The sequence below is a fragment of the Anoplopoma fimbria genome, chromosome 7, assembly GCF_027596085.1.
Source record: "Anoplopoma fimbria isolate UVic2021 breed Golden Eagle Sablefish chromosome 7, Afim_UVic_2022, whole genome shotgun sequence".
NCBI classification, from domain to species: domain Eukaryota; kingdom Metazoa; phylum Chordata; class Actinopteri; order Perciformes; family Anoplopomatidae; genus Anoplopoma; species Anoplopoma fimbria.
The window spans coordinates 2,042,528-2,155,349 of record NC_072455.1 but is presented as its reverse complement, the minus strand read 5'-3'; the positions used below and the strand labels follow the sequence as shown (position 1 = coordinate 2,155,349).

At 38.0% G+C, this 112,822-nt stretch overlaps 9 protein-coding genes across 13 annotated transcripts in view; 5 read left to right on the top strand and 4 right to left on the bottom strand.

The window, feature by feature from the left end:
- zgc:77880 (zf-DHHC domain-containing protein) overlaps positions 1-9,186 on the top strand; it is a 9,265-nt gene extending 79 nt beyond the window's left edge. Inside the window, exons 1-9 of the mRNA XM_054601726.1 lie at positions 1-52; positions 2,605-2,693; positions 3,046-3,119; positions 4,513-4,625; positions 4,705-4,766; positions 5,833-5,953; positions 6,053-6,125; positions 6,699-6,870; positions 7,713-9,186. The exon at positions 1-52 is cut by the window's left edge and continues 79 nt beyond it. Coding sequence (XP_054457701.1) covers positions 1-52; positions 2,605-2,693; positions 3,046-3,119; positions 4,513-4,625; positions 4,705-4,766; positions 5,833-5,953; positions 6,053-6,125; positions 6,699-6,870; positions 7,713-7,804 — 848 coding nt within the window. The 3' untranslated portion in view covers positions 7,805-9,186. The remainder of the gene's footprint in view (positions 53-2,604; positions 2,694-3,045; positions 3,120-4,512; positions 4,626-4,704; positions 4,767-5,832; positions 5,954-6,052; positions 6,126-6,698; positions 6,871-7,712) is intronic.
- Positions 9,187-17,285: 8,099 nt separating this feature from the next.
- LOC129093649 (butyrophilin subfamily 3 member A2-like) lies at positions 17,286-26,139 on the top strand. 2 transcript variants are annotated; one of them, XM_054601729.1, is made up of 6 exons: positions 17,286-17,455; positions 20,046-20,396; positions 22,266-22,479; positions 22,939-23,003; positions 23,980-24,090; positions 25,044-26,139. In XM_054601729.1, exons 1-6 carry the CDS (start codon positions 17,407-17,409, stop codon positions 25,613-25,615), a joined length of 1,362 nt encoding a protein of 453 aa, XP_054457704.1. In that variant the 5' UTR covers positions 17,286-17,406; the 3' UTR covers positions 25,616-26,139. The 2 variants fall into 2 exon arrangements, with proteins under 2 accessions (XP_054457704.1, XP_054457703.1); XM_054601728.1 differs by having other exon boundaries at positions 23,977-24,090.
- A 708-nt stretch (positions 26,140-26,847) lies between these two features.
- On the top strand, positions 26,848-31,167 carry LOC129093699 (V-set and immunoglobulin domain-containing protein 2-like). The gene is made up of 5 exons (XM_054601790.1): positions 26,848-26,878; positions 27,454-27,720; positions 27,875-28,120; positions 29,274-29,417; positions 30,119-31,167. The coding sequence occupies exons 1-5, from the start codon at positions 26,848-26,850 to the stop codon at positions 30,175-30,177; spliced, it is 747 nt and encodes a 248-aa protein (XP_054457765.1). The 3' UTR covers positions 30,178-31,167.
- A 12,748-nt stretch (positions 31,168-43,915) lies between these two features.
- LOC129093653 (low affinity immunoglobulin gamma Fc region receptor II-like) lies at positions 43,916-50,169 on the bottom strand. Of its 2 annotated transcripts, none has more exons than XM_054601736.1 (6): positions 49,816-50,169; positions 48,798-49,061; positions 47,986-48,228; positions 47,112-47,234; positions 45,549-45,611; positions 43,916-44,343 (listed from the first exon to the last, which is right to left on the bottom strand). In XM_054601736.1, the coding sequence occupies exons 1-6, from the start codon at positions 49,844-49,846 to the stop codon at positions 44,288-44,290; spliced, it is 780 nt and encodes a 259-aa protein (XP_054457711.1). In that variant the 5' UTR covers positions 49,847-50,169; the 3' UTR covers positions 43,916-44,287. The 2 variants fall into 2 exon arrangements, with proteins under 2 accessions (XP_054457711.1, XP_054457712.1); XM_054601737.1 differs by having other exon boundaries at positions 43,922-44,343; positions 47,112-47,231.
- A 1,155-nt stretch (positions 50,170-51,324) lies between these two features.
- On the top strand, positions 51,325-56,066 carry LOC129093631 (butyrophilin-like protein 2). The gene is made up of 5 exons (XM_054601704.1): positions 51,325-51,454; positions 53,226-53,603; positions 53,795-53,890; positions 54,413-54,522; positions 54,635-56,066. Exons 1-5 carry the CDS (start codon positions 51,364-51,366, stop codon positions 54,647-54,649), a joined length of 690 nt encoding a protein of 229 aa, XP_054457679.1. The 5' UTR covers positions 51,325-51,363; the 3' UTR covers positions 54,650-56,066.
- Positions 56,067-58,242: 2,176 nt separating this feature from the next.
- Positions 58,243-65,109, bottom strand: LOC129093856 (guanine nucleotide-binding protein G(q) subunit alpha-like). The gene is made up of 7 exons (XM_054601978.1): positions 64,974-65,109; positions 62,643-62,827; positions 61,649-61,803; positions 61,248-61,376; positions 60,432-60,561; positions 59,588-59,741; positions 58,243-58,766 (listed from the first exon to the last, which is right to left on the bottom strand). The coding sequence occupies exons 1-7, from the start codon at positions 65,107-65,109 to the stop codon at positions 58,576-58,578; spliced, it is 1,080 nt and encodes a 359-aa protein (XP_054457953.1). The 3' UTR covers positions 58,243-58,575.
- A 13,263-nt stretch (positions 65,110-78,372) lies between these two features.
- LOC129093716 (coxsackievirus and adenovirus receptor homolog) lies at positions 78,373-81,421 on the top strand. The gene is made up of 4 exons (XM_054601810.1): positions 78,373-78,507; positions 80,262-80,317; positions 80,505-80,864; positions 81,013-81,421. The coding sequence occupies exons 1-4, from the start codon at positions 78,497-78,499 to the stop codon at positions 81,219-81,221; spliced, it is 636 nt and encodes a 211-aa protein (XP_054457785.1). The 5' UTR covers positions 78,373-78,496; the 3' UTR covers positions 81,222-81,421.
- Positions 81,422-82,456: 1,035 nt separating this feature from the next.
- On the bottom strand, positions 82,457-89,219 carry LOC129093437 (uncharacterized). The gene is made up of 7 exons (XM_054601455.1): positions 89,090-89,219; positions 86,917-87,294; positions 86,629-86,724; positions 84,890-85,267; positions 84,603-84,698; positions 83,808-83,917; positions 82,457-83,680 (listed from the first exon to the last, which is right to left on the bottom strand). The coding sequence occupies exons 1-7, from the start codon at positions 89,178-89,180 to the stop codon at positions 83,666-83,668; spliced, it is 1,164 nt and encodes a 387-aa protein (XP_054457430.1). The 5' UTR covers positions 89,181-89,219; the 3' UTR covers positions 82,457-83,665.
- An 11,622-nt stretch (positions 89,220-100,841) lies between these two features.
- LOC129093438 (uncharacterized) lies at positions 100,842-111,699 on the bottom strand. Of its 3 annotated transcripts, none has more exons than XM_054601457.1 (7): positions 111,583-111,699; positions 109,008-109,063; positions 107,287-107,383; positions 105,325-105,380; positions 104,712-105,071; positions 104,487-104,563; positions 100,842-102,024 (listed from the first exon to the last, which is right to left on the bottom strand). In XM_054601457.1, the coding sequence occupies exons 3-7, from the start codon at positions 107,295-107,297 to the stop codon at positions 101,998-102,000; spliced, it is 531 nt and encodes a 176-aa protein (XP_054457432.1). In that variant the 5' UTR covers positions 107,298-107,383; positions 109,008-109,063; positions 111,583-111,699; the 3' UTR covers positions 100,842-101,997. The 3 variants fall into 3 exon arrangements, with proteins under 3 accessions (XP_054457432.1, XP_054457433.1, XP_054457431.1); XM_054601458.1 differs by having other exon boundaries at positions 104,496-104,563; XM_054601456.1 differs by lacking the exon at positions 100,842-102,024 and having other exon boundaries at positions 103,892-104,563.
- Between the last annotated feature and the right edge of the window lie 1,123 nt (positions 111,700-112,822).

Sequence of the window (112,822 nt, the reverse complement as noted above, 5' to 3'; positions counted from 1 at the left end):
ACGCGGACTACGTGGTGCTGAGGCACGTGCTGCTGCCCGCCTTCACGGACAGGTGCGTGTCCGCGCGCTGCTCACCTGCGTCACGGAGCCGCGCGCTGCGTCACGCAGGTGAGCAGACAGGTGGGAGAGAGAGAGAGAGAGATACTACTAATACTAATAATAGATACTAATAAGAGAGAGAGAGAGAGAGAGAGAGAGAGATAATAATAATAGAGAGAGACAGGTGGAGAGAGAGAGAGAGAGAGAGAGACATAGAGAGAGAGAGAGACAGAGAGACAGAGAGAGAGAGAGAGACAGAGAGAGAGATACATAGAGAGAGAGACATAGAGAGAGAGATAGAGAGAGAGAGAGAGACATAGAGAGAGACATAGAGAGAGAGAGAGACATAGAGAGAGAGAGAGAGACATAGAGAGAGAGAGACAGAGAGAGAGAGACATAGAGAGACAGAGAGAGAGACATAGAGAGAGAGAGAGAGAGAGAGAGAGAGACATAGATACTACTAATATAATAATAATAATAATAATAGATAAGACAGGTACATGAGAGATCTACTACTATCTACCTGTGATGAGTGGATACTAATAATAATAATAATAATAATAATAATATCCATATAGAGAATTAATGGAGACAGGTGGAGAGAGAGAGACACGAGAGATCTACCTGGGATGAAGAGGATACTGATAATAATAATAATAATAATAATAATATATATACATTATTATTATTACTGAGAGAGATTACTAATAATAATGAACCACCATTACTACTACTATCTACCTGGGATAATAAGATATACTAATAATAATAATAATATATATATATATATATATATTATAATATCCAATATAATAATAATAATATAATATTATTATTATGCAATAATAAATACTATAATATAATAATATATATATATATAATAATAATAATAATATAATAATACTAATAATACTACTATAATAATATAATAATATATAAATAATATATATACTACTAATAATAATAATATATAATATTATTATATATATAATAATAATAATAATATATATATAATATATATATATAATAATAATAAATAATAATAATAATATAATAATATAATACTAATATATATATAATAATATACTAATAATACTAATAAATAATAATAATAATACTAATAATAATAATAAATAATAATGATAATAATAATAATGATAATAATACTACTACTAATAATAATACTAATACTACTACTATAATAATACTACTAATAATAATAATAATAATATACTACTAATAATATAATAATACTAATAATAATATAATGATAATAATAATACTACTAATAATAATGATAATAATACTACTACTAATAATAATAATAATAATTTTAGGTATTTTTACTTTACCTGAGTATTTCCAATTAATTCTACTTTATTTTTCTCCTTTCTAGTAACTAGTAACTTAAGTTAAGTAAGAAAATATAATATAGAATTGTATATTTCCCCACTGTGGGACTAATATAGTATTTATTTATTATTATTATTATTTATTATTAATATTATTATATGTAGTGGAGTAAAAAAGTACAATATTTACCATCTGAGATGTAATAAAGTAGAATTAATTGGAAATACTCAAATATGTACTTTAGCTTTACAGTACATGTGTGGATGTACCTGGTTACACACAACCACTAATAAATAGTATAAATAAATACAATAAAATATAAATGACATATAAAATGAGTTTAGCTGAAAAAAAACCCACGTGTAATCTGGTGTGACGTCATTAAAACCAAAAAAAAAGCAAGTTTAGTATCCAATTAAATAACATTATTATTATTATTATTATTATTATTATTATTATTATTATTATTATTATTATATGTAGTGGAGTAAAAAGTATAATATTTACCATCTGAGATGTAGAAAGGAGAAAAATAAAGTAGAATGAATTGGAAATACTCAGGTAAAGTAAAAAATACCTAAAAATTATTATTATTATTATTATCATTATTAGTATTATTATCATTATTAGTATTATTATTATTATTATTATTAGTATTATTGTATTATTATTATTATTATTATTATTATTATTCAACTACTTCTGAGCAACAAAACAAAGAAATCAGATGAATAACAACAAAAAGAAAAGAAAGAAAAAAGCAAGAACATGTCAGAAAAATAAAACATTTAAAAGATAGAAATTAAACAAAAGAATAAACACTGTTAAAAGAAAATAAACAGTTTGTGTTTCTTGTTGGTTTTCTTTACCGTTTATTGCAACATAAAGCACATAACTCGAGCTGAAACAATTTGTGACTTAATTGATAAGTTGTTGGACAGAAAAAATAACTATTATGATTACTTATTAATCATTTTTATCCCTTTTAAAGCAAGACATTTTTCTCCAACTTGATTATTTGCTTTTTTTCTGCTAAAAAACGTAGTTTTTGGACAAAACAACGTATTTGCTGTTTTTTTCTGGCTTTTTATAGATCGAACAACTAGTTGCAGCCCTGCGCTTAACTGAAGGATCAATAAAACAGCAAACAATCCTTTTCTTTGGTACTAAACAAGCTGATTTGTGCATTAACTCTCCTCTTTCTGCGTATAGCCTGTGGTGTACTCTACACGCATCAGTGTTCAACCTCATTCTGCTGCTGCTGCTGGCCTGCCACGCCAAAGCCGTCTTCTCAGACCCCGGTCAGTACCTGTGTGTGTGTGTGTGTGTGTGTGTGTGTGTGTGTGTGTGTGTGTGTGTGTGTGTGTGTGTGTGTGTGTGTGTGTGTGTGTGTGTGTGTGTGTGTGTGTGTGTGTGTGTGTGTGTGTGTGTGTGTGTGTGTGTGTGTTTTTTCTCTATTTGCAGCATTTGTGTGTCAAATTCATTAAGATGTATTTGTAATTTATTTTGTTTATTTGTGTTATCTGTCAAGTTGTAGTGCGTTCAGGTCTCAGGGCCAATGTAGGAAATGGGAAATGCACCCAAAAATTGCCGTTTTACATTACCTTTTAGTATTTAATGTGTGTATGTGTGTGTGTTGTTGTTGTCGTCCAGGTATGGTTCCTCTTCCTGAGACAGCCATGGACTTCTCAGACCTTCGCTCTCAGTCGTCTCGAATGAATGAGCGGGTGAGTCGCAAAATGTTAAAGTTTTTCTAATACTACAAAGAAGGTTTTTATTTAAATAAATGCTTTAGTCACTATCTATTTCCAAATCAGCAAAAATAGTAAAGTGCTAAAACAGGAACTTAGCATCACCTGTTCCCTTGACAACAAGCCAAAGGGGATTTATTTAATCTCTGCTAAATATGCACCTGTAGTTACCGCTTACCGCCACAGGTGTCGCCAAAGAGACCAAAAACGGAGATCTCTGAGATAGTAACTTAAATTTCTCCTAAATAAAAAGTTTTAAAAACAGAACTCCACACAAACAGAGTTTACTATTAAGAATTAAAGCAGACTTTTCCACCTTTGACGTGTTTCTTGTCATGAATTCAACATCTAAAGGTTGATAACAGAGAGAGCTTCTGTCAGATTATAGGTATGTTATTACCAACTCTGTATTTATCTCACTGTGTCTCTGTGTTTACATCAAAGCAGCTGTACTTATGTCTGCTGTTGGGTTTGTCATTATGTACTTATGATGTCGGTAAAGTGACGTATGAGCTCGACTACAAACAGGAAACTGTGTTTTTGGGGACTGGCTGCACTGAAAAAAAACAGTTTAAATCTTCTCTTTAACTTCTGTGGGTTCAAACAAGACGATCGTTAAAACTGGAACCAAAGAACTTGTTGTTGTTGTTTTTGTTTGATAATGTTGATAAGACAGGTTATATATTTTTTTATAATTATAGATATATAATAAAATGAAAGTTATATTAATTATATAAAATAATTAAAAAAAGGAAAAAAAGAAAAGATTTACAATTACAGAGAATGCTTAATAAAATAAAATAAAAAAATAAAATAAGACATATAGGGGAGAAGTTTACAATTACAGAGAATGCCTAATAAAATAAGTTATATTAATAATTAAATAAATACAATTTAATGAAATTAAATTACAAAAAAAAAATTACAAAAAAAAAAAAAAAATTTTTTTTTATAAAACTAAATAAAACAAAAAGAAACAAAATAGGGGAGAAATTTACAATTACAGAGAATGCTTTCTGAGCAAATCAAGCACAATCTACTCCGATGCAGGTAATTGCTGACCATTCATAACCAAAATATGTTCTAAGGAGGAACCACACTTTAAACTCATCTAAGGTTCCTTGCAAAACATTGGCTGACCTTTTCATAGGGAAGAATTGATAATTATTTATCGTACCACATTGACAACGTAGAACATATAACCAAACATGTAAATAGCATAATTGACTTTTGACCATATAAGGAGCTAAAACAAAGAATACACAGATTTGTGTCTTCTCATTGTGCCTTTATTTAAAGGTGCAGTTGCAGCTGTTATTGTTCTTTATGTTGGATATCCATCGACACGTCCTGTTGTTGTTGTTTTCAGGGCTGTGAAGGCTGGACGGTCTGCAGCCGCTGTGAAACCTACCGACCTCCCAGAGCGCATCACTGCCGCGTCTGTCAGAGGTGTATACGACGCATGGACCACCACTGTCCCTGGTGAGAGACAACACAGGTTTACTCCTCCTCTCCTCCTCCATCTTCTTCTCATCCATCTCTTAATCATTTTGTGTTTTAGGATCAACAACTGTGTCGGAGAACTCAACCAGAAGTATTTCATCCAGTTTCTCTTCTACACCGGTGAGAACGCTGATTATAGCTTTATTAGACTGATTGGGAACATTTCAACACTGCTATGTATTTCATATATATATAGAGAGAGAGAGGAGGATAAAAGAGGGGAGGAGGAGGGAGAGAGAGAGGGAAGAAGGAGGACGAGGAGTAGAAGAGGATAGAGGAGCTCCGGAGGGGGAGGGGAGAAGACTAGAGGAGGGAGTAGGTGAGAGAATGGGAGAGGAGTGGAGAAGAGAGAGGGAAGGAGGAGGAGAGAGGGGAGGAGAAAGAGATGAGAGTATGAGATGAGAGGAGAGAGATAAGGGAAGAGGAAGGGAGGAGAGAGAAGCTCTGGGGGGAGGACAGAGGAAAGGAGAGGGATGAGGCGAGAGAAGGGGAGAGCAGTTGAGAAGAGAGAGGGAGGAAGGAGAGGAAGAGAGAGAAGAGAGGAAGGTATGAATGCAGAGGAGAGAGAGAGAGAGAGAGAAGAGAGGAGGGGGGAAGAAAGAGGAGAGTATGAATGGGGAGGAGAGGAGATAGAAGGAAAGAAGAGAGGGTAGAGTAGAGGAGGGAAGAAGACAGAGGACAGGAGAGAGGGAGGAGGCGATAGAAGGAGAGGAGGAGGCGGAGGTGGAGGGAGGATGAGAGGAGGAGAAAGGAGAGCTTAGCTCCCGGCAGCAGCATCGTCTCCTCCTCCTCCTCCTCCTCCTCCTCCTCCTCCTCCTCCTCCTCCTCCTCCTCCAGGAGCAGAGCTTCTCCTCTCTGGGAGTCAACACCGACACAACAATGCTGGAGACCCAGACCGTAATACTGGACCCGCTGGAGGTGAAGGGAGGCAACCAGAGAACCAGAACCAGAACCAGGACTGAGAGGAGCAGACTGTCAGACCCTGCTGCAGTAAAATGAGAGGTTTTCTAAAGGGACTCTGGCGCTCAGAAACACTACCACGTTTGTCCACAGGGGGCGCCAAAAACAACACAACATGAAAGTTCCTCGTTGTAGCTTTAAGTTAAAGATCTGGATCCTCCTCCACCTCCACACCCGGAGGTGATGCTACTGATGTTGTGATTGTGCTGTCCGTCTCTGTGTGCAGGCGTGGCCAGTCTGTACTCCATGGTGTTGGTTGTGTCGGCCTGGGTGTGGAGGATAAGGAGCGAGAGGGAAGGAGACGCAGAGAAGGAGGCGGAGGAGTCGCCCAGCAAGCACCTGATAGTGTGAGTTTGAGTTTTGGTGTTTAGGGGTATTTATTGAAGTGTTTAACCAGATGCTCAGCCCGTCAGTGATTCTGATTGGTCGGCTCGTTGTTCCTGCAGCGCTCACTACATCATCCTCCTGGTGGAGTCGGTGTTGTTCGGCGTGTTCGTCATGGTCATTTTCTACGATCAGGTACGCTCCTTCTGTTACCTTTCATAATAAAAGCCCTAGACATATAATAACCACAGGGGAGTATTTAGCATTTTCTTGTTGTTTATTCTTGTTTATTCTAGTTTTATCTTCTGTGATTCACTTCCAGATTTTTTTTTAGCATATGTGGTGAACTTTGAAGTAAAGCTTAGTTTGACTTTGATTAAAAATACCAACAAACATCACGTTTAAAGAGCCGCCATCTTTAATTAAGACTCAATAATTGCACAAATAAGCACATAAATCAGAGCATTCAAATATATAAGTTCAGTATCAAGTCGACATTATTGCACACGGATCGAATGCAAGTTGCTGCAAGTTTACTGAGGTTTGGAAATGTAGGAACTCAAATGGAGGGAGAAGTAGACGAGGAAGGTTGAGGAAAAGCAAGTGATCAATGAAAGTAAATAACACTTAATAAATAAAGAACTGCTGGAATAATCAACATTTATGTCTTAATATATACAGAATGTGTGTGTGTGTGTATATATATATATATATATATGTATATATGTATATTATATTGTTTTATTCTATATACTTTTTCCCCTCCAGTTGGTCTCCATAATCACAGACGAGACTCCCATAGAGCAGAGGAAGAACAGACTGATGATCAAGGACAGAGGCTCTTCATCTTCATCCTCCTCCTCCTCCACTCAGCTGCCTCACCACCCCCCACACACCCGCAAGCCTAAGCTCGCTCTGCTGCGGGAGGTTTTTGGAAGAGGTGGGTTTGTTTTTATCACCTACAATTTTACTGCTTTCACCAGAACATTTATGGCGTCCACTCAATTTATTTGTAAGAAGTGCAGCATTGCAATGGCATTGAATTTTACTCAATAAGGTGCTTGCTAGTTAGCTAGCTAGCTTGCTAATTCCACCATGATTTCATGCTACAAATAAACTGCTGGGTTTGGTCTATGTTACTTAACTATCTAGCTAGACTTTACTTTCTTTAACTTACAGTTCATGAAGGATGTTACCTTTTTTTACTTGCAATAAACAGATAAAGAAAAAGCCGAAATAACAACATAAAGATGCCAATTTGTAAAAAGTCTGAATTCATGTTTTGTTAGTTTCCTTGGCAATGCGACAAACAAACAAGTTTTAAAATGCTTGTTTTTTCAATGGAGCTCGGATTGACTGATGCTACGCTTTGCTTACATTGTAGCTGCTCCATCAACACTCACAATAACGTCATATAGATGTAAATCATTATTGTTTCTACTATATTATTTATACACAAAGATGTATCAGGTCACGCAAATTTGTAGTCCAAGTTCAAAAATCTTTGGATTTACTTTGTATGTAATCTTGTCGCACTATAAATTTGTGTCACATTTGTCTACAGAATCGGGATGAATTGTTTTTTATATACGAAGGGACGGTGGGCAGTTGGTGGCTAAAGCTGCCTCCATTTACATCACCTGCCTTTAGATCAACTAGTCGCAAAATAGCCAGAATTCAACCAGTAGAGGACAGTCACTATTTATGTTTATAACACAATATGTAGAATTCAAATATTTGCATTAAAATAGTGAACTGTTTTATCTGTTTTAATCCCTCCAGGTTCGGTCTTTTGCTGGCTTCTTCCTCTCCACTCCAGCCCTCCGTCGGTTGGCGGCATCACCTACTCCGCCCTGCCCGACTATGACGTCTGACCTCTGACCTCTGAGGGCGACGGAGGGCGAGGAAAGGTTTTTATCTGTGTGTGTGAAAGAAAGAGGGAATTTTCTGCCTCGCTTCGATGTCTTATATTTGGGAGTGAGTGCGTGTGTGTTGGACAAATGAATGAATGAGTTTATGAATGTATGAAATGTGCGACTTATGAAAGGGTTATGAAAGACCTAAAAGGGTTCGGCCTCAGACCCCAGACTCTTGAATTTCTTTCCTGTCAGGATGGAGGAGCTCCGACGGTCTAGATCTGTAGTTTAACTACCAGCCTTCTTTGATTATTCTGTGTAAAGGTCAGCTTCTTCTGAACACTGGGGTTCGACTGATGTGGGTTTAACAAGGCTGATTTTACCCCAAAGCAAGAAAACGGGTCAGGAGGGATTTTAAAACGTAGTGATCCTCCAAAGTAGCTACATTTCAAGTCCACCAAAAAACTTTAATTAAATGACAAATACTCCAATAATGGAGTCTAATACACATGATGCAATATATCCGTATATTTAAAAGGGGGATTTCTAAGTCAGTAAGACTTTGAACAGAGTTGACCCACATATCAGTCCGACCCCGGTGTTTTAACGTTGGCGTGTTTGAAGGAGCTGACTTCTGGTCAGTATTTGGCTTTAGCCTCTTGAACAAAAACGTTAGACAAAGGAGGTCAACTTCCTGTTTTATCAAAGCGTTATTACAACCCCTGAATGAAAACAGATCAAAAATGACCTTTTGGTTAGGGAGCTTAGAAATATAACTTTTGGGTAAAACTAGTTTCTGTTGACACTAAATTGGAGGCTTAATAAAATATCACTGTATCCTCCATGTATTGCAACTATAAGGCCTAAATAACTGAGCCGTTGACCAAAAGTCCACATACTTTGGGCAACATATTTAATCGATGCATCTCTAATGGGTTCTTTTTAGTTACTGAGTTTAGTTAAAGTCCAACACTTTAATACAAACTCTAAAACACACTGTAGGTCACTGTATTTTGTATTTATTTATTTATTGTATTCTCAAATCAAACAGTTGAGTTCAAGATATCCAAAATAAGTGTTGTTCCTGAAGGGCGGAGGTTCTACCCAGAACCATTCGCTGCTGAAGAACACTTTTCTGTTGTAAGGGTTTTTTTAAGGATTCTTTTGAAGCCTAAGGGATCCATTAAGAACCATTTGCATCCAAAGAACCGTTTAATGGCAGTAAGAGAACTAAGATTTTGAGTTTTCGCTTCATCCAAATCAGCCCGGCCCTTTAGGAGCCTCATGAGGAACCCTGGGTGGGTTCCAGATGAAATCCTTGGAATATGAAATGCTTCTCGGTAGAACCCCCTTGGTGGGTTCTAGATGAAACCATTTGAATACAAAAGGGCTTTGGTAGAACCCCCTCGGTGGGTTTCAGATGACCCCCTTTGAATATAAAAGGGGTCTCAGTAGAACCCCTGTGTGGCTTCCAGATGAAACCCTTGGAATATAAAAGGGTTCTCGGTCCAACCTCATTGGTGGGTTCTAGATGAAACTCTTGCAATATCTAAGGATTCTCTATAGAACCCCCTAGGTGAGTTCCATGTGAAACCATTGGAATGTAAAAGTGTTCTTGGTAGATTCCTCTGTGTGGGTCCTAGATGAAACCCTTGGAATATAACAAGGTTCTCTGTAGAACCCCCTAGGTGTGTTCCAGATGACACCCTTGGAATATAAAAGGGTTCTCGGTCCAACCTCAGTGGTGGGTTCTAGATGAAACTCTTGGAATATAAAATGGTTCTCTGTAGAACCTCATGGGTGGGTTCTAGATGAAACCCTTGCAATAGCTAAGGATTCTCTATAGAATCCCCTGGTTGGGTTCTTGTAAGCACCCTTAGAAGGCTAATAGTTTCTGGTTAGAATTTCCAGAGAGGGATCTGGGTGGAACAGTTACACACTAGAAGGTTTCCCTGTAGAACCTTTCATGACGGGTTCTGAGTGGAACCTTTCACAGATGTTCGGTTCTAAGTAGAAAACTCTGAAAGCTTTCCCTATAAACCTTTTATAAAAGGTTCTCCTATTGGGATAAGCCACAGAAACCTTTAACGTTTTACGATATGGAAAACCAAACTAGCTTCCTGTCCTCCATCACATCCTGAGAACTGATGACATCAAACTGGTACAATAATAGAAATAATAGAAGCAAATAAAATGTTGTCATGTGATTCCTTGGGTTCGTGAGCAAACAGGAAATGGAGAATGTCCACAAAGAGATTCATTGTTTTGTGTTTTTGTTCAGTTTTATTTCCTCATTCCTGTGTTTATTTTGTGTGTTAACTTACTAAACTGTGTTACGCTACAATGAATACACACACACACACACACACATATATATACACACACACACACACTCAGAGTACACTTCTCAGTATTCTGCTAAATCTCAGTGAAGGGACGATTTTTAACTTATTTATTGTTTCTAACTATTCCGTGGAGATCTCTCTACCGATAACTGTGTTGTTGTTTTTTTATGTGACGGTTGAAGTGGTCTTTGCTGCTGTTAAAGGAGAAATAATGAAGTGTGTAGTGGTGAAACAAAACAGTTTAAGGGGGATTTATATTTGCTGTAATTAAATGTTAAAATGCTAGTTGGTGGTTGGGTGTCTATGCCACTGTGTGGAGTTCCTTCGGGTACGTAAAACAATGGCGACTTAAACTGATCGGATCACATTGGAAAATCTCTTTCCACGAATTTGCGGCCATCTTGCAGTCTTATAAGAGTCGTAAAACTGTACATATTTACAGACTTTCTCAGTTAAGCTCTCTTCTAATTGGTCCATGTAGAAGATGGAGCAGTCAGAAACACGTAGACTTCACGGTTTGTTGCAGCGTTAGTTTCAAGTGTACACCGTTATTTTGAAATGGAAAACCAAAAATGTCTTCTTTAGCACAAAAAGAAGTTGCAAAGATGGCACATACAAACTTTATAAAAGGAACAGATGCAACTAGAGAATATCAATCTGTTGATTTCAATAAACCGAATTTATTGAATGTCAACAGACACAACAGCTGGTTTTTGCAAGTATTTTTATTGTTACGCCTTCACGTCAGAAACACTGAGGAGGTTTTCCATGGCTGACGTCTCACTATCAATTTAAAAGTGGTGGAAAAACCTGCAGATGCAAAGACAACTTCACCCCTCTGTGTGTTTTTATGTGTATATAAAGTTTTCTGTGTTTAACCTGGGCTTAATATTATGACTTCAGTGGATTTAAATGAACTCTTCATTTTTAACAAAGTATTCACAAATGTTCCTCAGATGCTACAAAACCAGTATAACTGCCAGTTGGGAAATGTTTATTTTCTTGAAGTGATCTGCCTTTTTTTTCTACTTTCACATCTCAAGAAAAATCCAGTTACTGATATTTACTGATAATGACTCTTAACCAAACTCTATTTTCAAACATGTCTTTTAACAAAGGAAGTGAAACCCTTGGATAGATGTTAGCAGTGGTCATGAGAGGTGTTTAGTGTCGTTAAAGGGTTTTGTAATGCTGCATTCACACTATGAGCAACTTGTATTGTATTACAGTAAAGAGCAACACATTTATCCACAAGTTTTACATCTTTGGTGTCAAATCCAAAATATTTAAAAATGTTTGCGACAAAGTTTAGTAGACAAAGTTACCTGTATGTTGCATTTGTGTTCATGAACATAAACTTATAGCTTGTTTGGTAAAACTGTCTTCAAAATATTTTCAAAAACCCCCCAAATGGGGACAAAAGCAGCCCACATTTTTATCAACCAATCCAACTCCATTTTCCCCAAACAACTTAATCAAAAGTAGTCTAATTTGGCGGAAACGAGATGACAAATTATTCATTAAACAAAGAGAAAAACAATTGAAGCAATAGATTAGACTAACAGTGAATATACATTAAATATATATAAAGAGAGAGATTAAGAATATTGTGTAACTTTAATATTAATTAGAAGCTAGCTATACTGGTGATAATCAGTCGTGACAAAATGACAAAAGATTAGAAACCTAAAATATTCAAAGTTTACCATCAGACCAACCAATGGGTGCCACCATTCTTCCAACTTCCTGTTATCTTTCTGGAGAACTTGGAAGCTTTGATTGGCTGGAATTTGCCCCCATCCTTATCATCCACCAGCACTTTTAAGGCAACCACGTTGTCACACCAGGAAGCGCACGTACCTTATTTTCATACTTTGTTTAGTCAAGGTTGAAGCGACATGGTTTATTGTCTTAATAATTCAGCTCATGGTGTGAATGCATGTTTTCAAACCCTGTGGTGGCGACCAAGCAGCCCTCCTCCGAACTAAAACTTGCCTTATTTCTGTTGGTTTTTAAAGTGTTTGAGTGAAGCAGATGTGACGACTTTCCCTGAATGTTTCTCAAAACCACTGGCAAACAATCTCCAAACACCTCCCGACAGGCAGGTATCACTTAAAGTACATACTCGCCCTGGTTTGGTTTAGCTGTACATATGAAGGGTCATATTTTATATCGATGATGTGCAATTTTCATGAAGGGGAAAGTTACTGCATTTTCTTTTTTGTGTGTGTGTTTTTTTTATTGCCATCTGGGTAAAACAAAACAATGGTTTGAAATGTTTTTGTATAAGTAGCGCGATGGATTTGTCTTTTGAATTTAACATTTGTGGTCAAAATGAAACAGAAAGATCTCCGTCACTCTTAAATCAAGCGCACCTCACCTTTGTCAAATACCTTAAAACATTTCAGACTGTAAATGTTTCGTGTCCAGGTGGGAGGTAACGTTCAGGGTACTTGCTTGCTTGTTTGACATGTAAAAAAAAGAAATGCAGTTGATCTGGGTTTTTTTGGGGGTTTTTTCTATAAACCTCGCTAAACAGGTTACGCTTGTTTCGGTTCATCCACACTGGTGTCTCCATCCCCACTGGTTCCATCATTTAAAAAACATTCACCAGCTGTTGTTGAAACAAAACAAGCGCACCCCATTTTGCTGTTTTCCTTGACAGCGGGAAGGAATGTCTGTACAAACAAAGAGGGCCTGAAATCAACACTTTGCCAACAGCCAAATATTTAACATTCAGTTCTGCTCGCTTGTTTGGCAATTCAATAATCTCCAACTTTATTGACTTCAATGGGGGAACAAAATAAAGTGCTTTACTGCCCCCACCTCGAGCTACAGTGGCTTGTAATTGTCCCAAAGATGTTTTTATCATAATTTAAAAAAATAGTTAGCTAATCCCACAAAAATGTCAACCAAAGAATACACAGATATTTTAAATACTGTTTTAAATATTAAACCAATAAAACTTAAATAAAGTTTGATATCTCAAGTGTGGCTGTGGTTGAAGTATCTTTAACCATCGATATTAATAAAGAGTAATTCAGACCCCAGTTAGTTTCCTATTTGTTTGGCTGGTTGGACCCAAAAAGTTAGTTTCACGCCCTTCAAACAAAACCAACAAAGAGTTTAACATCATGTGGCTTCATGATGAACAAGTTTACAACCGACTGATGTTTTATTTATTGTAACCATCTTGAAACCGTGACCTGTGTATTATTCCTAATGACATGCTGCTCTGGCTCTTTCAACTGGAAGTAAAACGGATGTCTTTTCAACTTCACTGGCTCCTTTTTGTCTTTTTTCAAGGATTTGTTTTGTTCTAATTAATTCTTAATTGTGAAGATTCATTATCTGGGAGTTGGTTAATAGACAAACAACAATACCAACAAGTTCACAGCGGCAGGTAAGCAGTTTAAAACCAATTACATTTTCCATCCTTTAGCAGGAACCTGTTTGTACATTTATACAACTCTAGATAAATCTTTCCTTATGGCAGCTGTCAACACAATTATTTTACATTTCTAGTCTTTGAATGCTGGTGAATCAGGACCAGAATTAAAGACTGATTTTCTTAAAACAAACATAAATCACTTTTTTTTGCCACACAAGATGATTTCTGAAACGTTAAGAATTCACTCCAGTTTTATATTTTAGATACGTAAATCATTTGATCTTCTGCATATTCAGGGTGTAAACAAAAGCAAGCTGCTCCCTGAGGTAATTTGAGTTTTAGATGTCTAAGATCATAAAGTTAGATAACAACAAATACATAAATGTGTCTCACATGATGATAAAGCATCCTTATTATCATTTTATACACCAACAATAGTGACACTAGGTTTACACATGGTTGAAAAATGGAAACACCATAAAATCGTGATATATTCAAAAAGTTCCTCTACATTTTGTTTGGACTTTGCAGCTTAATATCTAAAATAGAAAACGTTATCAACAGATAAATGATGACGTGATATTGTAGATAGTTGGGGGTAGTGGGGTAGTTGTTGAGTGGGCTATGGTTGTAGTTTGTGTGTAGTTGTTGTAGTTATTTGTGTAGTTGTTGCTGGGTTGGTCTTTGTAGTGCTGGTGGTAGTTACAAGGGTAGTTGTTAAGGGAGTTGTGCTTTGTGTAGTGGTGGTTGTTAACAGTGGGATAGTTGTTTGGGGAAGCTTGGTTGTAGTCAGTGGTGTAGTGATGGTTGGTGTAGTTATTGGGGATTGTGTAGTAGGTGGAGCCGTTGTGTTTTTTGTAGTGCTGGTGGTAGTTACAAGGGTAGTTGTTAAGGTAGTTGTAGTTTTTATGGTTGTTGTTAGGGGAAGGTTGGTTGTAGTCTCTGGTTGGTTGGTTGTAACCCACCGACACAAACTCAATTAAACCAACACCAATTTGTTTCATATTTCCTTGAGTGCACAATGTTGGTGGGCATCACCAACACTGTGCAGCACTAAGTCACAGTAAGTACAATACTATCAGCAAAGCATTATTGAACTAAAACCCAAGAAACTCGGTCATTAAAGCGCTGGTGTTCCCACAGCTCCTCCTCCATTTCCAGGAGGCACAGGTGATAAAAAAACACACATAAATCTATCCTTGTCATCTCTTGTATGTTCTGATAAAGTTCTGGTGAAGACTAACACGCTTTCACATTTCTGATGATTCCAGGACCGCTGCCACTGCTTGGATAGTGAACTGGTGTCAATACACAATGAGGAAGAGATGCATCAAGTGATGTGTACGAGCTTGTATTCATGCATTGGGTATAATCCGGTACGTTTTTGGATTGGAGCCAAAAGATCAGGGGTAAGCAGTGAATGTCTCATTGTGATTCAGCGACTCAACCTGATGGAGAGGAGAATGTGTCACATGTCATCACTGATCCTCACCTTTGTTCTCCTTAGGATGGGTTCATATACACTAGATGTCTTCCTAATCAACCAGACAATTACCGTGGACGAGAGGGCTGCGTCGAGTCAAATGTGAACGGTAAGGAAGAGTAGATTATATAAAAGTGCCTTTTGAATATGAAAATAAGTCTGTTAAACTGAATAATTCAAAACGGGCCTCATTAAGAACCATTCACACTAAACAGATTAGTTCTTAAACAGCACATAAGAGAGATTTAAGAGAAATTGTCACAGTCGGTTATATGCAGAATCACAAGATTAAAACACTTGTCTGATTTAATAATTACGATGAGATACTGTGAATAAATTTGGAGGTTTAAGCTGGTAGGATCAATGTTTTTATATGAATAAGGATCACATGACTACCTGTCTATGAAAGAGGTTGCTCATAGTGATTACCTAACTCTGCAGCTCCACTGAGCATGTATCCACCACTCTACTGCTTAGTCACAGAACTGCAATTATGTCAACCTGACAGTAATATTCAAATCAGGTAAATGTTCAGGACCCCTAACACTACTGTGTTTCTGCTGATTTCCAAGATGTGAAATTCTTCTTTTTACTATTGGGTGACATTTTCTTGAATGCAAGTTTCCCAAAAACAGAATGGAATCTTATTATAATAATACGTGTATTAAGTATGGCAAGAAAAATCATGAATGAAATACTAAAACTATAACAAATTGGGGCCTTCTATGGTAATTCAGGGGTGTTGATGACACTAATGATCACTTATCATGATCGTCCACTTACTCCTAAACAGGTGACCTTCAACACTTTAAGACTAAAATGTGAATATAATCTACCTTTTCTTTTTTTTTCCAGACTGGGGATGGTGGAACGATAAACTTTGCACAGCGAAGAGGCACTTTATGTGCACATATTTAGTCAGTGACAATGACAGCTGATCAGCTGTGCTGCAGGAAGATAAGAACTTATCATCACTGCTGATGTTCAGCCTTCACATTGCATTGTTTTATTTGTTCACGTAAATCGTGTTCACGTTCCTCCACATGCATTTCTTTTGAATAGAATTACGTGACATCAACCGTCCCCCAACACATTTCGTGATGACAGCGTTCTGTGTGCACTATCCTCTATAAAGAATACATGGAATCATTTTCTATATGTCTATTCCAATCAATAATCCAAAATCCAACAATGAATTGATTCTAATTAATATTAATTTAACAAAAGTTTCTGATTTTGTCAATAGTGGCCTCTAATCTACCAGAATGTGGAAAAGTTCAAATAAAAACACTAATAATAATAATATAGAATATGATTATCCTTTAACGGGGTGAGTGAACACTTTGCAGGACAGTTTTTACAAAAACATGTTTACAAGAAAAACATTTGGGAGTTAAAGTTGATGGATTGGGATTAACAGTAAACAGTGTTGGTGTTTAGTTGAATGTCTGAAAGCCTGCTCTGCCCTCTTGTGGTTGAAATGAGTGGAGCAATTTTTTTATTAGAAGAAGAATAGTTAATCACAAATGTATAAAAAAAACACATTGCATGTTTATTTATTTATTAGGAATAAAATACTGGGCCCAAGGTGTGAAATATGCGTTTGAGAAAGGTTTATAAAATAAATATGACCTTAATGATGATTGACATGTTTTATATTTCAGAAGTGGCATAAAGTGATTCATTATATGATATATAAATAAATAGATAGATGACTCAATGTGCTGTGTGTAGCTGCTGTTTTCAGTTGTTTGGGTTAGTAGTCACATGACTTCCTTTCTACAACAGCAGAGGAAAAGTTCATGAATTGAGATTGCAACATCTTTCTAGAACTGCCTTTATGTGACGTTCAATGCGTTTCTAAAAGTTTGGAAACTACAACTCCAAATCAATTCCACACCAAAAAAAAAAACAAGTTTGAAGAGACTTTGATTCACTTTTCCTGACATGAAGTTAGAAATGAGTTATTAAGAAACTATTGCTTGTTTTTGGCCCTTATTGCAATTTTATTACATTTCTTACCATCTAACCCACAAATGTATTTAAAATGACAATATTTCTTGTCATTTTAAATACATTTTTAAATACAATTTGTGTTTCATCTTTGTAATATAACATGTTTAAATTTAGCACCAGTTCTCAAATTTCCACAACATTATGCTGGTGCACTAAGGTGGTAAACCATGAAACAGTTGATTTGTCCCAGTGATCCTGAACGTGGCACAAGTATCTGATATCGAGCTCATATGTGAAGGACTCACTTCCTCTCTGCTATGCTGCTGTGCTCGGGTCTGAGCAGCTGACCCAGCTGGACTGATCTTTCAGAAGCTTTTAAATATTATAAATTATAAATAAACATTTTTTTCCTGTGAGATTAAAATAACCTGTCTGTGCTGTGGGGATGTATCATCTCCTCCTCCTGCTCGCTCCTCTGCTGTCTCACTGCTCAGGTATGAGAGCTCTTCATCGTTTGTTTGTCTTCAACATGCTGGAGATAAATGCTTATTAATAATAAGAGGGGAATAAATCAGCATGCATTTATTAAACAAACATCTTTTGTTTATACCTTTTTGCTCATTTATCACTGTTTTCACAAACCAAAGAGTGAATCCATTAATAGAATATATCTGATCATTAGTTAATAGTTTAACAACATTTGTGCATGCGTTTTATTATTATTATTATTATTAAAATATGATATTAGTCACAGTCACAGTTTGAATAGTTTCACTTAATTTGACTGATTATACTGACACACTTTTACTGATGGATCATTTTATACTACAGTGTTGCATTAGTACTTTAACTGGAGTAAAGTATCTAAATATTCTTCCAGAGAGGCTGAATATTGAGCCCTATAGGCCCCAGCATGTCAGCTGACTGCGTTATTGCAAAATATCAAAGTATTTGAAAACATTCCCTCAAAGCACTTCCTTTATTCCCAGGGGAAAGTGGGGCTGAAGGTCAGAGTTGAACTCAGTAAACTGGGTTTGTGTCACACTTTGATTTTAAATATGCAGTGTTGGAATGTAGCTTTCACATTTACATTTACTCAGTACTGTACTTCAGTACAATGTTGAAGTACTTGTACTAAACTTGATCATTTCCATCTCATGCTATACTTTATACTTCTGCTCCACCCACTGACGGTGTATTAGGGCCATTATAGGTAAAGAAAGAAATTATCATTTTAATAATAATAATCATAATAATATTCATAATAATAATAATAATAATTATGGAGCCGCAGGAAGGGGTAATATTTTGTGAAAAAAAAAAATTCATTTATTTAAGATAAAAAATAAAAATAAATCAGAAATATGGCAGATTAGTAGATCATAAATTTATAAGGAAAAATACTGGGGTGAAAAACTGTAGTCAAGCCAGTCACCATATGCATTTCTTTGCTATTTTCTTTCTTGTAAAATTCTGACTTTAATCAGAGTTAATCAGCTCCAAAATTATAATTTTTCCAGCTTCAATTGCAGCAACACGTCACCGTACCGCTACGTTCATCTGACAGCTGCAGAGACGTTCCAGAGTAGTATTTTAATAAACAGTTATAAGTAAACTAAATGTGATTTAAAGATGAAACCAGTAGTTCCTAACCTCTGAAAAAGAAAGAAGAGTTTAGTTGGAGAGTGTCTGATGTTTCAGTTTCCATTTAAACTGTTAAAGACTCAAGAAGGTCAAATCATCCAACATTTAACCAAAAGATGAGAACGTTTGTGTATCGTAACTTTGTTTCTTCCTCTTTTGTTTCCCTCCAATCAGCTCGAGACCCTTCGTATTTATGACCCCTAGGTTAGGAACCACTGCACTAAAATACCTGAATGTAAAGTACTTAAAAATAGCTCCACCTCTAGGAGCTACAACATTAACTCTCTATTGATGCATCTGAATGCAACAATCGAGTATTTTTACTTCTGATACATTAAGTATATTTGGCTACTAATACTTTTCCAGGACTTTTACTTGTTAAGTAGTATTCTTGGCACTGTTGCATTGGTACTTTTAAGTATCTGAATACTTCTTCCATGACTGTACATTTGTATTCACTGACATTCTAGGTTTAATCAGGTGAACATGGGACTATTTATACTATTTAACTGTTTTTTTTTGTTTCCAGTTGGTTGAGATTCTTCTCTTAATTCCCAACCAACTGCCTTCATGGAAAAATACCTGCATTATATTTCAGGAGTCTGAATGCCATTAAGTGGCCCCTCCCATTTATGATCAAAGATTTGTCTGAGTCACTGCTGAGGTCCCTGTTTACACTTTCACCTCATTCAGAGAGCTGCTGACTTGTTCACACACAATGGGAGAGTCATTCAAGGCGTTCTAACACTCCTGCCGGCCCGGTTCAGAGCGGGGAAAGTGCTCGGTTGCCGACTACATTCACAAGTACAATAACAACAGCAATAGGTTACAACCCAAAGCTTTAACGCTCCCAGGAGGCCACTCAGTGTCTCACTCGCCGCCCAAAATGTTTAACTAGCAATTACTTATTTCCTTATTTCTAATCGTGGTGTGCAGCATGTAATTAAAGCATGACGCAAGTAACATTTCAGGTATGTGTGTGTGTGCTTAAAGTGACAGTGAGGGACTTTTATCTGGTTCTGAACCAGTCTCAGTTTAGTCCTGATCCTCTATAGACCTCCATCAGTGAACAGACCATCAGAGAGAAGATCGTCTGTTTCAATAAAGTTATTCTTAAAGCTCGTCATCGGAGCCACCGGGTCGGATTCTGGTGAAACCAGATGAAATCATGCAGGTTCACCAGAAACTCCCTCAGACCAGACTCCAGCAGAGACCAGTCCACCGTGGACATACCGCATTCAAATAAGAGGTTTTCTAAAGGGACACTACCACTTTAATCCACAGGGACCGCCAAAACCAACACGAAATGAAAGTTCCTCGCAGTAGCTTTAAATGAGCCATTTTGTCTTTCTAGCGCAGCATTTCAGAGAATTTAAAAACCTTTGATAATAACATGACCAATGTGTAAAGTCTGACTTATTATGATTCATGTTTTCGTAGGAGACTCCTTGGTGCATGGTCCTCCAGAGACGGTCCTGGCGATTGCAGGCGGCGTTGTCATTCTGCCCTGCAGCTTCAACATCACGCCCAGCGGGGACTTTCCGACAGTCGAGTGGTCCAAGGAAGGCCTGGAGCCCAACATGGTTTTCTTGTACCGCGATGGCTGCGAGGTCCCTGAGATGAAGGACCAGGCCTTCTGGTACAGGACCAGCCTCATCTCCAAGGAACTGCAGAACGGAAACATCTCGCTAAGGATCTCTAACGTGCAGCTGACTGATGCTGGAAAGTACCAGTGCATGACGCTGTGGAGCAAAGCCCCCAGGGAGATCACAACGGTGGAGCTCTCTGTGGGTACGTCCAGTCAGTTATTTATGTGCAGTAACGGTTTCGTCTCCTAAAACCTCCATGTTCCTGTCATGGAGGACGGTCCACCTAAGATAGCTGCACCAGGCCTGAAAGTTTGGTCTTAGCCCAATCCTGAAGATTCATTCAAGTCTGAGCCTTTGATTTAGAGAAACCTCCAGTTCCTAAAAGTGAAGCCAAAGCTTCATGTCTTAAAGCTGCATTCTCTCTCCTGTCCATCAGGGGGCGACTCCTCTGGTTGTATAGAAGTCTATGAGAAAATGACTCTACTTCTCTCTTGATTTATTCCCTCAGTAAACATTGTAAACATGAGTTTATGGTCTCAATCTCTAGTTTCAAGTCTTCTTCAATACAGCATGATGTTCATTTAGTAAATGATGCTCCATTTAGAGTCAAACAGACCATAAAGCAGGGGATGCTTTAGGGCGGGGCTACACACTGATTGACAGGTCTCTACCAGAAACCTATACGGCGTCTCTACGTCACTCCTCCTCAGTGCAAATATGATCACTTCCTGTTAATTTGTTGCAAAAAAAACCAAGATGGTGACGGCCAAATTGCTGAACTGGAGACTTCAAAACGGCCGTCCACAAACCAATACGTCCACTTCTTATATACAGACTTTGTACGGTAAAGCATGTGAGGACAGACAACAAGGTGCATTCAAGTGTACCTCGTAAACTCTGAGAAACTCAAGCCGTTGTTGTAACGTACCGGCCTGCCAACTAGCAGATCTTCTTTTAATTGTTAAACATTTTGTTACCAAATGGTGAAATAATTAATTGTCAGTGGGCGAAAATTCTTGATTGACACTTCAGAACCCCTGAAAGCCCTAATAGCAAAATTGCAGGTGACTAAAATATTAAGGCGATTATTTGTCACAAAGGAATTGACCCCCTCTGCGTCTGTCCTCGTCTTTGATACCAGGACGGCAACTACAAGAAGCCGAGACGATGTGTGTGCAAACTGTGTGCAGCTTATTTGCCTTGGCTTGCCTCCAAGAAATCTTGTATTATACTCATTTACAGGTCTGTGTAGGACTTCTTATTACGTAATCTCTGTTGAGCCACTGGTTATTACATATTAAATATGTAATTTAAATGTCACCATATGGCCTTAGATTGGCACATTCCTGTAACATCTCTAGCTTGATACCATTTAGCCTCTTTTTTAATAATAATTAGAGAAAGTAGATGTAGGTTTTTATGAAACGAGACTCCACGGTCTGAACATTTGGATAAATTGAGTCGAATCCTGACCTAAAATATCCAAAGTCAAAGGATTTGGAGGATTGTGACACTATCTATGAGCTGAATGTGAAGATGTCCCCTTGTGCTCTGATGTGATGTGACATTTAACAGATTAAACAATCATTGAGTTCATTCAAATGAAACGTTTATAATCAAAATAACAGTTCGTTGCAGATCTGTATTACACTTGTTCATAAATCGTGTTTACACAGGGCTTGTTTCTTAAGTAAAAGAATATGATTATACAATTACACATTACTTATGTGCCGATTATAGTTATTATCTATTTTTAGATTTGATTAAATGGAAAAGCCCTCCGTACTGTGTGAATAAAAATCATATTGATCTGAGGAGTTTCTGAAGCTAACAATACATTCAAGAGTTTCACCCAAAGCACTCTGTTTAAACAAAGACAATAAAATTCAGGCGTGGTGTGGTAAGTAAATACCTGCCTGTTTCCAACCACCTGACATGAGTCATGAAGTCCTGCATTCACACTTTAATCTTCCGGTGGTTGAAATGATCGGCTTTAATTATCGTACTCCTATCTCATAAACGTTTGATGGAACATTCAAAGGTCACACACTGAGTACGTTTTTTTTTATAGGTGCCGTTTCTGAGCCAAAACTCTCCGTCACCTCAGAGGAGGGTGGAGGCATGACGCTCCAGTGTGACGCCGTGGGCTGGCTGCCGGAGCCTCGGATCTACTTTCTGGACGAGCAGGGAAACAACATCAGTGCCGAAGAAGCAAAAAGAGATCAAGACACCCGCGGATGTTACTCTGTGAGGCGAAGAGTGACTCTCCGGGACGTCACCAAAAGGTTCAACTGTCATGTTCTATCAATGAAGTGGTTGTTATTTTATAGAGCAGAGCCAAAATGATAAAAGAGATGTATCCACACATTAAGATCAATGCACGGTGCACTTTATGTGAAATCAAAGCAAGAGCATTAAGGACTCATCTGGAAGGGGAGGTGAAGAAAATAAACTATCACATTCCAATCTGTCACATTCCACACCTGTGCACACCCTGGTTGTATAAGCTCCACTTCCTGGAGAGTAAGAACTGTGAGGCCTTCAAATGAAAGCTGCTCTTGCACAACACTTTACTTCACTTCGTCTTTAATTCCTCTTGTATAGTTTCTCTTATTGTTAATTATTTATTTAGGCTTATTCCTGTCCTCGTGCTGCATATGAATGTGGGACTGAATGTGGGTCAATTCATTCTGATCTTATCTTATAACAGTTCTGATTTATAAACTGATGTGTTTTCATCACAGGGTCATCTGCAGAGTTCACCAGCCGGAGATCAACCAGACCAGGGAGGCGGAGTTTGTCCGGCAAGGTGACGCTCTCTGAACAATCACCAACACTACACCGATTATCACATCCCGAAGCTGTTAAAAACGCTCATGATTGTCAGATCTTCCTCCTTCCGACGGTCCTTGAACACATCATGTGCAACTACGTGACCAGCAAAACCAAGCTTAAAATTGTGATATTTCATCATTGGCTGTGGGACTGTCCGGTCACCTTTGGCAACAACGTTGGTGCGTCCCCTGCGTGTTTCGTCTTTCCTATCAAAAACATCTACTCATTAAAATCTCACCCAGATTAAACCTTTTGCTTTAACTAGATTCTGTAAAAAACATTAAATTCTGAGCTCCTCAGCAAAACTATGAAGCCATGACTGATTCATCTGAGACCAACAGTCACGTGACAACAATTCAGTGAAACCTTGACTGAACTTCAGGCTGCTGAACACAGAGCAGAGAGGAGAGGAGAGGCTGGAAGTAGAGGTTGTAAAAATGTGAATAGTTTAATATATATATATATATATTTATATACAGTACCAGTCAAAAGTTTGGACACACCTTCTCATTCAACTACTTTGAAGAATGTAAAATATAAAACATATTCTGGTTTGTTGAGCATTTGTTTGTTTACCACATAATTCCATATGTGTTCCTTCATAGTTTGGATGTCTTCAATATTAATCTACAATGTAAGAAAAGATAAAATAAAAATAAAGAAAAACCATTGAATGAGAAGGTGTGTCCAAACCTTTGACTGGTACTGTATATATATATATGCTATATATATATATATATATATATATATATATATATATATATATATATATATATATATAGCATGTTGAGCCTTGATTATTTTCCCAACATTGGTAACACTTGTAGGCACTTGGAGAAATGTTGGATGAATAAAATAAATTATCAATGAAATTCAGCTTGCATGTTTTCCTTTTTTGTGATTTATGGCATTGTAACTGTGTCTCAAAATGTTTCTTTTCATTTCAGAAGTTGGAAGTTGTTACTGCGTTCTAACGGCCATCATCGCTGTTGGGACTGTTTTACTTCTACTAGCTGTATGTGGATTAGCTGTCTTTTTGTGGAAGAAGTGTCAAAAATCTGGTAAGTCACTAAAACTAAGACAAAACTGTATTTGGCAACTTAAGAAAAAAAAACTGCTCACCATGCCTGTTTTTCATGTACTCCATTTCTTTCCATAACATGTCTTCTTTCAGACTAGTGGAAAGAAAACATCCAAAATACACATTTAGATGTTTTATTTTACTACTTTGTCTATTTGCGTCAGTAGATTTCTCCTAAATTCACCAAAAGTTAACATTAGATAATGCCTCATTTGCATATTCAAACTTAAAATTTCAGAAAACTTGTAATGCATAAAAAATCTTCTTAGTGTAAGTAATCATCTGGTGAAGTTTCATAATGATATGTTTTAGTTTTTTTTTTTTACCATATTCACCTGTAGTATCTTCAAAATGTATGTCATTTTACAAAACATATCTTTAAAGGTCGTTTTCTCTAAATGAGTTTTTTCTCAGACTCTGATCCAGATTCATTCCTCTCTATATTCTGCAATTTTTCACAGAGGGGTTTGTTCAGATATCATTCATAGCCTGATTTAAACAACATCTTAGTACTAAAACATGGAGAAAATATATATTTTTAATGGTTGTTGACACTATTTTCTGATTTATGGAGTGATACAATTGATTTGTGTTGTTGTCGTATTCCAAGATCTCAAGTAACTTAACAATAAAAGATTAATGGATATCATGTTAACATATATTGAGATATCGTACACACATTGTCCAAATTGATAATAACAAGCACATACTAACTTCAATTTCTCAGAAAATCTGACTTGATGAGGATTCTGCTTATGGGCATACCCAACCAAACTGATTACTCTATATATATGTGTGTTTTTGTCTTATAGACTATGAAAACATGCTATATTGTGATATATATCGTTATCGTGATATAAGAAGACATATATCGTGATAGAAGATTTCGGCCATATTGTCAAGACCCACTAACGGTGCATTTCTTTCACACAGCTGGGGAACCAAATTCGCCATCATCGCCGTCAAATCAAAGTCCAACCTCTGAAATTGAGTCGCTTCTGCCCGATGCAAAGGCTGAAAACACGAGAAACGCCACCATTGAGAAGCTCACAAAGGAGGTGGCTGACCTCAAGTCACAGCTTCGTGAGAAAGACGATACCATCCGCCAGCTACGGAACGACAATGAAGCCCAGCTGACTGCTGTTGTTTGCCAGAATGACCAGCCAGTGTTTCTCCAAACTCCTGCAGCCACACCCAACAGCAGCCCTCCAACATCTGCCAACTTCCCCCAGAACAGGAGGCCAAAGCCGGGCTTCTTCCGACAGATCAGTCACCCGGCACCCGTCAACCCCATCACCAAAGCCTATCGTAGACACAGCAGCCCGGGTCGTTTTCACTTAGCATCATCGCCCGGTTCCTTTTCAACCATCGGCCGTTCCGTGAGTGACCCTCGCGATTGGCCTGAATCGATCTCCAAGCTTCAGCATCGACATTCCTCAGCGTTTCCATCATCAACAAAGTCTAATAGTCGCTTCCCACTCCTGACAGATGTGACAGAAGAATAAGAGATCTTAATCGCACAACATTTTTAACGTTAGGAATAAAACCAAAATTGGGTGTCCTATTTTACATTCATACGCTGACGGAAGGGGCTACCATGCTAGGTGCTACCGGCCAATCAAGACTCTACCGGCCAATCAAGACTCTACCGGCCAATCAAGACTCTACCGGCCAATCAAGACTATCGCATTCACCACTTTTAAAACAGACTGACAAAAAGTACTTTGTCAGATTTGTAGCTCGCATGCAGTTTGTTTTTAACCCAAACCGCAATCTTTTCCTAAAACTTACAAATTAGTAGGAAAAACAAAAGCAAGAAAAATAACAAAATATCTTTACACAAGATATCTTTTGAACGGTTGGATCAGGGTGCGATTGCTTTCAGTATTGATCCACATTTTTATTTATTTCTCATTGTTTCACCAGCGGTAGAGCTCACTTCTTGTACATTTCTTAAGCTAAAGCACATAATCTACTTTTTTTATTTTTATGTATTTTTTATGTATATATGAGTTTTTAAATGTATGTATAGAATATTTAAATAAATATCTAATTTGAATTTGTGTTTGTTTGGGAAATCTGTCATTATGAAATGACCTCTCTTATGAAATAAATTACTTATTTGTTTCATTTCAGTAACAAGTTGATTTAATACAAAACCGTCCTAGACTAATCCCTGGTGAATGAATTATACATTTATTTATGCTTTCATTTTATTTAATCTAGCAGTCCTGCAGTCAGCTTTGCAAACATTTGATTAGGTCAAATTAATTCTAAAATATGTTGTTTTCTTGATGAAAGAATGACATTACAATCGGTCAGATTGGAGATTTATCTGGTCGTCTTTGCTTCAGTGTTGGTTTGATTTTCATTCTCCAGGAAAAGTGGCAAAAATGTGGACACAATGGAAGAAATTCACACTTATAGTCAACTTGCAACTCCGTAGTTTTTATTATTATATTTGTATTATCTATCGAAATAAATGGTATGTATGCAAGTTTTGTGTTTACAGCAACCAAATCCATGAATGCAGGTTCTAAGTTAAGTCAATTCTTTAATTTGACTGCTTAAATTCAAGGTTGTTTTTTGTGCAACTTGGAGGTAAAGAATAGTTTAAGGTGTTGCACACAAGCAGCTACTTTGACGCCTAACGGAGAGTCAGAGTAGTTGAGGGTTGAGTTTTCTGACAGAGGAAGTGCTGCAATCTTTTTTTTCCGTCACTCTGCGGTGAGGCAGGATGCAGTTAACACCTTTCTGCTTGATGATGTGTGAGTACAAACTCTTTTCTTTTCACTGTGTAGAATATAATCTCTTTTATCAAGTCTGCTGACTATTTGAATTTAAACAATCCCTGATTTCATTTGTGTATTTTCTCGTATCGTTATCTCAATCTCTCTTTTGCTGCCTACCTCTTTTTCATCTCTCTAACCTTTTTATTTTTCGTCCTGCTGTTGTTCTTACATTTCTTTTCCATTTTTATTCCTTTTTTGCGTTTTGGATTATTGTTTTCAAACTTTTTTCTCCTTGTATACTTGTCGTACTTGCATCATTTTTCACACTTTTCCACCACTCTCGTCACACTTTTGTTTCTTGTTGCGCTCTCTCTCTACTTCCTCCTGTCTTCGCTTTTTGTTGACCTTTCATCTTTTTTTTTTTTACTTCCTGATTTTCATATGAATTGGGGTCTTTTGTCATTTCTTTCTGTCCTTTTCTTTTATGAATTTGTTTCTCATTCGCTTTTTTTTCTAATTCTAACCCTCACTCCCCCATTCCGCTCTTTCTCTCTTCCTATTCCTTCTCACTCTCTTCCTTCTTTCCTCCCTTCCTCTCCTCCCCTCCTCAGCCTGTATTCAGGTCGTCCCTGACAGGTCTCAGTTCTTCAAGTACAACACCATCTCTCTGAGCTGCAAGGACCATTTGAACTCCACCGGCCTGAAGGTGAAGAGGAAGACGTCGGATGGCGGCGTCAGAGTCTGCGGCTCCGGCTGGGGCACCAGCTCCTCAGGCTCCACCTGCATCTTACAAAACACTTACCCGTCCGACACTGGGTTGTACTGGTGTGAGTCTGGAGACGGGATCAGGAGCAACAGGATCAACATCACCATCATCGGTACCGCTCTGGAAACAAGTGATGCTGTTTCATGTTCAACTGTATTTCATTTATCAAAATTTCATCTCTGAGTTGTTTTTGAACCACAAAGTAAAGTTTGGGTGATATCAGAAATGGAAATAAAGACTTTAAAATGAGTTTTCTTTTCCCAAAGACAGCACTGTTCTCCTGTTGAGTCCGGCCCTCCCGGTGTCGGAGGGAGCTGCTGTGACTCTGCGATGTCAAGCCGAGATGAGATCCCCAAACCACACGTTTAATTTCCTTAAAGACAACCGCCTCATCAGCAGCAGCGCCACAGGAGAGATGACCATTCAGAGAGCCTCCAAATCTGATGAAGGACTCTACATTTGCATCATCCCTGGATTTGGAAAGTCATACAGCAGCTGGCTGAATGTTGAAGGTGAGATAAACGGTCTACAGTTGCTATTTGACGGAGAAGAAGTCTGTTAAAAGCCAGTTTGTGAAATAGTCATTAGATGCAACCTATTGGTTTTGTGTAAAGGGACACGAATAGTCTGTGTCGCTTAGCATGAAAATAAAGCCAATGGAAAGTCAACTGGGAGCAAATTTAATGAATCCACGTGACTAAGCAACAGTCAGAGCAAGTGACGTACTTTATAATATCCAAAAAGACCACTATGGTGGGCGGAAGGGGAGGTGGATGAGTCCAACAGAAAAGACTTTCAACCAGAAGACCGTCCTAAACCTAACTAAGTAGTAGTAGTCGTTTTTTAACATAATGGCAACATTAAAAGGCCAGATACCTGCGTTTGTTTACAACCACTTTTTAAAGAACAACTTGAAATACTCCACTGGGAGGTGAAAACCTACGAGGACCCTAGAGTCCCGGTTACTGGCACAAACACACAGATGGCTAACATAAACTATAGGCCGACTTAACACGTGAAGATTATAAATGATCAGTGTTATTTTCACTGGCTCTCAGAGTTTCAGCAGCTGTTAATTAGTGGTTGGCTTTTCTAAAATAACTGACGACTGTAATTTTAGACTGTATGGATCAGTAGTAGAGGTATATGTTTGTAGCAGGTGGTTACATGACACATATTGCATTTTTAAGGGTGCAAGAATTGAGATTGGGGGCATTTTGATAGCTTCTCAGCGCAACAAAGCAAAGAGAGGCTCTGATGTCTACCTACACAGAGGGAGTGTGACCTTATTCTCTGCTCAGGCCATATGAGCAGAGAATTAATGAGGATTAATTTACATAGCAACTACTTTGCTATGTAAATTAATCCTCAGAATTTTGTATATTGCTCCTGTGATCATGTGGGCACCTTCTGTGTTAAGATACAACGCTAAAGTGTCTCCCCAAGTGGCAAAATAAGACAAATAGGGATGAGATCACATTAGCTAGATACATAGTTTTCACATTAAGACATCAATGAGGCAAAGTCATAATTGAAAGAAAACATTTCGATATCAATGACTTTAATTATGAATGAGGAAAACACTGAGTTTCTTTTACTTATTGGTTCAGTTTTTCTTCACATTGTCTTTGATCACAGTGGGTAAGAGTTATTTTATCTCCACAGGTTCTCCTCCACCTTCATCTTCAGCTCCACCCACAGCTTCCTGTTCATTCTCTGTCTCCAGACTGATGTGTCACCTGTTGGTGGGAGCCCCTTACCTGCTGTCCACCATCCTACTGGGACTCATATACAGAGACAGGAACAGAGGTAAGCACCCTCCAGCATGTGTCCAAGGGAACGGATTAAATCATGCTATAGCCACAAAACAGTGTCGGTAGGTAGCTATGCTATCAGTTAGCTTGCTTGGTTCCTGAAAACATTTTACGGTTGTTTACTACAAAATCTCTCTAGATTTCAGAGTAAAATTTTGCAAAAACTTTGATTTAAAACTCAAAACTCATGAGAAACAATCAGCTGAAGACACTCCAGTGTCATCTGCATAACGTATCATTTCAGAGCCAGAATTTTCTGTCTGCTGCATTTCTTTGGCCGTATACTCTGGCCCGAATAAATATGGCTGAATACCAGAGCCAGACAAAACTCCTCCATAACATCCACTGCACTCGTATTTTTGGATGCCATTCTCGCTGTTAGAAATCAATGCAGTTTGCAAGACAAGTGAAGCGAGCAACAAAGTCCTTTTTCTGCGACCCCTGGCTACCCAGAGAAATCCAAGCTAAAATAATCAGTACTTTTTTGCAATCTCAACAGATTTTTGGGCAGTTTTCTGGGTCAATATATATATATGCTATATATATATATATAGCACGCACTAAGGTATTTATTGCTTCTATGGACTAGATTTACTGTCAACACTGTCTTGACATCAGGTGAATTTTCCCTTTAATCTGAGTAAAAAACCTTCTGTTTATTTTCACACAAACTCAATCTTTTTCTGTTCACAACAGCTCGGACGGTGGCAGAGAGAAGAGGAAGCAACGATGTCATCATGGAAATAGATGTATAGAACTACAAACAGGTAAAAATGGAAAATAAATTCAGCATTTTTTGGGAGCTGGCACCACTTGATGTCCTAGAGATCCATTTTTACCACCAGCAGTTTTATTATCTGACTATAAATGATATTTGATGTGTTTGTTATGTTTCAAATTCAAGAGTTCTTCAAAGCTGAAGACATCCACCTTACTTTATCTGAACCTCTGACCTTATTTTGACTAAAGTGTTGCTGATAAAGAAAGTAAAGCATGCCCTTGTTGCACTTATCATCTTGTTTAGATGAAAATGTAAATAGATAGACAATAAATACATTTTTTCACTGCTAAGGCTACAAATAACAAAATTCTTGTTTAAAATGCTGCTGCCTGTGAAAAGGAAGTGGAGGTTGTTTGTGGTTTACATTATGCAAACATAATGAGGTGTCAAGTCTTCAGTCCAGCCGTCAATTGTTTGTTTGGAATCTTTCCATTTGACATTTCATATCCATCCAGAATTTACTCAAAACTTGACTCAAAATTGAGTAAATGACACAAATAACTTAAATCTTAAATAGCCTTTTAGTGTTTTATTCTTTTCTTTCATTAGCTGTAATATAAAATGTTACTTTGAATGACAAACAGGAAAAGCTCAGACATCTTAGCACTTAATGTCAGTGGTTTTCCTGTGTAGGTCAGTTGTGGTGAGATAATTCATATTGAAACCAGGTCAGTGTTATTTCTGAGAAGTGGAAACATTGTGCCTCTTTAAAACCCACGCACACGACATGTGTAATGAAAAGATTAAAACTGACAATGTTGTAAAATGATTTTAAATGATTTTTTTTTTTTTTTAGTGTAAGTGCACTAGGAACATATAAACAATGTTTTGGCACTTTTAGATTAATGAATGTTTTTCAAAGAGAGAATGGAAACTTGTGGTTTGGTTGTTGAGTGAAGTTACTCTCTGTTGTGTTCTGTGGCTAAATCTCACAATAAATCTGTCTTTTAAGTTAAATTAAATTTGAACAGAGCATTTTCATAAGCATATACCAGGGTGAAGTGTCTTATTTTGCAAATGACTGAGACCTTGTCTTGTCTGTGTACACACATACAGGTCTTATAATTAATTAAGGGAGGAAACATTGAATTCTTTTAAAAATCAGGTATATGTTCAAGCATATTAACAGTAACAACTATTGTTTAAGCATCAAGAGCACGTTAAAGTTTTAAAATAAAGTTGGAACAAATAAAAAATGAGTACAGTACAATTATATTAATATTATATGAATATATTGCATTATGATTTAGTGCTTGTCAGAACTGATGTTACAAAGAGCTAGACAGGATGGTAACACACACACACACACACACACACACACACACACACACACACACACACACACACACACACACACACACACACACACACACGCACACACACACACACAAAGACAAAGACAACAGAGGATGCATAGACTAACAGTAGGGAGATTATTTTATTAGACAGGTCCTGAGATACCAACTCTACCCCTGAGAAGGTTGGTATGGCATTAATCAAAATCCACACAAATATAAAAATAAAAAAAACAATGAATCACATTCAAACATTTCAGCAGCCAAAATGCCTTTTTTAGATCACATTGTTGGAATCATTATCATATTTATTTCATCAGACAGAAACAGTCCAAAACCCTACATTTCCAGTAAATAACAACAGAGAAAAGCAGTAAATCCTCACATTTTAGAAGCTGGTAGCAGATAATGTTTGACTTCTTTTATTTGTAGGCATGTTTTTTTTTTTTTAAAAAGGGCTCATATCTCTTCATGATGCCACATTTTGTTAGCTGTGACCTTTTTGACTCTTGGACAACCAAATGTAGATAAAAACATTTAGGTCCTCATGAAAGGAAAAGGAGGCCAGAGACACAAACGTTCACATTCAAAGTGTGAAAGAAGACGAGAGAAAGCAGGAAGCTGTGGCCTTTATGACTTCAGGTGTGATAGAATGCATCCAGTCAGCCAGTCAGTCAGTCAGTCAGTCAGTCAGTCAGTCAGTCAGTCAGTCAGTCAGTCAGTCAGTCAGTCAGTCAGCCAGTCAGTCAGTCAGCCAGTCAGTCAGTCAGTATGGCGATAACAACACTGTGCGCCGCTGTTGGTGAGTACTGAACGTGTGTTTTTAACTATTTGCTCTCTGATTTAGATGTAAAAAGTTGACCCTGTTTCTGTTTCTGCATTAAAAAAACTAATCTGTTTATAACCGTATTTAAATATTTCTACACTTGCCAAATATGATCTTTCGCATCTCAAGGAACTAAAAACTAAATAATGACTGAGACCAGAAATGCACACTGTGTGCACACATATAGGTCATATAATATATTAAGGGAGGAAACATTGAATTATATTAAATGTGTTCATAAAAAAATCAGGTATATGTTCAAGCATATTAACAGTAACAACTATTGTTTAAGCATCAAGAGCACGTTAAAGTTTTAAAGTAAAGTTGGAACAAATAAAAAATGAGTACAGTACAATTATATTAATATTATATGAATATATTGCATTATGATTTAGTGCTTGTCAGAACTGATGTTACAAAGAGCTAGACAGGATGGTAACACACACACACACACACACACACACACACACACACACACACACACACACACAACACACACACACACACACACAAAAAGTGCCTTTTTTAGATCACATTGTTGGAAATTCTGGAGGAAAAGTTTGCACTACAATTACTTCATGGAAAACATGGCCGCCAGCAAAAATGTAAGATTGGAAAACAATGATATTCATCATGTTTGACATTTTGACACTGGAACATTGTTAAAAACAAATAATTTAACAGTGCAATTTGTAATCTTCTGGCTGTAGTTTTATTCCAGGAAGTAGAGCTGCACTTAAGGTTCATAGTGCGTTTTGACATTTTGTTTATTGGATGGCAGGAACGAGAATACGACTCTTATTTTTCCTTTTGTTCAACCTGCCACCAGGTGACTGCTTCACAGTGTGCCTCTATTATTATTAACACTTAATAATTGCTAACAGTCAGCCACAGGAAGTAACAAATTCAAATCGTGGAATTTGGTTCGTAACTGTTTAAAAGTATTTATTTGTAAAAATCTGTTCTAACGGGCTGTAAAGTGGTCAATATGGCCGTTGGTGTTTGGGTATTTTTTAAGATACGCCGCCCAAAACGAGAAAAAAAACTGTCATTTTAGCGTTGCTGCCACTTTGGATGTTATCCAATAAACAATTTATCAACAAAAGTACACAGATTGTACAGTACAGTTGAATAACATAAACTATAAGCCCTCGTCACACGTAAAGATGATAAAATAGTAGTGTGGTTTTTTTTTTGCTCTCAGTTTGGTTGAATTTTAAACTTTCTTGTTTGTTTGTTTTTTTAGAACTGAGGAATTTAAAATATAGGAGTGTGATGTGTGACTTACAAATCCTTCATATCCATATCAATCCAGACCGTCCATATTTTTTCAGAAATATGGAAAGGTAGACAGCAATCTAGCTGTAACCAGTACTGTCACGACCATCGAGACAGTACAATACGTAGCCACAGCATTCTGAAAGAATAGAGGAAAAATGTAAAAAATAATACAGTTTTTCACTGTGGAATAAGATAATTCATCCATCAATTTTTTGCACCCGCTTCTCCTGCTCAAGCTCAATGCAAATTTAGACATATTGTGAATATTCTCCTAATATATCAGAATAATCAGCTCGTAAGAAATCCACTAAACCAGCCTGAAAATACTGAACCAACCTTCTAAATTGTTCATTTTGGTTGTAAAGTGTTTCGCAGTTACAAAAAGACAATAAAGAAATAATCTGGATGAATACACAAACCTGTCCTCAACACAACTTTGCCATATCATCCCATTTAAAGTTGACATGGTGAACTTGTTAGCACACAGGATCTTATTTAAAGGTTAGGTTTGACCATGTGTGTGTTATGTGTCCTTTAGCTTGTATTTATGATATTTATATCACCGCATGTCTATAACCTTAATACTTTACTACTGAACACCTCAATATCTGCAGGTATATCCTAAAGTTACAGAGATATAATGTTGTGATTGCTGCAGTCCAAAAAAAAAAGACTTCAATTTGATATTACAGTGCTACAAATTAGGTAAACCAGCAGAATATTATTTAAAGGGTACATGGGACAAATACAGTGTGGGAATAAAAATGTATGTAGGTCTTAGTTTTCTGGCATTTCTGTGTTTTAACTTACAGATCCGGCCCGCTTTGCAGAATCGTCCGAGAAATTATCTGAAAAAAAAATACCATTTTTACTCCAAGCTTTTAGTTTTCATTTTGACAAGGACTTGATGTACTCTGTGTTTTTCTTTAACCGGACCTCTGTTCTCCTGAAAAATACGACCGCATAGGTTGTTTGCACTGCAGGTAATTATATTTCCGTTCACTTAGGAGTCCAACTCTAGTGGTAATTATGACTGGAGCAAACCAGGAAGTCAGGTGACGTAGTTTAAAAAAACTGTTTGAATAGCAAAAAGTCCATATATGTTGTGAGGACAGGCTGGCAGGGACTTTCACCCAGGAGACCTCTGTTAGTGTCCCGTGTCAAACCAAAAGTCAACTTTGAGTTAGTTCAAGTTGTACATCCGTTATGTCTCGTGAGCACTTTGTGTCATCACGTCAGTTTAAGTCAGTTTGTCACTTCCATATGTGTCTTACGTAGTTATTCTGGGCCCAACCACAAAGTTTGTCCTTCACCTAAATCACTTAGTTTTTGTCTTAGGTTTTTTGTTTCGGAGGCGGTGTTTCAAAAAAACATAAGTGGAACAAACAACCTATGTGGCCATATGGATTTGAGGACATGTATCAATGTTTATATGGGTTAACATTTGCCTGTGCAATCAAGGGTAAAAAACACACTTTTAACTGACTCAAATGATTGTTTGCATATTACAGTCAATAGTTATAATCATTTCATTCTTGTTTATGGTATTTTTGTTTCAGCACTTTGTACCAATGATTCGAAACGTGCTGTGATTTTCGATGTCAGCTAATTACTGTTATGTTCATTTTCAGCATTGGGTTTTTTAATTTATGTGTTTGTGTTTGTAATTTACAGTTTGCCTATTACTACAATTTTTATCTACTTAAATGTTATAATGTTATAAAAATGTGAGTTACAGTTAATGTCGAGTATTGTTGAGCAGGAGTCTTCATTTTCTTTCCCAACATAGCAGCTGTATTCTCCAGCATCTGTTATGCTGACTGGTGAGAGTTTCACTGCAAGATTCCCTTTGGTAGGATTCCATTTGGTGTCTTTAGATGCTCTGCCTTTGAATTGTGTTGCCTGATCAACATCAGAAACACCTCTGCTTTTGTAAACCAGGACAATGCTGCCGTTGAATTTCCATACAACACTTTTGTCCGTCACATCACGTTGATCCTCAAATTGACAGTCCAAAGTTACGTCGCTGCCAACTTTTGCAATAACTCTTTTTGGGCAATTTGGCACATCTTCATTTGCTGTGACAGGACACAAGAAAAAGCCTTTACCTGGTGATATATAACTCAAAAGGGGTCAAAACATATATCATGAAGTGGAGAAAGATTCCTCTATTTATCATAGGATGATTTTTTTGGTTTGTTCAGAACTGTTTTCTTTCCTTTTTCCATTTAGTGGGACGAGCTATAAATAGAACACCTGCTCATTGGTTAACAAGTGTTGGAAATTATTTTCCTATTTTCACTTGGAAAGGATTATAAGCAAAATTCGCTATATTTGGAGTCTTGACCAACCACAGAGACAAACAAAATGACCACAAAGGGACTTTAAAAGTTTACAAAGAGACACAAAAAGACCACAAAGAGACACAAAACAGCGACTAAAAAAGGGGCTGCAAAACAAATTTCTACTAAGAGACAAAGAAAGAATACAAAGAGACAAAAAGACCACAAAGAGACACAAAACGACTAATAAAAAAGGGGCCGCAACCCCCGAGTGAAACAAAATTTCTACTAAGAGACAAAGAAAGAATACAAAGAGACACAAATTGACCACAAAGAGGCAAAAACACGACTACAAAAAGACACAAAACAGCTAGTAAAAAGAAAAAGAGATATAAAATGACTAAAACGACCCACAAAAAGAGACACAAAAGAACTATAAAAAGTGGCTACAACCACAGAGAAAAACAAAATGACCACAACGAGACAAAACACGACCACAAAGACACACAAACTGTCTCTTTGATTGTCTCATAATTGTCTCATAATCTGGTGGATACTCAATATTGGTATTTATATTATATTAAATTGTATTTGATCTTATATATATATATATATTCCATTTTATACCCACATTTAACAATTTGTAACTATAGAATATGACAAAAACATTGTTGAACTTGAAGACTTTTAACATCTGACTCTTTTAAAGATTCAGCAGTGCCGTGTAGGAATGACAGGAGGAGTTACATTCATAAACATTATGAGGGAAAGCACTTGTTTCACTTACAATGCTTCTCTCTTAGCTCTGGCCCTGTGGGGGAAAAAGACAAAAACAGGACATGAAACCAAAAGTCAACTTTGAGTTAGTTCAAGTTGTTCATCCGTTATGTCTCGTGAGCATTTTGTGTCATCACGTCAGTTTAAGTCAGTTTGTCACTTCCATATGTGTCTTACGTAGTTATTCTGGGCCCAACCACAAAGTTTGTCCTTCACCTAAATCACTTAGTTTTTGTCTTAGGTTTTTTGTTTCGGAGGCGGTGTTTCAAAAAAACATAAGTGGAACAAACAACCTATGTGGCCATATGGATTTGAGGACATGTATCAATGTTTATATGGGTTAACATTTGCCTGTGCAATCAAGGGTAAAAAACACACTTTTAACTGACTCAAATGATTGTTTGCATATTACAGTCAATAGTTATAATCATTTCATTCTTGTTTATGGTATTTTTGTTTCAGCACTTTGTACCAATGATTCGAAACGTGCTGTGATTTTCGATGTCAGCTAATTACTGTTATGTTCATTTTCAGCATTGGGTTTTTTAATTTATGTGTTTGTGTTTGTAATTTACAGTTTGCCTATTACTACAATTTTTATCTACTTAAATGTTATAATGTTATAAAAATGTGAGTTACCCGGGATAATGTCGAGTATTGTTGAGCAGGAGTTTTCTTTTTTTTTCCAACATAGCAGTTGTATTCTCCAGCATCGTTTATGCTGACTGATGAGAGTTTCACTGCAAGATTCCCTTTGGTAGGATTCCATTTGGTGTCTTCAGATGCTCTGCCTCTGAATTGTGTTGCCTGATCATCAGCAGAAACATATCTGCTTCTGTAAACCAGGACAATGCCGCCGTTGAATTTCCATGCAACAGTTTTGAACGTCAAATCACGTTGATCCTCAAGTTGACAGTCCAAAGTTACGTCGCTGCCAACTTTTGCAATAACTCTTTTTGGGCAATTTGGCACATCTTCATTTGCTGTGACAGGACACAAGAAAAAGCCTTTACCTGGTGATATATAACTCAAAAGGGGTCAAAACATATATCATGAAGTGGAGAAAGATTCCTCTATTTATCATAGGATGATTTTTTTGGTTTGTTCAGAACTGTTTTCTTTCCTTTTTCCATTTAGTGGGACGAGCTATAAATAGAACACCTGCTCATTGGTTAACAAGTGTTGGAAATTATTTTCCTATTTTCACTTGGAAAGGATTATAAGCAAAATTGGAAATTAGTCTTGACCAACCACAGAGACAAACAAAATGACCACAAAGGGACTTTAAAAGTTTACAAAGAGACACAAAAAGACCAAACGGGACTTGCGACTAAAAAAGGGGCTGCAAAACAAATTTCTACTAAGAGACAAAGAAAGAATACAAAGAGACAAAAAGACCACAAAGAGACACAAACGACTAATAAAAAAGGGGCCGCAACCCCGAGTGAAACAAAATTTCTACTAAGAGACAAAGAAAGAATACAAAGAGACACAAATTGACCACAAAGAGGCAAAAACACGACTACAAAAAGACACAAAACAGCTAGTAAAAAGAAAAAGAGATATAAAATGACTAAAACGACCCACAAAAAGAGACACAAAAGAACTATAAAAAGTGGCTACAACCACAGAGAAAAACAAAATGAACAACGGGACAAAACACGACCACAAAGACACACAAACTGTCTCTTTGATTGTCTCATAATTGTCTCATAATCTGGTGGATACTCAATATTGGTATTTATATTATATTAAATTGTATTTGATCTTATATATATATATATATATTCCATTTTATACCCACATTTAACAATTTGTAACTATAGAATATGACAAAAACATTGTTGAACTTGAAGACTTTTAACATCTGACTCTTTTAAAGATGCAGCAGTGCCGTGTAGGAATGACAGGAGGAGTTACATTCATAAACATTATGAGGGAAAGCACTTCACTTACAGCGCTTCTCTCTTAGCTCTGGCCCTGTGGGGGAAAAAGACAAAAACAGGACATGGAACAATCATGACGATAGCTTTTTCACTTCCTATTAGGAGAATATCGTGGTGCTTCATTTGAGCAATCCCAAGAATTTGAGATTAGCAATGTAGACAAAGAGAAGGAAGTAAAAGAGAATACCAATAGACTACACCTCAGTTTTATTTGGACTGTAACCTTAATAATAAATAATAATTAAAAATATAAATGTGTAGGCTATCACTATAACATGGATATCATTTAAATGACATGGAGTGACTGAGAGTCGATGATGTCGGCCATTTTGAGTCTTAAAGTGATGCCATTTTAAATCAAACATATATTAAAATCTTAAGAATGAAACTTAAATCTGAGACAAAGCAAAGTAGGACATTGCTTCAGATAAATATTATTATCTCTTCAGCTGCTAGATGCTCGACAGTAGTGATATAAAATATAACATAATACACTGATCCCTTTAATCATGTTTCCTGATTACTTTATGATCAATAATGTATTTGTATATTTACCACAAACTGTCTCATCAACTTTGTTATCAACTCCTCTCTTCTCTCATTCTGGTGGATGGACAATCCAAACCCAATAGCAGTGATTAGTGATAAATCAACAGGAAAAACAAAAACAATCATTAACTATAAAAATGAAAAATAGGAAGTTTGATAAGTGAGAGTTTGTGCTCCTGATGGCACCAAACCCCAACCAAGAAACATGATGGTGATCAATAAGAACATGAATCCTGTGATGGTACATTCTGAATTATGATAGAATTAAAATGAGTAATTATCTACCTGAGGCGTGTTTGATGAGAAGAATGAAAAGAAAGAATCCGATCAGTCCAATAAATCCAGTTTTGAACTTCATCGCTGCATCGACGGGTCACAGTCAAAAAGGATGAACAGAAAAAGTGAAATATCTGTAGAAAATATAATATATATCTAGAGAAAGTGCGATTTGTTTTGTTCCTGCGCAGTTAAAGACACATTCACTTTCGTTCTTAACAGCCTCTCACACCTGAGGAATGTGAGGCTGTCTGGACAAATGGAACAATTGAAATGGAAATACAAAGAAAAGCTCAAAACTTTAAAGCCACAAGTCTCAATTCTGGTTTACTCAACTGCCAAAAAGCAAAAAGATATATTCTGTCTTTACAAAGCTGAACAGTCAGTCAGTCAGTCAGTGTAATGTTAATCTGGACTCTTTCACTTCCTTGTAAAACAGGACCGTCTGTGAAGAGGGGGAAGTGTTTAATGTGTTCTATGTTTTTATTGTGTAGCTTTTTATGATGATTTTAATGTTTGTAAAGTGTCTTTGAGATCCTTAAACAGCGCTCTATAAATAAAATATTATTATTATTATTATTATTATTATTATTATTATTATTATTATTATTATTATTATTGTTGTTGTTGTTGTTGTTATTATTATTATTATTATTAGTTGTAGTATTATTATTATTATTATTATTATTATTATTATTATTATTATTATTATTATTATTATTATTATTATTATTATTATTATTATTATTATTATTATTATTATTATTATTATTATTATTATTACTATTATTATTATTATTATTATTATTGTTGTTATTATTACTAGTATTATTATTATTATTATTATTATTACTAGTATTATTATTATTATTATTATTATTATTATTATTATTATTATTATTATTATTATTATTATTATTGTTATTATTACTATTATTATTACTATTATTATTATTATTATTTTTAGTATTATTATTATTGTTGTTATTATTACTAGTATTATTACTATTATTATTATTACTAGTATTATTACTATTATTATTATTACCATTATTATTATTATTACTATTATTATTGTTATTGATTCATTCAGTTAATCACTATGTTTTTTACACAAACAAGGAATCTGGCTCAGCGTGCAGTAAATAACAAACAGTGCAATAATAAAGACATATTTCAAAAATAGAAATGTCAATAAACTATGGTAAAAAGTAAACAAATAAGAGTATTATTAAGAGTATTTACTGTACCTTAGTAAAGTAAATCCACAGGGAGAGAACAGGAGTGTGATCGGAATGTATTCTGATCCTTTACTGCAGTAAAAAGTACTAATACCACACTGTGAAAATACTCCACTGACAGGGAAAGTCCTGCATTCAAAACTTACTGAAGTAAAAAAACCAAATGTATCGGCTGAATGTACTGAAAGTACTTAAAGTAAAGCTATCGATTGATCAGTTCACTGCTCACATCGATGTGTTGACTCTCAGTCAGTTCAGCCAAATGTCAGGAAGTAATGATACCACAGAGAATATGAATGAGATTTTTAAACACACTTGCAAAGGGAAGGATGTAATCTAATACCTGAACACTAGATGTCATTAAATCCCACACAAGTAAAAGTACTTACACCACACTGTGAAAATACTCCACTAGAAGTAAAAGTCATGCATTCAAGACTTTTTACTTTAGGAAAATACTTTTCAAAGTATCAAATGAAAAGTTATCTTTAAAATCCATGAACAGTCGGAGATGGGAATGATGTTTTCAGCGTCAGCTCTGTGAACAGCTTCTTCAGTCTCGTCTAAAGAGTCATAATCAACATGTTTACTTCCAAAACATGTTGTACGTTTTTAATCGTACGCTTAATGAACATAGTAAAACATAAAAAGACACTTCTGCACTTTTATGCACTTGATGCTGAAGCTGTGAAGTCGCTGTGAAAGCTCACATTCCTTTAACTTTGGTTACACCTGAACGCATCATTTGCTTTTATGTGGAGTTCACTCAACTTCTCCAACCAGATATTTATTTATTTATTTATTTATTTATTTATTTATTTATTTATTTATTTATTTTTATTTATTTATTTATTTATTTATTAAGATTTTTTTTTATTATATATTTTTTTATTTGCACGACATGCTGTTGCAGCCCATTTGCAACACTAGGAAAACTGATTGCTGCAGCATGTACATGCAAAGAGACCAAACGAACTACAAAGAGATACAATAGGACTACAAAGAGACATATTTATTTCATCATTATTATTTATTTTTTTTTTTTTTAAATTTTTAAATTTTTAAATTTTTAAATTTGTATATTTTTCTTTTATTTTCTTTCTTTCTTTTTTTCTTTTATTTTTTTATTTGTTAGTTAATTTCTATCTTATGGATCTTTTTTACCGTGTTAAATATTGTACTATGTTTCGTGGTTTGGGCCTCATTGTTGAGCTCTCTGTTGTTTTATTGTCTCACTTTTCTCTGCTTTGTCTGTCAAAGCACTTTTTAAACTCTTTTTTTAAAGAAAGAAGTCGATGAAGCGTAAGTGCTGTCTCACTAGGTGTGTAAACAGAACAAAGGGACTCTCTGGGTGACGTAGAGTGAAGGAATCAGGAAGTACCTGTTTTATTGTTCACATAAATACTTTGTGTTGCTAAAAACATTCATGATGTCAGGTTAAATATTTTCCCACACGCATCAATGATTAATAATTGAAAGGCAGAAACTCAGACGGATTTCTGTGGTAATTTAAAGCTGCACCTTTAAAAATGTTTATTTAAACAACATAAACAAATGACAACATGACATATATCCGCTAGGGTTAGGGTTAATATCCATTCATATTTCTGCTGCATTAATGTCAATGTTGCATGTTTTTAATTGGTTTAATCTACATCAATGCATCATATTCTATAAGACCATCATATGTATCTTTTGTCACTGCATTAAAAACAAAGTGAGAACAGTATCTCTAAAAAAGAAAAAATCCTTTATGAGCATTCGATCCTTTATTGATGAGATGTAATAGCAAGGATTGTTCAGCAGGTGTCCCCACTTTGACTGTTTTTAAATGCTTTAAATCAGTTGTGATTCATGGATCTGAACTTTGTAGAACTCAAACATGTTGTTGCTTCATTCTGATGTTTATGAGAGAACTGGGAATATATTACACCCTTCTTATGTGGGTCTGAAAGGATAAAGCTGTAACATTACCTTCTCTTCAGTTTGTTTAATATTTCTAATAAGACTTATGTTATAGGTTCTAAAAGTATTTGGTCATAAAACAAAAGTATTGGACGAAATGTAATTCTGACCTGATGACAAGAGGATCATTTAAATGATCACAATTCATCCAGACATATTTAATCAGAACTAAACATTTCACAACAGATGTCGAGACATTCAGGTTAAAAAAACAAAAATGACAACTCATTTTTAAGGAGGTATAAAAACATTAGTTATAACTGACTTACAAAGGAGAGAGCTGGTTTTATAATGAGTTATTTTTTCTGGTGGTGATGACAGTCACAAGATATAGGTTCTTCCCCAAGGGTTTATTTTCTGTTCACAGTATCATCTCACATGAAACCAGATGAGTGGATGAGCCGGAGCTTCTAGCAAAATTTTCAGGGATTTTTGTTTTAGGGACATAAGAGCTCCTTTGTGATGTTTGAAGAGCTCATTTCTTTTAAATCACTTCGTAAAACCCATTTTTACAGACAGGATTTTAAGTGATGTCATCGCTTTTAATGCTTGATTTTATTATTGGTTTTACTAAATTATTTTATTTATTTTTTTATTTATTTTATTTATTTTATTTATTTTATTTATTTTATTTTATTTTATTTATTTTATTTATTTTATTTATTTTATTTATTTTATTTATTTTATTATTTTATTTATTTTTTGTTCATTTCTATCTTATCGATCTGTTTTACCGTGTTAAATATTGTACTATTTTTGTGGGTTTGGGCCTCATTGTTGAGCTCTCTGTTGTTTTATTGCCTCACTTTCTCTGCTTTGTCTGGCAAAGCACTTTTTAAACTCTTTTTTTTAAAGCTGCTGTATAAATAAAGCTATTATTATATTATTATAATAATTTAAAAGTTAGAAATCGAATGTTTGAAAGTGTTGATTTGGTGTTTGGGAGGTCACGTCTGAGTTTAACTCTGTATCTAATCTTATTTAAACAGCTGTTAAATAATTATATTTAATCATGCAGCAGGTTTTAAATAGTAGTTTAAATATAGTCAATGAAACGTGCTGACTCAGGTGTGTTTTCAGTGTGTGAATAGAAGACAGGAATCCCTGTGTGACGTAGAGGAAAGCGATGAGGAAGTAGCTGTTTTATTGCTCACATAAATACAATAAAATACAAAAATAGGACTCAAGGACATTTATGATGTCAGGTTAAATATTTCCACACACGCATTAATGATTAATAATTGAAAGACAGAAACTCAGACTGATATCTTGTGGTGATTTAAAGCTGCACCTTTAACAATGTTTATTTAAACAACATGAACAAATGATGACGATTACATATTCAGACGACACAGAATGAACAGATTTTCTTATTTAAGCAAAGTTTGGTGCTAAAAACACAGTTTCTGGTTTCATAGGATTTGTTTCAGATTAGTTTCAGGACTTTTAGTGGGGAGAAACTGCTGACACGTCATATTCAGAGATGAAACTGGGAGTTCAGCATGTTTCTATTCGACCAATCAGACTTTATTCCTTTGTTGACGCTTTGAAAAATCAACTTTAATCCACTCAGTTTCTGATAAGGTCTCCTGTTTAATCCATTAATTAATAAAACAGATTTCCACACCAGTGCTGTTGTTTTCCTGTCAGGTGTTTCCAGGTTTGACAGTTGAATAGAAGGTTGCAGTGATTACGGACACATCTGTGGAGGAAGAACATGGATCAGGTGGACAGAATAATAGAAACAGTACGTCAGTGGCCTTTTTAAAGCATGAATGTTACATTATTGCTAAAAGGAAACAAAGAACAAAGCAGGTTTTTTCCCTTATAGCTGTGATAGTTTGCTTTTAAAGAGGAAAATAACAGATGTTTCCACTACTTTGATGCTTTAAATGCTAATAAAACCAAATATGTGCATTAAAACTATGATTATCTGTCCTCTCTTTGATTATGAAATGTAGGATTAAATATCAGAGGAGGCAAATCTTACCTTTGAATTAAATGTAGTAACACAAAGGACAAAATACTTCAGTAAAAGTACAATTATAGAAGGTAAAAGTATTTATTATGCCAAATCTGTTTGTTGTTTTGGGCTGAAGTGGAACTAATTTGATTACTTTATCATTTTTAACAAGTAAAACCAGTTACAAAGACGTTGATATATTTCTTTAATCTATTAGGTGTTAAACACAGGACATAAACGTAAATAATAAAGTTTATTGTGTCAATGCTCTGAAGAACTAACAATAAGAGAAGCTGCATGAGACCAAAAGAGATGCAAAGACTACAATAAGACACATAATGACTACAAAGAGATGCAAATGGAGTGTAGTAGAAGTATAAAGTAGCAGGAAATGGACATTTAAGACTATTCTATAAGAAACAATAAAATAGAGCAAAGTATATAGAGTTAGAACTAAAGGAAGAAACAAAAACAAAGGACTTAAACATATAATAAATATAATGTCAAATATCAATTGATGTGAATAAATGAATGCAGTGAAAAGCAGTTGGAGAATGTCAGCTGTTCTTATGTTTTGTTTTCATAATAGTTATTCTTCTGTGTGTTTCCATGCATGTGATCTTGTTATATATATATATATATCCATGTCGTCACAGAAACTCGGTCAATCTAATAATAGTCAGTGAGGGAGTTTCTGAAATGAAACAAACTGTTTTGTTTACAATGTAACCAAGGGGAAGGCTTCTTGTGGACCAATAGGAGGGTAGAACACTGTGAGGGGGCGGGACTTCCGTTTACAGGCAGACTTCAACAAACACAGGAACCAGAGAGGCTTCACAGAGTCACACTGTTTAAGGATGGAAGCTCTGAAGTCTGGTAGTGTAAAGTATTATAATATTCAAGGTTTTATAATGAATTATTAATTCATGTGAGTGTTTGTTTACCTGTGATCCTGTTTGGCTCCTGTGTGATGATCACATCTGTGTAAGACACATCACGCTCTTTACCTGCAGAGAAACATTTTTATTATTTGTTGTAAATAAAAGATATGAAAATAAAACAGGGACTATAAATCACAAACATTGAAATAGTGGAAATATGTCTCTGATTTCAGTATATTTGTGTCAATCATCTATGTAACGGCATGATGATATTTTACATTTTGTCCTTTTTTTCTTTATGAAAACTCGTTACAATATTGCCTGAATATTAAAATATATATTAGAAAAACTTTTGTTAATTTGTTTTTTGCATTCAGGAAGTTCAAACAAAACTAACTTCACATACAGATGTTCTTTAACAAAAATAAATCACATTTCTGAAGAGCTTCTCATTCACATAGTAAGATGTGTGTCTGTACCTTAAAATATCTTAAAATATTAATCATGTTTTTGTTTTGAAATAAAGCTCCTAAAACTCTATTTTACTTTAGCTTCTTGTACGTTCAGATGTCTGAGAGCCACTGGGTTAGGGAAAGAAAAATACTGTATTGTATGTTGGCTACTCGTTGCATTATTTTAAACTAAAAGTGCAGTTTAAAGTTTAGAAACCAACTCACAAACTATTTACTCCAAAGGCTGCTGACGGATCACATCGTCCTCCTAGTTTACATCTGGTGGGCTGAGGTCACGAGAACAGTTTGACCCTCAGTTCTCACAGATTTCCATAATAATATTCATTTTTAGCAATTTTAAAGGCTGCGTAATTCACTTTCACAAAATGCAAAATCTTACCAAGTATATTTGTTTAATTATAAGTCAATAATTAAGACACGGTCACCTAACAAGTAGCAATTCAGTGAGACAGTTGTTTTAAGACAATGCGTCTTTAAAAAATATAACTTCATTAGCATTAAAGACTCATTATAACACAACTCTTACTAAAGGTGAAATGCAGCTCAACATGAGTTTCCCAGCTAATGTCAAAATCTATTTTTAAATTAAAAATGTCTTGATATTACATTCTATTCCAAGACATCTTAAAAAGAGATATATATATATTTTTTTTTTTACTCATTACAATCCAAAACACCTTGTGTTTATGTTTTTTCCAGAGTGGCTTCAAAAACTCCACGAAATCTGAACAAAACTTAACAATCAAACCAGCTAGACGAACATTATTCCTCTGACTGAAACAATATACAATAATATATAACATGTAGCTGCTCTTTTCAAATAAAAATAAGACCTCAAAGTAAACTTGTTTTAGCTTCAACAACTGTGTTTACATGGACAGGAATAAGTTTCTCGTTTATGTGTAAAACACCTTGTCTCCTTTTCAGAAACCAGAAGAATCCTACTAATGCAAAAGCTGAAAATGCTAGTTGGAGTTTGAAACCCCTCACTGCTTCTCTTGGCCTTCTTCAGCAGAAAGAATCCCCTGAGATAGAAATCAGGTAAAAGCTCGAGTCAAGACTTTCATCATGCAACCTGCTCTGCAGAAACATCGCTGTAACAGCAGGATGTGAGGCGTTAAGTGCTTTTTTATTGACATAAAAACACGCTGACCTTTGTGGCTCCTCCAGAGGCAGAGCAGCATCAGAGAGACCAGCAAGACCAGCGAGAGGCAGAAGCCCACCACAGGAAGTAGAAGGCGTGTGATGGGGGAGTCTGGTAGATCAAGACGCCCTGCTTTAGAAACACAAACACCACAGGTTGGCCTGGATGCAAACAAACTGCTGCTGTTTGTGCTGAACTGGCCCTGGATAAATCTCAGAGCACACAGAGATGAACACCAATGTTTATACTGAATGTCTGTTTGTTGGTCAGACAGAAAAACAAAGATGTTTTTTTATTCCTTCAAAGTACAAAATGCTTTTATAATGATGGAACCAAATGCAGTAACCAATATCAGAATGCAGAGAAATACAAACAAACACCAGCATTTTAAAAACGACATTATTTAATGTTGTGTTCATGTAGAAGTTGTGTTCGTGGTCCTTAAAGGGACAGTACACCCCAAAAATCAACATATTCTTCTTCTTAACTTCAGTGCTATTTATCAGACTGGAATGTTTTGGTGTGAGTCACAGAGTCCGTCATTTCCTCCAATAATATGAAAAAAATAATAATTAAATTTAAATATAAATTTGAAAGAACAGCTATTTCATGTGGGAACTATTTTCTCTCTACAGAACTTCACCCTGCAGAAGGAAGCGTGTGTCTTCTCATGGGCACCCAGAGTGGTAAACATTAAAGGCGTCCTCCTTGGCTAGCGGTGCTAAGCTAGCTAGCAGTATCAAGTATCAAGTTTTTTTGGAGATATCTCTACGGCCGATATCTCACACCCAAAAAAATCTAGATTGTTGAATCACACTACAAGTACGGGAAGAATATGTGTTCTTGATTTTGTGGTGAACCGTCCCTTTAAGGCTGTTCTCACCTCTGACAGTCAGCCGGCTCTCTGGAGATCTTCCACCTCCAGAGACGTCACACCTGTAGAGTCCTTCATCAGACTGAGAGACACTGAGGACGGTGATGTTTCCTGTCCAGCTGCTCTCGATGAGGAGGCCATCTTTATAGAAATCAGCTGTGAGGTTGGAGGAGGACGTGGTTATGCAGCTGAGAGTCACATCGTCTCCCTCCATCACGGGGAGGGCGGGACTCTCCAGGATCACAGATCCACCTGAGTGAGAAGACCAGAAGATAGTTCAGTCTAACATATAACAACTGTATAGTCCGACCCACGTGTTGTCTCTTCTTGACCTTTTCAGACTTTTTACATCCTCCAAGCAGCTCGGAGGTTGAAATGGAAGTCTCTTCTGTAAACACAGGGCTTTGACTCTTCAGACTGTTGCTCATTTCCCGTGTGAACCAAGTGTGTTTGTTGTCTAAACTAAGCACACCCTGCTTTATGGTCTGTTTGACTCTAAATGGAGCATCATTTACTAAATGAACATCATGCTGTATTGAAGAAGACTTGAAACTAGAGATTGAGACCATAAACTCATGTTTACAATGTTTACTGAGGGAATAAATCAAGAGAGAAGTAGAGTCATTTTCTCATAGACTTCTATACAACCAGATGGACAGTAGAGAGAATGCAGCTTGAAGATACTTCAGCATTGGCTTCACTTATCAGACCAAGAAGTTGTCGCCTTGTTTTGGAATTAGCATGTTGGAAACTGGGAGGTGAATGGAGGTGAATTTGTTTATCTAAAGAACTGCGTTTCTTTTTTTTTTTTTAAAACCCACTGATCACAAAGATGTCGACGGCGTCGCTGCACTGTCCTGCTGCAGACTCACACCAGTACGTCCCAGTGTCTAGTGGGTAAAGGTCTCCGATGAAGCAGTGGGATTCATTCATTCTCTCTGTGGAGGTTGAACACTCTTGGTTGATGCTCGTGGATGTGTTCTTCTTCACTCTCCAGTCAGCAGAGGTTTCCTGCTGCCCACAGCTCAGAGAGACAGACTCGTACTGGAAGAACTGGGATTTATCTGGGACGACTCTCAGAGCGGCTGCAAGAAACAGATTGGTATCTTAGAACCACCTCAGCAGAAACCTAGCAAGCACTCAGCAGCTTATCTCGTGCTTCGTTGTTTCACTACGGATGTTATTTTGAACAAATGCTGAGGTTTCTCTGCAGACGTCACTGTGAACATGGTAATAAACGGACTGGGTCAATGGCTAGTTATTCCTTTAAATAACAAAATACACAGAATACAGAATACTGCAGATGATGCAATCAAAGCTTCATATGTCACCCACAATCAAACACGTGAAACTAGCTGCTCACAGCATGAAACCACAAACATTTTAAAGATGAAGCTGCATCTCATCTCTGCAGAGAGATCTATGTCTGGAGGTGGAGGGAAATATATATATTTTGTGAGTTGTTGTTGTCTTTATTTTGCAGGTTGTTCTCTAATTAATTTGTGTACCCAACATAAAATAAATTATTTAGTATTTTGTTTTTACGAGCTAAAAAAAGAGATGCAAACGGTTAATATGATATTAAGATAAGAAAAGATCGATTTATCCTGAGGGAGAGTGCAAATATAAAAATATCAATGAACAGAAAACATTCATAGTAATTGCTTGAGTTATGTAAGATCATATTTGGTGATAACTAGTTTATAATTTGGCAAGTAAAGAAATATGTAAATACGGTTATAAACAGATTAGTTTTTTTACTGCAGAAACAGAAACAAGGTCAACTTTTTACATCTAAATCAGAGAGCAAATAGTTACAAACACACGTTCAGTACTCACCAACGACGGCGCACAGTGTTGTTATCGCCATACTGACTGACTGACTGACTGACTGACTGACTGGCTGACTGACTGGCTGATTCTATGCATTCTATCACACCTGAAGTCATAAAGGCCACAGCTTCCTGCTTTCTCTCGTCTTCTTTCACACTTTGAATGTGAACGTTTGTGTCTCTGGCCTCCTTTTCCTTTCATGAGGACCTAAATGTTTTTATCTACATTTGGTTGTCCAAGAGTCAAAAAGGTCACAGCTAACAAAATGTGGCATCATGAAGAGATATGAGCCCCTTAAAAAAACAAAACCATGCCTACAAATAAAAGAAGTCAAACATTATCTGCTACCAGCTTCTAAAATGTGAGGATTTGCTGCTTTTTCTCTGTTGTTATTTACTGGAAATTTGGGTTTTGGACTGTTTCTGTCTGATAAAATAAATATTGAAAAATGATTTCCCTTTGTGGTCTACAGTCTGTAGCACCAGTGTTTCACATTCAGTTCTATCTTCACGATAATGTATTTGTAGGGACTTTTTTTGTTGCAGTAAGTCTGAAGCTTTTATCAGGTTAAGGGGTTTCACTTTAGATACATAAAAAATTACCTTTTATTCCCTGTTTTTAGGTTTTTACAAATCTTGCAGTCACAAAATAGAAGCTGAGTCATAACAACTGTGTCTTATTGTGATCATGTGACAAACTGGTGGAGAGACATGAGGAAAAACAGCTGAAGGCTAAAGTAGTTGCATTTTTTTAAAATTATTTTTAATTTTGGTTTCTAGGTATAATTAATGAAGGATTCTATTTTAATTAATTTTATTTATTTATTTGTAATTAATTTGGTTGTTTTCTCTCAGTTAACAATAAAAAACATATAATAATTCAAATGTGGCAGTATGTAAAAGAAAATATGACAGAAAAGCTGTAAAAAGAAAGCATTATGTAAACCGAAAATAAGAGTCTATATAGAAGTTTTAATAACAGCAAGGAGGACAAATACCCATTCATGTATAATCTATAACATGACATCATCAATATGTTTTTCATTTGCACTGTTTGTCTACAATTCACTCTTGACATGGACATTTTATGTTGTCATGTTTAATAAATATATTCATATATACTCACATTTGTCCACCTGCTTCTATTTACATAACACTGATTATTGTTAACCTCTCTCAGTCACATGTTAATTAATCACGAGATAAATTGGCTCATCATGACTCATTGCTTTTTTTTGGGCTGTAAGTCAATTAAAAATACTGAAGATTCATGTTTAAAAAAAAAAAAATTGCTGTATCACTCTGAACACTCAGAACATATACAGAATATAACACGAGTCTGAAAGTTCTAGATTAATCTAATTTAATCTTTTGTTGCCATTTCGTTGCCTTGCTGTAACAATAAAGTAAAGGGTGAAACCATGACTCATTTCCATTACGCACAGTGCGTCATTCCGTCACCACGTCAGATATAAAGACGCTCTATCTAACATGATTCATTCAGACACTCAGATCACTCCGGACGCAGGTTTGGGTCTCTCTACCGGCTGTGTTCATGGTCCACCTCGGGGGTTTGGTGCTCTTCACATGTTCTCTGTGGACGTTTATTGTTCCCTTAAATGTGGCTGTGGGGACGGAGGTTAGAGGTAAGCTGGTTTCTCTCTACGGCAGTTTTCAGTGTGAATATACAGGTTATGTGAATGAGAATAACTCGTTATGATCTGCACGGATTCTCTGTAAAAGTCATACACTAAATAATAGTACTTTTATACGTGTTTTCATCTGTTTGTGAGCCTTTGAGTGAAGTTAAACCGAAACTAGCCGTTAACTTAAAACTACTATGAATAGGATTGTCTTTATACAGTACCAGGCAATAGTCTGGACACACCTTCTCATTCATTTGAAGAATGTAAAATATAAAACATATTCTGCTTTGTTGAGCATTTGTTTGTTTACCACATAATTCCATATGTGTTCCTTCATAGTTTGGATGTCTTCAATATTAATCTACAATGTAGAAAAAAATAAAGAAAGAAATAAAGAAAAACCATTGAATGAGAAGGTGTGTCCAAACTTTTGACTGGTACTGTATATGTTTTATTATTTAAATTGAAAGAACAGCATGAAGCATGTTATGGGAGACAAACTGTTTGTTTTCTCTAATAATTTAGCTTCAGTTATATTTGCCATATTATTCTGATATATCTGAATTTGCTGTTTTAATACTTTTACATTTGTAGTTGCTTAAATTACTGAAATGTTTCATCAACGCTTCACTGATTCAGTGGTGAATCAGAGGAAATCAGCCCATTTTCTTTGCATGAGGGGAAGTTTGCTCAGACATGCCAGACTAGTTATATGTTTCATCAGTTCAGTTATGTGTTGAAATACAGCCTTTCATGGTGAGAGCTTGGTAATCGGCCATTTCAAATTCTTTGGAAACCATCCAAACCTCATGAGCAGGAAGCTTATCAGTTGTCAGGAAGTATAAAGCTCTTATTGCTCCACAACCAACTGCCATTCCAGTGGGAGATTCACATCCTTAAAGGGACCAACTGAATAACCAGCTGCTCACTCATCCCTGTCTGAAACCGTGGTAACATCCACACCATAAGAACACTAATTTGGGCGCAAAGAAAGTCAGACGGCGGCTATTTTAACTCACAGCTGCTTTTAAAACATGAATGTCTCTCTCTAGAGACGGTGTTAAGCCAATGCTGCATGTCTTAAAGCTGCATTCTCTCTCCTGTCCATCAGGGGGCGACTCCTCTGGTTGTATAGAAGTCTATGAGAAAATGACTCTACTTCTCTCTTGATTTATTCCCTCAGTAAACATTGTAAACATGAGTTTATGGTCTCAATCTCTAGTTTCAAGTCTTCTTCAATACAGCATGATGTTCATTTAGTAAATGATGCTCCATTTAGAGTCAAACAGACCATAAAGCAGGGGATGCTTTAGGGCGGGGCTACACAGTGTTTGACAGGTCGACACCAGAGACGTATACGGCGTCTCTATGTCACTCCTCCATATTCCAAATATGGTCACTTCTGTTCATTTGCTGCAAAAAAAATGGTGACAATCTCTAATTTTAATCAGAAACATAGAGCTCAAACAGACAGAAAATAATCTGAACTATATGATTTAAGCAGAAATGCCAAACATGACCTGGTTCAAATTCTCTTTGACTTATGTCATGATAATCTGAATATCTTTTGGTTTTGGACTGCTTGTCGTTGACAATAAGCTACTTAAAGACTCAACCTTGATGGAAGCCTTGATGGAAATAGCTGTTAGTTTGCAGCCTCTCCAAGATTCAAGCTTCCTTTTTAGCACTGCTAAAGTAAGACATGAGTGTTCCTCCATATGAGTGTACTTCCTTTTCAGAAAGTTTGAATTTGTCCCTCCTTGTTTTCCAGATAGACCTCAGGTGATTGGTTCAAGTCAGCCAATCATGGCTGTTCTGGGCGAGGACGTCATCCTGCCGTGCCACCTGGAGCCTAAATTCAACGTGGAGGGTTTTACGGTGGAGTGGTCGAATCCCGACCTCAAGCCCGACCCCGCCGATCAGCTGAGCCGGGTCGAGTACGTCCACCTTTACAGGGACCGGCGTGAAGTCCCGGACATGAAGATCCGGTCGTACGTCATGAGGACGGCGCTGTTCACTGACGACCTGAAAGACGGGAACATTTCACTCAAGATCTTGAACGTGACGCTCTCAGACCAAGGAAGATACAGATGTTTCATCCCAAAGTTAAAGAGCCAAGTGAAGGAGTCAATCGTTCAGCTTGTTGTTGGTGAGTTGGGTTGTTTCTAAGGCGTGGCTGTGGACTCTTGTTTAATCTATTGTTTGTCTACACAGAGAAGAGACTCTTTGTATGCTTTTGCTGCCCTAAGCTCAAAATGAACATCTTCAAAACTTGAATTATTGTTTTATCAACAGTTTTTGCCTCCTCTAATTGTCACTTTTAATGTTGTCTTTTTTCAGCACCACGCTCTGATGAAACCTCTACGACAGAGACGCAGCTGGATCCAAGAAATCTCCCAAATCCAGATGATCCAGATGATGAGACGGATGTTGAAGGTGAGAAAACGGTCTTTGATGAGGAGAGAATGAAGAATTTTCAGCATGATTAGTGTCTTTATGGTACCCAACCTATGGGTTTTGGAAATGAAAGCAATTCCGAAGTGTCTTAAACCTGCATTCTCTCTAGTGTCCATCTGGTTGTATAGAAGTCTATGAGAAAATGACTCTACTTCTCTCTTGATATATTCCCTCAGTAAACATTGTAAACATGAGTTTATGGTCTCAATCTCTAGTTTCAAGTCTTCTTCAATACAGCATGATGTTCATTTAGTAAATGATGCTCCATTTAGAGTCAAACAGACCATAAAGCAGGGGATGCTTTAGGGCGGGGCTCCTAGGTCTCTTCCGTTCTCTGGTTGTAGAAAACAAGATGGCGAGGGCCAAACTGTGGAACTCAAGGCTTCAAAGCGTGAATTACCATCTAGACCGAACCAGCTATTAGTGCATTTGATAGGACTCTGATTGGTGCTTCTATATTTGTCACCCACTAACCAGCCATCTGCTTTTCTTTTACTTCAGTTGGTCGACACCATGTCAGCGTTCTGATACCGATGTCCGTCTGCGTCTTACTGATCCTGGCTGCTGGAGTCGGTGCATTGTTACATAAACAGAATCATCAAAAACTAAATGTAAGAAACAAAACGCTTTGTTGCTACTTGTTGGGTAAATCCTGACAAACTCAAGTTTCTATTGTTGTTATTATTATTATTATTAATCATCTTTTGTTATCTGACCCCACAGCATCAAGAGGTATGACTTAGCTCCAACCGAACCACTTCAAGTCTAGACGCTTTGCTCAAAGGCACGTTGTTGGTCCCCAACTGGACCGACTGGGATCTGCATGAATGAGGTCTTCATGATTGGATCCAGATCGCCGTCGGACAGAATGTAGGTCTGATCTCCAGATGAGCCTGTAACGACGCTGCTGACTCTATGACTTTGTATCACACGCTGGAGGATTCTGCTCTTCATGTTTTGGGGGGAAAAAAGGCTAATTTGAAAAGCGACACCTGCTGGATGATTATTTGCTGCACACGTTTGATTGGGACTCAAAAGAAGTCCAGCCTGGAGAAGAAACTGTACGACACTCGATCAACATCAGGAACGCTTTTCATCTACATGAGACATTTTCACGAGGAAGAAGCCAAACTTTATGGAAGCATTACTTATTTTTTATCTCCGTAGTTTTATGGCTCCATAGTCAAAAAGAAGACGACTGTTTTTGTTTTGCAAACTTCTCTTCCTCTTAAAAACATGCTGCATGCTTTAATTATTATTAATTATTTACACGCACTAACCAGCCAGGTGTAACATTATCTTCATAATAACTGATCTGTTAACAGAGGTGATATTCACCTGGTTGATGGCTATAACATTGAACTGAATGAGTAATAACGTCAGCTCAGCATAATAAGATGTCATCTTTTATACTGTATTATTACTACTGACTTTGAAACAGTGGTTGATTTCTCCATGTATGCAGACATAAATAAGAATAATGCCTACAGCAACTTTTTATATACATTAAAAAATTTTTTAAACTGCAATTTCTGGCAGCTGATTTATACGTTTACTTTGCTAACTGAGACATTTTACACGGTGTTAACTGATTCAATAGATCACTGAACAGCTGCTGCAGCCCAGTTTAGCTGCTGCACAGGATGAAGAACCATATTGAGCTATGTTTTTTTTAGTGTTCATGTTATTTAAAGGCCCAACATTCCAAACATGTAAGGGAGAGGATTGATTTCCCGACCTGTCCAGACGGGTTATAGTGTTATAAAGGTGATATTCTGTAGATTATCTATGTTAACATGAGTGATTTGAGGTCACTTCCTGTTTTTGTTTTATGTTTCACAGTGATGACTGATACTGAACCAACGATGATTAGGTGTGACTGGATGTGAAAGTTATTTATAATGTAGAATTCAAACGGCAGTTTTGGTTTTTTGACTGTGCCTTTGAGCAGGTTATCTTTTGCTGCACTACACTATTAATGTATTTATTTAAGCAATGAATAAAAAATCTCAAACAGAGGGATTTAACGGAGGAATGTTTTGTGTTTGATGGATGCTCTGATGTAGAAAAAGTATCCTCGAGGTATTTAGAATGTTTGCACTGACTCAAATGTTACAACAATGTTAACTACAGTGGTAGCACAAATAAAACCACATTTACAAACATCTACTGTGTCTTCATTTCTATGTAGCTGCTGTCTCTTTGCATGGAGGTGGAGCTCAACGTCAACCCAAACTGCTCCTGTCTCTCAGACCTTGAGAAGATTCCTCGAGTCACGTTAGCAATATCAAAGATAAAATCCTGCTTCAATGTCCTCTTACCAAAGGATTATAAAATGGTTTATATAACACCTTATATATCCCTCTTCTTTTTAAACTAATGTTTTTCTTTATTATCTCAGCCAATAAGCGTCTGTCTGTCTGTCTGTCTGTCTGTCTGTCTGTCTGTCTGTCTGTCTACGGCAAATCTTGCATTCTACTGGACCAATCGTCTAAATATGTTCTGTGCTCATTATGACCGTATGCTGAGTCTTCCTGCTTTGCCTAGGTTTGCAAAAATATAGATGAATGTATCTGATTTCTTTGTTGTGTATGTCCTCGGTTTCCATTTTGGGGTTCGGATATTTCTTTTATTTTCTTTCTTTCCATCGGGATTACGCTCATGTTTAAATCACACCAAACCTTTTGGAAGAAATGCTTTTTATTCAATAACAGATAAAAATACAAATCAGAATCCTTAAAAAAACAAATGCCTCTAACGAAACCGACACCATGACACACGTTATTCAGTCCATCTCAGCTGGGAACGGAGAAGAAATGTCTAGCTGAGTCCTTCTGGAGTAATGTCATGGAAATAAGAGTGCATTTGTTGTGTGAGACGTGCAAACGAAAAACCCGTGGTCTAGACGGGGGCTTAGCCAGTAACGGGTTGTATTCCACTATTCAAACATTACAGCAGTGGTCATTGCACACACACTTGGTTTCGTTGTGCATTATGGTCACTTTATACAAAGCAGTCCTTTGAGTATCGTGGATGGATTGCTAAATGATACAAGTGGGTGCAGGCCCATGGAGAGAGAGAGAACCACCACAAAGAGAAGCAAAATGAAAGCATTAAAATCAGGCTGTAATTATTCCTAAGAAGAAGAAAAGGGTTGTGAAGACAATAGTGTCGTTGATACGCTGTCAATAGCTTTTTATTAATGCATTTCATACCCTTGATTAGCATCATTTTACACAACAGTTTAGCCTTTCAACACTGACCTGGATGCGTACCATTAATGTATCATGTGTTATTTACAAATAAGAGGGCGAATACTAAAGCCAGTTTTAAGCAAAAGAAAACCACTCCAATCAAATAGTCCCTGAACTGATGAACACATGATTCTAGAGCTTTGATAAGATAAAGACTTGTGTGTGCTAAATTAACCAACACATGACGAGCCTTTGAAATGGTCACAGTTCGGTTTTGTTAAGCCATCAAAACCTCTATATTAGGTTTAGGCATAAAGACTTCTCGGTTAGGCACAAACACAACTTGGCACCCCCATGTCGGGGTTCAGACATAAACAACATGGTTTGGTGTAAATGTTAATCCTGAAAGTTATTTAAAGTGGGTATGTCATGCAGTAAAGTTTTAAGGTGGGAGTGAAATGCGGTAAAGTGGGCATGCCGTGAAGTAGAGTGGGGTCGGTTGCCGTGAAGTAGAGTGGGGTCAGTTGCCGTGAAGTAGAGTGGGGTCGTTTGCCGTGTAGTAGTAGAGCGGGGTGGGGCTGCCGACTAGTAAAGCGGGGTCGTTTGCCATGTAGTAGTAGAGTGGGGCTGGTTGCCGTGAAGTAGAGTGGGGTGGGGCTGCCGACTAGTAGAGCGGGGTGGGGTTGCCGACTAGTACAGCGGGGTGGGGCTGCCGACTAGTAGAGCGGGGTGGGGCTGCCGACTAGTAGAGCGGGGTCGGCTGCTGGCTAGTAGAGTGGGGCCGGTTGCCGTGAAGTAGAGTGGGGTGGGGCTGCCGACTAGTAGAGCGGGGTGGGGCTGCCGACTAGTAGAGTGGGGTCGTTAGAGCGGAAGTGTAGTAGTAGAGCGGGATGGGGCTGCCGACTAGTAGAGCGGGGTGGGGTGCCGACTCGTAGAGCGGGGTGGGGCTGCCGACTAGTAGAGTGGGGTGGGGCTGCCGACTCGTAGAGCGGGGTGGGGCTGCTGACTAGTAGAGTGGGGTGGGGCGGGATGGGGCTGACTAGTAGAGCGGGGGGTGGGTTTGCCGACTAGTAGAGCGGGGTGGGGCTGCTGACTAGTAGAGTGGGGTGGGGCTGCTGACTAGTAGAGTGGGGTGGGTTTGCCGACTCGTAGAGCGGGGTGGGTTTGCCGACTAGTAGAGTGGGGTCGGTTGCCGTGTAATCTGCCAGACCTACATAAGACCCTTATCGGCGGAGCGACACACTTTATGGCCCCTCTGACGTGTGCTGTCACCATAACTACTTCTAACAGTAGCCGTTTTCTTTGGTACCGGTCAAATGACCACGGCAATCAGCCCATTGTCCATTCTAGTCCTAATCCAACTCTGTGAACTCTTCACCACTTTATTCATCAGGACTCTTCATTACAGCTCGAGGCTTCCATCTTCCATCCTGTTCAACGTCGAAGAATTTCATCAACATCGCTAACTTTTCAAACAAATCTGTAGTCACTCAGGGTTTTATACAAGATGTCGTCCTTCACCGCTCTGAAGACGAATCGGATGTTGTTTGTGTCCATGGCACAGGTGAAGTGGGAGTAGATGATCTTTTTCTCGTTCATATTGAGACTGATGAACATATTTAAGATGAATTCTCGTGCTGCTTTGACGTCCCTCTGAGGACCTGATGGAAAGAGACGAAGGGCAGGAAACGTCACATCAAAGACACCGCAGTACCTCCAGTAGTCACATAAGAGCTCAAGAATATAACATTTAAGTGACACTGTCTGATTTCCTCTTTCAAAAGTCACATAAACCTCCAAACTTTTCTTCAAAAGCAAAAAACACACACTTGGTAAATTCAATACATGCTGCAACATCTGTACTTAATGTATCTGACCACTAGCTTGTGACGGCTAATGTAAGCTAACTTTATATATTTCTCCACAACAGACGTTACTGAGTCCGCTCAGATTCATAATTGTCCAAATGAGGGGAAATAAAATGGGACCAAATGCATAAAACAACAAATTTGTTTCAGGGTGTTAAATTCTTGGTTTATTTTTTTGATTAAAAAAAATAAATAATATATGTATTTATATATTTATTATTTCATCTGTGATATTCAAAAACACTGTTAGAGCAGCACAAGTAGAAAAGGGTTTTGCAGTTTGCTCCACCTTTTTTTCTATCGTTGCTCGGCAACCACCAAATGAGTGGAAATGTACCACAAACCACAAACTGTATAATAGTTAATAGTACAGTTTGAGTTAATGATAACTACGTAACTGAATTCATTCCTGAATTAAACCAGGGTGTTTCATCGCTGATATATTCAACTTTTCTTCTTCTTTTAAAAATAATACGTAGTGTCACTTTCAAGACACAGCAATTCTAAATGAACCAACAACAGATAGACATTCTTAATTAAGATACTATAATGTTGTATTCAAAACAGAAATACCAGCATGCTCAGCTGCATTTTTGCCAACTGTTTCTTCTTACCATCGTATTCGGGGAAGTAGTCGACCAAATGAGAGTGCAGGATTTTCTCCTCCAGTAAGTCCATCTTGTTGAGGAACAACATGACTGAGGTCAGGTGGAACCACTCAGAGGTTATGATCGTCTGGAACAAAGCCAGGCTTTCCTCCATGCGGTTCTTTGAGGAACACATGACACAAAGCATGAGCAGAAATATTGAATCAGACACAGCAGAACCTCAGCAGTGATTGTCTGTGTGAGCTGATTCAGTTTGGCTGAAACCTCATCTAGAGCAGTGGTTCTCAACCTTTTTTCAGTGATGTACCCCCTGTGAAATACTTTTTCAGCCAAGTACCCCCTAACCAGCGCAAAGCATTTTTGGTTGAAAAAGAAATGGAATACACAGCGCTGTGCCATCAGTGTCTGATTTATTAAACTGTCAACACTGAAGATTGCATTGTGGCATTGAATTCAGTTCATGAACTTACACTTATATTTTATTGAATATTTATTAAATAACTATTTTGAAAGGATTTTTGAATGGATGCTAATTTTAAATATATTCTTTAAAAATCTCAAGTACCCCCTGGATGCCTTCACGTACCCCCATTTGAGAACCACTGATCTAGAGAACAAGCCTCTGAGTGGTTCACTTTGTTGCCTAAAGAGCTCCCCCTGCTGGTCAACTTTGCACACTGCTTCAAAGGTTGAGGTTTATTATTGTGTCCAGAAAGAGAGAGAGAAACCAGAGAGTGCTCCACTCTGCATATATCTAGGTCATCATCTCCTCCTAACAGTTTTGGCCTGATATGAATCTTGTCACTTATAGATAGAGATCAGCTTTTACTTTATTTAGTCATCATCTCACCTCTTTGACGGACTCAACGAGGACCTGATCGTACTCGCTGATCGCCACCAGGAACATGATAGAAGTGACTGCCTCGAAACAGTGAATCCACTTTCTCCTTTCTGAACGCTGGCCGCCCACATCCACCATCCTACAGCCACAGAATCCAATAAATCATCATAGTACCACTTTAAAAATGTAATTATTCATATTCAGGACTGGACTGTGTTGATTAATTGGATTATTGAATATGATGAGAGTAGAAGTGATGACTGTACGAGCATCCCACATATTTACAATAACCAAAAATTCTGAATTATATCTAGTCTCATATCACAATATCATTAAATTGACTTATTAACAAGACAGCTTTTCGCTAGCTGGCTCGCTCGCTTGCTAATTCCACCATACTTTCATGCTTCACTGGTTATAGAAAATGGGCTAGTTGTCACTTATCTGGTGATGGCAATGTGCATTCATACGCTGTGATAATAACTGTTGAACGGTATTACTAATTCTCTTATTTTGATTATTCTTAATGGTCTCTGTTTTTAATTTAACTTCAATATTTTAGCATCCATTTCCTTTTTCTTGTCTTATTTTCTTGTCTATATGTTATTTTATTTTTTTAAGCTACATCTCTTGTGTGAAAAGTACTCTATAAATAGTTTCTTCTTCTTCTTCTTCTTCTTCTTCTTCTTCTTCTTCTTATTATTATTATTATTATTATTATTATTATTATTATTATTATTATTATATGTGTGGGTGAAGCATTAAGTTGTTAAATTTACTCATTTAGCGGCTTGTCAAAACATAACAATGACCTTAAACACTGACCTGAACCCCACGTTCTCCAGGTTAAAGGGGTACTCTAAAATACCCGTTGTGGGCAACCTGACCCTCAGGACGTCCTGCTCGGTTGGCAGATAAGAAGTATCAGAAATTCGGTGAATGTCATTCAGAAAGCTGTTGACACACGAGGACAACCCAGAGTTAAGAACATGAAAACCAGTTCGAGTGATAAGGACAGAGGAGACATTCATTGTTAAATATCGTTTGTTTTTTTAAAAACCACTTAACTATAAGTGAGAATTTAAATGGTGCGTCTTTGCGCTAACGCCTTTTGTCAATAACCTTAAAAGGAATCACTTTGAGCCTTCTGAGTGCATTAAACGGACAACAAGCAGATGAAACAGAAGAACATATCTGAGGAGTTACTAGCTTCTGTTTACACTCACTATTTAGCTGAGTCAGCCAGATGGTATTTCCTCTTGAGAGTGTAACATTCCTGGATCCCCGGGTCACTCCACAGGCTCTGGATGGCCTCAACGTGAGGGTTTGTTAATGTTGTCACCCTCACCACGTCTACGCCGCGGACAATACTGGCGTTTGCCTGAACAAGAGGAGGACGAACTGAAATTAGTGACCTTCAGAAACAGATATACAGAAGGATTTATGATGTCATGGTTGTAGTCTTTTGTTATTGTATTTGTATCAGTTCGCTGCACTTATTGTATTCGTATTCGTTTACTGCACTTATCCTATTCGTAGTAGTTTGTAGCACTTATTATATTCGTATTAGTCTGTTGCAATTATTGTTTTCGTAGTAATTTGCCTCTGCACTATACTTTTGCTCTGGTTTATGCTTTAAGATGCTTGTTTAAGAAAGGAGATGCACTTATGACTTCTGGTGACTAGTAGTTCTCTTGAATACCTATGTTGAATACACTTCCTGTAAGTCGCTTTGGATAAAAGCGTCTGCTAAATGACTGTAATGTAATGTAATGTAATGCAAAGCTAGTTAATGCTGCCAAAAAGTTCAAGACGTCCACATAACACCCCTCCTCCTGTTGTTGTCACATGACACAGGAAGTGGACTCTTCTTATCCTTACCTGGAACTTTAACTCATGTTCCACGTTTGTGTGTAAACCAGCTAATCTGTCAGACTCCTGACCTCCCTTCCTCTTTTGTCTCTTGCTTGTAACTGACTCAGGAGTACCAGTCTTTACATTCCTTCAGTCTAACATCATGTGTACATTCCAAAAGTCCACGTTCTCCATAAACAGACAAAACTCTCTGGCAGCGGGCAAAAAGTAAACACCGCTACAAATTACCAGAAGTCCTTCACCCTTAGAACACTCAGCAGACTCTGTCAGTTTGGTGGACGGCAAACCATGTGTGTGTGGTCAAACCTCCAGTGTGTGTGAAGCAGCAAAGGAAGCCTGGTCTACCTTGTTGCGTTCATACTTGTAGGGGATCCGTAACGCGTCCATGGCCTGGATCATGGCCTGCATGGCCGTGAAGATGTTCTGGTAGATCAGCCGGGTGAAGCCTCTCCTCTCGTCGTCGGAGTATCCACGGCCATGAATGATCCTCATCTGCTTGATGAAAGTGCTCTTCCCACTTTCACCAGTTCCTAGCCACCAACAGATGTAAACATTACTGCTCACGCACATATCAATGTCCCATTAAAAGACCAAAACCAAACATGCATCTTTTTCGTCTGGAGCTTCTTTCACACATATCTTTTGGTAATTTACTTTCAGTATTCTCAAATGCACTCAGTTCAGAAACATTTACATCTTTGCGTCTTTTTCACACGCGCCAAGGACAGATCTGCAGACGGTGTTATTGCAACACTTCTATCTGGAACCCATCGGCTATCAGTCTGAACAGCAACGAGCTGTATTGTTTCACAAATCACCAGTTTACAAGCTAATTTAAACTGATAAAAAGCTAAACAATCCTCAGATGATAGCCGATGGGTTCCCGGACTGCACAAAAACATAACTGCTAGAGATCAGCATCTTCTTTGTGGCACGGCTGTAGAGAAATGTGATGCATCATGCTGAGGCAATACTTCTTCTTGGATTTGTTGACCAGAGGAAAAATGCTTGTGAAATACTTTCACCTTTCACCCTTATGCAATCTTGCACTAACTGTACGTTTATAATCATAGTCTGGGTTTCATCTCATCCTCGGGCACGGTCGGTCTTATGTTTATATCCTGAGTCAAGTTTTACAAGCAGTATTTTGTCATTTTAACAGTGTTTGACAGTAAGAGGCTGAACTAGAAGAAGTCCCTGAACCTGAACCTGAACCTGAACCAGCTGAATATATTTAAGGAGCTAGAAGCTGCAAAACGGGAAACAGAGTTAAAGATTTAAATAACAGAGGAATCGTTTTGCTTTATTTTGGGGGTAGACCTGCCGTGTGATGTATCTTATAAACATTAAAGATGTGAGGGGAAGATCTCTACTTGACTAAAGTTCTGTGAGTGAGACAGCTGTTGCCAGACAATGATTCAATATAAACATGAACAGTGTCTGGAAACTGTCTATGGAGAAAGATCACATCTTTTGAGAGTCAAAGAGAATACGTTTTAAAATATGGAACATTTACTTCTTGTTGTTTTTAGTTGTGGGGGCGGGGGTTGTAGTAATTTCGTGCCGCTTTGTTTGTTTCTCCCCTCAATGAAAGACTAGTAGCATTACCAGAGTATGAAAATACTAATTTACAAGTAAAATCTCTGGATTCAAAATCCAACTTAAGGAAAAGTAAAGTATTTGCAGCACAAATTTACTTAGAGCATGGGCGGCTGTGGCGTAGTGGAGAGCAAGGTAGTTCTCCAATCAGAGGGTCGGTGGTTCGATACCCGGCTTCAGCAGTCGATGTGTCCTTGGGCAAGACACTTAACCCCAAGTTGCTCCTGAAGGCTTGCCATCGGTGTGGACTGGATGATGAATGTTAGTTAGAGTCTGATGGTGGCACCTTGATGGTAGCCTGTCATCAGTGTGTGAATGGGTGAATGATATGTAATATACTACTGACTACATACTGGATAAAAGCCTCTGCTAAATGACTGTAATGTAATGTAAGCATCAAAAGTACAAGTTATGCAGAATTCAGTTCTATTAATCATATACACAGTATATCATTTGAACATTAATTTTGAATTAATGTGTTAGCAGCATTTTGATGTTATCAAGGTGGAGGTACTCTAAACTCTAACAATTCTATATACTGTTGAACGGTATTACTAATTCTCTTATTTTGATTATTCTTAATGGTCTCTGTTTTTAATTTAACTTCAATATTTTAGCATCCATTTCCTGTTTCTTGTCTTATTTTCTTGTCTATATGTTATTTTATTTTTTAAGCTACATCTCGTGTGAAAAATAGTTTATTCTTCTTCTTCTTATTATTATTATTATTATTATTATTATTATTATTATTATTATTATTATTATTATTATTATTATTATTATTATTATTATCTAACTGCTTTAGTTCCTACTTTATGGACTAGGATTTTGACATACAAAACAATCATGCTCTTTTTATAAATGAATGATAGATAGATGAATAGATTTAAACATGCAACAGTATATGAAATATTTAAAATGAGCCATTCTCGACCAGCAACAATATCATGTAAATGCTTAAAAAAAATAATCTCAGTATAAAATATGTAGTAATGTGATGATGGAGTTTGTCAATAAGTACATTTCTTTGCTAATACTATACTTTAAACATTTTGAATGCACATTTCTATCCCTCACCGAGCAGAAGCAGCTTGTATTCCCATCTGGACTCCCTCTCCTCGCGGCGGAGCTGCCTCTCAATCTCATCGTTGATCCGGCGAGCCTCTTTGGCCTCTTGGCTGAGACAGCAAGTCCAAACGGAGCTCCGAGACATTACTCCTCTGCTGCGAAGAGGAAATTTAGTTTATGCTGCAACTTCAGAAGTCGTTCTCCAGGAGGAAAGAAAAAGGAAGCTCTCGTGCTCTGAGTCCAGATGTTTGTCTGGTCCTCTTTCCTGGGTGGACCATGTGACAGAGGGATGTGCTCTGATGGGAAATAGTGTCGCTATATGCCCCCCCCTCCACTTAGTACATGTAAAATCCTCCTTTAATACCCTTCAACCAAAGCATTCGTTCTAAAATAGCAGATATAGCAGTGTTTAAGTGACTGTGAGGAACATTAAACTGGTTCTGAATCAGTCTCAGTTTAGTCCTGATCCTCTATAAGACCCACATCAGTAAACGAGACCATCAGAGAGAAGATTGTCTGTTTCTATAAAGTTATTCTTAAAGCTGATTAAGATGATGGGCCAAACAAACACTGATCTTTAGGCGTTGATAATGATGTCATTTGCGTACTTCAGTGACGCCCAAATGACCATGTTTTCCTACAATGATCTATGAAGAGTTGTTGCCGAAACATAAAGTATTTCACGATCTCTCCTGAACTAAGTAGCAGTTCTGTTGACTAAACCTAATCTAGTTGTGTACATGCTTTTGTAGGAAAACTTTTGTAAGTTATCATACCATCCGTCGTTCTACGATACCTTGCAAAAAATACTGTTTTTGTAATTTAAAACTTTAAATAAACTTAAACATCTTTGATCAAAAATCTGCTGGTGACATGGATGAAGTACAATCAAGAGTTCTTTTGAATGTCTACGATTATTTCCACGACATATCGAGCATTGGTGCCGAGTTTAAGGGTGCAGAGTTTGGCCTCTGAGGTTCATGATCAGCCTCAACATCACTCCAGCTTCTTATGAGTTCATGTTCTTTGTATGGACCACTAAAAGGAAGACGACCTGAAGAACAAGTGGATAAACTTCATTTCTTTAATGCATTTTACCGAGGACAACTTTCAAAACTAGACAGAGTTCAGGAGAATTATGACTGTTCAGGATCACAACCTCAAAGTAGGATTTATTATTTGTGGATGTGTAATGTTTAACACAACCAAGGGAGCTAACGTTACGAGCCGGAGTTCATGTGCGGAGCTATACGTTGCACACGTTGCTCAGCTGTTAGCATGGGCTAAGTTGTTAGCTAACGTTATTGTGTTCTAATGGCTTTGCTAATCAGCTTTAGCCCCACTGTGACCTAACACTGTGGAGAATATGACAATTGGATATTTGAATGTTAAATATTTGTGTAAACACAACCCAGCAAAAGATGGTTTATTAATTAAGTTTATTAATTATAACAAACATAATACGATGAACATAACTGTGGATTACCTTGATTGAAAATTGTGACATTTAGAACCAACACCAACACCTGTTTTCATATCACAAAGGTAAAGACCCGAGTCATCAGTCCTGAGTCTGGACATGTGGAGTCTGAGTCGTCCTTCTCTGAGGACGTCTTTGTCAAACTGGACTCGTCCTGAAAACCGTTCATCCTGAGACTCTGGAACCTCGACACCTTGATGAAGATGAAACAGGACGAAGGGTCTGAGATCAGTTAACATCTCACAGAGGATAAAAGGGAGTTGGTGGAACCGTCTGTTCTGGGTGAGAACGTCCATTCCAGTGTGATGTCGTGGTTCTCCTCTGCCTGATAGGATCTCTGTCTCACATTCACTACAAATGATCCTGTTGAGGAGACAGAGAGGGAAAGTGAGGAGCAGACAAACTGACAACGTCACCATGAGAGCCTTTAAACTCCACCTGTAGATGTTTACTGATCCTGAGCTTTAGAGACACAAAGGTATGAAAGAGGAGCATGATGTAACAATAACTCCAGTGTTTGTTCCCTGACATTTTAAAGTGGAGGTCATGAAGTGTGTCAGTGAGGCTGAAGGTGTGTTTAGTGTGTGTGGATCACAAAGTGAAGCTGTGAACTAACCAGAGACACAGGAGGTCAGTGTGATGAGCAGCAGGATGCTGCAGATCATCTTCTCCCTGAGAGAGGAGACAGAGGAGAAGAGTCATCAATCAGCTGACTCACCAAAAATATATTTCTGTCGAAGCAATTCTTTAGAAAAATACTCTTATATATTTCAGAAGCTCCCGGTGTTGTCACAGTTCTCCCCATACTCCCCTGTCATCCTGCCTCACACTCCCTGCTCATCAGCTCAACCACACTCACCTGCCCACACAGCTGCATCTGCTCTGTAATCAACTCACTCTGTATTAAAGCTCCTGTCTCACACACACACACACACACACTCACTGCCAGGTTGTTCTCTGCACTATGCCAGACGCTCCAGCACCCTCGGACTGATCCCATTACCGACCTCGCCTGCCCCGGTAAACGCCTCAGCCTTCTGTCCCTGGCGTCTGCCTGCCTGCCTGCCTGCCTGTCTGTCTGCCTGCCTGTTCCTGTGGCTGCTGGGTGTTTTCCCGGCTGGAGTTCTCTATGTGAGTCAGCCCTGTTTCCTTCTGTTTGTTCAATCCTGAATTAAAGCTCATACCAACTAGTCCTCGTGTCTGACACACTGTACACTTGTGACAGGTACTCCCTTTGAGCTTTGATCCAGTAAATAGTAATCAGCCTTTCCAGCTCTAGTTCAACACAGGTGTGACTTAATAGAGACATGTTCATTTTCTAATAGAATACACTTTTCAAGCCACAGTTACCAGGGAAAATATGTATACTATTATTATTATAGCTCTGAGATCAGTGAATGGTTTTGTTAAAACATTGACTGTAATCCTGTATTTAAGATTTATAGAGAAGCCTGTATGTGATCACCTGGAGAAGTCTTTATTGCTCCAGGTTTACATCCTTCCATCAGGGAATGTCAACCTCAAAATATCAACGAAATCAACCCGTCTCATCAGATATTATAAGTTAGGATTTGAGTGTGAGGTGAAGTTGACCCATATCAACAAATAAGCAAATTGCAAGTCTCTTCTTCCAAAGAATCGAGTAAGTGGTCGTCATCAGATTTAGAATTAAAACTATAAATATTGACAACAATGAAATTATATTATTAACCTTAATAATCAAACTGACATCGTGAACATGAATGTCACAGTGGGAATATATATAATATTTTTTTTTTTTTAAAAAGAGACTCCTGCAGAATGGTCTGCTCCATGAGACAGAATGGTCTGCTCCATGAGACAGAATGGTCTGCTCCATGAGACAGAATGGTCTGCTCCATGAGACAGAATGGTCTGCTCCATGAGACAGAATGGTCTGCTCCATGAGACAGAATGGTTTGCTCCAGTGTGATTTCCAAAGGACTAAATAAAAACCAAACAAAAGATGCTTCCATCATGTTTGTTTCTTTAAAGGCTGCTGGTGCGTTTCTCCAGGAGGACGCGGCTCCTCACAAACGACCCAGATGCTGAGAACATATTAAACATGAACATTAATAACGTTACGAAATGCGGGGCCGCAGGTTCGAGTCCTTTTGTAAGGAATTAAAGAATGTAAAGTAGAGAAGATGGAGCCTAACTGTGATTCATCATTAGAACACTGAGTCTGCAGAGATCAATAATTCACTGTATCAATACTTCCAGATAGAACATCTATAAAACTTTCCGGTCTGGAGAAAGATGAACCTCCTGTTGTCCCTATGGACTGTAATCGGGACTGTCGGTGTCTGATGCTGCTGTCGACACCACCCGTCACGTGTGCGTGCGTCTGACGTGTACCCATCGTGCGTCATCAGACAGCTGATGTGTGTATTTATTATTTATCTTTTACTTACTGATTTACTCTTCTTTTAGGAGATGAGAGGTCGTTCTCAAATAATCAATTTTATGTTTTTATTTTATTGTAATTCTTTTGTAAAAACAGCCACAATAACAAAGTTCAAATTAAAAAGTTGATGAATAAACTAGATGTGTAATATCATGCTCAGATTTCATGTGTTTTTATGCTCCATCTTTAATCCTTAACGTTTCTCAGACATGTAATTATAATACTTGATACCTTCTGCTGCAGGAGGAGAGGTCTCATCATGTTGTTCCTCTTGAAAGTGAAAGTAAAGTTGAAGCAGCATCAGGTTGTAGTTTTTGGTAAAACCAGCATTTTACTGCTGTTATGAAACAATCATCAGTTCTCTTCCAAACTTAAAGCGTTAACAGTAATGTTCCATTTCACAACAACATGACTGGTGATAGAGATGAATTATTAAAGAGCTTCCTCTCTGGTAGTTCAGATCAAATCAACTCTCATAGTCACACATGAACACAGTGACGTTAAGAGTTTGTTATATTTAATATAGAACCATAGTTTACCCTCACTGTGTCTGATCCTGTCTGTTACAGCTGTTATTCACCGTCTTTCATTGATTGTCTTTGTTATTCTAATTCACTGTGTGCAAAATAATAATATGCTGATCTTTCATTATTTTCACACAGTCATAATGTTTATTGCACTTTGTTTTTATTCATTAATTTTGAACAATGCAATGAACAGTAAATATAGCAAACGGTCAATACAAAATAATAAATAAGATATTAACAAAAAATTCACATTTCAAAATAGCAGCAGGAAGAAATCAACATATGTTGTCAAACCCCTTCTCCATAACTCCCATAATTAACTCAATATTTATCGCATAAAAATAATTATAGTATATAATATATTCAACTCAAGCAACTTGCAGAGGAAAACATGCCACTAAACCATTTAGTTAACTGTTTATGTTGCACATTCAGACTTTCCGAAGAAATTAACAATTAAAATATGACTTCCAATATTATCCTTTAAACTATTCAGCATCATATCAGAATTAAAGCTCCACCTTAAACAGATGTTAAGTACATTTGACTACATTGTGATAATACTTATTTGAATGTGGGACTTTTATTAGTTTACAGTTTTACTCCAGATGTTTTGATTACTGTTATGAAAAGCTGTTAATAAGTCGCGTTATTAAGTTTTAATGTTTCATGTCAGAAGGTGACCGTTATAGGCTTTAATATAACTGTGAGCTTTACTTTAACACATACAGACAATAAAATAATGACAATAAATAACAGCTCTCTATAACAGACAAAAATGAAGTGAGTATAATAAGAGGTAGTCTAATGAGTTGATGAGGCGTCCTATCAGAGTAATGAACTAGAACTCTGTCTCCTCTGTCATCTATCCAGCTCTGAGGTCAGACTGGAACTGGACAGACAGTGATGAAGAGGAGGATGAAGAACAAGATGAAAACCGTCCTAGATAACCCCTCTGACCCGCTACGACCAGCTGTGACTGAGCAGCTCATTCACACATCAGATCATCACAACCAGAACATCAGACGCTGCTTTGGAACAATATACCGATGAGAGACTAGAATCATCTGTGTGTGTGGAGGGAAACAGTGGAATCTTGTTCTTCAGGCTGGGATTGATTCATTGAATGTTGTTCTTCAGGCTGGGATTAAATCATTAAACATAGTTTTCTACGCAGATTGAATCTTGTTCTTCTGAGATTGATTCATTGAATGTTGGGCTGGAATTAAATCAGTGAAAGAAACCCCAATAAAAAGCCAGCAGAGTTCCTGCTGCTACTATCAGTCCCAGTCCACAGTAGAAGACGATCCATCCTGGACTCACTGGTTCTGATGAACTTCCTGTCGGTGAAGCATCTCTTCCTCCACTTGTCTCTGTAAAGAGACCAAACAAGTCTGTGTCATTGATGTGAAGAAAAAACATCTCACTGAAAAAGAAAACTAAATGTCCACAACAGATTAAGTTGAAACATATTTCACAGATCCTGTAAGAAAGAAGTTTAAAGACTGAGGAAGTCCACAATAATCAGGTTCTTTAAATCCAGGAAATCTCCTGAATTGCGCCTGATGACAAACTTCTACTGAGTCAACTCACCTGTGACATTGAGGCGACATTCCCTAGAACCAACACCTGTTTTCACATCACAAAGGTAACGACCCGAGTCATCAGTCCTGAGTCTGGACATGTGGAGTCTGAGTCGTCCTTCTCTGAGGACGTCTTTGTCAAACTGGACTCGTCCTGAAAACCGTTCATCCTGAGACTCTGGAACCTCGACACCTTGATGAAGATGAAACAGGACGAAGGGCCTGAGATCAGTTAACAGTTGACAGAAGATAAAAATGGACTTGGAGGAACCGTCTCTTCTGGTTGAGAACGTCCATTCCAGTGTGATGTTGTGGTTCTCCTCTGCCTGATAGGATCTCTGTGTCACATTCACTACAAATGATCCTGTTGAGGAGACAGAGAATACAGTTTAGCCATAATAGCTTGATAAAAAGTTTTACTGCCGATCATCATGGATGATGCCATTCCTCAGCTCGTAGTTCTTCTGATGGGGCAGAAGACAGCTCCATGAGGTCTGTCGTTGGCATGGCACTGGCTCGCCTGCAGCTGAATATACGCCAGTCGGGACCTCCACCTGCTAGGCCCCAGCCACCTTTACTGCTCCTCCATCTGAAGAATATCAGAGGCAATTGCGTCCGTGCTGGAGGGACACCAATCTTTCTCCTGTCTTACATCTGATGGCCGAACCCTGGCGGCCGATACAGGATGCGGCAAAATTTGGCCTCAACTGGATGCCAACCATTGAGAATATTGCTTCCCTCAGTTTTCCCTTGAATGGACTCTGAGGCCTGATCGGCAACTCCCTCTCTCAACTCATTATTGCCCTCTGAGCTTCTCTGGCCGGGGAACTTGGGCATCTGATGTCAACTAGGGTTCAGACTCGCCGCAAGGTTCGGCTGGTGCAGTGGCCCTTGTCGGAGGACCTTCCTGTTAGAACCCGGGGAACTGTTCAGTTCAGCTGCTCTACAGGCGCTAAGCGGACTGTTCAAGCTCATCGGGTCTTCGTAGGGACACCCCCCCCCAGCCCGAAGGCCTTGGGGTCCCATGTTCAGCCTCCAGCTCACCTCAGCGCCCTGTTTAGGGGCAGGTCCTCTACCAACACCAACCTGGCCCCTTCCCCTCCAGGCAACCTCTGAATTTGGAGACTTACAGTCGCCCTTCCAAAAACCTCAGAGGCTGGGGGGCCAGGAATAAATGTCTCCAGGGACGGGACAGGAGTTGGCTGGAACGCCGACGGGACAGGAGTCGGCCAGAACGCCGACGGGACAGAGGTCGGCCTGAACGCCGACTGGACAGGCGTCAGCTGGAAAGCCGGCGGGACAGGAGGTGCAGGCAGCGGCCAGAAAGCCGGCGAGACAGGCGCAGTCTGGATAGCTGGCGAGACAAGCTTAGGGACCGGCTGAGCGAAGGTCTGTGAAATGGCTGTCGTGAGCTGCTGAACCTGGTTGCTGCTCGCCAGGGCATGACAAACATCAGCGGTGTTGGTGACAACCTTGGTCTCGCGTCTCTGGAGCGCCTCTTCAATGAACCCGAACCGGGCCTGTGACGAGGTGTCGAACGCTGGGTCCATGTCGTGGCCAGATCGTACTGTCACGGTTGGTGTGTGGACCCAAGAGCAGTACGACGAGGAGACAGATAAAGTTCTGGAGCTTTATTTGAAGCTGTGAACACAGCAGACAGACAGGCAGGATATGACTCACAGAGGGAAACAGGCAAGGGATCAGGCAGACGGAAACCAGAGGAAGCGGAGGCTAATCTCGTGGTCGGGGACAGAAGAGGTTAACCGGGGCAGAGGCTAATCCGTGGTCTGGGACAGAAGGCTGAGACGTTGACCGGGGCACAGGCAAGGCAGGGAAGTCCAGACAGGCAGGGTCGGCAATGGGAAATCAGTCCACAGGAAATTGCTGGAAAGTGTAGCATGAAAACAACGAACGATCTGGCAGCGAGTGTGTGAATGAGTGGGGCATTTATACTGCAGGGTGTAGGTGCAGCAGAGTGAGCAGGTGAGAGGGATTGTGCTGATGAGGTGGGTGTGGCAGACAGGTGCACTGAATGAAGCTGATTAGATGAGTGAGGGAGAGTGTGGTGAGAGAGAGGGGGCTGGGCTGTGAGCTGGAAGTGGACTCAGAGAGAGAGTGACAGGCAGGTGAACCGTATGGAGGAAGAACTGTGACATGAACAGCCTTCCCTTGGATTCCAAGTGGCACAGGCGCAAGAGGATAAAGGTTTCACAGCAGTGCCTACTGGCTCTAACCCCGTGGAGGGAGAGGCAGACCTGTCAAGGGGTATCCTCATGGGCGCCGGTCCATTCCACCGGGAGGTTGTCACAACAGATGCCTGTTGTCGGCTCGGGTGCAGTGGTCTGCTCAGGATCACATGGAGCAAGTCAGTGTTGAGCTATGGGCCGTGCACCTAGCACTGAAACACATCTTACCATACTGATGAGGAACCATGTGCTTATCCGCTCGGACAAACCCTCGACCGTGTTTGGGGTCAAGGTGCTCCGGCTCACACGTGGCCAGGCTGTTTTTATACCTTTTCACAGTTTCCTTCTGATCTCACCAACGCTCCTCAGGGCAACAACCTCCTGGTTGACTTGGTTCTCCCTGCTGAACCGTAACCCTGATGCATGGCGCCCTGGCCCCTACTCGACAGGATGAACCTCCAAATCCGCCTCCAGCAAGTGGGCCGGATTTGGCATCCCGACCCCTTCCGCCTTCAGCTGTGGGTCTGGCCGCTGGAGGGTCCGACCCGCTGCTGAGTGGTTGCATTGAGCCAGTCAGAGGGACTATTCTGAGTGTCATCTATCAGTCTGCAGAACGAGAACAGGTGGAGTTATTTTTTCTGACTGGAAGGGCTGTGCAAACATAGCGACTAGTAATTCAGATGTGAGAGCCTTTAAACTCCACCTGTAGATGTTTACTGATCCTGAGCTTTAGAGACACAAAGGTATGAAAGAGGAGCATGATGTAACAATAACTCCAGTGTTTGTTCCCTGACATTTTAAAGTGGAGGTCATGAAGTGTGTCAGTGAGGCTGAAGGTGTGTTTAGTGTGTGTGGATCACAAAGTGAAGCTGTGAACTAACCAGAGACACAGGAGGTCAGTGTGATGAGCAGCAGGATGCTGCAGATCATCTTCTCCCTGAGAGAGGAGACAGAGGAGAAGAGTCATCAACGCATCACATCACAGTTCATTACATGTATAAGAGAGGCAGAATTATACAGTCTGCTGTTGTTTGTCAAATAATCTATGTACTTGTTCTTTTACAACAGCTTCAATGACAGAATTAAATGTTTAAAGAATAAATCTGTGTATTATAATCTCTGCTTCCGTTCCTGTGATTTCATGTGTTTTTATGTTCATATTAATCCTTAATGTTTCTGAGTAAACATAATATAACAGCTGATCACACACATGTCTTCCTCTTTGTTTACCTTATTACGTCTCAATGTTTCCACTGGTAACTCCACACCTTGTTTGACTATTAGTTGCTATGAACTGTGGGTAAAGTCTGCAGGAATGCGGATTGTTCACAAGTGTTCATAAAGGGTTCAAAATGTCAGAGAGACTCAAACACTCGATGACGTCCCAGTGGAACAGAACTAAACCCTCACAGACTCAATAATAATAATCAATAAGGAATGCTCACTGATGCAGACAAATACAATAATCTACAGATGATCAACAGATGATATCCTCTTTATAAAGAAAGATGCACCACAGTCTACTCACCGGGCTGAAGGGGAACCTGGACCTGGTCGCACCAGGAGGTTATGTATTCCGGCTCTCTATAGTTCGATGCCCGCTGCTTTGACCGTCCTCTCTCTCCTCTCTATGCTCGTTTAGATGAGCTGCTCCTCCCTCTGGAGAAAGGAGATTGACTGCAGGAGGAGCTTTAACACAAGCTATGGAAAACGAAAGTCCCGTTTTTTCTCGCGGTACTGAATTCTCACATCACAACCATCCTGGCTTCTCTCTAAATATATACATGTTGTATCATGTTGTCTGAGGAGAATCTCACCTGGAGCTGCAGGTGTTCTGTTTAAACCTCAACAAAGATCTGTGAGCAATACTGAGAATGTCTAAATTGATGACTGAAATGAGTGTTTTTCCAAAATAAAAAATATAAAAATAAATACATGTTTTTTTTACTGATCACTTTTAAAGCGCGTATTATTGATATTAATACATTATTCTACTAAATGATTGACCTTCCTGTTAATCGTCCAGTCATCCTTTGAACTCTGAGTCTGAACAGGAAACAAACTCACTGGATCAATAAGTTCACACAGAACTTAAAAAAACTAATTTCATTTGTTCTGACGGTTGATTTAATGACGATCACGGCTCTGTCTGTCTGTTTTAAGACAATGACGATAAGACTTTGTATCTATTTAAAGTAGAAAACACAAATACTTATACAAAAACCAGCATATGGCAGTATTGGTAGGCCTGGAGTCGTATTTATTGATGAGTTTACTGAACCTAACAGCTCAGCATGGAGCTCACGACTGTGTCTGGAAAAAGATCTATGAGGATTCTTTTATAGTGAACATTGTGTAAATCTCAACCACCAAGCTGTAATCATCAATAGTTAGCGTTAGCATTTTGTTGTAGTTTTTAAATGCGTTGTTCCGTTCCCCTATTGAGGTCCAGGGGATGAGGGGAGTAAGAATATAAATAACACAGGGAACAAGGAATTTATTAACCACAAATCAGAAAATACTCAAAAGGCAACAACTGAAAACAACTTTCTTAAAAAGGAAAGTGACATTTAGTGAATAACCTTAACTCCAAAGATCATCAACTCCTACACTAACAAGCCCACGCGGCTTGTAGCAAAGATGAACAGTAAGTCACACTAGACACACAGTTAGAAGCTTCCACTTGGCCGACTGGCTCTCTGCCTGCGTCTCTGCCTGCTTCAAGCTGAAACATTTTTCACACGTCCTGCAAGAAAGAAGTGTAACGACTGAGGAAGTCCACAATAATCAGGTTGTTTTTTATCCCCAGACTCTCCTGATTTGAGCCTGATGACAAACTTCTACTGAGTCAACTCACCTGTGACATTGAGGTGACATTCCCTAGAACCAACACCAACACCTGTTTCCACATCACAAAGGTAAAGACCCGAGTCATCAGTCCTGAGTCTGGACATGTGGAGTCTGAGTCGTCCTTCTCTGAGGACGTCTTTGTCAAACTGGACTCGTCCTGAAAACTGCTGAAATCTTGGAACCTCATCGAGTGTCTTTTTCAGTTTTAGCTGAATCTTTGTAAAACTCTGCAGGAACAGCTTGTGAATCTAAAAAGAGCTGCACAGGCCTCCACTTAAAGAAATAATGTGTAATGATTTCCACTTCTTGGAGAGATAACTGAGGGGAAACCCAGACAGTTTGTAGTTTTCTGTCCACGTTAAAATACAGCTCAGCATCAGGTCTATTGTGATTGGTCCAGAGATATGGCTTCACCTAAGAGGGTTACTCCAGTTCATTAACATACTGCACTGTGCATGATGCACAAGCGGGTTTCTGTGGGTGAACCCGTCTGCACTTCCAGCGTTTAGAGCTCACAGCAGCTGATACTTCTGCAAATAAGAACAAAACGTTTCCATCCAGCTCTCCGCCTCCTCATCTACCTCCTCTCTACCTCCTCATCTACCTCATCTACCTCCTCATCTACCTCCTCATCTACCTCGTCGTCTACCTCCTCATCTACCTCCTCGTCTACCTCCTCGTTTTACACTTGTGGATTAACCTGCGACTTTCAAGAGGAATAATTGTTTTTTTTTTTATTGATGTGAAATAATGTGCAAAGAATTGTTTGTTATTAATTCTTCAAACTTTGATCTTATTATTATTATTATTATATTATATTCCTTTATTGATCCCCATGGGGAAATTCAGGTGTTGCAGCAGCTCAACTACATAGAAACAGATAATAAATACAACATATTATAAAATAAAATAAAATAAAAAAAAATAGAAATGTACAGTATATCCACATATAATAATAATATAAACAAAAATAAATAAAATAAAATAATGTATAAAATAAAATAAAATAAAATAAATAAAAAAAAAAATGTACAGTATACATGGGGTCTGGTAGCATGTTGACAGACTGTGGTCTCCGCTGTTATTGTACAGTACTGATATATATATATATATAATGGGCACAGATGAGTGGAGAGAAGATATATCCTGGTTTATAGTAATCAGCCGATGGATGAAAGAGTGCCCAGCTGCCACAGTTCCTCATGGAGAGGGTGAGAGGGACTTACACATGTACTATTATGTATGTACACACATATATACATACATACACATGTATAGGAGTCACTGAGTCAGTGGAGAGAAGAGGAGCTGGTTTAGTAACAGTCGAGTGTTATGGAGGACGGGACTTCCTCTTTATGTTTGATTTGTCTTCTGTGTCTGTAAATTTGAGAATATGAGGATTATTGATTTATATTTCAGGCTGTTCTCCCCCAGCGTTCACCTCACTGATACATGAAGTGATTTTATTACATGTATAAACCTCTAGACTTTAATATTTACATATTTGTTTCAACAACATTTCTGTTCATGTTGAAAACTTTCTGCACATTAAAAACATAAATCACATGTCTGTGTTCTCTGGGCAGCCGATAATAATCGTTATATTTAAGAGGAAAAAAAAGTTAAATCATTAAGAGAATAAAGCCATAATATGTCAAGAAAAACATCGACCTGCCCGGTGATCAGAAACTAAAAAATAGTCTCTTTGTGTGTCTTTGCAGCTGTTTGGCATCTCTTTGTAGTCTTTCTGTGTATTATTGTAGTCTTTTCTTGTCTTTGCCTCAAGTTGAGCAGGAGTTTAAGTTAGACTCAAAAAATAAAGAAATATAGTTCACTGATTAAATAATATTTACATGTCTGTGGATTTTACAAAGGAGGTCAATTAGTTTTTGAAGAGGCTGGAGGTCTCATAAATCTACTGTGAGTAAATGTTTTGCTGCCAAAATAAGGCAATAAAGTCGTCTATGAATATGAGATATGAGTTTACAGATAATTACAATCCCTTCTTGACATTGTTAAGGTTGGTTTATGCTTTTTGTTTAGTTTAAACCAAAAACATAAATCCCTTTTTTTTTGTAATGCAAACAAAGCATATTATTACAACTTCTTATCTCAAATGTGCAGAACGTTTTCAGCATGAACGGAAATATTGTTGAAACAAATGTTTAAATCTTAAAGTCTAGAGGTTTATACATTGAATAAAATCACTTCATGTATCAGTGAGGTGAACTGAAATATCAAGAAGTAAACCACATATTCAACATTTTATAAACACAGAACATAAACCACACAGAGGAAGTCCCGTCTCTTCTGCATGAAAGGTGATTCACAGACCTCACCACACTGAGGACCTGGCTCACAGTAACTACACCTCTTCATCCTCTTCTCTCTACAGACTCAGAGCCTCGTGGAGTGAAGACGTTCTGTCTGGACTTATTGACACAGTGAACTATTGATCTCTACAGACTCAGTGTTCTCAGGATGATTGACAGGTAGGCTCCTTCTTCTCTACTTTTAACATTTAGTCCTCAACACAGACCAGCACTTCATACTTTATTTATAGGGAGAGGGTTAAATGGTGGAAGTGACACACAAACATTTGGGAATGTTTTTTCAAAAAAAGATGTTTTAAAAAAGTTATAAAAACTTGTGTGTGTTTTTTTAAATCAGAAGAAAATTACAGGAAGTGTATTCAACATAGGTATTCAAGAACAGCTTATAAATACAGTGTGTGTGTTTTAATTGCAAAGTAACAATGCAAACAACAGGACAGCACAATAAGTGTGTGTGCAGGATTACAGAAGTCAACTCTTTTTGACCTTTTTTTTGTCTGTCTTGAAGAAAACTAAAACCTCATGAAACATCCTGACCTATTTTTTTATTTAACTTGGGGGATTTTTGGAAGAAACGACTTCCTGCCAGAAACTCTCAGCTCTCGATCTCAGTCAGTCAGCTGTAGAGTTGGGAAGTCTTTTCTTGTGATTTCAGTGAGTTTGATTCAAAATGTAAAAACAACACAAACGTTACAAAGAAGACGAGTTGTGTTTGACTGATCAAGGAGCGTTCACGTGAATTCTCCACAGGCGGGGGCTCATTCTTTTATTATTCCGAAAGATCATGAATGCAGCATGAATGCCTGATCGACCCAATGTTAATGAATGTGAAAAAAGTCTAATGCTGTTCAAACAAAGAGGAAATAAAACCTCCTTCAGTGGATTGAACTAAACTGTATGTTGACCAAACGTTAACAGAAATGTTTTCTTGTTGAAATGTGATCGTGACGGGTTGTACTTGTGGTTTTTATGTGGTTTTTATAACAGACATTCTTCAAGTGAAACTAAGAGCAGAAATCACTTTCCAACACGTCTTTAACCACAACCACAAAAACAAGACAGCAGTGATGATCATCTGATCAGAGCTGGTATTTTAAAGAATCCCACTTGTTACACAAAGTTTCGTGTTTCTTCGTGAAAACTATCAATAAGTAATGTTCATAAAACTCTAAATGTATCTTTCAGACCAATAGTTAAATCCATGTCTTGTGTTTCTGGTTCATTTGGACTCGGCTGCTGGTTCATGTTTTAAAAGTATTAAAGTTTGAGAGAGACAGAGACAAATGTATACATGAGAATGATATCTAAATAATATGGAGGTTAAACCATAACTACATGATGATTCACGGACCTGAATGCAGCTTCCTAATTTACTTCATCTTAAACCAGTCCAACAGACAGGTACCGGTTGGCCAATAGGGCTGCAGCTGCGGCAGTTGCCAAATCAAAAACCCGGGTGTGGGAGGAGTTTGGGGAGGCCATCTGAGCAGGATGCCCCCTGGACGCCTCCCTTTAGAGGTTTTCCGGGCACGTCCAAATGGTAAGAGGCCCCGGGGTCGACCCAGAACACGCTGGAGGGATTATATATCTCGTCTGGCCTGGGAACGCCTCGGGGTTCCCCAGGAGGAGCTGGAAAGTGTTGCTGGGGAGAAGGACGTCTGGAGGACCCTCCTTAGCTTATTGCCATACTCATTCTCCTTCACTTTAATCATTCTAATCTACTGAAGTGGCTCCATCTGGTGGCAGAAGTTCAGCACTGGTTCCTGGCTTGGTGTCGGTCCTCTGGTCAGTCATGTGGTCACCAGAAGCACAGAAGAAGAAGTGTTGTAGTGACTAAAGACAGACTGTAGGTGGCGTCTCTTGAACTGTGATGTGATGCGTTGATGACTCTTCTCCTCTGTCTCCTCTCTCAGGGAGAAGATGATCTGCAGCATCCTGCTGCTCATCACACTGACCTCCTGTGTCTCTGGTTAGTTCACAGCTTCACTTTGTGATCCACACACACTAAACACAAGCCTCCGTATGAAACCGCCTTAAAACGGCCAATGAGTCATAGTTAATACAAATTAACTACCAACAACCAACAACTAATTACTTTTTTTAAATTGTTGGACATGTTCTCTGCTCCTCACTTTCCCTCTCTGTCTCCTCAACAGGATCATTTGTAGTGAATGTGACACAGAGCTCCTATCAGGCAGAGGAGAACCACAACATCACACTGGAATGGACGTTCTCACCCAGAACAGACGGTTCCACCAACTCCCTTATTATCCTCTGTAAGATGTTAACTGATCTCAGACCCTTCGCCCTGTTTCATCTTCATCAAGGTGTCGAGGTTCCAGAGTCTCAGGATGAACGGTTTTCAGGACGAGTCCAGTTTGACAAAGACGTCCTCAGAGAAGGACGACTCAGACTCCACATGTCCAGACTCAGGACTGATGACTCGGGTCTTTACCTTTGTGATGTGAAAACAGGTGTTGGTGTTGGTTCTAGGGAATGTCACCTCAATGTCACAGGTGAGTTGGTTCCTGGATAAAAAAGAACCTGAGAGGAACATTATTGTGGACTTCCTCAGTTTAATCTGATGTGGACATTTAGTTTTATTTGTCAGTGAGATGTTTTCTCTTCACATTAATGACACAGACTTGTTTGTTCTCTTTACAGCAGCGAGCGATCGGCCCAAACCTGAGACACCAAACACAACAAGAGGAGGAAGAGATGCTTCACCGACAGGAAGTCCATCAGAACCAGAGAGTTGGGGATGGATGGCTGTCTACTGTGTAATAGGAGTGTTAGTAGTAATAGATCTGCTGGGAGTTTGTCATAGTTTCCGTCAATTTCTGCGTGAGGAAGAAGTTAATTCTGCTGAATAGTTTAAAGGATAATATTGGAAGTCATATTTTAATTGTTTAATCTGTTAGGAAAGTCTGAATGTGCAACATAACCATTAATATTTCTTCATCAACTAAATGTTTTAGTGGCGTGTTTTTCTCTGCAAGTTGCTTGAGTTGAATATCTTTTTATTAATAATTGTTTTTATACAACAAATATTGAGTTCATTATGTGAGTTATGGAGAAGGGGTTTGACAACATATGATATATTTCTTCCTGCTGCTTCCTTTTTTAAATATATAATAAAAAAAACATTTTTTTACAAGAACTTGCTTATTGACCGTTCCTTTATTTACTGTTCACTGCATGTTCAAGCACAAATAAAGTGAAATAATATGATTCTTTATATCATTCACATCCACATGAATCCCACTAATAAACATCATGACTGATTAAAATAATGAAAGATGAAGATATCATTTGTGCTGTAAGTCGTTTAAAAGTTGTTTTGGACACAATGAGTCAGAACAACAAAGACAATCAATGAAAGACGGTGAATAACAGCTGTAACAGACAGGATCAAACACAGTGAGGGTAAACTATGGTTCTATATTAAATATAACAAACTCTTAACGTCACTGTGTTCATGTGTGACTATGAGAGTTGATTTGATCTGAACTACCAGAGAGGAAGCTCTTTAATAATTCATCTCTATCACCAGTCATGTTGTTGTGAAATGGAACATTACTGTTAACGCTTTAAGTTTGGAAGAGAACTGATGATTGTTTCATAACAGCAGTAAAATGCTGGTTTTACCAAAAACTACAACCTGATGCTGCTTCAACTTTACTTTCACTTTCAAGAGGAACAACATGATGATGCAGCTCCTCCTGCAGCAGACGTTTGGTTTCCTCCTGCTTCCTCGTGTTAAAACATTACTCATGACTCAGCGACTCAGTTTGTCTGCTCCTCACTTTCCCTCTCTTTTCGGAAGCAAGATTTGCCGTAGACAGACAGACAGACAGACAGACGCTTATTGGCTGAGATAATAAAGAAAAACATTAGTTTAAAAAGAAGAGGGATATATAAGGTGTTATATAAACCATTTTATAATCCTTTGGTAAGAGGACATTGAAGCAGGATTTTATCTTTGATATTGCTAACGTGACTCGAGGAATCTTCTCAAGGTCTGAGAGACAGGAGCAGTTTGGGTTGACGTTGAGCTCCACCTCCATGCAAAGAGACAGCAGCTACATAGAAATGAAGACACAGTAGATGTTTGTAAATGTGGTTTTATTTGTGCTACCACTGTAGTTAACATTGTTGTAACATTTGAGTCAGTGCAAACATTCTAAATACCTCGAGGATACTTTTTCTACATCAGAGCATCCATCAAACACAAAACATTCCTCCAGGAAGTGACCTCAAATCACTCATGTTAACATAGATGATCTACAGAATATCACCTTTATAACACTATAACCCGTCTGGACAGGTCGGGAAATCAATCCTCTCCCTTACATGTTTCGAATGTTGGGCCTTTAAATAACATGAACACTAAAAAAAACAAAAAAAAACATAGCTCAATATGGTTCTTCATCCTGTGCAGCAGCTAAACTGGGCTGCAGCAGCTGATCAGTGAATCAGTTAACACCGTGTCAAATGTCTCAGTTAGCAAAGTAAAGAAATTGCAGTTTAAAAAGAATGTTAATGTATATAAAAAGTTACTGGACGCATTATTCTTATTTATGTCTGCATACATGGAGAAATCAACCACTGTGTTTCAAAGTCAGTAGTAATAATACAGTATAAAAGATGACATCTTATTATGCTGAGCTGACGTTATTACTCATTCAGTTCAATGTTATAGCCATCAACCAGGTGAATATCACCTCTGTTAGCAGATCAGTTATTATGAAGATAATGTTACACCTGGCTGGTTAGTGCGTGTAAATAATTAATAATAATTAAAGCGTGCAGCATGTTTTTAAGAGGAAGAGAAGTTTGCAAAACAAAAACAGTCGTCTTCTTTTTGACTATGGAGCCATAAAACTACGGAGATAAAAAATAAGTAATGCTTCCATAACGTTTGGCTTCTTCCTCGTGACAGAAAATGTCTCATGCAGATGAAAAGCGTTCCTGATGTTGATCGAGTGTCGTACAGTTTCTTCTCCAGGCTGGACTTCTTTTGAGTCCCAATCAAACGTGTGCAGCAAATAATCATCCAGCAGGTGTCGCTTTTCAAATTAGCCTTTTTTTCCCCCAAAACATGAAGAGCAGAATCCTCCAGCGTGTGATACAAAGTCATAGAGTCAGCAGCGTCGTTACAGGCTCATCTGGAGATCAGACCTACATTCTGTCCGACGGCGATCTGGATCCAATCATGAAGACCTCATTCATGCAGATCCCAGTCGGTCCAGTTGGGGACCAACAACGTGCCTTTGAGCAAAGCGTCTAGACTTGAAGTGGTTCGGTTGGAGCTAAGTCATACCTCTTGATGCTGTGGGGTCAGATAACAAAAGATGATTAATAATAATAATAATAATAATAATAATAATAACAATAATAGAAACTTGAGTTTGTCAGGATTTACCCAACAAGTAGCAACAAAGCGTTTTGTTTCTTACATTTAGGTTTTGATGATTCCGTTTATGTAACAATGCACCGACTCCAGCAGCCAGGATCAGTAAGACGCAGACGGACATCGGTATCAGAACGCTGAAATGGTGTCGACCAACTGAAGTAAAAGAAAAGCAGATGGCTGGTTAGTGGGTGACAAATATAGAAGCACCAATCAGAGTCCTATCAAATGCACTAATAGCTGGTTCGGTCTAGATGGTAATTCACGCTTTGAAGCCTTGAGTTCCACAGTTTGTGCAGTGTAGGCCATCTTGTTTTCTAGCAACCAGAGAACAGGGGGTGCAGGCGATGGGGGTTGCAGCAGTAGGGAGGGCTGATGGGGCTGCACAGTCCCAGCTCCTCCTTGTTTCCTGATCTAAAAACCCTCTTCTTCTCCTTGAGGAGGGTCTTAAAGACTTGAAACTAGAGATTGAGACCATAAACTCATCCCCTAGAGTCATTTGGTCCCCTTCTGTCTGACTCTAATCATGCTGAAAATTCCTCATGGAGCATCATTTATCTAAAAACATCATTCTTCTCCTTGAGGAGGGTCTTAAAGACTTGAAACTAGAGATTGAGACCATAAACTCATGTTTACAATGTTTACTGAGGGAATAAATCAAGAGAGAAGTAGAGTCATTTTCTCATAGACTTCTATACAACCAGATGGACAGTAGAGAGAATGCAGGTTTAAGACACTTCGGAATTGCTTTCATTTCCAAAACCCATAGGTTGGGTACCATAAAGACACTAATCATGCTGAAAATTCCTCATTCTCTCCTCATCAAAGACCGTTTTCTCACCTTCAACATCCGTCTCATCATCTGGATCATCTGGATTTGGGAGATTTCTTGGATCCAGCTGCGTCTCTGTCGTAGAGGTTTCATCAGAGCGTGGTGCTGAAAAAAGACAACATTAAAAGTGACAATTAGAGGAGGCAAAAACTGTTGATAAAACAATAATTCAAGTTTTGAAGATGTTCATTTTGAGCTTAGGGCAGCAAAAGCATACAAAGAGTCTCTACTCTGTGTAGACAAACAATAGATTAAACAAGAGTCCACAGCCACGCCTTAGAAACAACCCAACTCACCAACAACAAGCTGAACGATTGACTCCTTCACTTGGCTCTTTAACTTTGGGATGAAACATCTGTATCTTCCTTGGTCTGAGAGCGTCACGTTCAAGATCTTGAGTGAAATGTTCCCGTCTTTCAGGTCGTCAGTGAACAGCGCCGTCCTCATGACGTACGACCGGATCTTCATGCTCTGGTCTTCACGCCGGTCCCTGTAAAGGTGGATGTACTCGACCCGGCTCAGCTGATCGGCGGGGTCGGGCTTGAGGTCGGGATTCGACCACTCCACCGTAAAACCCTCCACGTTGAATTTAGGCTCCAGGTGGCACGGCAGGATGACGTCCTCGCCCAGAACAGCCATGATTGGCTGGCTTGAACCAATCACCTGAGGTCTATCTGGAAAACAAGGAGGGACAAATTCAAACTTTCTGAAAAGGAAGTACACTCATATGGAGGAACACTCATATCTTACTTTAGCAGTGCTAGAAAGGAAGCTTGAATCTTGGAGAGGCTGCAAACTAACAGCTATTTCCATCAAGGCTTCCATCAAGGTTGAGTCTTTAAGTAGCTTATTGTCAACGACCAACAGTGCAAAAAACAAGATGGCAATGGCCAAATCGTCGTTTGTGGACTGATGTTTTGAAGCCTCAAGTTCGGCGTTCTGACCGTAGCCATCTTGGTTTTTTTGGCAAACAATGAACATGACGTGATATTTTTTGGACTGTGGAGGAGTGACGTAGAGACGCCGTATAGTCTCGAGACCCGTCAATCACAGCAGCCCCGCCCTAAAGCATCCCCTGCTTTATGGTCTGTTTGACTCTAAATGGAGCATCATTTACTAAATGAACATCATGCTGTATTGAAGAAGATAAGATAAAATAAGATAATCCTTTATTAGTCCTGCAGCGGGGAAATTTACAGGATTTACAGCAGCATAGAGGATAGTGCAAACAAGAGACATAGTAAAAAAACCAAGATCAAAAACAAGTATTATAAATAAGCAATAAAAACAGTAAAGAATCCACAATAACTGAAATATTATATATACAGACAGAATAACTATTATAGCTATAATTGCACAGTGTATTAGTATATTAGTGTCATGTGGTCTGCTGGGAGCAGAGCTGGTTGTGCAGACTGACAGCAGCAGGAAGGAAGGACCTGCAGTACCTCTCCTTCACCACCGGGGGTGAAGCAGCCGGTGGTGAAGGAGCTGCACAGAGCTGTCAGGGTGTCCTGCATGGGGGGGGAGGTGTTGTCCATGCTGTAGGTTGTTGGAGTGGGGGGGGGGAGCCAAGTGTTGTGGAAAAGGGGGTGGAGGAAGAGGAGCAATCTACAGGGGGTGCAGGCGATGGGGGTTGCAGCAGTAGGGAGGTCTGGATGGGAGGGAGGGCTGTTCACCCACTGTTGGTCCCCCACAGGCTGTTGGTTGGCCCCCCTCTGCACAGTCCTCAGCTCCTCCTTGTTTCCTGATCTAAAAACCCTCTTCTTCTCCTTGAGGAGGGTCTTAAAGACTTGAAACTAGAGATTGAGACCATAAACTCATGTTTACAATGTTTACTGAGGGAATAAATCAAGAGAGAAGTAGAGTCATTTTCTCATAGACTTCTATACAACCAGATGGACACTAGAGAGAATGCAGCTTTAAGACACTTCGGAATTGCTTTCATTTCCAAAACCCATAGGTTGGGTACCATAAAGACACTAATCATGCTGAAAATTCCTCATTCTCTCCTCATCAAAGACCGTTTTCTCACCTTCAACATCCGTCTCATCATCTGGATCATCTGGATTTGGGAGATTTCTTGGATCCAGCTGCGTCTCTGTCGTAGAGGTTTCATCAGAGCGTGGTGCTGAAAAAAGACAACATTAAAAAGTGACAATTAGAGGAGGCAAAAACTGTTGATAAAACAATAATTCAAGTTTTGAAGATGTTCATTTTGAGCTTAGGGCAGCAAAAGCATACAAAGAGTCTCTACTCTGTGTAGACAAACAATAGATTAAACAAGAGTCCACAGCCACGCCTTAGAAACAACCCAACTCACCAACAACTAGCTGAACGATTGACTCCTTCACTTGGCTCTTTAACTTTGGGATGAAACATCTGTATCTTCCTTGGTCTGAGAGCGTCACGTTCAAGATCTTGAGTGAAATGTTCCCGTCTTTCAGGTCGTCAGTGAACAGCGCCGTCCTCATGACGTACGACCGGATCTTCATGCTCTGGTCTTCACGCCGGCCCCTGTAAAGGTGGACGTACTCGACCCGGCTCAGCTGATCGGCGGGGTCGGGCTTGAGGTCGGGATTCGACCACTCCACCGTAAAACCCTCCACGTTGAATTTAGGCTCCAGGTGGCACGGCAGGATGACGTCCTCGCCCAGAACAGCCATGATTGGCTGACTTGAACCAATCACCTGAGGTCTATCTGGAAAACAAGGAGGGACAAATTCAAACTTTCTGAAAAGGAAGTAAAGTCTGGATCTTCTTTTTTGTTAGGATTAACAGCAGCAACAGTGTTATATTAACTACTAATTTACTTCTTAATCATTTAAAACTGTTCTAAATTCATTCCAGATTTCCAGGACTAATAACATGTTACGCTTATCTTACTTTAGCAGTGCTAGAAAGGAAGCTTGAATCTTGGAGAGGCTGCAAACTAACAGCTATTTCCATCAAGGCTTCCATCAAGGTTGAGTCTTTAAGTAGCTTATTGTCAACGACCAACAGTGCAAAAAACAAGATGGCAATGGCCAAATCGTCGTTTGTGGACTGATGTTTTGAAGCCTCAAGTTCGGTGTTCTGACCGTAGCCATCTTGTTTTTTTTGGCAAACAATGAACATGACGTGATATTTTTTGGACTGTGGAGGAGTGACGTAGAGACGCCGTATAGTCTCGAGACCCGTCAATCACAGCAGCCCCGCCCTAAAGCATCCCCTGCTTTATGGTGAATCTGACTCTAAATGGAGCATAATTTACGAAATGAACATCATGCTGTATTGAAGAAGACTTAAAATGGCCCTATTGTGCTTTTCCACTTTTTCCCCTTCTTAGTGTGTTATATATATTTTTGTACATGTAAAAGGTCCGTAGAGTGTAAAACATGAAGTCCATGCTCATGAGGTTTGGATGAGTTCCAAATACTTTGAACTTGCCGCCGGGTTGATTTCACCTACACACACACACACACACACACGAAACACTAACAAAATACATTTAAGGACCAAAACCTAACATTAAATACTTTAACAACAAATTAACTGAAATTGTCTTAACTTCAAAAAATGAATTATTATGGTGTGGATGTTACCACGGTTTCAGACAGGGATGAGTGAGCAGCTGGTTATTCAGTTGGTTCCTTTAAGGATGTGAATCTCCCACTGGAATGGCAGTTGTGTTGTGGCGCAGTAAGAGTTTTGTACTTCCTGACACTGATAAGCTTCCTGCTCATGAGGTTTGGATGGTTTCCAAAGAATTTTCCCTACCAAGCTCTCACCATGAAAGACAACTGAATTGATGAAACATATAACTAGTCTGGCATGTCTGAGCAAACTTCCCCTCATGCAAAGGAAAAAGGGCTGATTTCCTCTGATTCAATATTTGATGAAACATTTCAGTAATTTAAGCAACTACAAATGTAAAAGTATTAAAACAGCAAATTCAGATATATCAGAATAATATGGCAAATATAACTGAAGCTAAATTATTAGAGAAAACAAACAGTTTGTCTCCCATAACATGCTTCATGCTGTTCTTTCAATTTAAATAATAAAACATATACAGTACCAGTCAAAAGTTTGGACACACCTTCTCATTCAATGGTTTTTCTTTATTTTTCTTTAATTTTTTTCTACATTGTAGATTAATATTGAAGACATCCAAACTATGAAGGAACACATATGGAATTATGTGGTAAACAAACAAATGCTCAACAAAGCAGAATATGTTTTATATTTTACATTCTTCAAATGAATGAGAAGGTGAGTCCAGACTATTGCCTGGTACTGTATAAAGACAATCCTATTCATAGTAGTTTTAAGTTAACGGCTAGTTTCGGTTTAACTTCACTCAAAGGCTCACAAACAGATGAATACACGTATAAAAGTACTATTATTTAGTGTATGAATTTTACAGAGAATCCGTACAGATCATAACGAGTTATTCTCATTCACATAACCTGTATATTCACACTGAAAACTGCCGTAGAGAGAAACCAGCTTACCTCTAACCTCCGTCCCCACAGCCACATTTAAGGGAACAATAAACGTCCACAGAGAACATGTGAAGAGCACCAAACCCCCGAGGTGGACCATGAACACAGCCGGTAGAGAGACCCAAACCTGCGTCCGGAGTGATCTGAGTGTCTGAATGAATCATGTTAGATAGAGCGTCTTTATATCTGAGGAACAACGTGGGCGTATTGGAAATGACTCATGGGGGAGGAATAATCATCTCAGGTTTCACTCTGTAGTTTATTGTGCCAACAAGGCAGAGAGGTTAAAAATAATCAGTGTTATGTAAATAGAAGCAGGTGGACAAATGTGAGTATATATGAATATATTTATTAAAAACGACAACATGAAATGTCCATGTCAAGAGTGAATTGTAGACAAACAGTGCAAATGAAAAAAATATTGATTATGTCATGTTATAGATTATACATGAAAACAACCAAATTAATTACAAATAAATAAATAAAATGAATTAAAATAAAATCCTTCATTAATTAAAAATAATGAAAATACTTGTTTTTCCTCATGTCTTTCTAACAGTTTGTCACATGATCACAATAAGACACAGTTGTTATGACTCAGCTTCTATGGGCCAGATCTGTAAAAACCTAAAAACAGGGAATAAAGTCATTTTAAACTGAATTTTCTTCATGTCTCGATAGTGAAAACTCCTTAACCTGATAAAAGCTTCGGACTTACTGCAACAATAAAAGTAATTATTGTGTAAAACTGAATGTGAAACACACTGATGCTGCAAACTGTAGACCACAAAGGGAAATCCTTTTTTCAATGTTTATTCTTTCAGACCAGAAACAGTCCAAAACCTAAATTTCCAGTAAATAACAACAGAGAAAAGCAGCAAATCCTCACATTTTAGAAGCTGGTAGCAGATAATGTTTGACTTCTTTTATTTGTAGGCATGGTTTTTTTTTAAAAAGGGCTCATATCTCTTCATGATGCCACATTTTGTTAGCTGTGACCTTTTTGACTCTTGGACAACCAAATGTAGATAAAAACATTTAGGTCCTCATGAAAGGAAAAGGAGGCCAGAGACACAAACGTTCACATTCAAAGTGTGAAAGAAGACGAGAGAAAGCAGGAAGCTGTGGCCTTTATGACTTCAGGTGTGATAGAATGCATCCAGCCAGCCAGTCAGTCAGTCAGTCAGTCAGCCAGTCAGTCAGTCAGTCAGTCAGTCAGTCAGTCAGTCAGTCAGTCAGTCAGTCAGTCAGTCAGTCAGTCAGTCAGTCAGTCAGCCAGCCACTCCCTTTGTTCTATCAACACACACTAAAAACACACCTAGTCGTGAGACAGCACTTACGTTTCATTGACTTTATTTAAACTACTATTCAAAAATAAATAAATAAAATAGATAAATAAAATAAAATAAAATAATTATATAGTGAAATAATTTAGTAAAATAATTTAGTAAAACCAATAATAAAAAAGCGACATTAAAGCGACGACATCACATAAAAGCCAGTCTGTGAAAATGTTTTTTAAGAAGTGATTTAAAAGAAATGAGCTCTTCAAACATCATACATGAGATTATATTTCACAAAAAAAGAAATCCCTGAAAATTTAACTAGAAGCTCCGGCTCATCCACTCATCATCTTTCATGTGAGATGATGCAGTGATAAGCAATAAAAATCTGTATCAATGAATAAGAGAACAAATAGGGAGAAAGACTGGAAGTACTGGAAGTACTCAGTGAGTACTCAGTGAGTACTTCCAGTCTGGAAGTTACTTTCAAAGTAAAGGATCACGTGTATTTGGGTCTAACTCTGATGTGGGATAAAAACCCATTCTTCCAGAAGTAGTTCATGAAACTAATATTTTATACTTAGACCCTCTTAGACTACCTGAACAAATACTATGAACTACATACATACATACATACATACATACATACATACATACATACATACATACATACATACATACATACATACATACATACATACATACATACATACATACATACATACATACATACATACATACATACATTCACTCACTGTCATTTTATTCTGACATGGGGAGGAGTTCTGTTTCACAGACTCACTTTCATCTCTTCCATTCAGTCACTGAGAGAACAGCAGAAGATACATTCCTTGTCTCTGAACAAAGATAATGTAGTAAAGACATTCTGTTGATACAGTGAACTATTGATCTCTACAGACTCAGTGTTCAAAGGAGGACGTCATGATGATCAGGTAGGCTTCATCTTCTCTATGTTTAAAAAACCACGCAGTTTATAACCTTATTTATGTTTTATGTTGTTTATGTTTAATATGTTGTTCTGATTGTTTAATATGTTGTTCTGATAGTTTAACATGTTGTTCTGATTGTTTAATATGTTGTTTTGTTTGTTTAATATGTTGTTCTGATTGTTTAATATGTTGTTCTGATTGTTTAATATGTTGTTCTGATTGTTTAATATGTTGTTCTGATTGTTTAATATGTTGTTCTGATTGTTTAATATGTTGTTCTGATTGTTTAATATGTTGTTCTGATTGTTTAACATGTTGTTCTGATTGTTTAATATGTTGTTCTGATTGTTTAATATGTTGTTCTGATTGTTTAACATGTTGTTCTGATTGTTTAATATGTTGTTCTGATTGTTTAATATGTTGTTCTGATTGTTTAATATGTTGTTCTGATTGATTGTTTAATATGTTGTTCTGATTGTTTAACATGTTGTTCTGATTGTTTAATATGTTGTTCTGATTGTTTAATATGTTGTTCTGATTGTTTAACATGTTGTTCTGATTGTTTAATATGTTGTTCTGATTGTTTAATATGTTGTTCTGATTGTTTAATATGTTGTTCTGATTGTTTAACATGTTGTTCTGATTGTTTAATATGTTGTTCTGATTGTTTAATATGTTGTTCTGATTGTTTAATATGTTGTTCTGATTGTTTAATATGTTGTTCTGATTGTTTAATATGTTGTTCTGATTGTTTAATATGTTGTTCTGATTGTTTAACATGTTGTTCTGATTGTTTAATATGTTGTTCTGATTGTTTAATATGTTGTTCTGATTGTTTAACATGTTGTTCTGATTGTTTAATAGCTGGCTGTAGTAACGGGGCGTTTTCAAAAGGATCAGATCAAGTTGTAAAGCTTCCAGCAGACTCAAAATAAGGAGTCACAGAAATAGTTACATCCTGTCTAATATATATTTAATAATAGTAATATTGTAACGAAAGAAATTAAGACATTTTACAATTTGACAATTGATGATCAGATAATAACAAGTTTTCATAAAGAAAAAAAGGACAAAATGTAAAATATCATCATGCCGTTACATAGATGATTGACACAAATATACTGAAATCAGAGACATATTTCCACTATTTCAATGTTTGTGATTTATAGTCCCTGTTTTATTTTCATATCTTTTATTTACAACAAATAATAAAAATGTTTCTCTGCAGGTAAAGAGCGTGATGTGTCTTACACAGATGTGATCATCACACAGGAGCCAAACAGGATCACAGGTAAACAAACACTCACATGAATTAATAATTCATTATAAAACCTTGAATATTATAATACTTTACACTACCAGACTTCAGAGCTTCCATCCTTAAACAGTGTGACTCTGTGAAGCCTCTCTGGTTCCTGTGTTTGTTGAAGTCTGCCTGTAAACGGAAGTCCCGCCCCCTCACAGTGTTCTACCCTCCTATTGGTCCACAAGAAGCCTTCCCCTTGGTTACATTGTAAACAAAACAGTTTGTTTCATTTCAGAAACTCCTCACTGACTATTATTAGATTGACCGAGTGACGACATGGAAACAAAAGAACACACAGAAGAATAACTATTATGAAAACAAAACATAAGAACAGCTGACATTCTCCAACTGCTTTTCACTGCATTCATTTATTCACATCAACTGATATTTGACATTATATTTAGTTTAAGTCCTTTGTTTTTGTTTCTTCCTTTAGTTCTGACTCTATATACTTTGCTCTATTTTATTGTTTCTTATAGAATAGTCTTAAATGTCCATTTCCTGCTACTTTATACTTCTACTACACTCCATTTACATCTCTTTGTAGTCATTATGTGTCTTATTGTAGTCTTTGCATCTCTTTTGGTCTCATGCAGCTTCTCTTATTGTTAGTTCTTCAGAGCATTGACACAATAAACTTTATTATTTACGTTTATGTCCTGTGTTTAACACCTAATAGATTAAAGAAATATATCAACGTCTTTGTAACTGGTTTTACTTGTTAAAAATGATAAAGTAATCAAATTAGTTCCACTTCAGCCCAAAACAACAAACAGATTTGGCATAATAAATACTTTTACCTTCTATAATTGTACTTTTACTGAAGTATTTTGTCCTTTGTGTGACTACATTTAATTCAAAGGTAAGATTTGCCTCCTCTGATATTTAATCCTACATTTCATAATCAAAGAGAGGACAGATAATCATAGTTTTAATGCACATATTTGGTTTTATTAGCATTTAAAGCATCAAAGTAGTGGAAACATCTGTTATTTTCCTCTTTAAAAGCAAACTATCACAGCTATAAGGGAAAAAACCTGCTTTGTTCTTTGTTTCCTTTTAGCAATAATGTGACATTCATGACCTTGATTAAACGGTCATATACTGTTTCTATTATTCTGTCCACCTGATCCATGTTCTTCCTCCACAGATGTGTCCGTCGTCGCTCCGACCTTCTACTCAACAGTTAAACCTGGAAACAGGAAAACAACAGCACTGGTGTGGAAATCTGTTGTATTAATGAATGGATTTAACAGGAGAAATGTTGCATTGTGGCTTTATAGGAAACTGAGTTTATTAAAGTTGATTTTTCAAAGCATCAACGAAGGAATAAAGTCTGATTTGTCCAAAAGAAACAGCAGTTTCTTCCTACTTACTTATAAAAAAAGTCATGAAAATGATCTGAAATAAATGTTAGGTACCTTGTTTCTGTCATTTGTTTATGTTGTTTAAATAAACATTGTTAAAGGTGCAGCTTTAAATCACCACAAGATATCCGTGTGAGTTTCTGTCTTTCAATTATTAATTATTAATGCGCGTGTGGAAATATTTAACCTGACATCATAAATGTCCTTGAGTCCTATTTTTAAAGTATTTATGTGAGCAATAAAACAGCTACTTCCTGATCGCTTTCCTCTACGTCACACAGGAATTCCTGTTTAAAAAGTGCTTTGCCAGACAAAGCAGAGAAAGTGAGGCAATAAAACAACAGAGAGCTCAACAATGAGGCCCAAACAAATATAAAATGAATATAAAATAAATATGAAATAAATAAAATAAATAAAATAAATAAAATAAATAAAATAAATAAAATAAATAAAATAAATAAATAGGTAAATATCATAATTATAAAACCAGCTTCCTCCTTTGGCATTCAGTTATAAATATTGTATTTTTATACCTCCATCAAAATGATTCATCATTTTTGTTTTTTTAACCTGAATGTCTCGACATCTGTTGTGAAATGTTTAGTTCTGATTAAATATGTCTGGATGAATTGTGATCATTTAAATGATCCTCTTGTCATCAGGTCAGAATTACATTTCGTCCAATACTTTTGTTTTATGACCAAATACTTTTAGAACCTATAACATAAGTCTTATTAGAAATATTAAAAATGAATTAAACTGAAGAGAAGGTAATGTTACAGCTTTATCCTTTCAGACCCACATAAGAAGGGTGTAATATATTCCCAGTTCTCTCATAAACATCAGAATGAAGCAACAACATGTTTGAGTTCTACAAAGTTCAGATCCATGAATGCGTCATAATTGAATCACAACTGATTTAAAGCATTTAAAAACAGTCAAAGTGGGGACACCTGCTGGCCAATCATTGCTATTACATCTCATCAATAAAAGATTGAAACTAATAAAGGATAAAATAAAAATAAAATGTTAAGCAATTATTTTGGGGCAAATAATTGCTTAACATACAAATACAATATTAAACTGTCATATTTCTCTTCATTATATTTCATCATACAAGCAGCAGACTCTGGTTGGAGAAGTTGAGTGAACTCCAAATAAAAGCAAATGATGCGTTCAGGTGTAACCAAAGTTAAAGGAATGTGAGCTTTCACAGCGACTTCACAGCTTCAGCATCAAGTGCATAAAAGTGCAGAAGTGTCTTTTTATGTTTTACTATGTTCATTAAGCGTACGATTAAAAACGTACAACATGTTTTGGAAGTAAACATGTTGATTATGACTCTTTAGACGAGACTGAAGAAGCTGTTCACAGAGCTGACGCTGAAAACATCATTCCCATCTCCGACTGTTCATGGATTTTAAAGATAACTTTTCATTTGATACTTTGAAAAGTATTTTCCTAAAGTAAAAAGTCTTGAATGCATGACTTTTACTTCTCGTGGAGTATTTTCACAGTGTGGTGTAAGTACTTTTACTTGTGTGGGATGTAATGACATCTAGTGGTGAGGTATTAGATTACATCCTTCCCTTTGCAAGTGTGTTTAAAAAAAATCATATTTCTATTTTTAAATGATGTCTTTAGTATTGCTCTGTTTGTTATTTACTGTATGCACCAATTAATCACAAAGTCAAATTCCTTGTTTGTGTAACGTACTTGGCAATAAACAGATTCAGATTGAAATGAAATGTGCAAAGTCTAAAATGCGTCATGATTACGTAAAATGTCCTTAAAATGTGCTATTCATTCTTCTTTATAAAAGATCAAGTTCATCATTAGCTTAACTGTAAGCAAGCTAACTAGCTAGCCGAACGACTCAGCATTCCTTCTGGAGCCTCTGGTCGCTAACAAGCTGTTACAAAATCTTGTACTTCACCTGTATTTCTATGATGAGAAAACATGTTTTTTTCTCAATATATTTACAGAATTTTATAATATTCAAGAATACATTCTTTTTACTAACTTCGATAGTTATATCTATCGATTAAGCCAGACGAAACTAACCAGTTCTTTAAACTTCAAGCATGTCTTAAGGACATAAAAACCTGGATGACCTGCAACTTTTTGATGTTAAACTCCTACAAAACTGAATTTATTCTACTAGGCCCAGATCACCTTCGAAATCAATTATCATATGATATAGTTTCTCTAGATGGCATTGCTCTAGCATCCAGCACTACCTTTAAGAACCTCGGAGTTATCTTTGATCAGGATCTGTCTTTTAACTCTTATATAAAACATATTTCAAGGACAGCCTTTTTTCATTTACGTAACATTTTGAAAATCAGGCAAATCCTGTCTCAAAGCGATGCAGAAAAACTAGTTCATGCATTTGTTACCTCTAGACTAGATTATGTAACTCCTTATTATCAGGCTGCTCTAATAGGTCTCTCAGATCTTTACAGTTGATCCAGAATGCTGCAGCACGTGTTCTAACAAAAACTAAGAAAAGAGATCATATTACTCCGGTATTAGCTTCTCTGCACTGGCTCCCTGTTAAATCAAGAATAGAATTTAAAATTCTTCTCCTCACCTACAAAGCTCTAACTGGCCAGGCACCGTCTTATCTAAAGGAACTTATAGTTCCATATTACCCAACTAGAGAGCTGCGCTCCCTCAATGCAGGGTTACTTGTGCTTCTTAGAGCATATAAAAGTAGGACGGGAGCCAGAGCCTTCAGTTATCAGGAACAAATAAAGATCCTGTAAGTCATTATAATGAGAAACTTTCTCATAATTATGATTTAATATCTCATAATTATGACTTTGCATCTCAAAATTAAGACATACTCTCTCAGAATTGTACTATTATGTCATAAAGTTTCTCATAATAATGACTTAAAGGATCTTTGTTGTCCTCACAGTGTCAGAACTGGCCTGCCGTCCAGCAGAGAAGGAGGGCTCATTGACTTCTACTCATAAGGAAAGTGAAAGCTGAGCAGCCTCAGGTTTCAGAGTGCGGCATGAGGACAGTGAGGACAGCGGAGGAAGCCATTACAGCATTACAATGGACTCCAAGTTTCTGAGTTCAGCTGCTCTGATTCCAGCACCAAGCTGCACAAACAAAGTTTAGGAGTGAGATTTGTTTTTACTTTTTTAACTTTGTTTTGCGTCAAAGACTGGAGGCTTTTCAGAGTTCAAGGTGAACCAGTGATATTAATGCACTGGACTGGACACACACAGGAGGTAACAGTGCAGCAACAGTTGGTGGTGGTGTTTGGATTATAATGATATATATGTTTTATTAAATGCCTTCATGTTCTGTGCTTCACAGGCCGCTGCAGTGAAAGATGGATGTCTCACTGGTGCCAGCTGTTTCTCTCCTCTGTCTCATAGTTGGTGAGTAGTGATTCACTTTATTGTAAAGGATAGTTTACTGTCGCTACTATTACAAACTTATATCGCGATGCAAAAGTAGTACAAGTATTAAAAAGGCCTCTGACGACACTCTGTACCTCTGAGCTGCATTTGGGAGGTTTTCATTTCACCCTTACATTTCTGGCTGTTCCTCTAAACATTACTGATCTTACTTACTTATTACATGCTGTTGTTTTACAATGTCTTATTGCAGCTTCTCAGAGTGAATATTAATTAGTTCCATTCAATCATACATTAGATAATACGCATTCATGGATAAAAAACAACAAAAAAGTCTTTCTTTTCTTCTTTTAGAGAGAGGGAGTTCCTCAATTCATAACTTTATGTTTCTATAGAGAGCTGCAGTCATAAAAACAAAACAAAAATCCAAGTCACCATCTTTACATTTCCTGTGACCTGGATAGAAAGTCAGTGTGTTAGATGTCTGAAATAAAATCTGTGCACAAGCTGAAGAGATTTTAATGTTTAGTTCTATGATATAATCGACGTCAGTAAATACCCCTCTGGTGAAAAAAGTGTCTAAATGAGACGACTAGACATCATAACTAGTCCTCCTTTAGTTTAGTGTAGACGTGAAGTCATGTGACTAAACCTCATAACTAGAACACTAGTTCTCCTTTAGTTTAGTGTCAACGTGAAGTCATGTGACTAAACGTCCTCACTAGAACACTAGTCCTCCTTTAGTTTAGTGTCAACGTGAAGTCATGTGACTAAACCTCATAACTAGAACACTAGTCCTCCTTTAGCTTAATGGTGGAGACGTGAAGTCATGTGACTAAACGTCCTCACTAGAACACTAGTCCTCCTTTAGTTTAGTGTCAACGTGAAGTCATGTGACTAAACGTCCTCACTAGAACACTAGTTCTCCTTTAGTTTAGTGTCAACGTGAAGTCATGTGACTAAACGTCCTCACTAGAACACTAGTTCTCCTTTAGTTTAGTGTCGACGTGAAGTCATGTGACTAAACCTCATAACTAGAACACTAGTTCTCCTTTAGTTTAGTGTCAACGTGAAGTCATGTGACTAAACGTCCTCACTAGAACACTAGTTCTCCTTTAGTTTAGTGTCAACGTGAAGTCATGTGACTAAACGTCCTCACTAGAACACTAGTTCTCCTTTAGTTTAGTGGAGGAGACGTGAAGTCATGTGACTAAACCTCACAACTTGAACACTAGTCCTCCTTTAGTTTAGTGTCAACGTGAAGTCATGTTCTCCTCACTAGAACACTAGTTCTCCTTTAGTTTAGTGTCAACGTGAAGTCATGTGACTAAACCTCATAACTTGAACACTAGTTCTCCTTTAGTTTAGTGTCAACGTGAAGTCATGTGACTAAACCTCACAACTTGAACACTAGTCCTCCTTTAGCTTAGTGTCAACGTGAAGTCATGTGACTAAACCTCATAACTTGAACACTAGTTCTCCTTTAGTTTAGTGGAGACGTGAAGTCATGTGACTAAACCTCATAACTTGAACACTAGTTCTCCTTTAGTTTAGTGTCAACGTGAAGTCATGTGACTAAACCTCATAACTTGAACACTAGTTCTCCTTTAGTTTAGTGTAGACGTGAAGTCATGTGACTAAACCTCATAACTTGAACACTAGTCCTCCTTTAGCTTAATGGTGGAGACGTGAAGTCATGTGACCGTGGTGGAGTTCCTTTATATCCTAACGTAAGCTTTTTACTTTTGATGATTGTTTCAAAAATCACAAAAGTGGTGTTCATTCATAAAGAATATATTGATGAAAAAGCGTGTGTCATAAACGCTTGTTTGTCACAGAAATGATGTTGGAAAAATCTCCTTGGCATTTTGTTGGGGGAACAAAACGTCAGGGTTTGCCTCCAAATATATGCCATCCCTGCAGCCCTCTATACGTCAGAGTAACTGAGCTTTTTACACTTTGTAATCACTCATAACCTTTACCTTTATCTGAGGACAATGTTTAGTGACTGGTTAACCACTGGTAACCCCATGGTTGACGTCAGATTGCTATGAATTGTGTGTAATTCCCTTGGGCAAAATCTGCAGAAAGTGTTTATTAAGGTGTCAAAATGCCTGCAAGAGAGTCCTCAAATTCTTAACGATTTAACAGACGCACAGTCCAAAACCCTCACTGACTGCGTGAGTGTGGAGATCGGGATTGGTCCTCTGTGTTTGAGTTTTTTGCCGTTTGCTGTGGCTCCTTTACTCAGTGTGTGTTTTACCTTCTGACCCCATGCAGGCCTCACTGCAGCCACAGACAGTGGAGCTCAGGACGTCTACCAGGCACGAGAACACGGTAACATCACCCTGACGTGGCTGTTTCCTCTCAAGACCGACGTTCCCCATGCCTCCCTGTACATAGACATCATGACCTTGACACTAAGCAGGACAATCTACCTTTATGACAGCAAGTCTGAGGCTGAGCTGTATCAGGACGAGCTCTACAAGGGACGGGTGTGGTGTAATCTAGAGCTCGCCAAGAAAGGACAGCTTGAATGTCTCTTCATTGATCTGAGGCTCAACGACACAGACACCTATTACTCTATTTTTGTTGTCGGCGAAGAAAGTCACAGCGGGAAGCGTGAGCTCAATGTTACAGGTAAGCTGACAGCACTGGCACTTGTTTCATATCACAACATCTAAATGAGCTGTAAAGACTCAAGTGATAATTCTCTCTTATTTACTTCAGTAATAATGTTCAATTTTAAGGTACTTGACTGTTTCCATCTTCTGCTCCACAACGTTGTACTTTTTACACCACAATACATGTATTTGACATCTTTAGTTGCTTTGCAGATTCATTTTATTAGTCAACTCAAAATGATGATGTATTACTATAGATAAAGCTACCTGGCAGTATATTAATGAATTCGCTCCATCTGTAGAAGCCGCGACAACAAAATCATGAAATGGTGCGTTAACAGAAGTCTGTGAACAGTGACTGCTGTCTGTTTGATCTCTTTGCAGCAGCCAGACATCAACCCGTAAATGAGACTCCAGAGCCAGCGGGCCGGGGACGGATCGGGGTCTATATCAATGCTGCTTCATTCACAGTCCTGACAGTAGTACTTGCAGTCCGTTACTATTATTTTGCACAAAACATTAACTGATGAATCAGCTATAGAGTCATTTTAATCACTGAAATACCTCATGAGTTAAACTCTTAAATACCTCATGAGTTAAACTGTTAAATACCTCATGAGTTAAACTCTTAAATACCTCATGAGTTAAAATACCTCATGAGTTAAACTGTTAAATACCTCATGAGTTAAACTCTTAAATACCTCATGAGTTAAACTGTTAAGTACCTCATGAGTTAAAATACCTCATGAGTTAAACTGTTTAAAGTTAAAGTATTGAGTTAAATGTTAAATTGAGAGTTAAACTGTTAAGTACCATGAGTTAAACCACCTCAGTTAAACAGTCTGAGTTCTTATTACCTCATATTAGTGTGTTGTTAATGTTTAAGCCATCATTTGTTTTTACTCCCATGTGTAAAAATAGTGTAATAAGATGAAGTAGAGTCAGACTTCCTGCTAAGATGTGCCAGTGGCCAACCCAGATACTACAGGAAAACGTAGTAAATTATCTTTAAATCTTTGATTAAGCTAAGTGTCATTGTTTATAATTAGTTTGAATTAGATTTGATGAACCTGCCGCTTCAAACGTTTGTGTGAAGCTTGATTGTGTCTTTGGCGCTTTTATTTTGTAGAAATTCCTCTTTACTAACAAATGCTTTACTAACCAGACTGACAACAATCCTCTGAGCAACAGTTTATTAAGAAGAGAAGAAATCATTGGTAAAAGAAACAGGAAGCTTAGATTTTAAGCAGGAACAGCTTCCTGTTTCAGTGTCAAGAGTTTCATAATAAAAGAAACAAGCTGGAAACAAGCAGGTTATTCTACGACAGCAGAATAAATCACAGTTTAAACCTCTTTAATCAAGATTTACAGTTCAATTATGAAACTAATTTACATCAAGTTGTGTCACCTAACACAAACTTTGTATCTGTTCTAATAGTTATTATTGAAGAAAAATCTCTAAAACAGCCAAACTGTAGAGTAATGTTCTCATTTTTAGTTATTATATTATTATTATGATTTCGCCTCATCACGTGTCCTTTATATTTTTGGTTTCATTATTCATATGTCTAATTTGAATGCTGTAATACTGCAATTTTTTTCTGTTGGGATTAATCAAGAGTGTAATCTATCGATCATCTGATTATACACTAATAAAAAACGTGAACACTAAGTACTTGTATGTGTTTGTTAAACCTGAAGAAACGTCTTTTTCATGGAAACATATTCATGCATCGTGTTCAATATGATAAGACGAGTGTCTTTTCAAAGTTTATAGCTGAATCTCTGTAAAGCTCTGCAGGAACAGCTTGTAAATCTAAATAAAGGTGCACACGCCTCCACTTAAAGAAATAATGTGTAATGATTTCCACTTCTGAGAGAGATAACCCAGACAGTTTGTAGTTTTCTGTCCACGTTATTACATTAACATACTGCACTGTGCATGATGACGAGGAGGTTTCTGTGACTTGTTGGTGCAAACCGTCTGCTCTTCCAGCGTTTGATGACAGCTCACAGCAGCTGATACTTCTGCAAATCCTGAAAAGAAGAACAAAACGTTTCCATCCAGCTCTCCACCTCCTCATCTACCTCCTCATCTACCTCCTCATCCACCTCCTCATCTACCTCCTCATCCACCTCCTCATCTACCTCCTCATCTACCTCCTCATCTACCTCCTCATCTACTTCCTCTTTTTACACTTGTGGATTAACCTGCGACTTTCAAGAGGAATAATTCCTTCCTATGTAAGTAGTAATGGAAAGATTTTGTTTTATTGTTGTGAAATAATGTGAGAGTAATGGTTTGTTATTAATCCTTCAAAATAAACCTCATAATATCATTGCAGGCTGCTGATGGCGTTATAGTCCTACCATTTTCTAATAAGCATTACAGATAAGGAGCTACTTTAAACCAACCTAGGAACCTCTAAATCTCAATTTAACAGTAAGTTGAAATAAATAATTAAACTTTTAATCTGAATGTTGTGAGTAGGAGTAAAGTAGAACGTTTGTTTTTGTTTAAATGAACGGCTGAAGTGAAAGTCCAAACATTGACTTATAGCAGTTTTTATAAATAACCTCTCTTAACCTTTGACCTGCGTGGCTCTTGAGGTATTTCTCACCACGACCTCCTGAAGGACGGGTTGTTCTTCGTTCTTCACCTTCACTGATCTTCAATTACATGATGGCTCTACATCATTCAGATATTTATTTTCTTAAGTGATATCTGTGGATTAAGAGGGAAATCATGCACACAATAAACTTTCATCTGATGTCAAGAGCAGATTGCAGGTATTGTTTGAGTTTTGATACTACTCGTTCCGTGTTATTGTGGTCGATATCTTAAAGGTGTTGAGTACCAACACCCAGCCCTAGTTCCAATACACAACGATCATAATATTTAGTATGCCAAAAGAAGATTTAGTGTGTCCCAATACATAGCACGTCATATGCAGAATGCCAAATGATACTTGCCTCTCAGGGCTTCTATAAATGATACATCTGTAGTGGGATATAAACCCAGTGACAACACGTCCACTATCTTTCATAACTACGATAACTAAAGAATACAACCATGACATCATTAATCCTTCTGTATATCTGTTTCTGAACGTCACTAATTTCAGTTCGTCTTTCTGTTCTTCAGGCAAACGCCAGTATTGTCCGCGGCGTAGACGTGGTGAGGGTGACAACATTAACAAACCCTCACGTTGAGGCCAGAGGCGTTAGAGCAAAGAAGCACCATTTCAATTCTCACAATTCGCAACACACTTATCACTCGAACTGGTTTTCATGTTCTTAACTCTGGGTTGTCCTCGTGTGTCAACAGCTTTCTGAATGACATTCACCGAATTTCTGATACTTCTTATCTGCCAACCGAGCAGGACGTCCTGAGGGTCAGGTTGCCCACAACGGGTATTTTAGAGTACCCCTTTAACCTGGAGAACGTGGGGTTCAGGTCAGTGTTTAAGGTCATTGTTTTATGAGGCAGATTTAAATTTATTGTTTGGTAAAATGTCTCAACAAATATTTTATGGATTGCGATGAAAATGTTGTTCACACATCCCTCACACGATGAATTGTAAAAACTCTGAAGTACCAGAAGTATAAGGAATCATCATGCAGACTCACTAATGTTTCCGCTGGTAAAATAGGACTAATTTCAACTACTTGATATACTGCTGGATAGTTAAAGCCATAATAATCCATTATATCTTCTTAGTTGATTTATACTTTGTATACATAATCTGCAGTCTTTCATTTAATGATGTAGATTAGTCCCAAACGTCGACTTTATGTCAGAACTGATTTAAGACAGCGAACAACATTTTCAAGTTAGTTCCATTCCACCTCTATCCATGGTGTAACTTTACATTACATTACAGTCATTTAGCAGACGCAGTAGTATGTAGTAGTAGTTTATTACATATCATTCACCCATTCACACACTGATGACAGGCTACCATCAAGGTGCCACCATCAGACTCTAACTAACATTCCTTCAGGAGCAACTTGGGGTTAAGTGTCTTGCCCAAGGACACATCGACTGCCGAAGCCGGGTATCGAACCACCGACCCTCTGATTGGAGAACTACCTTGCTCTCCACTACGCCACAGCCGCCGCAACTTTGTCACTCACTGAACCAGTACAGCAGGACTACAGCCAAACCTGATCCACAGTGTCCCTCATCTTTAGGACGATCAATGGCTGATACAAAGAGATCAAACACATGTTTCTGTTTCTGTTAAAGAATATAAATGTGGGATAATCTCAGTTTGATGATGTTAGTTTTTGTTAGCTTTTACCACCAGATGGCAGCAAAGTTAAAACAGATTTCATATATTTCTTCAGTCCACAATACTAACAGACGCAACACTAAGTTGTGGTCCCTTCACACACACAACAACCTTAAGAGAATCGTTGAATATTCTAGCCCAACAAACACCCAGCAGAATTCCTCCTACTAACAGTCCCAGTACACAGCAGAGGACGATCCATACCAGACTCACTGGTTCTGATGGACTTCTTTTCTGGGGAGGATTTCTTCCTCCTCTTGTTGTGTTTGGTGTCCTCGCTGCTGTAAAGAGAACAAACAAGTCTGTGTCATTAATGTGAAGAGAAAACATCTCACTGACAAATAAAACTAAATGTCCACATCAGATTAAACTGAGGAAGTCCACAATAATGTTCCTCTCAGGTTCTTTTTTATCCAGGAACCAACTCACCTGTGACATTGAGGTGACATTCCCTAGAACCAACACCAACACCTGTTTTCATATCACAAAGGTAAAGACCCGAGTCATTAGTCCTGAGTCTGGACATGTGGAGTCTGAGTCGTCCTTCTCTGAGGACGTCTTTGTCAAACTGGACTCGTCCTGAAAACCGTTCATCCTGAGACTCTGGAACCTCGACACCTTGATGAAGATGAAACAGGAAGAAGGGTCTGAGATCAGTTAACATCTCACAGAGGATAAAAAGGGACTTAGGGGAACCGTCTGTTCTGGTTGAGAACGTCCATTCCAGTGTGATGTTGTGGTTCTCCTCTGCCTGATAGCATCTCTGTGTCACATTCACTACAAATGATCCTGTTGAGGAGACAGAGAGGGAAAGTGAGGAGCAGACAAACTGACAACGTCACCATGAGAGCCTTTAAACTCCACCTGTAGATGTTTACTGATCCTGAGCTTTAGAGACACAAAGGTATGAAAGAGGAGCATGATGTAACAATAACTCCAGTGTTTGTTCCCTGACATTTTAAAGTGGAGGTCATGAAGTGTGTCAGTGAGGCTGAAGGTGTGTTTAGTGTGTGTGGATCACAAAGTGAAGCTGTGAACTAACCAGAGACACAGGAGGTCAGTGTGATGAGCAGCAGGATGCTGCAGATCATCTTCTCCCTGAGAGAGGAGACAGAGGAGAAGAGTCATCAACGCATCACATCACAGTTCAAGAGACGCCACCTACAGTCTGTCTTTAGTCACTACAACACTTCTTCTTCTGTGCTTCTGGTGACCACATGACTGACCAGAGGACCGACACCAAGCCAGGAACCAGTGCTGAACTTCTGCCACCAGATGGAGCCACTTCAGTAGATTAGAATGATTAAAGTGAAGGAGAACGAGGAAACACTGGCCTGGTTTAAGAAGAAGTAAATAATGAAGCTGCATTCAGGTCTCCTCAACAGAGACTCAATGGAACTAAATGTTACGCCCCCTTATTGTTTATCACTTATTTGATGACTCTGCAACCAATCAGAATGATCTGATATTTAGTTTCTTAAAAGGGTTTCTGGTTTCTGGTTAAATTAATGTTAATTGAAGGTCTGAACAACAAAAGTACCACAAACATTTTTCCTTATTATTACAAAGTTTTGTCATTTAATGATCAGTTATTTCCCTCAATAACTTTTATTATGGATATAATTAATATCACAGAGAGCTGGAGAGACGAAACACCTTTTACATCATTTATCATCTTTTCTACGTGAAAACGTGAGGCTGGTCCTTCCTGAGTCTGGTTTGATATGAGTTAGATACTTTTAACTTTCCCCAAAACATTTAGGCAAATACATAATGAACAGTGTTCAAAAGACACCATAAACATATTCTGGGTTATTAAATAATAACTTCACCATCAGAATATCAATAAATACAGATATTCAATAATGAATAAATAACACAAAGTAGGAATAGACACAGAATAAATATAGAATGCAGTTTCTTAAACAGGAAACAGGCAACAGAGAGAAAACACTGCTGATAACCATGTTTCTTAATTATTATTAGCACATTTATCATGTGTGCAAACACAAGTCTCTACAGCTGTTAAAGCTGACAGCTGTAGGTCAGGTCATCTCAATAGAAATTCAATGGAACAAAATATATATAATATATAAATATCCCTAAACCAATCAATGTTTATTTTATGTATGTTCTTCTGAGACAGTAGACTATTTAATGATTTAATGATCTGTCCTGGAACCCTCACATCAGCACAGGAAAAACTCTCCTAAAGAAAACCTTTATTACATTCAATGTCAATGACATAAATGAAATAACAAGAGTAGTAAGCAGAGAAAGGACTATTTATAATAACAGCAGCAATGAATATAGTAGAATAAGTCACATACGTTTTACTATTACCTATACCATAACTGCTCTTATCGTTAACAATAGTAGCAGTGGATGTATTGTGTCAACATTAATTATGTATGTAGTTATCACGATGAGACACACAACTTCATGTAACATGAAGTTGTGTGTCTCATCGTGATAAGAACATTGTCTTGTTCTCTGTCTAGTTGTGGTTGAAAGTGGCCGTTGAGGGGAATTCTGCTCTTAGTTTCACTTGCTATTTGCATATAGGATATATATATATATATATATATATATATATATATATATATATATATATATATATATATATGTATATATGTATATATGTCTGCCATAAAAACCACAAGTACAACCCGTCACGATCACATTTCAACAAGAAAACATCTGTTAAAGTTTGGTCAACATACAGTTTAGTTCAATCCACTAAAGGAGGCTGACACAACATGCTGTCTGGGTTTCCGTTACTACTTCCTTAAAACACACACACTGTATTTATAAGCTGTTCTACAGTTTAGTTGTAATTTTCTTCTGATTTAAAACAAGTTTTTATAACTTTTAATGTTTTTATTAAACATTACCAAATGTTTGTGTGTCGCTTCCACCATTTAACCCTCTCCCTATAAATAAAGTATGAAGTGCTGGTCTGTGTTGAGGACTAAATGTTAAAAGTAGAGAAGAAGGAGCCTACCTGTCAATCATCCTGAGAACACTGAGTCTGTAGAGATCAATAGTTCACTGTATCAATAAGTCCAGAAAGAACGTCTTCACTCCACGAGGCTCTGAGTCTGTAGAGAGAAGAGGATGAAGAGGGGTAGTTACTGTGAGCCAGGTCCTCAGGCAGCAGCAGAGTGTGGTGACGTTTCATGCAGAAGAGACATGACTTCCTCTGTGTGTGGTTTATGTTCTCTGTGTGTGATGTGAGAATATGTGTTTACTTCTTGATATTTCAGGCTGTTCTCGCTCAGCGTTCACATCACTGATACATGAATTTATTGTATTTAATGTATAAACCTCTAGACCAGTGGTTCACAAATGGGGGTATGTGTACACCATACGTGAAGGCACTCCAGGGGGTATGTGAGATTAGAAAATATATATTTAAAATTAGCATCCATTCAAAAATCCTTTAAAAATAGTTATTTAATAAATATTCAATAAAATATGTAAGTTCATGAACTGAATTCAATGCAACTATGCAATCTTCAGTGTTGACAGTGTAATAAATCAGACACTGTGTGTTACATCTTTTGTTCAACCAAAAATGCTTTGCGCTGGTTAGGGGGTACATCAGTGAAGAAAGGTTGAGAACCACTGCTCTAGACCATAGGTCACTAACAGGAGCCGGCCCATAGGACCCGGACCTGCAGCCAAACCAGAAGGTGCTGATTTATTTTCTCGTCTTTGCGGTAGTGCTTTAGTGGCACAGACCAATTGCATGCGAGTTAAGCCATCCCACGTGATACCACTCAGCCAATCAAGTCTGTGCATTCCAGGCGGTGAACATGTGACTCTACAGTGCAGACAGATGAGAGTTAGAGGAAGTTACACATGAAAAGACTGTAGAGAGAGAGAGAGAGAGAACAAAGGGAGACAAACATAAGGAACAAAATGTTGCCCTCCAAAAAAAGAAAAGTGGACAGTGAAAATAGAGCATTTAATCCGGAATGGACAGACTCATTTCTGTTCACACTTCCCAGTATGAAGTGTGGGAGTGGAATATAAGAGGGGGGAGAAAGTGATGCTCTAGAACTGTTCAATTGTTAAGATGTGTTGAGATTTATTATCTGTAAAATTGGTTGAAACAGAAAAGGGGAAATTCAAGCTTTTCCTCCCTTTATTTTATTTTTCTGAAGTTAAGCACTTTATTTGAACATGCACAATTTTCCCATTTTATTTATTTTCTCTTATTTTGAAATGCAGCCCTACTTTTATTTAGTTAATGAGAGAACATTATACATATCTGCAGTCATACATATATGTTCAGTTCTATGTTACGTGACAATAAATATTGTCAAAAGGTTTTTGATTGTTTTTAATTTGATTTGACAGTCAGGTATTGATTCCATGCAGATGTTGATACAACTACTAGGCTACTTAAATATATATCACACTAAATAGTTAGACATTATGATCTTCCGGACCTTTGCTTCATGAAATTTTCTCTAACTGGACCTCTTTAAATTTTAGTTGAATACCCCTGCACTAAAGACTCTCACGTACTGTTTTAGCAGAATAAATAGCATGTTGGTATGGAATATCGGATGCACAAAGGTATGAAAGAGGAGCATGATGTAACAATAACTCCAGTGTTTGTTCCCTGACATTTTAAAGTGGAGGTCATGAAGTGTGTCAGTGAGGCTGAAGGTGTGTTTAGTGTGTGTGGATCACAAAGTGAAGCTGTGAACTAACCAGAGACACAGGAGGTCAGTGTGATGAGCAGCAGGATGCTGCAGATCATCTTCTCCCTGAGAGAGGAGACAGAGGAGAAGAGTTCAGTCACCAGACAGTTAAACCTCACAGAGCTTCTTTCAATCTCTGAGATTGTTGTTATCTGTAAACTCATATCTCATATTCATGGTCTAGTTTATTGCCTTTGTACAAACTCTCTTAAGAACAAAGTCAAGTATTAAATGCATTATAAAGAAACTACTACAGCGAGTATGAACTAAAGGAGCAAAGCTGATAAGACTAAGGAGGGAAAACCACAGAGAATAGAAGTCAAACAAACACAGGACACAAGAGGGAACTTCAAAAAATGAAACATAGGACACAAACTGAACAAAAAATAAGATCCTGAGAGGATGAATGAATAATACGCTCCTCACATACTCAGAAAGTTGTAAACGTTTATGTGTTAGACTTTATAAAGACAGCATCAAATAACGCAGCCACGCCAACTTCTACTTGTTCCAAATACCCAAAAGTCCACATTGCTGTGCCTCATTTCAGTCATGAATAAGAGAACAAATAGGGAGAAAGAGCCTTCATTCTTTGTCCAGAGATGAGTTTATGAGTTGAGTTTACAAAGCAAGAAGGAAAAGATATTAAACGTGAACCAGAGAGATAATTATTATTATTTGATCCCTTGCCGATTTTGTAAGTTTGCCTACTGACAAAGAAATGAACGATCTATAATTGTTATGGTAGGTTTATTTTATCATTGAGAGACAGAATATCCAAAAAAAAATACAGAAAATCACATTATATAAAAGTTATAAATTGATTTGCATTTGATTGAGTAAAATAAGTATTTGAGCCCCTAACCAGCAAGAATCCTGGCTCCCACAGACCGGTTAGATTAGTCCTCTCACTTTAAGAAAGTACTCTGAATCTCAACTTGTTACCTGTATGAAAGACATCTGTCTCAATTCATTACCTGTTTAAAAGACACCTGTCCACAGAATCAATCAATCAGATTCCAACTTCTCCACCATGGGCAAGACCAAAGAGCTGTCTAAGGACGTCGGGGCAAAGCTTGTAGACCTGCACAAGGCTGGAATGGGCTACAAGACCATCGGCAAGCAGCTTGGTGAGAAGGAGACAACTGTTGGTGCGATTATTCGGAAATGGAAGAAACACAAAATGACCATCAATCACCCTCGGTCTGGGGCTCCACGCAAGATCTGGCCTCGTGGGGTATCGATGATCATGAGAAAGTGAGGGATCAGCCCAGAACTACACAGGAGGAACTTGTTAATGATCTCAAGACAGCTGGGACCACAGTCACCAAGAAAACCATTGGTAACACACTACGCCGTAATGGATTCAAATCCCCCTGCTCAAGAAGGCACATGTACAGGCCGGTCTGAAGTCTGCCAATGAACACCTGAATGATTCAGAGAAGGCTTGGGAGAAGGTAATGTGGTCAGATGAGACCAAAATCGAGCTATTTGGCATCAACTCAACTCGCCGTGTTTGGAGGAAGAGAAATGCTGATTATAACCCCAAGAACACCATCCCCACCGTCAAGCATGGAGGTGGAAACATTATGCTTTGGGGGTGTTTCTCTGCTAAGGGGACAGGACGACTTCACCACATCCAGGGGAGGATGGACGGGGCCATGTACCGTGAAATCTTGGGCGACAACCTCCTTCCCTCAGCCAGGACACTGAAAATGGGTCGTGGATGGGTCTTCCAGCACGACAATGACCCAAAACATACGGCCAAGGCAACAAAGGAGTGGCTCAAGAAGAAGCACATTAAGGTCATGGAGTGGCCTAGCCAGTCTCCGGACCTTAATCCCATAGAAAATCTGTGGAGGGAGCTGAAGCTTAGAGTTGCCAAGCGACAGCCTCTAAACCTTCAGGATTTGGAGAAGATCTGCAGAGAGGAGTGGACCAAAATCCCTCCTGAGATGTGCACAAACCTGGTGACCAACTACAAGAAGCGTCTGACCTCTGTGCTTGCCAACAACGGTTTCTCCACCAAGTACTGAGTCATGTTTTGTTAGGGGATCAAATACTTATTTCACTCGATCAAATGCAAATCAATTTATAACTTTTATATGATGTGATTTTCTGGATTATTTTTTTTATATTCTGTCTCTCAATGTTAAAATAAACCTACCATAACAATTATAGATCGTTCATTTCTTTGTCAGTGGGCAAACTTACAAAATTGGCAAGGGATCAAATAATTATTTCCCCCACTGTATGTACAAATGTAACAAACAGGATGTGAGCATTTCAATGACTTCCTCTTAAGGACTAAAAATCATTTCTGTAGTCACCGCAGTCTTTTTTCTTTTTTTTCTTTTTCATGCATGAATGCATTCATTATTCATTTTAAGGAGAGGCAGTTTAACCAAAACGAGTCAAACATATTAAACAATCAAACAACATGTTAAACAATCAGAACATATTAAACAATCAGAACAACATGTTAAACAATCAGAACAACATGTTAAACAATCAGAACAACATATTAAACATAAATAAGGTTATAAACTGCGTGGTTTTTTAAACATAGAGAAGATGAAGCCTACCTGATCATCATGACGTCCTCCTTTGAACACTGAGTCTGTAGAGATCAATAGTTCACTGTATCAACAGAATGTCTTTACTACATTATCTTTGTTCAGAGACAAGGAATGTATCTTCTGTTGTTCTCTCAGTGACTGAATAATAATAATAATAATTAAGCCTTTATTAGTCCCACAATGGGGAAATTATTTCTCTGCATTTAACCCATCCCGGAGGAGCAGTGGGCTGCAATGAAGCGCCCGGGGAGCAACTTGGGGTTAGGTGTCTTGCTCAAGGACACCTCGGCATGTTGCCGGTAGAGGGGTTTGAACCACCAACCTTGTGGTTACGGGACAAGCGCTCTACCTCATGTGCCACAGCCGCCCAATGGAATGGAAGAGACTAAAGTGAGTCTGTGAAACAGATGACTCCTCCCCCTGTCAGAATAAAATGACTATGATTTTTTGTTACTTCCAGTCTGGATTTCAAAGTAAAGGATCACGTGTATTTGGGTCTAACTCTGATGTGGGATAAAAACCCATTCTTCCAGAAGTAGTTCATGAAACTAATATTTTATACTTAGACCCTTAGACTTAGACAAATACTATGAACAAATACTATACATACATACATACATACATACATATATACATACATACATACATACATACATACATACATACATACATACATACATACATACATACATACATTCACTCACTGTCATTTTATTCTGACAGGGGGAGGAGTCACTTTCAGATTCACTTTGTGATCCACACACACTAAACACACCTTCAGCCTCACTGACACACTTCATGAAGGGAACAAACACTGGAGTTATTGTTACATCATGCTCCTCTTTCATACCTTTGTGTCTCTAAAGCTCAGGATCAGTAAACATCTACAGGTGGAGTTTAAAGGCTCTCACATCTGAATTACTAGTCGCTATGTTTGCACAGCCCTTCCAGTCAGAAAAAATAACTCCACCTGTTCTCGTTCTGCAGACTGATAGATGACACTCAGAATAGTCCCTCTGACTGGCTCAATGCAGCCACTCAGCAGCGGGTCGGACCCTCCAGCGGCCAGACCCACAGCTGAAGGCGGAAGGGGTCGGGATGCCAAATCCGGCCCACTTGCTGGATTCAGTCCATAGATTTGGAGGTTCATCCTGTCGAGTAGGGGCCAGGGCGCCATGCATCAGGGTTACGGTTCAGCAGGGAGAACCAAGTCAACCAGGAGGTTGTTGCCCTGAGGAGCGTTGGT

Coding starts and splice junctions, on each gene's coding strand:
- LOC129093438 (XM_054601456.1), bottom strand. Junction 105,072..105,324: donor ACTGACCTCCTGTGTCTCTG/GTTAGTTCACAG, acceptor TCTCCTCAACAG/GATCATTTGTAGTGAATGTG. Junction 104,564..104,711: donor ATGTCACCTCAATGTCACAG/GTGAGTTGGTTC, acceptor TTCTCTTTACAG/CAGCGAGGACACCAAACACA.
- LOC129093716 (XM_054601810.1), top strand. Junction 80,318..80,504: donor ACTGACCTCCTGTGTCTCTG/GTTAGTTCACAG, acceptor TCTCCTCAACAG/GATCATTTGTAGTGAATGTG. Junction 80,865..81,012: donor ATGTCACCTCAATGTCACAG/GTGAGTTGGTTC, acceptor TTCTCTTTACAG/CAGCGAGCGATCGGCCCAAA.
- LOC129093437 (XM_054601455.1), bottom strand. CDS start 89,180: ATGGTCCACCTCGGGGGTTTGGTGCTCTTCACATGTTCTCTGTGGACG. Junction 84,699..84,889: donor AATCGTTCAGCTTGTTGTTG/GTGAGTTGGGTT, acceptor GTCTTTTTTCAG/CACCACGCTCTGATGAAACC. Junction 83,918..84,602: donor TGATGAGACGGATGTTGAAG/GTGAGAAAACGG, acceptor CTTTTACTTCAG/TTGGTCGACACCATTTCAGC.
- LOC129093653 (XM_054601736.1), bottom strand. CDS start 49,846: ATGGCGATAACAACACTGTGCGCCGTCGTTG. Junction 49,062..49,815: donor AACACTGTGCGCCGTCGTTG/GTGAGTACTGAA, acceptor TGTTTCTTGCAG/CCGCTCTGAGAGTCGTCCCA. Junction 44,344..45,548: donor GGAGCCAAACAGGATCACAG/GTAAACAAACAC, acceptor CTTCCTCCACAG/ATGTGTCCGTAATCACTGCA.
- LOC129093649 (XM_054601728.1), top strand. CDS start 17,407: ATGTATCATCTCCTCCTCCTGCTCGCTCCTCTGCTGTCTCACTGCTCA. Junction 20,397..22,265: donor AACGGTGGAGCTCTCTGTGG/GTACGTCCAGTC, acceptor TTTTTTTTATAG/GTGCCGTTTCTGAGCCAAAA. Junction 24,091..25,043: donor GAAGAAGTGTCAAAAATCTG/GTAAGTCACTAA, acceptor TCTTTCACACAG/CTGGGGAACCAAATTCGCCA.
- LOC129093631 (XM_054601704.1), top strand. CDS start 51,364: ATGGTCCACCTCGGGGGTTTGGTGCTCTTCACATGTTCTCTGTGGACG. Junction 51,455..53,225: donor TGTGGGGACGGAGGTTAGAG/GTAAGCTGGTTT, acceptor CTTGTTTTCCAG/ATAGACCTCAGGTGATTGGT. Junction 53,604..53,794: donor AATCGTTCAGCTTGTTGTTG/GTGAGTTGGGTT, acceptor GTCTTTTTTCAG/CACCACGCTCTGATGAAACC.
- LOC129093699 (XM_054601790.1), top strand. CDS start 26,848: ATGCAGTTAACACCTTTCTGCTTGATGATGT. Junction 27,721..27,874: donor GATCAACATCACCATCATCG/GTACCGCTCTGG, acceptor CTTTTCCCAAAG/ACAGCACTGTTCTCCTGTTG. Junction 29,418..30,118: donor ATACAGAGACAGGAACAGAG/GTAAGCACCCTC, acceptor TGTTCACAACAG/CTCGGACGGTGGCAGAGAGA.
- LOC129093856 (XM_054601978.1), bottom strand. CDS start 65,109: ATGTCTCGGAGCTCCGTTTGGACTTGCTGTCTCAGCCAAGAGGCCAAA. Junction 61,804..62,642: donor ACAAGTATGAACGCAACAAG/GTAGACCAGGCT, acceptor CCTCTTGTTCAG/GCAAACGCCAGTATTGTCCG. Junction 60,562..61,247: donor CTGGAGAACGTGGGGTTCAG/GTCAGTGTTTAA, acceptor CTGTGGCTGTAG/GATGGTGGATGTGGGCGGCC.